This window comes from Peromyscus maniculatus, chromosome 8, assembly GCF_049852395.1.
Source record: "Peromyscus maniculatus bairdii isolate BWxNUB_F1_BW_parent chromosome 8, HU_Pman_BW_mat_3.1, whole genome shotgun sequence".
In the NCBI taxonomy this organism is placed as follows: domain Eukaryota; kingdom Metazoa; phylum Chordata; class Mammalia; order Rodentia; family Cricetidae; genus Peromyscus; species Peromyscus maniculatus.
The window spans coordinates 25,989,974-26,134,152 of NC_134859.1; the positions used below are offsets into that span (position 1 = coordinate 25,989,974).

General features: G+C 36.3%; 1 protein-coding gene and 1 pseudogene across 2 annotated transcripts; one reads left to right on the plus strand and one right to left on the minus strand.

Annotated features, from left to right (window-relative positions):
* Nucleotides 1-2,704: 2,704 nt before the first annotated feature.
* Gabrg2 (gamma-aminobutyric acid type A receptor subunit gamma2) lies at nucleotides 2,705-91,041 on the minus strand. 2 transcript variants are annotated; one of them, XM_006971623.4, is made up of 10 exons: nucleotides 90,587-91,041; nucleotides 65,421-65,572; nucleotides 63,902-63,969; nucleotides 61,051-61,271; nucleotides 58,588-58,670; nucleotides 57,101-57,238; nucleotides 13,315-13,467; nucleotides 8,174-8,379; nucleotides 5,954-5,977; nucleotides 2,705-4,579 (listed from the first exon to the last, which is right to left on the minus strand). In XM_006971623.4, the coding sequence occupies exons 1-10, from the start codon at nucleotides 90,688-90,690 to the stop codon at nucleotides 4,304-4,306; spliced, it is 1,425 nt and encodes a 474-aa protein (XP_006971685.1). In that variant the 5' UTR covers nucleotides 90,691-91,041; the 3' UTR covers nucleotides 2,705-4,303. The 2 variants fall into 2 exon arrangements, with proteins under 2 accessions (XP_006971685.1, XP_006971686.1); XM_006971624.4 differs by lacking the exon at nucleotides 5,954-5,977 and having other exon boundaries at nucleotides 90,587-91,031.
* Nucleotides 19,448-24,542, plus strand: LOC107402509 (TGF-beta receptor type-1 pseudogene; annotated as a pseudogene).
* Nucleotides 91,042-144,179: the final 53,138 nt, after the last annotated feature.

The following is a 144,179-nucleotide window of genomic DNA, read 5'->3' on the forward strand; positions in this document are numbered from 1 at the left end:
CCAGATTCTGCTGACTATAACACACCGCACAGTGGCATTACAGTAATGGCAGAAGACTCTACAGAGAATAGCTGTGAGAACTCTTAGACAGGTATGCCTTGCCTCATGCCTTAGGGACAAAGCCAGCTCTAGATCTGGATTTTTTTTTTTTTAGATGATTTCAAGTTCCTTCCTCTTCAAACGAGAATTCTGAAAGCAGTATAAGAAATATTCAGTGGTGAATAGTATCATATATGGTGGAGAATAGACAAAATGTAAAATCTCAATTACTAAATATTCTAAAAATTTGCTATTTTTGTAATAGAGTCAAGGAAAGGTTTATAAAAGGAGGATTCAACATGACAGATCCTAACAGATTTACAGAAAGATACACCAGAATTTTACTTCCAAATTCAGAAACACTAAGAAACAGTGTTAAGAGCAAGCCATGTGATCTTCAGTAGTTCACTGAAAATACTGAGGTGGCCATGGTATAGGTCATTACCCTACCCTCTACTCCTTTAACAGAAATCCACAGTGACAGAGCATAGAGGCTGTGCCCCTTTCTCTCTCTCTCTCTCTCTCTCTCTCTCTCTCTCTCTCTCTCTCTCTCTCTCTCTCTCTCTCTCCCTCCCTCCCTCCCTCCCTCCCTCCCTCCCTCCCTCCCTTCTTTCTTTCTTTCTTTCTTTCTTTCTTTCTTTCTTTCTTTCTTTCTTTCTTTCTTTCAATCATTTTTTTTCATAATTCCCACAGACCACATGACATGGTTAACTTAATTTGACCTTTATCACAAAGTTTACTGCTGGTAGTCAGGATAACACCGAGACAGAAGAGAAATGCCGCCTTTACAAAGGAATGTGCCCTTCGCTGAAGATAAGGCATTGAGTAAACAGCAGTGAAGATCTCCATAAAAACTGATGTGACTCAAACATGAGAAACAGATGTTTAAATCCGATTCAGGAAGACACAGCGGGGCAGGACAATGATGTGCAGAGGAAGCTGGCAGGGATTTGTCAGTGACTGCTTCCATGACTTCATTCTCAGGAGAATTTCAAAGACCTCTGAGAAAATAGGACACTATCAGTCACTGAATCACAGATCATCAGGGAGCTATCCTTTAAAATTTGGAACTTTTATTCTTTGGGGGTTACCTGAGACTTTTTGGTTTATGATTGATTTTTGTTTTGTTTTTATTTCTGACAAACTTGAATTTTCAAAGCATATTTCATCTCTCTCTCTCTCTCTCTCTCTCTCTCTCTCTCTCTCTCTCTCTCTCGTGTGTGTGTGTGTGTGTGTGTGTGTGTGTGTGTGTGTTCCTATGTGTGTATTCCTGTGTGTAGGGGGAGGGACACATGTACGAAGGTGCACATGCTGAAGCCAGAGATCAGACTTTCATTTCAGTCCCCATGTTCAACTTTCTTTGAGACAGAATCTCTTTTCACTACCACTGCAAATGCCAGACTAACTGGTCCATAACTTTCTCTAACTTCTGTCTCACAACTGGAGCACTGGGATAAGAGACATGCAAGTTATTGCATCTGTCTTTACATGGATTCTAGGGCTTTGAATTCAGGTGCTCAAGGCAGATGCTTTTCCCATTCAGTCTTCTTCCTTGCCCCCAACGTATAGTTTAATAAAAAGAATTATATATCAAGTCCCCCTTAAAAAGAACCACACTACACAGCATCACCTTAAGGCAAATAGGACATCTCTTTCTTGGGAGAGGCCTGATTTGATTGGAACAGGAAGAACTGAACTTCATGGGTACCAGAAGTGAAAGTAAATGTTTGACACCCCCCCCATTAGGTATCATTGATTGGGGTGACATTGTTATGTCTAATTTATACTGTATAAGACAGAGGTTTCTAAAGGCTGCCTTATCAAGCAGTGTGCCGGTGACTCTTTAATCCCAACGTGGAGGACAGTTTTTTACATGAAAAGTCCTGCTGTGGAGGAGACAAGCTTTGTCAACTTCATTAACATCTGTCTACCTGCTCCACTCTACCCAGAAATGTTTATCTCAATTTTTTTTTCAGTGAAGAGAATCACTTGCTGAATCCTGAAAACAGAGTTCACAAGTAAAGCTCATTGAAATTGTATTTATGGAAATGAAATTGGAAAGAGAAGATAACTCTAAAGAGAAACAAGAAAACAGTCCAAACAGACAACTGAGATGCCACCATGGATTAGAATGCAGCATTTTTATTGGAAAAGTCCATATGTTAGGCAATTTTCTTGTGAAAAGGTTTGCAAATACATAGACAGGGAGCAGCTGATGATTAAGAATTGGATGATGTATAATATATATCCATATTGCCAATATTATGCACATATTGGAAAGTTAGCTTTATTTTTTTCTCAGTATCTCTACTGCAGAATACATTTCAAGTTGACAATAATATCGTGATTCCTCACAATTGGAATTTGCCAACAACTCTCCCAAAGAGTCAACATTGACTATTTTGACAATTTAAAACAAGAAAATAACCATCTATTTACATCTGTTTGAGGTTAAATACTAAAGCACTGGTATATTCAAGGTTTGCAAAACCAGCAGCTGCATATTTTCAAGATTCATCCAGATTAATTATAATGACTTCATGTGGTTTTATATTAACAAAGACACCCTCTTTAATTGTCTTCATCATAAATCATAAAGTTACACTTACTATGATTTAACTTTGATTTAAATCAGTGTTTTTCCTTAAAAGAAGAACTGACTGTATGGTTCTATTTTTTTTTAAAAAAAAAATGAGGATTCAGGATGATCACATTAATATCTAACTCATGTATGAAGTCAGGCAATCACTCCATTTAATTGTTATGGAGCAAAATGAGCCTACAGTCAGAGGCTCAATATCCTCCATATAAGTCACTCGGTGTTGTTTCAGTTTTTAATTTAACCTTCAGTCCATTGTTTCCAAGCACAGAACACTACATACTGTTTACCAGTCAGGTATGAATTTTGCTCATACTTTCATAGGTGCACAAGCAGAAATTTTTTTAAAGATTAAATTGATTCTTTTAAAAAAAACTGGATAAATAATCAAGAAATTATTATGCTCAAGTCATCAATTGCATACATAGGTATAGAAAGTAGATATTATTTTAAAACAAATACAGACTTTGCCTAAAACAAATTCTTGAAGATGGGCTTAAGAGCTGCAGTTCTTGAGATTCTCTGGTTATTTCTACAGATAAAGCATCACTTGCTGAAAGCAATGTGAAAAGATGAGTCGCTTGTTCTGGGTCAGAAAATGATATTCACCAGACTACAGGAGGGTGTGTTGCTTTCAGCCATATTTAATGAGCACTGACTATGTGCCAGCCACAATGTAAGATGTTGAGAACCCAAAGAAGAAATGATCAGGACTCTGCCCACAAGGCATTAGTCATCACTAGAAGCAGATATTGAGATGGAGAAAGAGTTCTATTAAGGACTCACATCCTCAAAGAAGGCAAAACAACAGCAAGCACATACATTTACTTTATATGCTAGTGATGAAATTGGGCATATTTAGAGCTGCCAAATGTCAATCAGCCTAAATTTTACTCAAAGTTTTAATGTCGTATAAGACTAATATAATTTTACAACCTGAATTTTCATGCATGAGGGAGAAGACAGTGAACCCCCTCCAATTTCAAGCCCAAATCCTTGTAATTATATTAATATATTCTTTTATAGCCCAAACACACAAAATAAAAGACAATACTATATGATGATCATTTAGCTCATTTATTTTGGCTCTAAAGAGATGCATGCATTAAACTTGAAGCATTCTACATTACTGAAATATTTACATCATTGTACATAGGATATGCAGGAAATTTTCTTCTTACCTTGGAATAAAGGTATTAATAGAATTCTACTCTAGGCTTTTCTATTGTGATTCTTCACAAATGAGGGAGGTATTCTAATTTGTTCCAGTTTACCACAACTTGACCCCAAGTGAACAGAGCACACGGCTTTGCCTCCTTTGTACTAAACCATATGGGAATCCAAGACCGATTCCACCAATTTGAACACTCACCACTTTCATTGTTTTCATTGCTGTTGCTCCAAGAGATCATACTTGGTGCAACAGTCCTTGTTCTAACTTTACTTTGCCTTGCAGGTTTGAAAAACAGTGCACACCAAAGTTCAAATTACAAGAACCAAAGGAGAGTTGGGCACAGATAAGATGACATTATACATATTACTAGGTTGAGACAGAGAAACAAATTCAATGACCACATAGGGGATTATTTCATTAGACTTAGAAAGGACATTGTCTTTCCATGAGATTCAGAGAATAAGACCCCTATCAATGAAACCCATACCTCCTCACAGATAAAGATAGGAGACCCAGTAAACCAGATTGAACAAACAGAAGGCGGTGGGGAAGAAGATCCGAGCATAGGAGTCCATTTTGGCAATGCGAATATGTATCCTCCCATGTCTCCAGGCTCCTGTTCGGCAATCTTCAAAACAGCAGAAGAAACTGGCACAGTCCTTGCCATCCAGACACTCATAGCCATATTCTTCATCCCTCTCTTGAAGATGTGTGGCATTGTTCATTTGGATGGTTGCTGATCTGGGACGGATATCAATGGTTGGGGCCTGAGACAAGGTAGGTAAGGAGAGAGATTCAAGTTAGTTAACACTGGAGGTATACTGTACAGTTTCTCCACAATGTCACCAATGAGATGATGAATCTGAAAATGAGTACTCAGGAAATTGCTATGACATCGTGATCTACGATGGTAAAATTGAACTCAGAAAGATAGCACGGTTGCAGGTTTCAGATTTTGAGCTTAAGCGGTGCAGCTGGAAATGATATCATCAAGCTAATAGCTACAGCAAGAATATTGAATACCAAAAGAACTCAAAGTATAAGTATTTAAATCAAACTACATGGAATCTCATTCTATTAACTATTAGATGTGAAGCTGGTTACATGAAGCTGGTTAATGGTACTGCAAGTGAGTAAAATAGAGAAATAAAAGTGCATTGATTTTCAAATCAAATTGCATGTCATGCTAACTTAGAGGCAGATAGGAACCCATCATATTGAATAAATATACTAAATGATTTTAATACCAAATGCTACTATGCATGGAGAAATACAGAAGTTCATTGATTTTATACCACAAAGATTTAATCTATGTATCAAGACAATGTAGTTTGTCTAACACTCACCAACTTCAAGCTTAAAACTGCCATCAGTGTTTACATACATCAAATGAGATTGAGAATTCAAAAAGAATGTCATTACTTGTCAAGTTTTTTAGCAAGATGAACTGCAATTAAGGAGTAGTAATCTAATGTTTAATGCTTGACCAATAATACAATTAAAGCAAAACTCAAGGCTTATTTTTAGCTTTGGGGTGTATAACTATAAACTACAGTTTCTAAATTAGTTATTGGAGAGAATAAAAATCTCATTTTGTATTTCACAGAGACAATAGGCCTAGTGATCACACTGGCAGGGAAAGAAGGAGATTTTTAACTTCAAGTCTGGTAAAAACACTTGTTATTATAAAATTCTCAAGTAGATAGAGATTAAGTTCATAAAACATGTTTCAACACCTTATTTTAATTAGTGTTTACTGAGTTAAATTTTAGCTTTAGAAGTATATATACATATATATATATACTTTTAAAATATATATATATAAAGTATATATGTAAATTATAGATAGTGAAATGTATATCAATTACATCTGAGGAAACACAGCCCATTTGTGCTTTGGCATTATAGAAGCCTTGTTAACTGTGATTACTATTGGCCTTGTTTTGAGCTGAAACCTGTGTAAATAGTGTCTAGTTGATGAATCAATTCTAGAGGTCTATAGAATTTTCTCCACCTTGTGTGTGTCACCATTTAGTAGACTACTTAAATGTTTACTCATAAAAAAATAAAGCACCATGGAAAGCATTAATAGTTAATTCAGCAGTTGCATGCAGTGAAATTTCCATTCCAAAACATTATACCTTGAAGGAAAACATCCGAAGAAGCTTTGGATTTGTAGACAGAAAAGAGAATTGCATTTTTTTAATAAAAAGAAGGAAAAGGAAAAAGAGAAAGAGAAACAAAATAAGACAAATTAAAAATACATTTTGAAAACACAGTAAGTAAAATGAACTGAAAGCATAAACATAGAAGGTGGGCTCTGAGATTGGCATAATTTGCATATCTAAAGTTAGAAAATGACGTTTTGTGATTGGTGATCAAATCCTTAACAAATCAACCCACAAGTACATGACCGCAAAGGCCAATGCTGATCAGTTGCAAGGATACATCCTAGTGAATACTTTGCCTGTAGAAAAATAACATGAATTATGTAATTGTCATTATAGAGGAGCTCGTACGTGAGGTCTGACAAGGAGGAATGAAGGGCACATTAAATAAAGAAATAAATTTTCAGCTTCTTAGACCTTCACCATCTCGACTGCTAGTAGTTTTGATAAATAGACAAATTGGCTCCAAAGGAGAAAATGCATAAGATTGTCCAGGAATTACGTTTTCTAGCTTTCTCCAGTCTCTTTTCCTGTCTGCCTTCAGTTTTCCTTCTTCTATTCCATAAACCTGGGTTGAGGAATCCAACTATTTCTGTCTCTGTAGCAATTTCCACAATGAAGTGATAAGGAAAGTCAGAGGACTTTTGTAAAGGACTTCCAACTTTGCCTAAAAGCCTGCCTCCCATTCTTATTACAGATGAGTATCAGTACAGTCATCTTCTTTGAGGGAAAATGGATTAGGAAATGAAGGAGAGGGCTTAAGTAGAGAAACAAAATTTAAAGCAAGAAAATTCAAACAAGAATAGGAAAAAGTGGAGAGGTAGAAACATAAGAACCGACAGGGAAATGAAGGACCACACACAGTACAATAAATATTTGAGACAATAAAAGAAATCAAATTTCCTGTTTTCATTAACCAGTAACAATGATGCTATCTTATTTACCTTCCACAAAATCTTACTTTCAAACAAACATGTGTCATTTATAAAATATCTTCAGTATTTCTGGAGGTGCATCAGGATATGAGTCAGATCCAGCTAGAGTTCTCTAGTCACCCCACAGTTCACAGCTAGATAGGTAGCCACTGTGATGTTGCTCATACCTCTCAGAGCAGAAAATCAGGGCAAGGTGTCAATCCAGGAGGGTAGGGCCATTAACTTGGTCATCCTCCCAATAGAAAATGAACTTCCCATTTCAGGCAGGGCTTCTGTAACCCAGACACTATGCTCAAGTGGGTAAGTGGGAATCTACATGCTGTCCTCAATACTCATGAAAAAAGGTAATGGCTTTACTTATTTATATTTATGACTCATTCTCTCCTTTCATGGTTTAGCACAAGCAGAAGTTGTCTTACCTGTTTCCAAATCAAGCAGTCACCAAAAATAAAAATTCATGTTGTCAACTGTACAAACAATCAGTATCAACTTTCATTACCATTCATCCCGATTTAGAACCCTCATGTGACTTTTTTGTAATTTTTTATATTTTGTTGGTTTGTTGATCTTCACTATAGCATTTATTTTCACACCAAACTTATTTGACATTTTTTAATATATCTATCTTATTTTATATCAGAAATCAAAGTCAGGAAGGCTAAGTAACTTGCCCATGGACTATTAAGCCATTAGTTTTTTAAAAAAGATACACATATGTATAAAATGAGTAGAAGTCTTCTAGTTGAAAAATGCATATGTGTGTATAGACATACACATGCACATACATACCCCTACTCATGTGCATATACACCCTAAGTTATTAACAAATTGGTATGACTGGTAAACTAATACAAGAACCTAATGCTTGGAATACCTTTGGTGTGCATTTTAATTAAAAACATAGTAATTTAAAAATGTTATAGTAAGCTGGGCAGAAAGATGAAAGTCAGTGATGTGTAGGATAATAATTCAAACATGAATGTATCCCTGAACATTGCTTTAACCTCCCATATTGAAGACAATGTACAACTGTATTTGCATAAAGAGTCTGACTTAGATATCTTGGACCTGTGACCTAACTAATGACCATAAATAAACCTGTATCTTCTGGACAAAAGCTCACTTACTCTCTTTTCATCATGGAATACAAAGTGCTGAGCCTCACTGTGCAGGTAAGTTAACCAATCCAAACCCACACCAAACCCAATGATCCTTCCTCATAAAGAGTTCATTTGTCCTGACAGGAAATGATACATACAGGGTTTTTCTTCTTTTTGTCTTTGTCCTTGCTTGGTTTCCGATTGCTGACAAAATAGTGCAGGGTGCCATACTCCACCAAAGCAGAGAACACAAAGATGAAGCAAACAGATACGAAGAGATCCATTGCTGTGACATAGGAGACCTTGGGCAGAGATTTCCGGGCTATGGTGCTGAGAGTAGTCATGGTCAGGACAGTAGTGATACCTACAGAGGAGTACAACAAAAGAAATGACATGATGTCATCAGCAAGGTGAGTGTCTGAAGCATCATACTGGTAATATCCCTTCTATTCAACAGCCACTGGAAGGGAGGAATATCTGGAAAATTGGTGTTAATTCACTCTGTCCAAAATACTCTGACTTTCATGTATCAATTATGTTGACTGGCACTGAGTACATAATGGTAAATATAATAGATGTAGTTTTTGGTGCTATGTGTTTTAATGAGAGGAAACAGTATGAATGAAGTTCGGAAAGAAAATCCTGATATCAGTTTCTGGTATATACCATGGAAACGGCAGGGATGGAGAAAACCTCCTTAGATGGAGTTCACATAGGAGAAACTTAGAGGCATCCACACTTAAACTGAGGCTTCAAAGGTAAAGTGAAATCAGCTTTTTGGCTATTAATAAAGTAATGAGCAAGGCTGGAGCAAAAGCATTTATGTCTATTTACAAAATTTTAGAGTACCTGCCATCTGTGAGGAAGCAAGGAAATCAAGGGGATATTGGTGAAATAGAAGCTGTATTAATCACACAGTAAACATGTAGTATAGGACATAGTTTTTCTTAAACAAAGAGAAATCATGCAAAATCACTGAACAGGAGAAATGGTGAATTTAATTAAGGTTTGCACAAAGAAAATAACTACCTCAGAATTTATCAAAACACACAGAGCACAAAGGAATGATATTCTGTCCAGGCTAGTATAGGGTACAGATGAAATAAAAATATGGATAGCCTGACATCAACGGATTTACTCTGTACTACATTTTTAATTTCCATATATATATTTGGAAATACAGGAAAATATATAGAATGAAAGCTCAGAATGCTGGGAGCTATTGAGTCATCCTGATTTGGGAACTGGTGCAGTTCTGGGAGTCTCGACCACTGGTTTTTAGAGGGGGAGTCTTCTTAGAATTCCTATTGGCTTTGATAGTGTTAGGGTTAGAGTTCAGCATGGAAAATTGTGGTGACTCTTAAGTCTTTGTGAACATTAAATAATGTACTAATGTATGTAGATGGCACTCACTGGAAGATTTGGGCTGTCATTCAAGAGTTCATGTGTTAGCAGCCTTGAGCTTGACATTTTTGGGGCATGGTGCAACATTTGACAGGGGAGGAAGCTAGAACATTGGAGGTGCACATATGAAGAGATATTAAGATGCCAGCCCTATTCCCCATCCCCAATTCCTATCTATATGACATAAGAAGCTTCTTCCTTTATGAACTTCAACTGTGATGTTCCATGGTAAGAAGAAGAAGGCCAAGTGACCACATTCTGAAACCTTTGAAACTTTGAACCACAAAAAAATCCCTCTTCCACTCATATTATTTTATTTTATATGCTTGTGACACCAATGGAAAACTGACTAACACAGAGAACTGATATCGAATAAAGTCTCAAGCATGGTTAGATATTTGTGTTGTTTATTTTGGAGATGATCTACTTCCTAAGCTAAAAGAAACTAATTAGGTTGGGTACACATTAATTCAAATTGAACTTCTTGATTGTACCTAATTGCATCTTATATTTTTGTAGAGAATGTAAAATACTGAATTGGAAACTGGGCCCTCATTTTCACAATCAGGCCTGAAGCTATACTTGAACTTTGAAAATGTGAAAACATGACTACTTTTGGTAGATACCACAGATGAGTTCATTCTAGAAGACCTGGCATGTGACAATTGAATCAAAACAAATTCTGACACATTACTTAAATACTGCTCTTGCAAAAGTGAAAGACGTTATTCAGGACACAAGGGAGTTCATCATAGCTATGAAATGTGTATCTTAAGGAACTGCCTATCACATTTCCAGGGTGCTTCCTGGGATCACAGAAAAGAGAAAAAACTATGACGTTAAGAAATAAGGAAGTCTTGGTTTGTGCTGATTCATTACAAGGTAACCTGATGTCCTCTTGACACCCAGTTTTACTAACAGAAGAGATTAAAGTTCTCTTGCCTTGGCAGAAGAAATGAGACACACAGATTTTGCTAATTCCTCCAGTCCTGGCATGAAGTGAACTTCTCAGAGATGCCTTTTCACCTCAGAATACTTGAGTGAAAAATACCAACATGTGTTTTCATCTTGCTGTGCACCCCCTCTCACTATAGCATGATTAAATTTCACCTGCTACCAGCTGTGTACCAAACCACATTCATGTGTTACAAGATCCAGAAATATGTCCTCAGAAAGCAGCCAATATCTCTCAGTATCTCCAAGTGTTGTCAGTGACTCGGCCATCATAAAAGTCGGCTGTATCTGTTCCATGACAAGAAATTCAAAATCTGTAGGTGCTCAAGGTAATCTCATTTACATTTTGACTATAAATGTCTGAAAAGATCATGGAACTCCACAAATGAACAGGCATGTTCTGAAAAGTGACTGAACACTTGATTCACTTGAGATTAAAAAGCAAAGGCCCAAATGCAGACTATACTTGAGGTAAATTAAGTATGCACATCATGGGGTGGTGTTGTGGAATATTCCTTTACACTGCTTGAAGAAGTGTCACTGTGATTGGTTTAATAAAAAAAAAGCTAAATGGTCATTAGCTCAGCAGGAGGTATAGCAGGGACTTCTGGACAGAGAGAACTCTGGGAAGAAGAAAGGCAGGTTGCCAGACAGACACACATAGAGAGAAAGCGAGATATGCAGGAGGAGTCGTGTGGCAACATGTAGATGAATAGAAATGGATTAATTTAAATTATAAGAGTTTGTGGGACAAGCCTAAGCTACATGCCAGGTTTTCATAATGAATAATAAGTCTCCCTGTCATTTTTTTTTTGTGAGCTGGAAGCCCAAAGAAAAATCCATCTACAGGGTGGGAATAAGGTTCCTGTACTTCCAAAATATTTTTAGTGATAGAAAGGTTTGGTTACATTTAAGAAGCACTGATCTAGAGAACTTAGAACAAAGTTAAAATAAATATATGCTCAGCTTGGCTTCTCTCCTTGGATGACAAGTAGAATTCAACAAGTCTTTCCAACTAGGACAAACCCATGTCCAATTTTCCAAGGTGCAGCCTTGTTAACAACTGACTGTGTGGCGTTGTGGATATTACTTAACTTTCAGCACATTTGCATGCTTATCTCAGCTCTTAAAATATGATAATTTGTATTATCACAACTTCTTTCTGTGATGGTTGCAAAACATAGTAACAACACCAGAAACACAGAGCGCCACTGGCTCATAAATGATCAGTGGATAAGCTGCTTCTGGTCTTATCAAGGGCCTTTACTCAAGCCCACTTTGTCTCTTTCTTTTCAAATGGTTTGCTGCTAGAGAACCCTTGTTACTGAGTGGTTGAAATGAATTGATCATGTGGTCATAAAAGTCATATTGGTCAAAAGAATCCAGCCTTCAAAGGGAAAGACTGATTGAAATGTTTTCTTTAAAATAATTTTGGTAAGAGGGCATATTAGAATATATCAGAGCATTTGTTACATCTAATCATAAACATATAAATTAACTGAATAGTTACTGAGGCAGTAGTAGCTTGTTGGAAGCTCTCTGCCAGAGATGAGCAACATATCTACGGTTTCTCCTGAGAGATGATGATGTACTAACAAGTAACACCCTGCAGTGTTAGGCTTAACAGATTTGGAGTTTGCTTCAGTATGTGGCATCAGACAGGATGTTTGAATTGTTGAATAGGATTTGTAACACAAAGTACTGCATATATCAGAAAAAAATCAAAAGAACTTCATTTTGAAACAGATGGAAAACTAAATTGGGTTTGGAAGAGGACAGATATGCAAATGTTGTCTTTTTCTCGGTAATCGCTTCTGCCCTCAGTTTAATAACCTGGTACAGATCATTTTACCAGAAATGAGGAGAGTCACTATCATTTTTAAGGCTTTTCTCTGCTCAATGTGCTTTGCACAGAATATGTTGCTTTAGCCCAATAAAACCCTCCAAGTTAGAAAGCAGGAATGATGCCTGTTTTGCCTGTGATGAAACAAAGGATCAGAGAGAATGAAGTTTACTGCACAGCCCTATTGTATGTGTGGCTGGAAATAAAGATCACCGAACTTCAAAAATTTCTGCTACTGCTTCCCCAGTAGGGGTTAACAAAGGCATGTAGTATCAGGTTGCACATAGCTAATGAATGAGTTTTGCATAGAATGATCATTCATTCTGTGGAGAGAGACTTTAATGTTCCTGTGAGTCAGTAAGCTTTGGTTTGATTTGTGGAAGTCTTCTTTCATCTATAAGCAAAAGATGAAAATCAAAGACAGGCATCACCATATGTAAAATTTTGACTAAATTGCAAATTATCATACAATAACCATGCTCCCTAGATTTGTCAATAAGTGTTTCCCACTTTTTAATCATTTAGATGGCTCTTCTGGAAAGAATCAATTTAGTTAAATATCATCACCATAATTATTCATCTTGGAATTAACCAGGAGTGGCGTGATGGGAAAAGGGTAACAGTTGATTCTGGAAAACAACAGTGCCCTGTTTACTGTGCTTCTCTTTCCCAAGATACTGAAACGTCAACTTCCACCTTAGCACATTTCAAATTCTGCTGTGACATCACTAAGCAAATTATTGAGAAAGGATAAATGTGGTCAGCTCTCATGAATACATGTGGAGAGGCTAAGAGGCAGGGAAGCGGATAAAATTCTCTTGAAATTAAGTTTTTGTTTGTTTTTTATATTTAGTTACATTTATTATTTAATTGTACTAAAGAAATCCTGTGACAATTAAAGAAGACAGAAGTATAAAATTAGTAAACTGTAAATATAATAAATAGATAAATAACCATATTGAGTTTCTTTAAAATAAAAAAAATAGATTTTCATTTAGCTTTTGAATTCTGAGTGAACCCACTGAAAAGGAGAAATAAGGGGTAGATTTTCTCAGGCACTGATCTTGAGAGAACAGAGCACCTAGAAGCACATCTCACCTAAAGATGTTCTAGCAGGAACAGCATCCTTATTGATCCAAAAGGACACCCAGGATAGGACCACGATGAGTGTACAGGGGATGTAGGTCTGGATGGTAAAATACCCCATTCTTCTGCTCAGATCAAAGTACACAGACATGACCACATAGTCACCTGGAACAGAAAGACAGAGCTATGGGAAAGCTCATCAAACACATAGTCAACTCTCTTGCTTACATAATTCATTTCAGAATTGACTTGGGGCTACTTTGAAAGCTCTTTTCTAGCCACTTGGACAAAACACAACAACAAAATTATAAAACAAAACCCAGCCAGAACTGGAATGTAGGCCTCCTAGCAGAAATGATACTATCAGTGAGAAAGTAGGGTTTTTCAGTCGTAACAGTATTTCTTCTTTCAGATGACTCTGGATCTTGCCTTCCATATGTAGCAACAATGTATAAGTTCTTCTTTGATGTGAATGGGGGTGGGGAATATCCTTTATGCACAAAGCCTTCCTTGATTGCCGTGTATTGTGCACTCTGTAACAATTTTCCCTTATTACTTCTGTATATACAGACCACTGGGGAATATCTAGGTGATTGACACGCAAAGCGTTTTATTTTGCTCAAAATGATAGTTCCTTTTCCACAATGAGATATTTCCTCATGCTTTCACTGAATCGTATGGTGGTTTCACAACAATTGCTTTCATCCACGATTTTCCTTTCATTTGGGTGCTGGTGGTAGAGGTGCTGTCGTTAAGTTTTACCTGTGTGAATCCCTGACCCTCGCCTCTTCCCTCCACTTTCTCACCGTCAGTTGTTAGCATACCGCCTGAGTGGAAATGGGCAGTTACTAATATCTGATGGATACATTCATAAACTAAAATCAGCACTTTAGAAGTATATTATGAGACAATTGGGTTTTAAACATTAGTGTGGGTGTAACATGACATTTAGACTAAGAAGGGGTAATATTAGGAGATGAAGAAGAAGAAATATAGGCAGAATGTCACATGAAGCTTGAAAAAGCATACACCACTATTGTTTTTTTCTGGTTTCTACTGTTATAGAACCTTTTTTTCATTTTTTGTGGTAAGTAAGTACATACAAATGCAATTGATAGTGAAAATGTAAAACCGGAAGTAAAGCCCCATTTATTCTGAATGGCCATTCTAATGGAACAGTTCAATGAGACACATAAATTTTGAGAATGCATAAGTATGTATTTGAGTGGTTGGTTACCTTACTCTAAGTGTATGGTACACATATTTGTGAGTTACTTGCAATAAACTGATTTTATCTTTTTAAATGAATTTATTGTTTTTAATGTATTCTGGAACTTGACTATAATCCCAGCATGAGACAGAACAATTGCCTAGTTTAAAGCCTGCCTAGCAGCCTGGGCTACATAATGATTTCCCAGCCAGCTTGTGCTGTATAGTGATACCATATCTCAAAAAAAGATGAAAAAAAAAAATAAAGCAGAAAAACTAACCCCCTCCCAAGAATTTATATGAAAAATGCAAGTAATATATTAAGTCTCTAAGAAATCAAAGAATAGCCTTATAGCTATTCATGGGAATAATGTACATAAGGTTGGTTATCTAAAGTCATTGAATTTGAGAAGTGATTATGCATAAATTGTTTGTAAAACCCCTGTCACCAGCTTGTTCCATGCCTATAAAACAAGCCATTATACTTTTCAAAATTACAAATTGTACCATGGTTCATCTCTCACCTATGACACATTTATACCTCCCACAGTAGAGACTTTTAAAGACTACATCTTTAGTCAAATGTGAGATTAATATATAGGGCCTATTTTCAAATATCTGTTTTCACTTTACTGTATTATATTTTGTTCTAACACGTGTACACAGTTAAATTGTGATCATATGTGGCAGCCGGGTAGTTTGGCTTTGTGTCTGTTTTTCTTTATTCAAGGCTTATTCAAGCTGATGTGAAAATAAGAAACTAATGTAGAAAGCCTCATACAAAGACAAATTCAACAAGGTGTAAGAACTAGTGGGGATGCGGGGTGGCTTGGAAAAGAGGGCTGGGGGGGTGAGAGGAGGGAGGAGGGGGGTCTGTGGATAGCATGAGGAGTGAGTAGAAAATTTCTTAAAAAAAAAAAAAAACTCAGTTTGACTCTTCAGCAGTCTCAGGCCTTAACTCCTATCCTTACAAACTGCTGGAATATATAGTCTTTCCTTGGTTGCTCTTGAAGAGACTAAAGACACACCTACCCTCCATCCTCTGGCAAATCTCATCATCAAAATTTTAGATAACTCTCAGCACTGTGTGTTGGTACCTTCATAAATTCTCCCTTGTCTCCTTTAATCCTGGCTGAAGAACAGCTCAGCTGGCTTTCAGTGGGAACACCAGTACCGTCTCAGTTAGTAGTCAGTACTAATTATCTAGGAATTATGCACAAAGCTCCAGAGGTAGAAAACTTTTCAATTCTGATAACTAGCTTTTACATAATTTCCTGACACTATAGTTCTCTGTGTTGATTTATCTGAATATAAAGCTATTTGAAATAACATCTCATAAATTAATTCATTCTCTGTTTTTGTCCTGACTTTTAGTATAATAGACACAGGTCTTTCTTTTTCTTTCTCATTTTTATAATCATAACAAAACAAATGTAAGCTCCTTTATTTCATATGGAAAGCTGAAAGAGAAATTATATAAAAATAATATTTGAAGATAGCTTTTCTCCCATGAGTTTTCACTAAATTTAAACATATTTTAATTAAAATTTATAAATTGTAAGATTTTAGATAAATCTGCACAAAAGTTTGGTAGCTTTTTTTCATATTGTATAAGCAAAAGAGAGCTCATGCTTTTCCATTAATGGTCTGACTCCTCATAAGTGAACTTGAATTTTGTTCAGCATTGGCAAGATTGGTATCTTGATTTGATTCTCCATTTCCCTTTAGGCCAAGGTCTAACCTCTCATGGTCTGCTTATCTACTAGCCTCTATTATAAGGTGATAGCTTCTGAATGCCTTTATTCCTTGCCTGCAAATGCTAAAGCTTTTCCACCAGTGAATTATGGATTCAACCTCCAGACCAAGGCATTTGAAAGCAAAGCAGCATCACACAGACAGCTCCCTGCCTGTCTTATCACCAAGACCACATCACTTTTTATATGCTTAAAAACTCTTATGCTGAGGAGCCAGAAAAATCTAATCCTCTTAAAGAGCTGCACCAGTGACTCCCCAAGTCCCCAGATGCTAAGCAAGTCAAAGATGGGGATTCAGACACTTTAAATCAAACTGTTCCCTTAATAAGTCCCAACACATGATGTCTGAAGTCATAACATTTGGTAAGTTAGTCCCAACCCTGCTTATACTCATCATGAAAAGACACAGACTATAATTAAAGGAATGAAACATATAATTTGAATTAATAAACAAAGGCATTAATCATTTTTCTTATTTCTTAGAAATAAGGACTGATTTAAGGAGGCAAATCCTCAAGGTCAGTAAAAAATGATGTTCTTTTTACTGTTTACCTGTGATAATAAACAGTTAGATAAAAGCATTAGAATTCCATATTTAGTAGATGTTTTGCCTATCCTTTTATAGATGGAACTATGATATGTCTGCTCTGAAAATCTTAGTGATTTCAGGGGAGACTTTACCTCTTTGGAAGCTCTGACGTGATAAGAGAAGTTACTTTCAAATTGCTGGTAGTGAGGTTTTGTTTCACACAAGCACTGCTTTGAATGATTAGAATGTGTTTAACGAAAATATTCTAAACACTTTGCATGATGGTGAAAAAAATAAAAACAAAACAAAGAATTTCAAATAGACCTTCTCCTTCTCTCATAGTATTTAATATATTTACATATAATGGAACTGATCATATTCTTCTAGGTTCACAGTACAGGCAAGTGATACTTTACTCTGCTATCCTTGCCAACAACTATTTTCCATTGCTCTTCCTCAAAGAACCCTCAGTTAGCTATCCAGAAAATAAAGACATGTGTGATCTCACACCTGGTCCTACGTTAAACAGATTAGATTGAAGGAAAATCATTACCTGTCTAGAAGCCAGTGAAAGGTGTGATGAGACTCATTCAACCTGTGTTACTCCATGGTAAGAGAGCTGACTGATGAATTTGTGTTAGATAAAATTGCTTTTTGAAATTAAATCTGTTGTTGACCCCTAACCACAAACCCCATACACACTACTTGCATAAATGAGTGAACCTAGATGAAACGGAATAAATAGACTACCTTCATAATACACAGACAAAATAGATAGACTACCTTTGTAACCTAATCTAGAAAAGACTGAGAATGCAGCATGAAATATAGAGGACATAAAGAAATAGAAACAACTGTACTCTTTAAAACTTAGAATTTCTGATTACAATGAATTCTATAATTTTTGTGAAATGCAAAATGCTACCCTTGTTTTGTTTTTTTTTTCGTTTTTCTTTTTTTTTTCTTTTTTTTTTTTTTTCGTTTTTCGAGACAGGGTTTCTCTGCGTAGCTTTGCGCCTTTCCTGGGACTCACTTGGTAGCCCAGGCCGGCCTCGAACTCACAGAGATCCACCTGGCTCTGCCTCCCGAGTGCTGGGATTAAAGGCGTGCGGCACCACCGCCCAGCTAAAATGCTACCCTTGAATAGACTATTTTCTAAATAAATAATATATCAAGAGTAACATCTTTAATATATATAGAACCCCCAATAGTCATTGAGGAAAGAAACTTTTCTTAGATCTCTATTTTTCTCAAATATATAACTTGAATGTAAGCTATGTATTTATCTTTAATAATCCCTTTTGTAGTCTCCGAACCCTGCTAAATAAAGTTAAATATTTTTATTTCATTCTTTTGTAACTTCTCTACCTTTTTATCATCTCCCTTCTAGATACCTAAGTAATCCCCTCTTATACCTTTACTCATTTCAACATTCTGATCATGTGCAAACCACCTCTCTTTCTTTCTTTCTTTCTTTCTTTCTTTCTTTCTTTCTTTCTTTCTTTCTTTCTTTCTTTCTTTCTCTCTCTCTCTCTCTCTCTCTCTCTCTCTCTCTCTCTCTCTCTCTCTTTCTATCATACACACACACACACACACACACATACTCCATAGCAGGTTTAGACCTGGGCTTTCTAGAATGGTGGCCATAATAATTATAACTTAAAATTGAGTTAAATGAAAAGATTATCTATCTATTCTATCAGTTATCCAAAGCACAGTTCAAAAGCTCCATCCTACAAATGGCTAGCAATCAGGGAATGCTCTGCACTGTGAAGCTTGTTGAATAATTTCTTTACTGTAGCAAGTTCTAGTTCATCTTGACCCAGTACAACCTGTCTCATATCATTTATACTCTCTCATTTTATGATCAGCTAGCTAAATGTACTTTATACTTCCCCAAGGAGATACTTTTCTACCCATTGTTAATGTTTGTTATATATTGTACTGTGGTGATATATTGTGTACCCTAATAAACTTGCCTGAGGATCAAAGGACAAAACAAGCCACTAAACTAGACATAGAGGTCAGGCAGTGGGGGCACACACTTTTAAGCACAGCACTTGAAATCTCATGTCTTTGCTTGGAAAGCACACACACCTTTAATCTCAGGAAGTGGTGTGGCTGGGTGGAGAATGGTATATAAGGCATGAGGAGACAGGAACTAAGTAGCAGTTCAACTGAGACTCTCATGGGTGAGAACAAAGAGGCTGCCAGTCTGAGGATTTATGGAAACAGGATTGGCTGAGGAGTTGGGGAAGTGAAGTTGTTTGTGTGTTGTTCTATTTCTCTCATCTTTCAGCTTTCACCCCCAAATCTGGCTCCAGGTTTTTGTTTTTTTATTAATAAGACTGTTTAGTAATTCATGTTACATCTGGCACCCAATGTTGCTGCCACAAATTCTGAAAAAGCCACTTGTCTGTGGCCTTGCAGTCCCCAGTTGAGGCCTGAGCTGCACACAGCAGTTGTGGTGGCACACACCAGAAGGATTTGCTGAAGGAGTTGGAGGCAGGAGAATCCCAAGTTGAAGGCCAGCCTGAGAGGCTTGCTGAGGAGAAGTTGCAGTGGGGGCTGGGCCACAAATGGTGGCAGAGGGACCATAGAGGCAGTGGCTGCTGCTCTTGGTTGCCATCTGCTTTCTATACTGTTGATGGTGATGGAAATGCTGCTACCAGGGACAAAAGGTTTACTGCTGATTGTTCAGAGAACAATTGCCAGAGCCATCATGTTATAAGAAAGCATTGGCAAAGGCTGGTTTGGAGAAGTATGGCAAGGCAAGTGGTGGGGAGAAAAAATTGCTGTGAAGATATTCTGTTCTACAGAACTGTAGCCAGAAGCTTTCCTGTGTCCCGCCCAGTCAGCAGCCACTCAAACCCAAATAAACACACAGAGGCTTATATTAATTATAAACTGTATGGCCTAATGGCTCAGGCTTCTTTCTTGCTAGCTCTTATATTTTAAATTAACCCATTTCTATAAATCTATTCTTTGCCGCATGGCTTGTGGCTTACTCATACTTTACATCTTACTTCTCATGGCAGTGACTAGCAGTGTCTCCTTAGCTCTTCTCCCTTTCTTCTTCCTGTCTGTCTGCTTATATTTCCTGTCTGCCTCTAAGCTGCCTTGCCATAGGCCAACACAGCTTTATTTATCAACCAGTCAGAGCAACACATATTCATACAGAGTGATATCACCCATCAGGGAAGAACGTTTATAGTTCTGAGAGGCAGAGATTTATCAGACTGGGATGTTACACCATGAAGACATCCTAGGATTTATAGCAGCAGACAACAAAGGCAATTGCAGATGGATTCAGCTGTGGCTTGTGTTAGATTACCATGAGCCTGGATCCCTTTTTGATTACTTGAATAGATACACTGTTAGAGTTGAAGGGATGATCAAACGGGCTCGGCCCATGGCAAGTGGTCTTGCCCATCTTCTCATGAAGATTGTTGGTACCCAAGGAAAGCCAGCTATTGCTCTCAGAGATTTTAATTCAAAGAATATCTTGATGAAGAAGAATGGAACCTGTTGTATTGCAAACTTGGGACTGCCTGTGAGACAAGATTCTGCCACAGACATAACTGATATTGCTCCAAACCACAGAGTAGGCACTAAAAGTTTTCTTCAGGGAACCATGACCACACCAAACAGCAACTTTGAAGTTTCCAAAGGGATGATGGGACCCCACAATGATGATTCTATCAGGATGATGATAATATCACTAAGATGACAAACACCACCTAAAGATAAGTTTTGCACTACATACTGTTCAGGACAATTTTGAGATAACTATCTGAGATGATCCAGCATCACAGACCACTCCAGCAAGGACTTGAGATAAGCCCAGCATTTTCTCATTATGCAGAGACTTGACAAGAAATGATACAACTACCTCTCCCAAGATTTGACAATTAACCCAAATTTTTTTCTTTTCAGGATTCATTAAAATGCTGTCACCCCCAGACAGCAGGAAGTAATTTTAAGAACACAACACCCATATTCCCAAGAGGTAGGGTGGGTGGTTTTTGGTATTTCAATGGGTTATGGATAATTGCCATTGTTTAGGATGATTGGTTACAAGTTGTTAATTGATAATTGTCAGGAAAAAAGCTAAATAGAGGAGATTAGATTCAGGGTTCTTATTTTAAGAAAAGAGGATATAGATAAGAAGTACATTATTGAATCTACTCTGAAAAGAAAAAAGAGAGGATATAGACATGATAAGACAAAAAAGTAGATTATTCAATTCACTTGTTTTAAATGTATTTTACATTGGATTGGATTTTTGTATATTGTATGCAAATTTTGTATATTAATACAAATTTGAGATTGATTTTGTTAGAAAATACTGTACATATATTTCTAATATTGTTCAAGGTATTTTATCTATACAGCTCATTTAACAATGTGATGCAAATTGCTAGTCTTTGAAAGTTATTATTACCAACTAATTAGGATATAAGAAATGCAAGTTAGTAGTCATTACAATCAAACTTGTGCTCATACTAGGTATGTTTTCAAGGTCAAACAGAGATATATCTTGGATGTACAGGTCTTCAACCAATTCAGAGATCTACAGATTTTCAAGGACAAGTAGAAATATATTTTAGATAGACAGGTCATCTTCAAATACATCAAAGATCTACAGAATATGTCATTTAAGATATTTTAATGACATATTCTTTTTTTTAATGACCAGGAGACATGTCTGCTCTTAGCAGCACCAATCTACTTCAGAGAAGATAATGGGCACTGAAGAAACTCCTAATGGAGTTTACTTTCTTTATGGCAAAAGTTAGCCACTGTGCAAGAAAATGCTCTTGCTTCAACTGCTAACAATATGCTGTCCAAAATATACAAGTAGTACACAAAAGAAAGGACTGATGATCCTTGCCAAGACAAGTTAGGAAGGCCCTTTAGAAAATCCTGCCTCACAGATAAGTCCATCAGATATGCTAGGCCTGTAGGCTGAAGATGGATGCCCCAAAGTTGCAGAGAAATCTTGGGTGACTGTTCAGTCAGCCAGCTGCTTCTGACATTTCTCATGTTTTTTGCAAGTTGTTTGTTTATACTTCCTGCTTACTCATTAATATTATTTCCTTCTCTGGTATCTGAGGGAGTTGAAGATTAGATAATTATTGTTTTCCTTGTAAACAAATTCAGAAAAAAACTCACTAAGAAGTGTAAAGTCTATAAAAGATTGAAAGACATCAAAAGATATTTTTGGTTGGTAATACAAGTTAGGGTAGAAAGTGAATATGTACACACTTTGGACTCACCAAGATAGAATAAATAATGGCGGTTTTTGTCTGAATCTGTCATATGTTAATGGACTGGACATTATTAATATAATTCTTGATTGCATATATTGTATATACTTATTGTATTTAATGTATATAATTTTTCTTATATTAGTTATAACCTTCTTTTATTGTTTTAGACAAAAATGAGGAAATATGGTGATATATTGTGCCTTAATAAACTTATCTTGGGATCAGAAGACAGAGCCAGCCACTAGATTAGACATGGAGGGCAGGTAATGTTGGCACACACCCTTAATCCTATCACTCAAGAGACAGAGATCGATCTGAATCTCTGTGAGTTCAAGGTAACACTGGGAACAGAGCCAGGCTGTGGTGGCACACACCTTTAATCCCAGTACTCAGAAGCATACATGCCTTTAATCCCAGGAAGTGATGTCCAGGCAGAGAAAGGTATGTAAGGCATGAGGAAACAGGAACACTTGTTCTTGAGGCTAAGGATTTCATAGAGGTAAGAACGTGGCTGGCTTGTTCTGTTTCTCTGATCTTTCAGTTTTCACCCCAATATCTGACTTTGAGATATTTTTATTAATAAGACCATTTAACAATTCATGTTACATTGTACTTCTTAAATGGTTGTTTGCCCTCTGATCATGTCACATACATATACATATCTTGGACATGATCGATAGTCACCCACTGATATCAGAACACACTGAAAGTCTTTACTTTAGATCTCTTACTCTAGCCTCATTTGAATAGTGTTTCATCTCTAATTAGAGTGTTTGCAATTTGTTAAATACATCACCCCATTCTGGAGCTTCTTATATTAAGGCCTGGTCTTAAGAATGTTTTAATACATCTCTAATGTCTCCATCCTTATGGAAATAAATCCTCTCACTTATCAATAGATGATTAATTTATCTTGTTAGCTGCAAGAGTCCTTATAGATTTGAATGCCCTCAGAAAGGTCTCAAAATAATACATGAGTAAGATTGAAATGAGGAGAATCTTATTAGTATAAATTCTATGTTACTCTATGTATCTGTAGTTAGGTTTTTTTTTTTTTTCACTCTTTTACTCTTTTATTTTGGGGCTGGCCACCCAGCTCCCAAATAAACACATAGAGATTTATTCTTACTTATGAATGCCCAACCTTAGCTTGGCTTGTTTCTAGCCAGCTTTTCTAACTTAAATTAAATTACCTCACTTCCCTTTAACTATAGTTTGACTCTGAGCTTTTACCCTTCTTTATTTTAAATATCTTTCTTTCCTTCTTCCCCTGTGGCTAGCTGGGTGGCTGGGTGGCTGGCACCTCCCATCCTCTACTTCTCTGGAGCCTAAATTTCTCCTCCTATTTATTCTCACTGCCTGGCATCCCCGTCTTTTTCTCTTTCCTGCCTAGCTATTGGCCATTCGGCTCTTTATTAGACCAATCAAGTGTTTTAGAAGGGCAAAGTAGCACAACTTTACAGAGTTAAACAAATGCAACATAAAAGAATCCAACACATATTTGTATTATTAAACAAATATTCCACAGCATTAAACAAATGTAACACATCTTAAACTAATATTTCATGGTTAAAATTTGTCTATGAAGTCAGTGGGAGATGCAGTTGTACCTATTTTGTCCTGCATTTTATTCTTTTGCAAAATCAACAAGTGTTTTATATAAGCAAGACAATATTATTTGTTAATAAATAAATGGTTTAGTTTAGAAAAATCTTTACAGCCATATAGAGCTTTAAAAATTTTAAATTTTAATTTGCAAAAAAGTACAGTAAATACATTTTCTGTACAGGTTGCTAGATTTAATCACCTATGATGTAGATACAAGGTCACAGTGAGCTTAAGCAATGTTATTTGCTTGCCAAGAATAAAAGAAGGGCAGGGACATAGACTCTATGCAAAGACTGCACTATTCAGCTTGTTGGTTGGATCTATTTAGTGGAGAAGATAGCAACGAAATTTGGTTACTGAAACTACCTGTGTTCCACAGTAAATCTGATAGGTATGTTTTAGGTTTTCTAGTTTGTTTGTTTATTTGTTTTGGGGTGTGTGTGTGTGTGTGTATCTGGTAGACTGATCTTATTTGTCTTCTATTTAGCTTCTATTGTTGAAGCAAACAAACAAAAAGAAATTACAGAAGAAAAATTGAAAATTAAAAATATAATTAATGTAAGTTTTCGGGTTAAGCCTATCCTTTCAAGACTTTATCCGAGTCGCTCATGGAGACAGGAGTGTGGAGCGACAGTGGAAGCAGGCCTGCTTAAAGTCAGGCTTTCCAAAAGAGCTGAGTCCATGGCTCTAATAAGTGATTTGTTGGAGTTTGACTCTCAGAGCATGGGGATGAGGAAAACCAGAAAGAATGGAGGAAAAGGCAAGTATGGATTTGCTTCAGCCCACAGAAAGACCCTGGAGGTTCAGGAACAAAATTTGCTACAGCCTTGTCCTCCACTGGAGACAAAGCTGTTTCTGGTACAATAATGCAGGGTAGTTTTAGTCTCCAGATATGACAGTTGTTTTGTCCAGAGAAAGGGACAATTCTGTGCTATTAATAGTAAATTATTAAGCATCTGGAAGTTGGATCCCTGAAACCAAGGAAATTGAAAAGCTGGCAGTGACATCACTGATGGCTACTACAAGGGACCCATCAGGTCAGCTAGGGTAAAATTAAGTCATATCATTAACTGGTATGCAACTTCAGACAGCTTCTTTAATTCCATGAAACTCAACATTCTTATCAATAAAATGAGAATAATAATTGGGTTAGTGAGAACACAAAAAGAGCTCATACATATATAGTTCTTGACAACTTTCAAACACATAATGGAAGGTTCATTGATGCTAGTTATTTTGAAGTAGGGTAACCTTTTTAACATTATTAAACATGATTCCAAGCCATAATAGGCACCTCAGGAGGTGTCTCCACCACCATGGAAGACTCAACTTGTTAAAGCCTGTGCATGAGGAAAGATAGAAATTACCATTGGCAAACCCAAGACTCTTTTTTCCTAAATCCTCATACTTACTGCAGAAATAAAATGGTCTCTTCATTTTCTACCAGTGGTTAGTAATGTAGAGACACAGAGGAGAAAAAGCTCCATATTAGTTAAACATGCAGTTCATTTATGAAGCTAACTTGGGTCACTGGAGCTCCTGACTGCCAAGAATAGTTGTCTTCATTTACTGTTGAGGCTTCTGTAATGTACATTCTATGTTAAGAAGGTAGTCTGAGTCAATAACTGTGTAGTTTTCCATTTAGAAAAAAATTTAGATGCAAAGAACACAATGTTGAAAAAATCCTCAGCACAACAGTTTTCCAGAGTGTCACACCACGAGAGATTTGCTAATATCAGTTCTCTGTATTCCTTTACTCAAAAATTTTCTCACTAACACAATAGCTTATTTCTCATTTTGTAGAAGCCCTCCACAGTTGCCTAGTCCAATGTAGACATTTGTGGCAAAATTTATTATTTTGAGTCTGCCATCAAATTCCAGAAATGCAGCCAAAGAAAATTCATCCTGGGATCTATTTAAATAAAATAACTCTGGCTCTTATGTCTGAAGTTGTCACTTCAAATGAATATGTTTGTCACTGTTATCTATCAGAATGGGAGACAATTTACCAGCTAATTAAGCCCAACTCCTACAAACATCTGACTAGATATTAAAACATGTTTTACATAAGTATAGAGGAGTTCTCAGTAGCAAATCTAGACCCAGGATCCAAGTACAAGGAACAAAGGTAGCAAGAGATAAGGATAAAAAGGGACCTAGACTTGAATAAATCATGGACATACCCACAGCAAAATAATAAGGAGACATAGGCTGCTATTGAGAGTATTGTGTAGATCATATTTGCAGTTTAAAGGGAAGGATTTTGGAATCTTTCAAATCATTGTCCAAATAAGGTGCAGCTCCCTGAGGATAAATATTTGGTGAAGTAACTTTTATGACATTAGTAGGTACTCTTCTTGATGATAGCAAGATTTTCAGCCATTGTTAAAACACAGAATGTGCCGGGCGTTGGTGGCGCACGCCTTTAATCCCAGCACTCGGGAGGCAGAGCCAGGCGGATCTCTGTGAGTTCGAGGCCAGCCTGGGCTACCAAGTGAGCTCCAGGAAAGGCGCAAAGCTACACAGAGAAACCCTGTCTCGAAAAACCAAAAAAGAAAAACCAAAAAAAAAAAAAAAAAAAAAAAAAAAAAAAAACACAGAATGTAATTCTCAGGAATAATAAAATAGTATTCTCTCCTGTTGTTCTTGTTTATAGCACCATAAAAAGCATCCATGAACACCATTAAATACATTCCCACCTTAATATAACTGGAGAATTTGAACTATTAAAATGTTTATTCGTTCAGCTCGGATTTTAAATGGCAGACTAATGACAGATCGTAAAATAATCTTTAATGTATAGTTATTCATTGTTTTGCATAAGGTGTGACACAAATGAGCCTCCTAATTTACTCTAACTGAAGCTCTATTCAAGAGTAACTTTGAATTGTAAAGTCTTAGTCTGCTATTAACTCTAACAGTATAAGGGAATTGTTTTAAATAGTTAAAAAAATACTATAGTTGACTTCTTAAAGAAAACTAGATGCTATTAAAGAAAGGAGGATCTAAGGAGATATTGGTGAAGATCTTAGAAAGCATTCAGTCATTAACTTCTTGTTAAACAATTACTAACAGAGGGAGGGCTCTATGCACTGTTAAATTAGACATCATGATTCATTTGTCAGTTGTTTACCAAAAAACACAAGGAAGGACTGAGCACATCACATGGAGTCATGCTGACATAGGAATAACAGATGGCACAAGATGGAGAAAAGGAATGGGAAAGAACACACCCCACAGGCCCATGCTGGAGAACACCTGCAGCCATAGGCAGTCACTTGACCCATCCTCTTAGGATACAGGCTGCTTCTTCAAGGAAGCTATCTATTGTCCATTACTTTGTAAAACCAAGAAAATCTACATTAAGAACTGAGTTCTTGTCATAAATTAGGGGCCATTTTATGATGTTAGGGGATTATTTTCAGTAACTGGAATGAGTCTAAATCTCTTCCATTTTCCCCATCTTCTATCTTATTGGTCAAGAGCAATTTAGGTCTTCCCTGCTACATGGATCCAGTTGTTCTGGTGTTTGCCACCATTAGAGAGACTGTGTGTGAACCACAAAATAATGTGAAGAGATTTCTCTCATGGTCAGAATCTATTCTGTCCCACATATCAGATAGTCACTCTTCGCGAGCATATTAATCTTGTCTGCTTCTTTCTTGAGTCAGTTAAGAACAAAGACAAGGCTTTAAGGAGACATATTAAGCAGCACATCTTTGATTTGGTTAATTTTATAAAGCAATGTAATCAGCAGTGAGATGACACCTGAACTCAGTAACAAGAGAGAAATATTCTTAATGAGTATACCCCTGCAACCAAAAACTGTTTCCTAGAGAAATAAGCATGTTAGTAGAAATGCTTTATTGTTCTTTTTTTTTTTTTCCTGTCTCTTTCACTAAGTCTCTTAGAACTTTTCATTTGAAGCTGGACTGATTGGTGTAACCCAGGCACTGCTATTTTCCTAAAAAAAAAAAAGTCTCTGCTGAGCTTGAAGAACTCAATGTTAGCAAAATATCAACCTTTCTAAAATGACTTTCAAAGCAGCTAGAAAAAAAAGTCATGAGTGTTCAAATCCTGCAAAAGGTCAAATAACAACTTGGACCCCAAGATGTCAAATTATTTTTCAGGATGTTCAGCAACATTATAGACTTAAAAACTTGGCCTCACTTGGCCTTTAGTCCTCAGCATTTAATTTTTAAATTCTCCCCAACTCAGTGGAATTCTTTCACTCCAGAAAATTTTTGGCTTGTTATTCGGGATATATTTAAGATAGCTGTTAAAGACATAGTTTTCCCCAGGGAGGAGCACACCAATTTGTTGTCTAATACCAAATGGTTTGCCCTGAAAACATGCATACAACTAACATTATATAGGCCAAGCATGTTGTGTGTGTGTGTGTGTGTGTGTGTGTGCACGCGCACGCACATGAGCATAATAGCAATTATTGAAAAAAGAGGCCATGGATTTAAAAGAGAGCAAGAAGGGGTTTATGGGATGGGTTAGAGGGAGGAAAGGGAAGGGAGAAATTTTGTAATTACGTTAAAATAAATAAGAAAAATTAATTTCACACATATGCTGTGCTGTATAAATTATGCCATATTTTAGGCAGTTGATTCCATAAAGCTTAACTTCTCTCTTTAAGGAAACCATTTTTGGAGAAAATACAGAACTCAATACCAGAAGTAGTAGAATCTAATTCCAACTTACTATGTGTTCCTGGGTAAATTTTTCTCCCCTCTTTTTCTCTGTGAAATATCACAAATTCAGTCAGATGATAGATTTGGTAAAAATACTGCATAAATATTGATTATAAACTTAGTACTTCTGTGTCATTTTGATATTTAAGTCTGTGCCTTTGGGAAAAAAGTCAAATTTCACCAATGAAACCTCTAAAAATGTTTATTTTTTAAATGCAAAAATAAATAAACCACTTGGCAGCAAAGAATATAAACTAGCTTTTAATTTATTTACTTATTTTTGTTTACCTTTTTAAGTTTAATATTGGAGAGTTCTCATATGAAAATAGTAATAGTAGCCATCCTTACCACATAGAGTCGTGGCAAATATTACAGATAGCAATTTCCATGGAATGGCAAAATGTTGCTGAGGTAGAGCAGTGTTAATAAATGAAACTGAATTTTACCATCTAAAGTTTCCCTTTATTTATGTTTACCTACAACCTTAAAAGTATTTTTTATCTTAAAATGAAGTTGTAGATTATGTCTTCCTCTTTAGATGTACACATAGGACAAACATCTTTGCATTTTTACATATTCTGACAGGACATATAACAAAAATAAATCATAGTCAAGTTTATTTGTGATCCAAGCTAAAACCTGTTAAAGACCTGGTTAGGACTTTCTTTGTTATACTGCAATACATACTTGGAGTCACAGACAAGATTCCATTCCAGATGTAAAATTACAAGGCCAGATCCTAGCCTGGCTTGAGGAAGCTTCTTGTGAGGGGAGGGAGGATTTGCAGGTGCAACTTTGCAGGCTGACTTGATGCATGAGATTACATCTGTCATTCCTTCACTCCGTTAGACACAATCATCTCTTTTCACCCACTGAATATCTTTGCTGCACTTGATTTTAAGGAATTTTAATTTTTCTTGAAATTAAATGAAATAATGAAGAGACTGAGAAAAAAATATGTGGCCTCATACATTTTCAGATCACATTTAATTTTCAGAACACCATGTTGTTTGTGTTTTCAATTCACATGTCAAAGATTAAATTATAGTGTCAATCTGTTTGTCTCATGGGTGTTATGTGTCTGTCATTATCAAAAGTGCAGATCTGGAAAAGTGTTATTATCAAGCTCTTTCCTCCAGAGGAGATTTGGATAACAGTTTTGTTTTAAGAAGAATTCACTCTAAGTGCAACTTCTCAAGAGAAGGGTCCTGTGACTCATGCCCATATCTTGTTTCTACCAACACAGGATTCATGTAGAGGATCGTCAGAGGCCATCCATTCATCCATTTCTGTGGAGTTGGTACTTGTTTGTCTGTTTGTTTTGATACAGATGCCATTCTGTTTCACCTTACGATCAAGAACAAAGGGATAATGTTCTGCTCATCTATATGAAACCTTATCTGGCCTCATTATGTTGAAAATCATCCATGCTTTCCTTGATGATATTAGAGTTTAGACTTCATCCTATAGTAATGTCAAGTGCAAAGGAAATGTAGAGATGAAAATATTCCCTTCAGTTGACAGGTTAGACGGAGGAATCCTAAAGGAGAGAGACTTGCTAGCATTCATTGATCACACTACAGACTTTATATCTAAAACCAGGTGTTTCATTTCATCCAAAGAGCTTGCTTTTCCTAATATTATCATTTAAGTAAATAATATCTAGACTATAAGGTTGAACCAATACTTATGCATTAAAATATTAATAGATCTTATCTTGTCTTTCCTCTGCCCAAGTTGTTGAATTAATTTCAGATTCAATGAATCCTCAATGTGGAATAACTGCTTATATGATTTGCAAGTAATAAGGCAAAGGATAGCTTCTAAATTTGGAAGAACTGCATTAGCTTTGAGGTATTGATGTCTCGGTACAGCGACAACAGTTTGCTGATCGGGAGAGATCCCTCTAGAAAAATTTGAGTCCCGTGTTAATGAATTTGCAGCCTACTTGAAATTTGATTTTTCAGTAATGGAAGAATTGAGGTTTCAGTCTTCCTTTCTGCAGTCTTTCAGAAAATGAAAAATCTCCCTCTTTTCCAGCATATGTGCATATTGTAAGGTTTATATGTGCTAATGGAGCTCCTTTTACCAACCTATTTCTTGACAGCATATGGAATTCAGTTGTAAGAGGTTAATCACAGGATATTTATGAAAATCTGTAAGTTTGCTATGAGACACCACAGAAAGGAAAATAGCTGCCTTCAATTATATTTTACTGTAGAATAATTTCCTCTAATATGCGAGATACAGACAGTTCTGTCCAATACTAAGATCCTGACCAAAGCAAAAGCCCTTTCTTCTTATGTTTGCCATGTATCAGCTTCTGTGGACAATTTGTATTTTTAACCTGCCTCACTGTCACACTCAAACTCACCAGCGTTGCAGGATTCATCTTTTATTAAAGGAAAAGAAATTCTCATTAGAGAGGCTGGGGCTGTGGAAGAGTATCTAATTAGCAGCAAGTTCAAGGTCTGAGTTCTATACACACACACACACACACACACACACACACACACACACACACACACACGAGTGAAGAAGGAAACTCTGTTCACATAAAATTTCCTATGCTTCTATAGCTATGTTAGGTAAAACATTGATCAACAAAATACCCCCCCCCAATTCTGAAATAATTTATTTAAACTACCATCACTGTAAATTAAATTAAAAACATATGCAAATTAAAAAAGAAAAAGCATTCAATTTAGAATACTTTCATTAAAAAGAATATCAAGGAAAATATAACGTAGCTATAATTGAAAAAGTGGAGAGTTGAGATAAGCCAAACTTGGGGGTACATTGTGTAATCACAGAATTCAGGAGTATTTTGAGATAAATAACAAAATGGAGCTAAACTAAAGCAGCAGTATTTTGAGCTCCAAGCCAAAAGGCCACCCTTGCATAGTAAGACACTGTCTCCAAACAAGAAATAAACAACAAAAAAGCAGAGTTTAAAGGGTATACGGAGAGTCACTAAAGTAATTAGTCTTAGATTTGTACCACTGAATTTCACTTGCTGCTTCTGAACTTAATATTTTCCAGTTGTGAGATTTCATTAAAGGCACTGTACATATTTTTATAGGGGCAATGTACTTGACCATACAATTCAAGTAACACACAGCACCTATAATTCTAGAAGTTGGGATTGTCCTACAAAGTCATTTAATTATTTCAAAGTGTAAATGAAGAAAACTTGACTTCCCTCTGTCTAGCCTGCATCCTAGAGAACTAGAAATGCAAGTGCTCCTGTTTCTGAGCACACAGTGTATAACTGGAAGAGAGAGAAGACAGAGGAGCCACTGCGGTTTGGCATTGGGAGATGGTGATTATGTACCTGCTGAGAATGGAGCTTGGGGCAAGGATCATTTTGCAATTGCTCCTCTTTCTCTCCCTGATGTGAGGAGAAGGGAAGCCAGGGCAGCTTCTAGCATTGTTCCCTGAAGAGTTGCGGTATGTGATTATGTAAAACGAACCCAGACAAGCAAAGAGATGTCAGCAAACAGTGCCACCACACTTAGTCAACCCTCCTCATGGGAGAGGCTGACAGTGTCTCTCAGTTGCTGCCACTTCAAGTGAAAGAACTGCACTTGCTGAATGTGGCTTGAATGGCCCAGATGAGAATCTGAGATGAAATCAATACACTCTCTCACTGTATTTCCACTAAAGAACAGGCGTGGGATAGCTAATCAGAGGAGATGCTTGGCTTGGCTTATGGCCAGGTTCTGTGCTCTCTGGTCCACCAAGGACATTCAGGCAATTGGACTAATACTTAAAGAAAAGCGGGCCTTCCCATTTCTGGTTAATTCACAACATAGTAAACCATGACAAGAGCCAAATTTATATGTCATTTTCCCATTTCCCCAATTATTTTCTCTCTTTCTCGATGACCTCTGTCCCTTGAAACACAGATTTCCCTTGTATATCCTATCCAGCTTCACAGATAGCCTGCTTACCTGAACAATGCCTGAACTCTTACCACGTCACTTCTTAAAAAAAAATGTGGAAATTAAAATTGAATTTGCATTTTAGTTCCTGCCAAGAAGACAATGTTCACTTAACTGTTTGGAAAGTCAGCTCTGTAGCTAAGTTCAACTATTATTTTATGGCATTACCCACCCCCAGGCTGATCTTATGGGGAATATATGTAATAATTACTTTATTGCTTTTCCTAGGCATTTCTATTTTATGGAGGATTCCTAGAAAGACAATGTTTTGAACTACCTGGACAATTTCTTCACTGTATGTGTTCTGGTATCATGGAATAAAGGAGGATAGATGTGGTGATATTTTATTTGTGCTTTAACAAACAAAGCTTGCCTGATAACCAGAAGGAGGAGCTAGCCATGAGTTAACCATAGAGGTCTGGAGGTCTGTACAGACAGACAGGAAGTGGTAGATCTAGGCAGAGATAGGAAGAGATAAGTTGGGGTGGAGAGAGGAGCCCTCTTTTTTGCAGGAGGATTTCATAAGGGTAAGAACTAGTGGATGGCTGATCTACCTCTCTGATCTTTCAGCTTTGACTCCAATATCTGGCTCTGGGTTTTTTATTAATAAGACCATTTAGCAATTCATGTTACAGATAGAAGCATATTCAGAGCCTCTACAACCATAACCTAACAAGATTCATTCTGATGCACAATTAGTTATCACAATGATTTATGTTGGTAGATCATGTCAGTGATGAATGAACTCCACAATACTAACAATGCCCCAAATTCTATAGTCCTACAAAGCCTTAGGATTAGTCCTGCTCTAGAAGAGGAGGAGTCAGCCCTTAAGGGAGCTGACTGATGGTCCAGAGGACCCAGGTTCAATTCCCAGGCTGTCTGGTGTCCAGTCACACCAAGATAAAAATAAAGATAAATAAATAAGAAAGAAAAAGAAAAAGGATTAGTCCTGCTCTATAGTAATTCCCCTTTTACTCTCTGTAACAAGGTAAATAATCCAATTTTAAACTTTTTCTGTCCAATTATTTTCCTGAGAAAATATCAATTCTAGAAAGGTGAAGGAACTGAAGCTCATGAAATTGAAGTATTTGTTAAAAGACACCCCAGCATGTTACAGAACCAGTACCTGTTCATAGCAGATCTAACTTTAGTCATTATATTCTTTACACAATAATATATCACCTTGCTCAGGAATCTTATTATTTACAACTAAAGAAAAAATGCTTCCACAGCAACATTAACAAAACTTTAAAATCCCATCTCATTGATCCTGAATATAGTCTACTGACCCTTATTGACTTGTCTAATCCTTAGTAGAATAGATAAATACTCCCAGTTTCCTTACTTTCTGGACTCTGGTTGGAAAACACCCTCACACCACACCACCAGCCACCACCAACATTTGGTTGCCAACATCTGTGGTTTTCCACACTTATTAATTTGCATTTATATTATTAGATTTTATTTAAATCATTAAATTTAATAAAGTAAGCATTAGTTAATCATGCTTTGTAAGGATAATACTGTTTCTCACATTGGGCCATTTCTCTGGTTTAAAAAATGCATAGAACTCGTCTTGAGATCAGTGTCTTCCTTATTGCCAACCCCTGGGGTTAATAGTAAATGAAAAATAGAAATTTTAATAATAATGTCTTTGAATTGTCTTAACTTTTCAGTTATTTGCATCCCTGCCCCTTTTGGATTTAATTGCAATCTAGGTTGTTTGTTTGTTTGTTTGTTTGTTTGTTTCTCCACAGTCTATAGCCTTTTATTCTTCCAAATTTTCCTTGGATATAAATGAAAATTCATATAATTTGATTTGAAAAATAAATGCTATTAATTTTACTCATCTCTTAGCATGCAATTTGCTGACTGCTATAGCAGTAAAGGAAAGATTCTTCCCATCAGCTCACACACACTTTACAGCTATCTTTTTAGTATTAAAATGTAGCAAAGATCAAGAAAACAATGGGCACTGTAAGGCATCCTAGGCAATCAATTTGTTTGTTTTTGTTGTTTTGTTTTTCTTTCTTATAGGAGTTGAAAGCAACTGTGTGCTCTTGACTTTGCTCTCTCTGCAAAGCTGGGAAATGGAGTGCAGGGAGAATTTGTAAAGAACTCTGGATAAAGAGAGAAAACCAACATGCTTCCTCTGCAGGTGAGCCTTCTAATTTCTGAACAGAAATTTACAGCACAATGTACTAAATGAAGCAGAAGAGCTCAACATGTACTCACTCCATCAAAAGTCTTCAGCAATTGAATTAAGTTAGCATTCCATGGACACCTACGTAGAGGCATGCTTGTGTAGCACCTTTTTGAAAAGAGAAGGTTAAGTGACCACGTTTGTCTTTCAAACATCTATATTGAGTCATGATTAATGTATAATAGGCTATATAGATTTAAAACATGCTGCCGGGCGGTGGTGGCGCACGCCTTTAATCCCAGCACTCGGGAGGCAGAGCCAGGCGGATCTCCGTGAGTTCGAGGCCAGCCTGGGCTACCAAGTGAGCTCCAGGAAAAGGCGCAAAGCTACACAGAGAAACCCTGTCTCGAAAAACCAAAAAAAAAAAAAAAAAAAAAAAAAAAAAAAAAAAAAAAAAAAAAACATGCAATTCATTTAGTTTGGTATCTACATTTTTTAAATTTTGGTATCTAGCTATTTTAATTTTAGTCATTCTGATGAATACAATGAAGAATCATAGGCTAGCTTTAGATTTCATTTGTCTGCTAATTATGTTGAGTATTTTTTTTTCATGCACTAGTTTACTAGTCATCCCATTTTTATCTGTGGTATGAATCAAACCCAGGGCATGAGCATGCCAGGACAAATACTGTGTCTCTGGCTACATCCCTAGTCCCCAGCTACTTGTATTTTGGGGGAAGCAAGCTTGAATCTTCTACCAGGTTAATTAAGTTGCATTTTATAATGAATGGATTTTGAAAGCTTGTAATACCCGCAAAAGAGCCCTTTGCCTAACAAATTTTGCAAATATTTTGTCAAGTGGGTGCATATTGCCTTTTTGTATTTTAAAATGAAGGAATTTTAATTCAAATAAAATATAATTTGTTATTTTTTATTGATGCAATAAATAAGAGAAAAGAAGTTTATTTCTCTGTTATATATTTTGTGTCATAAAGTTTTTTATTTATATCTACTATCTAGATTTAATATGTTTAAACATTATTAGAAAGTCACACTGATATGTCTTTTCTTTCACTTTTAAAATATTTATTTTATTTTTTGAGATTATAATAGAATTATGTTGTTCTCCCCTCTTCCTTTTCCTGTTTCCAAACCCTTCCATATACCTACACCTGTTCTCTTTCAGATTCATAGCCTCTTTTTTCATTAATTGTTTATATATACATATATGCATACACACACACACTACTCGGCTAAAACACTTGTAAATCACAACAAGGACCAGCATGATACAATCACCCCAAATGTGCAAGAGTTGCATCCATTCCTTGGTGGTAATGAACAGCTCTGTAACTCGACATAAGACCTCTCAACAAGTGGAAAGTCATGTGTGGTACTGGAAAACTAGCCCACTCCACAGAGCTACTGAAGATGGAGATCTTGGGGGAACCTACTAAACCATCCCAATCTCTAACTAAACCATTACAATCCTGAACTACACTCTAAATACTAGTTCTGATATCCACAAAGAAGACTTGTTTAAAGATTCATTTTATTTATTTTATTTCATTTTTATGTATGCTTGATTGTCTAATGTATGTCCATGGAGCACATATGTGCATGTAACCACAGAAACCAGGGAGGGTTTTGGAGCCCCGAGAATTAGGGCAGGTAATTCTGAACCATTATGTCAGTGCTGGGAAACATAACTGGATCCTCTATGAGGGTAGCAATTGCTTTTACATGTGCTATCTCTTCAGACCTTAACTGGTTTTTTAAAGGTAATTTCATCACTAATTTTTTTTTTGTTTGGTTTTTCGAGACAGGGTTTATCTGCGTAGCTTTGCGCCTTTCCTGGGACTCACTTGGTAGTCCAGGCTGGCCTCGAACTCACAGAGATCCGCCTGCCTCTGCCTCCCGAGTGCTGGGATTAAAGGCGTGTGCCACCACTGCCCGGCAACTAATTTTAAAATGATGTAATTTATACAGTTTTTCTCTGATCAGAATTGATGAGATTGAGTTTTTGGGTTAATGTTTTTCTCTTAATTTATGTTGTTAGATTATTTCCTCCCATTTTCCCTATCCCTGCTTGTTTCTTCTGTCTTTGCGGAGGGTTCAAAACAGGCTGGGCTCCATTGGTTGTAACTGGCAGTCAACATTTGTTCAATAGCTCTGTGTGCTTCCTCCATTTCTCTCACGTTCTTTTTTCTGTGTTTTATTTTGAAACATTTCCGTTATTATTGCTTAGATTCACTAATCTTCTCTTCTACAGTGTCTAATCCTCGATTAATTATACCACAATGTTTTCGTATAACTTTATTTGTTCTTTGGGTTTTTTTTGTTGTTGTTTTTTGTTGTTGTTTTATTTTTATTTATTTATTTATTTATTTTGAGATGAGGTTTCTCAGTGTAGTTTTTGTTCCTGTCCTAGGACTCACTCTGTAGCCCAGACTGGCCTTGGACTCATAGAAATCCACCTGCCTCTGCCTCCTGAGTGCTGAGATTAAAAGTATGAGCTACCACTGCCTGGTTTCATATATTTTTAATGTGGAGAAGTTTGATTTGTTCTTTAAAACTGAAGATACAAGCCACATAGGTACAACTGTTTTAGTGACCATCTCTGAAAATTGTAATATGTGTGTCGATTAAGAATTGATTCCTCATGACTTAAATTTTTGCAGAATACAAATGCTATTCTACTAAACGGTCACTTAGAACCTCTGGACAGCTGTCCAGTTCTTTTTCTGTGTGTTTCCTCCGTTCTAAACTTCTGCTCTGTGAACTCTTCCTACATTGCTCTTCTGACTTTCTCAATTCCCTCTCCTCACTTCAGGGAGCTGCTCATGCTAGGGAGTCTGGAACACACTACCAAGTGTCTGTATAAGGAAGTCCACATGTGTCCAGAGATAATGTTGGCTAAGAAGGAGGATTCTCAGCAGAAGCAGAACTTTATATACATAAGATGTTTATAGCATAACTTTGAATACTGAGAGGATTGTTAATTTTAATAATTTTTCTTTTTTATAACTTTTATTTTTTGAGACTATAATAAAATTATATCATAATCACATTTCCTTTCCTCCCTCCACACCCTCCCATGCGTCCCTTCTGTGAAAACATACTTAAAAGTAGCATTGTACAGATGAGCAAGTTTTACGTAGTAATAGATATGTAAATACATATCCATGTAATAACCATCAGTGAAAAAAAGGCCATGGATTAGAAAGAGAGCAAGGAAGTATATATTGGAGAATCTAGAGGGAGGAAAGGGAAGGGAGAAATGATGTAACTATATTAATATAAAAATAAAGAATAATAAAAATAAATCTATAGCATAGATCACATTAAGTTGAATATCTCTCTCTGTCTCTGTCTCTGTCTCTCTCTCTCTCTGTATTCTTTTTCTCTCTGCTCCCTCTTTTTGGGTAGGACATTTTAATCTTTCTTTGCTATAGAAACTTCTTCTTAAACTAACAGTGTCTCTTGGTTGTACTCCTCCCTACAAGAAGATAAGAATCAAAAACAAGTTTTTACTCTATTATACCTTAACTAGTTCTATTTTCCCTGGCTTAAAGAGGGGGGGGGGGGTCGGGGTCGGGAGAGGAATCCAGAAAGACAAAGAACAATAGGAATGCTGGATAAAGCATCAAATGAGTGTCATCTCTACAGCTGTAAACAGATGAAATTTTTCTCTTTTTCTGGGACTCCAATAGGTCAGAAATTGTAAGGCAAAGGCAGGGAAAAGGCAAACAGAAACCCCAGAGCATCTAACTTAGCGTTAAATTAGATGGAAAACCTGCTTTAGTCATTATTCTCTGTGTGAGCGAAGCCCCTTCAAGGGAACAACTATTACTGGAGTTCTGGGGTGGCAAGTGTACCCTCCGATAATGTTCCAGCTGAACCTGGGAGATATTAGTCATTGTAAGCAAGGACGTGAGACTCCCAACTGCTGGGAAGAAAGGTAGGCGGAGGTAGGCAACTTCCTAAAATGAGCCCTGTAGTCATAATTAACTACAATAGCTCTTAAACAAGATAATGACTATTCTGATACCTTCAAATTATATTTCAAATATATACTGAGGTATTATAAGAATTTATGGTATTTTTAGGATAATGATTCTTTCATTCAGAAAAGTGAAAGTGAAGATGGCATACTCTGGAAGCACATTTGAACTGAAATGCTCTCCTGTCAGAAAATTATACAGATATGTATGGTCAGTGCTTTGTAGATACATCACATCATAGACCCATAAGAAAACTATGTAAAATTCAATTAGATCTGCCTCATATTTATTCCATTGAACAATGGTCTACTCTAGGGAAATTTATCTTCATGAGCTTATTAGTGAAATTATGAACATAGAAAGCCCTAGCTAGGCAACCAAGGTGCTAAGATGAGCTGACTTGAGCCTTGGTCCACTGTCAAGGACACCTTGCAGCATCCTCCATGTGTATACAGGCAGGCTTTAAAGGATCTAGAATTCTAATCTTTTCTCGGTCAGCTATGTTACTTGGGCCAGTCACATTTTGTTTCTTTGCCCTATGCTTTCCATCTACAGAAGGGCACTGTATGACAGCTCCATGCATGGCATAATTGCAGACAGTTATAATTGACACTGTGATTCTACTATTTAAATAGCAACAGGGGATATTTCTTTTGTATTATTTAATTTTTCCCCCAAAGAACTTGTACTAATTCAAAATTGTGCTAATTTGCTTCAGATGCCAGGAAGCTAAAGGTGTAGAGAATCAGTCTTTCTTTGTGAGATGATTTGCATGTGCTCACCCACTAATTCCCAGAAATTCTTCACATATATAAAATTGCCGACTATTCCTCCTCTATAGTCAACAAGACTTTAGGGGATAAGAAAGTTAGTGCATGGAAATATCTGTTAGCTGACTTTTAATTTTGTTTTGTTTTGTTTTCCCCTGCTAACACCTGGGGAGAATTATGAGTGTGAAATTGCCTGCTGGGCAGTCTGTAGCAAGTCATCGGAAGCTTGACAAGCAAGCACCTCCCAGAAATGACTGTGTGAACATACAATGTTTCTACAGCAAATAGTTTCTTGGAGAATTCTGTATGCACTCCTTTTTCTCTTCATTCTTTATCCCTCTGGACACAACTTCACAGGAGTCCATAATCCTCACAAAGAAATCCTGTAGAGCAAAACTTCTATGAACTTGGCCTTTGTGAAGGGCTTTCTCTGATTTCATTTTTTTTTTCCTAATTGTTGTGAAAGGGTTGGATCAGTTACCAAATTTTCTTGAGTCACAGTATCCTTATCTATGATAGGTATACAGTACTTTAAGGTTATTGTGCGAATCACGGGAGCTTTCTCCAGGAAATTGCCATGACAGTTTGCTGTATTTTTTATTCATTCTAGAAATTAACTGTAATATTAATTATTACCACAATGGCTAATTATGAAGTTTGAAAATAAATAGCAATTATCCATGGAGAAGTATATAACTAGGTTTTCATTTTTCAAGAAGTAGGCATCGTCTCTCTCAGTTGCAGACAGAATATGGACTAGCACCCATGCCAAGCTTTGTGATTTCCCTTGCACAACACTTAGAGGCTAGATCCTGTCATGCTTGTTTGAGATAAAAGGATAATGCTTTAAATCTGTTTCTACATCTCTCTGAAGAGGCTAATTTCTCATTTCCTTCCACCCTACATTCTTCATTGAAATTTTGATTTTGATTCCCAAAAGAGGTATAAGATTGCCTTTAAAGAGGCATAGATAACTCTTTCTCATACCACTGGAGACTTCAAAACTGGGTAAGGTGGCAGATCCTTTATTGGTTTTAGGTAAAAAGGCAGTAACCTCAGGGCTATCCAAACCCTATCTTCCCATAAGTTTCTTTTAATGCAACTCCTCTCCTTTTTCTATCCACATTTAGTCTTTATCACTTAACAGCAACAATTCCCAATGGGTGAGGCAAGGCCTGAACTATGCCTTTTGAATGACTTTGATAACAAATGGGCGGTTTTTGCTTATCATTGATTGCCCTGAAGTCCTGATGACAAAATCTGGTTGCAGGACTCCATGAGTAAGAAACACCACTTGCCACATCAGTCATTCTCAGATTCCTTCCCCTGGAGTTTCAACAATGATTCATTATTTTTATGTTTGCTTGTTTGTTTTGTTGTTGTCCTTGTTATTTTTATACCACAAGTTCTCACTGGACCAAAGGATATATACTTTTGGAATCTTAACCACAAAGCATGAGTTCTGAACATCAAACTGACAGACCTTACAGATAATGATGAGAACAAAAAAATGGTGGTGTTGCTTTTCATCTGCAGAACACTCTAACTATGCTATATAAAGTTCTTACATCATTATTTCACTGGGATTTCTCTGTGCCTTTCTGAGGAAGAAATGCTATCAATGAAACCATATCTGGAATGTGAAAATCCAATACAAAAAGAGATAAGGAGATTTGCTACAGTTGACCGGAGTTGCAGGCATCCTTGGTCTAGAAGCTAGGGTTAACACCTTTTACAGTAGGTTTTTTTTCTGTCAATACTACATGAATAATTAATAATTACAAACACTGCCCAAAAGTCTAAACTACTTGTAATATCCTCCAGAAAGTAATCAATACCCAGACCTTCCAATCAATGCAATTACTAGGCTGTATTTGTCATTGTTTTACACTCTTAAATTTTGTTTTTCATTGTTATGATGTGTCTCACTTTCTCACAAAACAGGCCTAACAAAGGGAAACTTTCAGTTCAAGAACTGGGCAGGGAGGGTAGAAGGAGATTTATTGGACTAGAATCTGGGAATTGATTTTTAAATGCTATCTTTCCAACAAGCTATTAGAAAGGCCATATGCAAATCAATGTATTTATCTACACTTCATCTCTAAAATTGCAGCAAAGACAACTCATCAGGTAAAGGTGAATCTCCTACAAGTCTGGCGCCCAGAATTTGATCTAGAAGCCCATGTGCCATAGTTAGTTTTTTGTTGAAGACCAAAGTATAGTCAGCTGGAAAGAGGAATTTGAGGAATTGCCTCTATCCGATTGGCCTATGGGTAGGTCTCAGAGTATTTTCTTGATCTCTAGTTGAGGTAGAGGAGGTCCAGTCCACTGTGATATGCTACCCATGGGTATGTGAGCATAGGCTATGTAGGAAATATAGCAGAGCAAGTCAGAGAAAGGAAGCCAGTAAACATTATTCCTCTGTGGTCTCTGTCTCAGTATCTGCCCCCAGGTTCCGTCTTCAGTTCCTTTCCTGGCTTTTCCTCAGTGACGGATTTTAGGTAGAAATGTAAGTCAAATACCTTGCCTCCCTAATTGCTTTTGGTCATGATAGTAACAGAAAAACAAAGATAGAAGGGAAGAACTGGTGTCACAAAGGTATCCTCTAACTTCTGGGAGTGTCCGCTGGCAGTGCCCGCCTTCCTATACACACATGTCACACATACAGTAACCATCATCATAAAAAATAAATCAAAAATAAATTTCTAAAATTTATTATAGTAAATAATAAAAAGGAATTCAGTTAGGAAAGTCAAGACTCCTTCTGATTTGCACATTTTTGTTTGTATTATATGACCAGTTCATAGTTCACCTTAATCATGTGAAACAGAAAACAAAATCAGAAATTAAATTGGGTGTATTCGACACCCAAAGCTAGTCAGAGCTAATAAAATTCAACTTAAGTTGGACATGGTAGTGCACGTCTTTAATCCCAGTACTCAGGAAACAGAGACAGGAGGATCTCTACAAGTTCAAGTCCAGCCTGGTCTACAGGATAGGCAGGGATACATAGTAAGACAGACCCTTTCTAAAAAAGAAAAATAAACAAAATAAAATCAAGCAAACAAACACAAAACCCAAAACTTCCACTCATTCTGACAATTTCTCAACCACCACTCTCAAAGCTTCTTTATCAGACAGCTATTAAAGGAGCATCCCCAACACAACCTTTCTCTCTGCTGTCTCAATGGAGACTCACCAAGCAAGTAGCGTTAAACCACTGCCTTGATCACCAACCCCCATACATTCTCAATAAATTATGAATCACTTTTCTTATCTTGGAGCCATTAAATATGCCAGACAATTTTCAGGAATTTTCACACAAACACAATTTTAAGGGATAAATGGTGAAAAAAATATAATTCTGATCATATGGTTATCTGTCTTCAGGATTTTTGAAATATTCTATGCATTTCAGTTACTACAGTTACATCACTTAGCAACTCTAATTATAATTCTTATCTATCGAGTAAGCAAAGTGAGATTTCGGATGATTTTTGTGACTTGCCCAAATATACACTAATCTTAAAAAGTTTAGCTGGAACACAAGGCCCAGGTTGTCATGTCAGCCCAGTATTCTTACTTTAAACTTCCTTTAATCCCAGCACTCGGGAGGCAGAGCCAGGCGGATCTCTGTGAGTTCGAGGCCAGCCTGGGCTACCAAGTGAGCTCCAGGAAAGGCGCAAAGCTACACAGAGAAACCCTGTCTCGAAAAACCAAAAAAAAAAAAAAAAAAAAAAAACTTCTTACTAAAAGTGATGTATTGCTAATTTTATACTCCTATGATTATATCCAGAGTGTTCCCTTGAGTCATAGTTAAAATATTTCTAATCATGCTGGGTGGTTGTGGCACATACCTTTAATCCCAGCATTCAGGAGCCAATGTCAGATGGATCTCTGTGTTTGAGGTCAGCCTGGTCTACATAGCAGTTTATAGGACAGCAAGGGATGCACAGGGAAACCCTGTCTCAAATGTATATTATATATAAATATAAATATATATATATATATATATATATATATCATTGAAAGTGTTTTAATATCTTTATTTGTGATATGCCACAACAAGGATATACCAGTTTAGATTCAGTTTTAGTACTCCAAATACTGTCATTAACTAGATTATCACATTAATAGTTTGTTACATTATGCAACTGGCGTGGTGTACATTGGAAAAGTATTCATCGTTTTATGCATACACATGCACACATACACACAAATACAAACACAGAGTGAGGTGAGGGTTCAAGCACTTGCTGTCCTTGCAGAGGACAAGGGTTCAGTTCCCAGCATCCACAATAGCTTGTAATCATCTGTAACTCCACATCAAGGAATCCAATGCTTTCTTCTGAATTTTTGGGCACTAGACACACACATGGTACACTTGTACCTGTTACATACACGCAGACAAAACATACATATACATAAAATAAAAATAAAATAATCTAAAATTTTTATAATAAAAATAAAATAATATTCCTTGAAGAAAAAAAATCTTAGCATACATCTCACTGGTAAGTTGTACTACAATGAAGTGTTTTATTTTACAGAAGTCTTACTAGACCTTAAGCATTTTTATACAAAAATTAAGTAAAAACAAACCACCAAAATAACCTGGCCTTTTCATTATTTTTGACTATTAAATAAAAGATTACATTCAATTACTCCCTCCTACTGACAAGAAGATAATTCTAGTTTATTTTTTCCACATGTTACCACTGATTAATAACTGTAAAATTGAATTCATCACAGTATGATACTTACAAACTTGATTTTTGTTGTAATTAATAAAACTGTCTTTACAGTTCAGCATGGATTGCCTACCCATGTTCATAATGTGACCATTCTCACCACTATATGATGATGTTCATGTTAGCTTCATATATTTCTACTTGCTCTGTCTGAAGCTGATTTTATATAAATAAGATATCTTCAACCAAGTGAGATTTCTTGACCCCAAGTTATCTCTTTACAAGGGGATGACTCTGAGTCTAAGAGACATTTTTAGTCATGTCCCCTATTTTCTCTCATAGTAACTTATAATTTCCTTTTCTCAAGGATAATTGATACTGACATGTGACCTTAAGATTTGAAGTCAAACAGAAACTGAAAATAAGAAGTTACCCACAAATGACTTGATTCCTCCAACATATTTTGTGGATTCCTCTAGTCCATTCTGAGTAGAAGGAATCTTCAGAAAAGCTGCAGTGTCTACTGAACGGACAAATTCTTCTAATGAGGACTTCAGGAGAAGGGATGAATGAAATTTCTCATGCCCTGGACCTATATACATGGCCTGTGCAGGGGCCATTTATAGTTCTAAGTTTTATCACTGTAATGTTTGCTTATATTTCTGTAATTCGAAATATCCTATGCCCATTTCCCCAAAGTCCATCCCAGAATAGTCTGCCTAGTGGTCCTTTATGTACACAGCGTACACATCTCATCTCATGTGCATTAGTCTTGCCATGGGGCTCCTCTTTAGCCAACAGACTATCAGTCAAACTGTCTTATAACTTTCAAAGTAGAACCCTTCACACTTACTTTATTTCACAATATTCTTCTCTGGCAATAAAAATGTCATGTCATAGAATGATAAAGAAATTAACATCATATGATTTGTCTTTAAGCTACAAAAATTTTGAGTATTATTTGCTATTTATGATCTAGTCTGGTTCAGGCTTAGCACTGCAGACTGATTTTACCATATTATCATTCAGAGAGAGAGAGAGAGAGAGAGAGAGAGAGAGAGAGAGAGAGAGAGAGAGAGAGAGAGAGAGAGAGAGAGAGAGAATAAGACCTGGAGACTTACAGAGACAGATTTATAAATAGATACAGAAATATGCCAGAATAATAACAAGAAAACAAATTATAAGACAGGTAAAGAAATAGACACATCTTTCTGCAAACAGAAGTTCAACAATTTCTTCGCCTTAAACAGAAAATGACTTGTTCAAGGTCGTTCAACCATATGGTGGTATGATTAAAATGACAAGCCTTAAATAGAAATTATATTGTTTTGCCCTATACCAGCTGTCACACTGCATTGTAGAAAATAAATAATAGGATTTTGTTGCAGATGCTGTAGATCTTCTGAACACTACAAGAAGACCTTGTTAATTGGGTACGCAAGACTGCTGATCAGTAATATGCAGAAAAACAGCAACAAAGCTTTGAGCTGCTTACATGGGATCTGGGAAGACAACACAATGCCTGTGGGCACAGATGGCTGTGTATAGAACTGCCTGGCCCTATTTTTATCTAACCTCCATCTCCCATGAATGTGGATAGCAAAAGTAAGTCTACTGAAATTAAAATCAATTTAGTTGTTGATGTTAGATGTTTATGAAAAGTAATTCCAAGCATGAAGGTGAAAATGACATGATACATAAAATGAATATGCTCTAGCATTTCCTTGCAATCCCTTTCAATGCCTATTCTCAGGCAAATCATGTTTGTGTGGGATTCACATTTATTTCCTAAAGTGTAGTTCTGTAAAATAATTCTCTTTGTCTTTTAACAAACAATCATATCTCTTTCAAAATGTATGTGCTGTCACTTGGGGATTTATTATGTTAAATTTCCCCTGCTTTAAATAATAGTATGGGTTGATATTGTTTTCCAAAATCAGGGACATTAGATCAGAAAGAAAGTCAATACCCTTGAGAGACAAGGGTAAGACATGCTGTGGAGTTGGGTAAAATGGATTTTTTATGCTCTTCATGTTGAGGCAGTTGATGACTCCTCTCTATCCAACAGTGTGCCCATGGGGCTCAGATATTTAAGATGTAGGAATGTTTAACTTTCCTACACACTTTCTCCTTTTCTAATGTTCACTGAAATAAACAACATGTTACTCCATTCAGACCCACACAGTTCTAGATAGGAGCTAATTGGTTGCCACTTCTTTACCTCTTTGTATTAATTTCTTTGTGAGTGAAACTACAATTGCTACTGATTCTTAAAGTGTTATGTTTTATAGTGATCTAATTTAACTCTTAGTCACAAATATGCTAGCCAGAAAAACTATCCATGGAACTGTGATTGTTTGGCATTACAATTGTTTCACCTTGTCTGCTATCTCTTTAACAAGGCTCTATTACACAGCTCATGAGTTACATATCATCTTTCATTTTTCAGAGCTCCTCACCATTCAGCAGTGAGCAAGAGATGTAATTGAAGAAAATGAAAGCATTTGACTCTGCTAGTCACATGAGCGTGGGCAGATTAGAAATTGTGTTTGGAAGCTACAAACTCAGGTGTATAATTTGAAATTGTCGTATCGTATTGGAAATGTCACTTTTTCTTATATTCTATCATTCATAAATGCAAGTGTCACTTCTTAAATCTTGTGGTAAAATACTAATGGGCAAAAGTTTGTATGTTGAGCATGTGCTAAAAAGTGAAATTTAAGGAGATGGTACATCCTACTGTATCCTTGTATCATTCTGGGAATGTACTTCAATCAGAATGTAAATTTGGAGTACATAGAGGGTGAATTGGAAGATGAAAAATAATGCACATCTATGTTGAATGTCTATGCTTATTGGAATTGCTGTCAATTTAGTGTATTTGCATCATAATTTCTCCCCAAAGCCCAGTCTTGTGGTACTATTGGTAAGTGATGGTTCCTTAAAGAGATGATACCTACTGTAAGGAAACTGGGTCAAGTGGGTGTGCCCTTGAAGGGATGTTTGAATCTGGCCGCTTCTCCTCTTCCCAGATGCCATGAAGAGAAGAGAGTACTGTATTCCAGCCTGTGCTCCCACTATGACATTCTCCCTAAATACACACTCAAGACAACAGAAGTAAGTGGTCATGGATTGAAGAGTCTGAAAGTGAGTGAAATTGAAAGTTTTCTTCTTTTAAGTTGCAGAACCACATCTCATGAGCACATGCACATGTACACGCACACGTACTCACACACACACACACACACACACACACACACACACACACACACGACAAAGAAAATTTTTTCCAAGCTCTTATGAAAGGCAAAATGTTCTGACCTTCATGGTAATCTCCTTTTAATGAAAAAGGAGAAATACTGTTTTCATCAAGTATTTGTTCTTTTTGGTGTGTTATATGCTTAAAATTTTATATTCACAGTATTGAACAGCAAATTCTATAAATACAGACATAAGACAAAGGAATCATCTCTTCCCAGAAAATAGAATAAAAAGAAATAGAGTCATTTGTGGGTAAAGTACTGACTGTGTACACCCAGACTCCTTTTTTTTAATTTATATTTTGAATTTTAAAAAATCATTTGATGTTTATATTTATTTCACAGCAACAGATGTCCAGAAAACATCTATTAGTTTTATATACTTATAATAATATGTCCTTAAGATTTCAACAGACTTAGAAAAAAATGTAAATAAATTTTAATACCCCAACCTGGTTGGTTTCCACCTACTGTCAAAACAAGAGATTAATTCTTATATTTACTCTAAATAGTAATCATGAAAAATGTTTTATTGTATTTACTGAAACTATATTTTTCTTCAAGGAACAAATTTGTATAAATATATTAGATTCCAGGATTTTTTATGGTGGATCAGATTTCCTTAGCTAGTAAATAATGCATGGATTTCTTTAGCTAGTAAATAATATATAACATTAGCTGTAAATACATTTTCAGAACTGATAGAAAATCATTAAATTAAATGTATGACAATACTTCCTTTTTCTAAACACAGTTACTACCCTGAAATAGAAGGTGACTGCTTAACATGTTACTAATGACCATAAGTGGTCATAGGAAGTATTTCTGTCACTCATGCACATACCTGTAATGTTAGCTATTCTTAGCCATGTGATGTTAGCCATTGTAAACTAAGCAATGAAATTTTTTTAAAAATCAATCTATCTTTTTATGGAATATACTAATGAGTGGCATGATGAAAAGCTATGGGTTAGATAAATAACTACATTGAATATCCTTGAGCACAATACATAAGCCTGTAAGTTTCTGTCTACATTGGTTAAAAACAAAAAAGTGATTGTCATCCTCAGAGATTCATGGAAATAAAACTGTAATGTGCATAATTTCTAGTGGTTAGACCATCATAAGACTTGTTGTCCCTTCCTAGCCCACATACAAATGATAGTTTCTGGTCATGTTTTGTCTTCCTGGGAGCAAACAACTCCATTTGCCAAGGGAGTACAGGCAGAAATCACACATGCCACCTTGTAACCAAACAATTGTTTTGGATTTCATAAGACTTCTAGAAGCACTTTCCCTTCACTCCTGGAAATCCATTTCCAGAAAGGTTCCAAATAATATCAGAACAACATTGGAATTTAAAACTCAAACACATAGTGTTTAAATGTAACATGAGTGGTCCTAGAATTGTATCTAATACAAAATTAATTATCATTTTGATACCAACTTTGGAAAAGGGGGCACTGCTATTTACCTTAAACTCAACACCTGCATATCTATAAGTTTGTTTGCATTCAATTTGTTTTCAAAGTCATATAGAAAACTCTGAAAAGGAGAAACATTCTTTTAAAAATTCCACCCATGAAGAAAATAACTGCTACATTTACACATCTGGGGAGTATCCTTGGTTACAGCAATTTATTTTAAGATAGCATGTTACTACTTCAAGTACTTTGGAAATTTTCGTATTGATTAAAATAGATCCATGACTCACAAAAATCTCAAAAGTACAAAGACTCCAGTACCAGTGTTACTGAAGCTGATTTTCCATTCAGTTTTCTCTCCTCTTTTAACTTAATTAATGAAAGAAAAGCTTACTGACTTTTGTCTTTGCATTTTATTTCTTGCTTCTCCACTCGATATTTAGTTCACTTCAGTGATCCTTTGAACTCTTTAGTTTCCTTAGCAATCTAAATTAGCCTTAAGTTGGGAACTTTGATTTGTATTCAGATTGTTTCACCTGTTTATTTAAATAAATATATGTATAAAAGGTTGCATTTGAACTTCATATCAAGTAATGAAGATAAAATTAGCAGAGATAGCAGAGTAGTTCAACACACATGCCAGCTCACAGAGAACAGTAATGTATGGTGGAGGGCGATGTACAAAGTCTGAGGATTAAGAATAAATAGCAGATAATTCTAGATAACAAGCAATGAACATGAACTTTATCCAAAACTCTGACTTCTAAATTGGGGTCTATGTATTATTATAACTGGCAAAAATGAAAACACATTTAATGGTACCGATATTTTAATTTTTGTTTGTATGTATTTATTGCAATAGAAATTAAGAAATAATTATATCTATATGCTACTCGTTTTTCTAGTTACTGTGATAAAATGCCAGAGAAAACCAAATTAACTAGGAAAGGATTTATTTGGGCCCAGAAAATGGTGGGGAAGTGTTGGTTGCAGGAACTTTAGGCATCTGATCATGTTCATCCACTGTCAGGAAGCAGAGTGTGATGAATGCTGGTGCTCAGCTGAGTTGCATCATCATCAACATCATCACGTTGTTGTTTTTATTATTATTCAGTTCAGGCCCCTAGGCCACAAGATGATGCCACTCACATCTTGGCCTTCTCACTGTAGATAACTCTAAGTCTGAGCTCAAAATGTAGGTGAAGGACAGCAAAGGAAGGAAATAATCACTAATTTGTAATTTTTGACAAAAATTCATGAAGGTGCATCATGAATACAGGTGTTTTAAATGCATTAAGAACAGCAGTGTGGAAGGGTAAGTGAATAGAAGGGATAAGATGATTTTGTTTTTGGTTCACTATGAAGACATTTAGGTCCCAAGAATAATGTCCTCTATAAAACCCTTTGCTCATGTTTCCATCTCAGAGTATGAATATGGGAGAAAAAAAGTTCTGCTCACTACACACACACACACACACACACACACACACACAAAAATATGGAGAGAATTTGATGACCAAATTCTATTAGTAAAACTAATATGATCACAAAGAAACAATTGCTGGTTTAAACATTGAATGGGGGGTATACATCATTGAATTCTGCATTATTTATTTTAACTGATGAAGCAGGTATAGTTTTATCAATGTAGTTGTCACATTTGGTGACCTGAGGGGTCAAAGGTTGAGTATAAAAGGCCCTACGTAAAAGAAGGCAGAAGTTAGGTTCTCAGAGGATAATAGAGTTCCTGATGGGATTTTGATAATTAGTTATGGTGATCATACTAACAGTGATGGAATTTCTTTCAATTTTACAAGGGCTTCCCATAATCTGGAACACTTTAAGCATTTTTCACTTGGCTTTCTTTTACATGTGAGTTCTGGGAATTCAAATTCATGTCCCTGTACTCACACAAAAAGCATTCTTACCCACTGAATCATCTCCCCAGTGCTCCAGTTTTTCATTTTGTTTTATTTTTGTTTCTTGTTTTTTAATGTTAAGTAGAAATCCAACTTCATGCCTACAGTAATCCCATGACAGTGTTCAGTTATGTTGAATGATTTCTAAGAAAACCACATGAATACTAAGAGGTGAAGCTGCTTTAGGTTATGAGTGGCCAGGACCTAGGTGTGCACACTGTCAATGAAGGTTCCAGGTTGTTCTGGTGTAGACACCAGTAAAAGCATTAAGGAGAATCAGACATTTGTTTAAATTTTAGAGTAATGGAAATAAGATGTTGTGGGTGAGGCCTGTGAGATGATGCTCAATACTGTGAGAATTTAACCCTCAGGACCTACAGGGTGAAAAAGAGAGAACCAACTCCTATGGGCTTGAATTGATTGCAACATGCGCACTGTAGCCCATGCACATCATACTAAGTGGATAAATGAAATGTATTTTCTGAAATATTGTTTATGAATTTAAAAGTCCTGTTAGAGAGAAAGAAAGCTGAGATTGAATGTAAATGAGAATAGGCAAGATCATTTCAGGCATGTATTAACAGGTGAGTTTTGTGACAAACTGAGAAACCACAGGAAACAATGCTGAAAGTTGCATGGCACTGGTGTCTTAAATATTAGAGACAATAGTGTGAGTTTGAATGAATTTTCTTCATTTTTGATGTATGCTGGGTTTTGTACAGTGGGTCTCACAGCACCATTGGGGGCACAAAATAGTGTAATAAGTAATAAAAAGCATGTGTCAGGGAGAAGGCTCATTAAATTTATGCCCTATACATGCACTCGATCCTCACAAACCATTAAAACCCTCAAATCACCGACTGTGATATCAGCATTGTTGGTAATTGTAGTTAGAGTACTGTGATTTGGTAGATTGCTATAAGCTGTTTGCACAGAGAGGGAATTCTGGTGCGTGTTGGTCGTGTTCAAGATGTTCTGCTGCTTTTGTTTAATTTACAAGGCACACACCTTAGAGGAGAGAGGCTGACAGCAGGGACATGCCTTAATAAGCTGCCGACATAGTCCAGATAAGAACAGACAAATTTGTGAACTAGGACGGTGGCAGCAGCATCAGAAAAGAGGGCAGTTACACAAGACATTTCAGAGGCACAGGAGCCTTCATGATTCATTAGGTGTGGGAGGCAGAGACATGACTCTGAGTGTTCATGCCTGGCTCACAGGGGCCATGGTGGAGCTGCTGTCAGATAATGAACCATCAAGAAGAGATGGGGTTTGGAAGGAGGATTGTTCCATCAGGATTCGTGATGATAAAGTAACGTGGCTGAAGATACTCACTAAGTGCTTCACTAATTTACCACCTGGAAAATATGTTCTTCAAGGGATGGCATGGAGGTCCTGAGAGTAAATAAGATGACTAGGGAAAGTAAATGTGAGAACTGTGAAGAAGCAGTGACTTCACTAGTGAGAAATTCCTTCCTGTACAAAGTTCTTCATCTTGTTTATAAAAAGGAGGGGTACAAGCGTTGGTGCTGGTTGTTGTGCAATCTGCCTTTTCTTCCTCTCTTTCAATATACGCAGTTTTGAGGGCACAAATATACATACCTACATGCATATAATATTATTTTAGTTTATTATATTTTATAGTAACTTCTATGCATATTAACTGATTCTGATTTGCTACTTTGGCTAATTAAAAATATTGTTCATTCAGCTAAAAATACAGAAAGGTAATATAAGGAAAAATAACACTGAGAACAGGGCTCTAGCTTCAGCCATGTTGAGTCAGGAACCACTCTGCTCTGTCTTTCCAGTTTCCCAACATTCTATAAATGAACAGCATCATTAGAGTCACACACAAAGCTCATCTCCAAAAGGTTGGTGTTATCAGCTCTAGGAATGCTCTGGACATTTTTGATGTTAGCTTGATATCAACCAGGACTATTCTAGCTTTGATATGCCAATTTTCTCCTAATTGCTCAATAAACCTCCTCCTCTAATCAAAATGATAGAGAACCCACTGGTCTTACAGCTGCTTTTGGCCATACTATGAAATCATCAAGTGAATAATGCATTCCATTCTACATTGTTCTTCTACATCTGCCTATAACTCTCCTCAGTCTCGCAGCACCTTCTATCAGTTCTTCCATGGATTTTCTAGAATTTTTTTATTTTTTATTTTTTTCCTTTTATTTTATTTTACAATACCATTCAGTTCTACATAACAGCCACAGATTCCCTTGTTCTCCCCCTTCCTTCCCCCCTCCCCTTCTCCAGCACACCCCCCATTTTCACCTACTCCAGGACAAAGCCTCCCCCCGAGGACTGAGATCAACCTGGTAGACTCAGTCCAGGCAGGTCCAGTCCCCTCCTCCCAGACTGAGCCAACCATCCCTGAATAAGCCCCAGGTTTCAAACAGCCAGCTCATGCAATGAGCACAGGACCCCCAACTGGATCAGGCCCTCTGAATAAGATTTTCTAGAATTTAAAGGAATCAAATTGTCACAAGTATCAAGCTGCCGTATTGGTGTTAATGTTAGTTTTCAATTCAGGCTTTGTTTTCAATGAGGCCATTGAAATAGAAATGCTCAGGAAACACATTTAAAAGAGAGAGAGAGAGAGAGAGAGAGAGAGAGAGAGAGAGAGAGAGAGAGACAGAGACAGAGAGACAGAGAGAGAGAGACAGAGAATAAGAAATAGAAAGAAATGGTAAATGTTAAATCTAGCCACCACACTAAAATTATAATGAAGTTGAGTTTCATTAACAGAAGTTATTGTATTAAATCTAGCATTCTCGTTCCCTATAGCTTCACTGTAATTTCCTTAGAGAGAGATTAATATTATCATGGGACTTTGGTAATTCTTATCATGTTTATAGTGATTGGATCGTTCTCTTCTGTACATTTGTCTTAACGAATGCCCATAGGCAGTCTCCACGTGACATGGCGAGGGAGGGACACTTATACTAGGGACTTACAATGCAGCAGCATCCTTCCTCTGCTACCATTTGTGCTGAACATCTTACTGGAGCAAAATGAATAAACAAAAAGTGTGCTAGTCATGAGTTTGTGGATGCTGTTTTAGGGTGCTGGTACAAATATAGAAAAATGAATGTACAGCAGAACTTGATTCCAGTTTCTCTTTCTGGAAGAGATAGCTACTGGAGATTATTTTTATATTACTTTTATATATGGGAGGCTTTAGTGCCAAGGTAATCTTGAGATTTTTTTTACCCCGCTTGAACCAAATGGAAAAAATGTTCTGGTACATGACGATCAGGAGCCCTGTGAATGAAGGAACAAAAGGACACCTTTCTCTATGCATTCAGGCACTGCTTCAACCTCATCCTTTGTTTTCTCAAAACAAAGAAATCTTTTGAAGAAACTGTGAGTGATAAAAGAGGTGCAAGGATAGGATGCTTCTGTAGTTTGGAAAATGGTGTGCTGAAGGCTGATTTCGAGATTTCAGTTTCACTTAGTCCCTGGTTCTTCTCATCTCTGAGCAACAGATACGGTACCTTCCAAATAACTCAATACAAAAATTATCCTTTGCTTTACATCTAGTATCCACTAATGAGTGAGTACATACCATGTTTGTCTTTCTGAGTCTGGGTTACCTCACTCAGGATGATATTTTCCATCCATTTGCCTGAAAATTTCATGATGTCATTGTTTTGTAATAGCTGAGTAATACTTCATTATATGAATGCACCACATTTTCTTTATCCATTCTTTGGTTGAGGGGCATTTAGGTTGTTTCCAGGTTCTGGCTATTATGATAATACTGCTATGGACATAGTTGAGCAAGTATCCTTGTGATATGATTGAACATCCTTTGGGTATATGCCCAAGAGTGGTGTCACTGGGACTTGAGGTAGACTGATTGCCAATTTTCTAAGAAACTGCCATATTGATTTCCAAAGTAGCTGTACAAGTTTGCACTCCTGCTAACAGTGGAGGAGTGTTCCCCTTGATCCACACCACCCCCCAACATCCCTCTGCATATGGGAGACAGTTGTGTATGTAGCTTGGTCTGTCTGAGGCGCCTCTGGCACTGGGATCAGAACCTATCCTGGTGCATGAGCTGGCTTTCTGGAGTTCATTACCTATGGTTTGACACTTTGCTCACCCTTGTTGCAGCAGGGAGGGACTTAGTCCTGCCTCAATTGAATGCACCATGCTTTACTGAGTCCCCAGGGGAGGCCTTACCCTTTTGAAGGAGAGGATGGGGGCATGGGCCATGGGAAAGGAAACCTGGAGAGGAGCAAGAGGAGGGATGAAAGGAGGATCTGTGGATGGTATGAAAAATGAATAAAAACAATTTTAAATAAAAAAAGAAAATTAAAAAAATTGTGTACTATAAATTTTATAAAAAAGAACCATTGGAAATCTGATTGACACTTAGGTATATATTTCAATGATTTGCCTTAATATTAATAGATAATAAAGTAAGAGCCTAATGTTTACTACTAAAATTGGGACTTATTTACATTGGTATATTAACATTGAGTTGTTAGAATACTCTGCACAGAACACACATTCAGCTTTTCAGAGTTCAAACTGGCTACACATATGAAATATTTCTCATCTCAAAATATGTCTAATTTTCTCCCACAGAGAGTTTTGAAACAATAAATCATACCATTTATATTAGTTACTTTTATATTAGTGTGCTAAGACACTGTGGCCAACACATCTTATCGAAGAGTTTATTGAGGACTTATAGATTTAGAGAGTGAGTCTGTGACTATCATGGTAAGTGTGGGAGCAAGCACACAGGCAGGATACTGGAATAGTAACTGAGAGTTTGAATATTGAAACACAACCATGAGGTAGAGCTAACTGGGAGTGCTGTAGGCTTTTGAAAGCTGAAAGCCTACCCACAATGACACAGCTTGCATTAGTTAGGGTGACTACTGATGTGACAAAACACCATGACCAAAACCAAGTTGAGGAGGAAAGGGTTTATTTAGCTCACATATCCTGAATCGTAGTCCCCTGAGGAAAGCAGAGAGAAGAAATCAAACCAGGCTGGAAGCTGGAGGCAGAAGTGGACAGGAGAAGTACTGCCTGGCCTACTCCCCATGACTTGCTTAGCAAGCTTTTGTATAGCACACAGGGCAACCAGCCTAAGAATGGTACCAGCCATATTGGGCTGGGCCCTCCCAAATCTATCACTTATTTAGAAAATTTCCTACAGTCGTACTTACAGCCCAATCGTATTAAAGCATTTTCTCAGTTAAGATTCCCTCCCCACAGATGGCTTTAGCTTGTGTCACATTGACATAAAACCAGCACATACTTCCTCCAACAAGCCTACCTTCTTAAATCTCAATCCTTCTTAAATACTTCAACCAACTGGGGACCAAATATTCCAACATGAGTCTATGTTAGCCATTCTCATTCAGACCACACTACTTACCATTAAAAGTCATGATACTTCATATAAAAATAATGATCTTCAGCTTCTCTTACTAATTAATGTCCTGGATATGTGTACTTAACAAATGTAGTTTTAGCAGCATTTAATGATTGGCAGTTCTCTAAATGCCAGTATCATTTTATGTATAATATGTATAAATATATGTGTATAGAATATACACAGACTCTCAGTGAGTAGTTCTTTTAATATATATGAAACAATTTGGAAAGTTGGACGTATCAATTTCAGATAATGTTACACTATCTATAACCCATGACAGATGCAGTCATGACTTGAGACAGGTCACGTTATGCAGTGCAATGCACATTATCTTATCCCATTTTAGAGCCAATATAGAATTATTAAATTGAACAGTGATTTCCAGACACAGCAATCCAGAATCACATATAAACTCACAGCAATTCTGATAGTGACAGCATGCATAAGGACTATGCAAACTCCAGCCAGAAGAAGGTAAATACATAATCCTTTAGATGAAGAGCTATTAGCATTTGATAGCCTCTGGTAGAGGAAGATTCGGGTTTTGTTTTTTGTTTGTTTGCTTTACAATGGGACCTCTGATAGACATCATCTTTATACATCAGAACAGACATAATTCCAACACTAGTTGTGTGACAGAAACTGGATACAAAAGGAAAAAAAATAGTAATCACCAAGTTGGGTGGGAAGAGATGAAAATGATGTAAGGGTGAGATTTGAACATTACATGAAGGTCTCAAAGACTTAATAAAAGGATTTTTAAAATATTGAATTACTAGAAAGTGAATGTGTCCTCGTCTACTTATTTATTTTTGTGGTTATTGAAAATGTTTCAATTTCAATATACTAAGGAACATAAGACCTAAAAGGAATAAATTAATTTATATCTAATAAACATTTTCTTTTTATGAAAAAAATGTAATTCATTATAAGAAATTAGTAAATAAACTACTAAACTGCTTTAAATCCAATTTGCTTTAAATTGATAGGATACATGTGTATTCATCCATGCTACTAGAATACCAAGTATCATTTTGTCTAAGAAATTAATGTGCTTCGTGGTCTTTCTGAATGGCACGTATAGATGTGCATCAAAAAGCTTTGCAAGCTACATGAATCACTTAAAAGTCTTTTCAAGAGCATCTCACCAGAAGTTGTCTTCACTACTTCAGTGGTATTCCTCAATCCAACAAATGAAAACTGATACAGCCTCCATGATCTTGTGTCACCCACTTCAACAGAACTGCGCTTCCATTGATAAACAATCTCTTCACGTGGATAACCATCTATGATGAGATGAGAACACTCTCATTAAATGCAACAGTGGATGGCCACAGACAGCAACTACTTTGTTTGAACAAGTTGTAGATGCTAAGAGAGTCTGCACTGTAAGTCATATAAGCACCGGGACTGGAAGGTACTGCTGTGGGGAAAATTAACAGAATCCTTATCACACCTTCCTGGAAAAGACTGAAAGTAACAAAGTCAAAACTGACTTTTAAAAAATCACTTTTAATTGTGTGGAATGTAAACAATAAATCATGTTCTAATTGTTGTGTCTGTACTTTATATCACCTGAGATAATACAAAAGTGTCCAGTACAAAATGAAGATTAGAAACATAAGGTTGTGTTTCATAGTGAAGGGTTCCCAATAGTTCAAGATTATGAGAGTCATGTAGACATAGGAAACTATGAGAAAGATGCAATAAAGATATTTCTCCAGTTCCTAATATCATGACCACTTACACTAACAGATATCATACTGTTCAGTATCCTCCCTTCCTGCCTCTTTTGATCTGGCTTTTGGAAATAAGGATTGCTAAATAAGTATCTCATGTTGGCCTTGAGTCTGTCATCTGCACCTATCTGGTTACTAGAATTGCAGGGCTAGTGTGTGGCAGAGAACAAGGAGAAGAGGTAATACAGGATGGTATCAGGATGCAGTTTCAACTCAGTTTTAAGATACATAGAAATTTAAAATGAAAATTAGTACGTAGAAATGCCAATGAGAACACACAAAAGAGTGTAGAGAAGTAGAAGATCTTCACCAAAAACAGTATTATGTTGACAATCAGGGCAAAGTAGTGACTTTGAGTATGATTTCCAGAGCGATCATAGGAATTTTCTTAACTATTTTGTAAAATAATTCTTAATAGTGGTTACTACAATTCCTATATCATAGAACTGTTTGGCAGTGACTATTTCCTTAGTGGACAATATTTTATGAATTAACTGTGGACTGTCCTTTTCTCAGCTCTAATAGAGCAAGGTTAATGTGGGGTAGACTTTGCCTAAGATTGTGTTATCACACTCTTCTGAGTCCACTGAATCAGGGAATTGGAGGTATAGAATCAACCATTGTGCCATTTCTATTGAGTCCAGACCTGATCTTAAAGTCCTTTCAGCAGAGACTCTGGGCATCCATTGCCTATTTTCTCAAAGTTTCCCACTCATTGAATTCTTCTGCAGAGTTTGTCTTAATTGCCACAATTTGTAATTACAATGAAGAAGATTTCAAAATCAATAACATAGCCTGATGCCACTATGCAGCGTCTATGGTTCATTCTATTAATTGATGAGACAATCAGAATGACCACAGGTGACAAGGCACAATACAGAGAGACTATTACTTACAACTGGAGAACTCCAGGGGGCAGGAGTGTTCATCCATCGGGAAGTTGTGTAACTGCAACTGGCACTCGGCATCAATTGTCAGCCTAATTAGAATGACAATAAACAGACAGAGAAAAGCACTAACATCATTTCTAAAATCCATACCGGCGTTCTTTCTAGAACAATCTGACATTCTGATTGGTAATGCAGCATGATCCTCAATGAAAAAAAAATTTTCTATGTTCCAGGTAAAAATTATTTCCAAGCAAATATTTTCACACAGCAAGTAGAACGATTTAATTCACCTCAATTCTATTTATTCAAAATATGTGATTCCTTGTTTTGTATTTTATCTTATTTATTTTTACAAATTAATTGCACACACTGGAGATTTCTCAGTGAATATATTTAACTTATTTAAGAGAACAAACTGTTTTAGGAACTTAAGCACATTTAACGTTTGCATCGAAATGAATGCTGACAGTTCTCTGATCTTATCAGCTAATTAACACGAAGCCTTCTGTTGGCAAGAACTTGCTGTTTTTAAATTGCCATAGGTGGGTTTTAAAATACCTCTGTCATGCAATGGAATTGTGTGCACTTTTACAACAGAACACTATGAAGCCATCAAATAGGATATTATAGAGTAGTGGGCTACCTAAAGACACAAAAAAGAGATGATAAATGCACATACACTGAGAGACTGGGAAAGCCTTAACCAGTGAGTCTCAGTTTGTACACAATTAAAGCCTCAAGATGCAGAGTTTCAAGTCCTGGACTGAGACTCCAGGAGTCTAAATCTAAAGAAATCCAAATGCTCTGATCACTTTTGGAGATGCATGGAAAAAGGTCACACTGAAATGGTGATGATTAGTATTTTTCAGAATGTTCACGTCTGTGAGCTGTATTTCTTACAACCTACAATATAACTGCTTAAGTGATAAAGTTGTTATTTTATAAAAATTTAATTTAAAAGACTTTCCAATTAGCATAACTTTTAATTGGGGACATTTAAACTTTTTGTAGTATAATAAAGCAATTAATGATTTTTTTCTGTGCACCTTTAATTGCCTATAAAACTCAGATCAAGTGAACTATTTCTTACTAAGAAAGTGCTGGTAGGGCTCTGCTGTATTTGAACTTACTCAAGGTCACATGACCAGGGACAAGTCTCAGGATTTGTACTTAGGCTTATCACTCCTCACAGCAGGAGGATTTAATCATTGTCTCTTTATGATTTTTCTTCAAAGAAAAGCTTGGCTTTATTCACAAATGAGATTTTAATTAAATTTTATTTTTATTAGAATTGTCTCTCAAAATTAAAGTGATATTATTAAAAAAGACAATACAGATAGATTGCAGATATAAATATAGACTCAGAAATATATAGCTCTATAGACATGTGCACGTACATATATAGACACTTATAGCTCAGATAAGCAACTAAGCTAAAATCATCTTTCTCTATATTCATACATTATCTCAAGCCTTAAGCAGATAATAATTGGTACTTTTAGGATGTTTCCATAATTAAACACTGTAGTGCTTCCTCAAATTAATAAAACTCAAAAATGACTACATTAAAAATGATAACAAGACCTGAGGTAGGCTGAATGATTGCATATTTCAAAATCCAGAATGAGCTCTGATTTAAAATACAGACTTTGATTTTCACATTTCTCATTCTAGTCATTACCTTTTCAGTAATTTAATAAATTCCCAATGACTTTAAAATCAACACAATGGGTTACTTTTACAGTTGGAGCCATTTTTCACAGCATCTGACCTAACTCTGGTAAAGGTTTGGGCCCTTGTAAAATATTATGGTATATATATATATATATATATATATATATATATATATATATATAGTATTAAGAATTATAAAGCATAAATATATTTTACTGGTACCTATTACATGCTAAAATCTAGAGGCATATTATTTAAATTTTTGCTAATATACAAGTAAATTTTACGTCTGGCATACTTCCATATCATGCCCTCTGGTTAGCATTTTACCTATCACTCTTTTCACTTCTAACAAACATGTGGGGTAAGATTCTTACCTGACAGCTAAGAATTACTAGCTATAGTTCAAAAACATTAAAGAATGGGAGTTAAGTTAGTGGGAGGTAGGGAGAAGTGTACACAGCCCAGGAAGTAGTGGTTCCATCTTTCCTAATAATTTATATCTGTGCTCACTTAATTCATCCGAATAGAAAATACAACAAGGGAAACATCATGCTTGTTACATGGAAAAGAACATTGAGATAAATTCTAGGACCAAGTCCTTTCTCATACACCATCCAATAAGTTCTGTACATAGAAATTTTACAGTTGCCCTAGTTCATGTGACAGCAAGCTAGAAAACAAAGAGCCACACACTTCACTTTCCACCCATACTTCCTTCCTTCCTTCCTAAAAGCATAGGGTTCATGGCATTCTTTTATTTCCACCAAGTACTCCTTTTCCCCCAAATAATACCTTAAGGTGTAGAGAACTCGACCATCATTCCAAATTCTCAGCATCCTGTTGGGAGTGGTGATCCAGTGAGCATCAGCCTTTTTGGAGTTCCTGAAGAAAGTGTCTGGAATCCAGATTTTCCCCACCATATTGCTATTCAACCGGAGAACTTTAATGGTACTGTTAAATTTCAAACGTCTGTCATACCAGGTTTGGGCAAAAAAAATATCAATTGTATATTCCTGTTTTAAAAAGAACAGAGGATTTAGTGTTTGTGCTGCTCAGCCCCATGCTTATTGCCAGGATGAGATGACAATGTTGTTTAAGTTTTGAATAGACCAAAAGGAAGAAGGAGCTTTGCTGATGAGGTCACTACCATATCTGTCTTAGACACCAGTTGCATATGGTTTTGATTTCTGACCAGATAGCCAATCCCTGATAAATGCCTTCCTTCACACCCATGTAAAGCAGGGAGGCAGCTCACTATTGTTGGTGAGGGATGTAAGTAGGTGGTACCCTGGCCATCATTATCTCTGCTTCTTTGTCCTGGATACCGGTAGCAAACTTTCTGTCCCACTCAAACCCTTAGCAAGTATCTCTAAATGTCTCCTAAGAGACTAAGTGTTCCAGGTTTGCTATTGCAGAGTAAACCAAAGTCCTGAGCATTCAAGTGGCACTTAAATGGAGATTTGTAGGTTCAGCTGCTTCATAATAAAAAAAGGGTTCTAAAGATCTCAAATGGTTACTTTTGTAAGAATACAAGATATGCAAAATGCTTTGCCCCTGACAAATAGCAAACATGAAAGACAGCTTCCTAGAATTTATGGTTACTTATTTCATTTTCTCTAAAGCATATAAAAATAAATATCATACTTAATTAGCTACACAATGCTTTTATTTGTGAGTTAATTAGAATTAAGTAATTTTATTAAAATATTAGTGATGATTCATATACTGAATTAATCTCTCCCATGTTATTAAATGTAATAACAACAAGTGAATGCATTGATTCACCTCAAGAGCCTATCAGCTATAGTGGAGGTTGGTGACTTCAGCCAAATGTAAGCAACTACTGTGGGAATTCAGACCTGCATGCCTGGAATCAGAATACTGATCTAGTATGGCTACCACACTCACAGGTAGTCTTGAGAAAAAAAAAATACTTCTTTATTATTTGAGCTTTGTTATCCTCATTTTAAAAATGAAAAACTACTCCTAATATATGGTTATTTAATGCCTTCATGCCTAAAATACTGGGATGTTTTGCATTTTGACTTTGCCATCAGTATGACAGTGGATGATAAAAAAAATCCTGCAGCCATTGTGTGTATGAGTGTGTGTGTGTGTGTGTCTTTTGTGTGTTTCTGTCTGTGTGTGTGTCCGTGTGTGTCTGTGTTTGTGTGTGTCTGTGTATACCTGTATGTTTCTCTGTGTGTCTGTCTGTGTCGTGTGTGTGTGTGTGTGTGTGTGTGTGTGTGTGTGTGACTCTTCAGCAGTTTTTTACTCTGGGTCAGTCCTCTGGCTAAATGCTTTATGTCAATATACCAAAGAATCAAGTCTTATAACAAGAAATAATATCTTAAATTATATAGTATCCTCATGTTTCTGAATAATCATCCCTGATCCACGTATTACTTTATACCTTGATTGGTTCAAAATAGGAAAAACAGAACAAATAGAATCAACTTAGAGTTCTTAGACTATGGAAAATTCACTCAGAAGGGCCCCTCACTTCTCCAGCACCCTAAAAGCAAGAGACAGCAGAGGAGGCATTGTTTGTTCAGGACTACACACACCATCAGGATTCACTTCTCTGGCTGCTTCCACAGTGTTCTGGACTCTCCTTGTCTGTCCACTGTTTATGCCCTGCCACCTTATACACAATTTAGTTCTCTGCTTGAAGCTTTTTTAAAAAAAATTTAAGAGAACAAATAATTTTATGAACTATATTTTAGCTAATTAATGCTGAGCTGAGAAATAAAATGACACAATAAATGTGGACATATTTTAGTACCGAACAAAATAAAAATGAAAATGCAAAGGTGTAGAAACAGCATGTTACAAAATGAAGAGACAGTTCCCAGAAACCATCATTCTGATACAAAGTTAAGCCCTAACTCTGAATACACTGCCAGCAAAGACAACACAAATTGTACTCACACAGTCATTAAATACTAAGAGTTTTTGTCAGAATACTAAGAATGTAACAACTGAGAATTATTTTTATGATTATGTAAGTTTTACATCATTGAAGTTTTATATCACTGTGTATATATATCTGCAAAGAATAAATTTATTCTAGCACAGCAAATACCAATTATCAATCATAATATCACCATAATTTATTATATTGTTATACTATATTTTGCTTGTACTGAAATAGTATTTTTCTGCTATGTATTTTAAAGGCATTTATGTTTATTTTATTTTACCATATTATTTATATTAAAATATACTATAAGTTTATTCCCTTATATTGTTGTGCTATAAACTAAATGAAGTTTTTCAAATCAGATTTACACTGAAAATATTATAAATATGAATATTTCTCTGAGAAATATTTCTAGTTTGAATCAAAGTATTGTTCCTATAGCATTAATCTTCAAAAAAGTTTCATATTTTGTTGTAGGTGGTACTTAAGAGGTATACAGTAATTGTTGGATTAATATGATATTACAATTATACTCATTAATTTCATTTCTAACCATGTTTGATTTTTATGACAAAAATCCTTAAATTTTTAACAGCTTCAAGTTACATGAAAAAATAGGTCTTTAAGGTTGCCTTTTATTTGCAAATTCTTGGTTCCCTTTAAAAAATATATTCCTTATTATTTCAAAGCTAAAACTAGAAATTAGACTATGAAACTTACCATATTGATAGCATTCACTGGGCCAATGCTGTTCACATACATATCTGTGTGAATTAATGTTGGTTTCACTGCAAAGAAAATTATAGGAATACGTGTTTGTTTGGTTTTTTGTTTGTTTGTTTTAACCAGGAACAAAAAGACATTTTTTTAGTCTGTTTCTTAGCCTATGCTCCTTTAGCTGCATTAGAAATGGTTTACTCAGGACTAATTTACTACTAGTTGATATTTTAGATTTTCATCATTTCTTTCAAAGACATATCTCTTTTTTAAGCATGTTGTTTCAAAAAAGCAAGTGTGATAGTTTTTGGCTTTTCTTTGTGAGAGTATACAAAAGTAAAGAAATCAAAAAACATTCTTTCGGTTTGCGTTTCTATAGCGTTCTCAAAAAATATCCTTAATTTTATCAATTTTCCCCTCCAAGATCTTGAATCTGTTTGTACCTGCTGACCCCATTTGATTTATGTGTATTGAAACATGATTAATGAGCTTTTGAGGAACTATGTATTAGAAGTTCACAGTAGACATAAATAACAATAATGCAATGTTGTTCTTGCTGATTCTTTTATCACCACTTTGCCCTCACGCATCTCCAACCAACATCAAATCAAAATCTTTACTAATGACCTACTGGATGCTGTAACTGTGTGGATAGTAAAAGGGAAACCATCAAGAAGTCCATTATACAACAATCTGTCAATCAGAACTAATATTAAAAATAGGTGGTGTAACAGTCAAGATCAAATTAATGTGATCTATTTTAATGTAGCATTTAATGAGCAGAAGATACATGAGATCGTTCTGGGCTTTAATTCAAGCATACTTGTCTCATCTTTATTCATTTTCCTTGAAAGTACCATGCCCAAATGCTCTGTGGCAGATGGAATTCTTCATCAGCACTGACATCCACACCCTTTCCTTCCTGTGAGGGAGGTTACTTTGTTGTCTCTTGACTTTGGAGTTGGTGAATCTTACTTGGACACATACTATCTAGACAAAAGTGAATGTGACAATCCTAAGCCCAAACATTGAGCCTCATGATGTTTCACCTCTCTTGTTCTTTTTTATTTCCATGGAAAGGATTCTCACAGCTCACAGAACATGCTGGTTCTATAGTAGAATGAGAGACCATTAGACCTAGTTTGGCTTAGCCTAGGTTAGCCCATCCCCCACTATGGTGCCAAATACTACTTATTGCAAATATCACTGAAATTTTAGCCGGTTGTTACATAGTTTTGTGTACCCATCTTCTCTGCTAGTCTTCATCAGAAGTTTTTATAAAACAACAATTAAAAAAAATAAAGTCTTTGAAATATCCAGGAAAATATCTAGCAGGTCTGTAGCTTCACCATTGCTACCCTCAGGCTTGAATGCTATTTATATACCCTTTCTTTATATTTAAAATTATAGGATTATAATTTTAATCTTCCTGGCTCTTGAAATATAATGATGTGTTATTCTCATTAAGTAACTAGGGCTGGTGTAGCCCCTCTTCAGCACAGAATCCAAAGCTTCCTCATACCTCCTATATCAGGACGAAGTTTGTTGTCATACCCTTCCAGTAGGTTGTTTAAGATGACAGTGACGTCACCCTCGGGAACTTTTGGAGTCAACACCCATGTTTTATTAGAAGCATAGTCTTCATAGTCATCATCTGATTTTTGGCTAGTGAAGCTAAGAAAAGAAAAATATTGGTCACTAAACACATAGATTACACCTGAGTTGACTTCTACCACAAACCAACAAGAGCAAAGGAGGGATAAAGCAGGATTGTGGGAGTCTAGGAAAAAGTTTACTTAATGGTTAATCGAACCAATTAAACTGTACAGATGGAGATTTAAATGTATTACAATGTTTCCTCCAGTTTTCCAGAGTGCTTTGCCCTCCCGTCCATAAATAAGCCATGTGTTATCTTTTATTTTTGCCTTTCCATATTTGATGTTCTTCTCACCCACCTGCCCAGCCTCATAGAGGACATTTAAAAAAAATTGTGAACGTGATATTTTAACTATTGTAAGACACCCTTATAATTCAGCCATAATGTCTCCTTGCTCCTTAGAGAAGTTAACTTACTCCAACCTATTAATGAAGGTAAGAGAGTAATAATTAAAGTCACTCCCAAAACCCTCAGACAGGCCCCTCCTTCCCCAACTGAGCCACTAAGGAGAGTTCAGGCTTGCTGCCTTCTCTCCCCCCAGGCTACATGGTGTGTATTTTTTTTCACTTTCTTGCACTGAAGGTTAGAGTTGTTCATTTATCTTTGGTTGTTAAGAAACTGGTACTATGAAGAAAATGTAGTTACTGACTTTAATTCACCCTTTGTCACAGCAATATTAACTAAGCTGGGTGTACTGTAGTCATTGGATTAAAATTAATTGCTTAGACTCATCAAATAGATTCAGGATATCCTGACAGTCAGTTTTATATAGTGAAACCAGTTGGGAAATCCCTAGGAATTGGTGTAGAAGTGAGGAATGGATTTGGAAAATGAATTGAACTCCATGATTTATATCTTCCCTTGCTCCAAGTTCCAGCCCCTCCCCATCACATGCAAAATTACTACATTTTTCGCCGTCAATAAAATGTACGTTCTTACCAAACCTCCCCCTTTCACTTTCATCAGGACTCCAGAAATCTGTAGTCAGGATGAAATTTGAGGATTGTGAAAAATTACCATATAAAAGTTCACACCCCATCCTCAGCTTCAGTTTTATTTTCCTAATTATGTTGCAGAATGGATATTATTGGATAGCAGATTGCCACTTTGCCCTGAATGTATATATAGTTTTTAGGAATTTTTTATTACATTTATTTATTTGGAGTTATTTACTTCGGAGACAGAAAGAGTGCCATGACCCACCAGTGGAGGCCAGTGGTTATGAGAAGGTCAGAAAGCAATGCATGGTACTCTGTTCTCTTCTTCTATCATGTGGTTCCCAGGGGTCAAGCTATGGTCATGAGGCTGGGTGTCAGAACTCTGTACCTGCTGAGACATGTTTTTTTCCTTATGCCAAATTTTACCTTTCCTCAATCATATCAATTACTGAAATATATATACATACAATGTAGAAACCGTAAATATATATGTAGTTTAAATATATATGTATATATATATTTGTACATAGTACGTACAATTGCAGAAGTGTATAGGCACATAAACAAATAGAAAGAAATAGATGATCAATATGTAAATGTCCAAAATTGTACGAGAATGGTGACTGAGTTGTTAATGTTAGAAGCAAAAAAGATTGAAGGTGATATTTTAAGAGTGAATACTAACTAGTTAAATTAGCTTAGAAAGCAAGAACAGTAATTTTGCTATTTTTATAGCTTTGGAAAATAATATCTAAAATTAAGTATTATGAAAAGTCTTATAAGAGTGCATTAGTTAGTAAACTAATGTGTGTGTGTGTGTGTGTGTGTGTGTGTGTGTGTGTATTTCACATGAAGTACTTGATTGAGTAGACAATGACTCTCACAGAAGACACAAGTTATTAAATGAAAATCATAATATAAGCCATAGGATATTTCCTTACACATTACTGGTCAGGGATACTTCTGAGGTCTCCAAAAACAACAAAGGCTATCTTGGTTACCCACCATAGGCACATGATAAAGACTCTTATGGCTAAAGATACTACACATTTTACCTGTAAGACATAGAGAAATCGATGTCAAACCAACTGGGAAAATTCCTTCCTGCTGGCTAACTTTTATAGTGTCAGAAAGGGCTATGTAGTCTGTTAAAGGAGAAAAGACACCGAGGGCCTTACCTATCACTGAGTATTGTATACTGCAATACTGATCTGCCATGCAAGGTATGACTACTGGAGCAATATAAAATGTGCCTATGTTGATTAGTTACTCTCACTGTGTAACTACATGCCTTCTGATGGATTTGTGGCCTCTTCCTCCAGGGGGGGAGTTCATGCTTGGCACCATAATCCTGGTCCAAGGCCCATTGCTGGGGAAGTTACAGGCTCTAGAGTGGAACCTGTTATTGTTATTTTCATAAATTGTCCAACTATTTCTTAAAGATTGTATTTACACCCTCAGGACTGGGCTGCTCTCAATTTTGGTCAGAGAAGTTTAGCAGTGGTTAGTGCCGAGACTCACAACAGGTCAAAAAATGGAGGAAGTGGTTATGAGTGTGTGGCTCTGAGCACATGTTTTTCAACAATCTTCCCAACAGATACCATTCTCCTGCCAAGGTATAATGTCACTGGAGAAGAGATAAAAAGAGGAGGTGAAACAAATGTGAAAGCTGGAAGATGGGAAGCTGTAAAATATCTTCTGGAAATGACGTGGCTACGGCTACCCTGAGCTCGCAGCAGCTGTAGTTGTCTACAGAAGATCGAGCCAGCCAAAATGCTAGCATACACAGGGGAAGTCTCATGAAGCCTCACTTCTAACTGTGGTGTTATTGACAATTGACAACTGCTGAGGAAGAATCATTATTGTTTGGGGATGTGGCCACTGGTAGCTTGTCTATACTCCAATAGTTGCCCTCTTATCCATGGGCATAAGAGTAAAACTAATTAGACTTAATAGGCAGTTATTTTTTTAAAAAAAGAACAGAACATGAAGTTGGTAGGGGAATATATGTGTGTGTGTGTTGGGGGAGGCTCCAGGGTGAGAAAAAGGAGGGGATGGTGGGTGGATATTATCACATATTATAGCATACATATGTAAAAGTCTCAAGCAATAAATTTTTGAAAGTATGGAAATGATATAACTAGAATATATTCATGCACAAAATTCTTAAACAAAAATTTATAAAAGATAAAATAAAGTACATGGACAAAGCATCTACCAAAGACACCATTTTACATCTTGTATTTTAAGGAGCATAGAAGCTCCATACATGCATCCCTTCCAGAGTGCCTATACTGGATAGGGTGGGCTGGCAATGTTCCAACCACCTCTCCAAAGAAAGGCCTCACTGCAGCCTAGACTAGCTTTCTGCTAGGAAACTGCCTCTGGGGCTCAATTCCTCATTTCACCAAAGCACTGCTGAGTACTGCCTAATGGAGTTCTAATCCTATGACCCAGATCTTACTAGTGTGAGGGGGTGGGGTTCTAGTGGAAAAAATGTTCTAGTTATTTAGTTCATGAAGAAAGAATATGGTTAGTCCATCAAATGTAATCATGATAGTATTTTATTACCTTAATCATTCATGCAAAAGGGTCTTTTAAATCTCTCTCTCTCTCTCTCTCTCTCTCTCTCTCTCTCTCTCTCTCTCTCTCTCTCTCTCTCTCTCTCTCTCCTCTCTCTCCTCTCCTCTCCTCTCCTCTCCCCTCCTCCCTTCTCTGTCAGACATATGGATTCTATTTTCTTAAATATAAGAAGATGCTGATTAGGTGACCTAATTTACTTATGGAAACTTCTCATGCAGATAAATATATATTCCAAGCACAGTGGTACCACACTGCTATAATTTTTACTGTCTGGCAACTAGAATCAAAAATTCAGTTAATGTAGAAATAAAATAGACTAGCTTAGAAAGAAAGAAACTTTCCTGAATTTAACTAAAGATTTTCTTAATGTCATCACTTTCCTACCAATTTATGAAACAAAATCTAATTGATCATTAAAAATAAATACACCAGTGGTAGTTTTCTCTCCACACTTCAGAATACTCAAATAGACACTAAGGAAAGTTAAAATACAAAAAAAAATGAAGATCATATATTCAGGAGACAGGTAAATCTGGTTTACCTTCTATATTCATTCTTGCTTTATCACCTGGGAAAATTTACTCAAATTTAGAAAACTACAAGTTGTCATCTTTAAGCATGCTCATATTATACTGTATAAGATTAAGATGCTTATTTGGTGTCTAAGTCCATCATAATTATTATGATGAGGTGACCATTGCTAGGTTTAACATAATGGCTCCAAACATGTAACTAAAAGCCTGTATTGGTAGATGCATTTACCTAACATTACTTAAGAAGAACCAAAAACAGATGTTTTCCAGGAAGAAAAATAATGAGCCCCTATATTATAAATAAATGAGGTTTAGCTCCTCCACAGTTCTCCCAGCTGAGATCTAAATTAAAGGGGATGATGCATAATCTGGGATGATTTCCAGATTTGTCTAAAAAAAAAAAAAAAAGCAAAAAAAACTCCCCTCATTCATGGTAGACTGTTTCTTCTGGTCTTTAGAGGTGGGGCTTCTGTATTTACAGAGGACTATGTAAGGATGATAATGTCTGACCAATAAATGAGGCATCCTGTGGAACTGTGAGCATGCCTGGGTAAAAACAGACTGATAATGATTTAAGAAAATCCATTTAACTGCTATGTGGCTTGAAAGTAAACAAACCTGAAAATCTGAGTTCAAGAACCAGTTAGAGTCCCCTGGGGAATATTTAGAGTTATTATTTTTGTAGTACTTTTTAGTTCAAAAAGACTTCCTCATAGAGGAAATAGAATGCAATCAAGATTATTTTTAAGTTAATTGATCATAATTTAAAAAGCTCCACTTGAATGAAAATATCCAAGGAACAGTGTCCACAACCTTCAGTCTTCTCATTTCTAAAAGCTTAAAGAGGTTGCCACAGGCCATCTGGCCAAGAGTTTGGACTAGTAGTCTAAAATTTTTCAGGGGATTTTCTAGAAACACTGAACTCTATGATCCATTTATCGTCATAAGTCAGGCTCTTTAACAAACTCCATAAGCATTGGAATTTTTTTAATAAATTCATGTTCCCGGTTTGCCTTAGTCATTTGAATCTATATCTTTGTGTTGTAAATCACCATATGCATTTTATTTCTGTCTTTACACATTTATACGTGCTTTGAACTAAGCCATATCTATAAGCATTAACTCTTCTTAAGACTAGTAAATGAGTTATTTAGGAAAAGGCAGAGATTGTAAGAAAAAAAAGTATAATTACATAAAAGATTCTAAATACTTGATATTGGTATATATTTTGGGTGTTTGCTGTGAAAAACTAATTAGTTATTTTATAGAGTTTTATATTTTCATCTAGGTCATATTCTAATCAATCTACTAAGCTCCAGATTAAATAGGGGAGTTCTTTATTATACATTCTCAACATAAAAGAGCAAACAGTTGGACAAGAATTAAAAGCTCTTTGTTGTTTCATTGAGTTGTCTGTAAATCCATTGATACTCACTTCCTCATAAATACACTTTATATTTTTCTTTCTCTAAAATAGGTAAGGTAGTTGAATAAAAAATAAAGAGAATACCACTTATTTTTATGTTTGAAATAAGTTTAAACTGCTAGCGTGGTTTAAAAATCAGTTGTACTACTGCTATGTCAGTACTGGTTGAAAGGTTATTATTTTACAGACAAAATGATTCACATGAACAATATCTTATATGTCATTATATCTCCCTCAGGTCATATCTATCAGAGAAGTGATACCCTTGAATCATTTCTATTAAAAAATTCTTGTACATGGGAAATTTTGCTCTCTGAATTTTATCTTCGGAGATGGAGAACTACCTCAGCCATGCGCTACCACATCTGGCTTTGTACAGGCTCTTGAGATCTGAATTGAGGTAATTAATTGATCCTCTGAGCCATCTCGTTAGCCCAGGAATAAATGGTTTGTGTTCAGGCGGGGGGGGGGGTACACACTTGGTTTTCCTCTAGAAGTAACAATATTAAATATAGATACTATTACATATTCATTGTGTTACAGGAAAAAAAACTTAAAGAACTTCAATGTGTCACTCATTTGTTGTGTCAATATGGATGACCCTATAATTACCATATTTAAGAAATCAATATACACATTTACAATTATCAGTAGGCACTTTGGAGTGGCAAAATCACATCATGCAAGCTTTATGCTGCAAGGCAAAAGAATTGGGACCAAACAATCCTCTGTGTCAGTGGTCCTCAATCTTCTTAGTGCTGCAACCCTTAAATACATTTCCTGATATTGTGGTGACCCCCAACCATAAAATTATTTTCATAATTACTTCATTTTTATAATTTTACTACTGTTATGAATTGTAATGTAAATATCTATGCTTTCTGATGGTCTTAGGTAACCCCTGTGTAAGGGTCTTTCAGCCCCCAAAGAAGTCATGAAGCACAGAATGAGAACTGCTGTTCTATGTGTAGTCATCAAAGAGACAACAAAAAGAGTACATACAATAAATGATGGTTCCAGCTCATTTTCCCTAAAGAGGATAAATGAATTTATAACTGAGCCCAGTGAATAATATGGCACCTTTACCACAAAATTAATAATATTCAAATCTCATAAGCTTGACATTGTAGACAACAATGATTTGATCTGCCCATACTGAGAAATAACAGCAAAGCTTGCAATTTAAGGTAATGGATGTGTTCAGCTGCCAAATTTTAAGTTGCAGTTGAGTTTGGAAAGCGACACACTCAGAGAAACAAGACAGATCTATGAGCCAGTTCTTTCCAGAGGATGTTTCTGCAAAGGGAGGATTTATAGAAGGTTTATGAGCAGGTAGAGTAGATGCATGTAGACCCTTTGAGGGTGCAGGGGAAACATTCTGTTTTCTAGATTAAGAGCTCTTGAAGGATGTCTTAGCTTTTGTGAACAGTGAACTTGAGACAATGGGTAGTTCTAGTTGTAGAATCTTCAGTAGCTTGTGCATGATTCTCTCTCCTGGAAGGATGTGTAACTGACTTACAGAGTAACTACTGAGGAATTCAGTGAATGGGTATGTATCATGCATGCGTGCAGATCATTCTGAGAGCAGATTGCCCAGCTGGAATGACTTTCTTAGCTCACTCATAGCTCAGTTCTTTGCATTAGGTTTGTATCTGTTAATAAGTGTTTCACTTTGACTGAATCAAATATCAGACATGTATTCCAGTGCATAAAATGCAAAATATTTATTAATAATCCATCACAAATAATCTTTCATTAGCTGAAATAAATCTTGACTACAACTGTCAGAATCTCCAAACTAGTTTGAAAAATAGGAGTACAAGTAATAATGACAGAGGCAGGGTAGACTTCAATATGAGCTGATGCAATTTTTAAATTGTGAATTAAAAATCAAGCAACAACCACATTCATGCCTGTATTCCCAGCACTCAGAATCCATGCAGGGAAGATTGTTGTGAGTATGAAGCAAATTCCTACTTTGTAAGAATTCTAGACTATGTGGATTACATAATGAAAACTTGTCTCAAAAATTAAAAACAAAACAATAACAACACAAAACCAGACCCTTTCTGTTTGTCTCTTCCCATTGCCCTGCATACTGTCAAACAAACACTTGCTTTGATTATAGGGTCACAAGTTGCTGACATCTCTTCCTTTTCCTCGTTCCTTGTTTAAATTCAACAGAGAGATAAACATTTATAAAAAGTTTGCCTTAAAAAGGGAGGTTACTTCTTTTCCAAAGCTCACAGAAAGTCTCATGGTGTGTGTGTGTGTGTAAAGGAGGATGATGTACAGGAAGCCAGTATCTCCAGCTAGAGGGTGAATTATGCCTAAGATTTTAATTTAGTTATTTATCCCTCGCTAAAATCAAAATCAGAATTAGCTTCCCACAAGGTATGTGTTTCACCTGTCGCAAAGGCAGATTGGAATGCATGAGGTTATGAAGTAAAGCATGAAGGCAACCACAATACTTGCAGAGAACAAAATAGTTTCTGCAAGCAAAGAACAATCAGCGTGTGTTCTAGGATTACTACAATGTCCATTTACTCTAGGACAAATTTCTTGTCATGATTTGTTGTTATTTTGCTTTAAAGCTTCTCCAAATTTGTGAGATGACATGAAATGACATTTTCACATAGCTTTAGAAAGAAAATATTTTTTCTATTATCTATCTGTGATGGTTATCTGTATATTCTATAATGCATCCATTCCATTTGTAATTTTATTCCAGAAAAATATGCATGCACATGTCTTCTAAAAAATATACATAAGGAGATTCATAGACCCATTACTGTGTTGATAAATAGAAAGGAGTATAACTCAAACTGACAATAGAATTGGTAGATAAAATATGGCATCTCCGTGCGATTAAGTGCTAGATTATCAGTGAAGTTAACAAATTGTAGTTACATGCAACAAAATAAATTTGAAAAATAAAAATCTAAACAAAATATGCAGCACATACAAACATTGACATGCAAATGTGATATGAAATGTAATGTCAGGATAAAGTCACTATGGTGTTAAAGTGAGAATGGCAGTTAATTGGAGGCAAAGGAGAGAACACAGAGATGGGTAAATAAATGAAACTATTTCCTGGGTTTTGGGCAATATTTTATTTCCTGAGATGCTTGGTAAAGGCATATTTTTATTTCATTGTGTTATGCTCCATCTATCTCTACTGGTGCCTTGTGTTATTATTTACATTTTATTTCACTAAACAAAGCTTAAAATAACAAAATTTCACCACAAAAGTTAGAGATAGGAAAATTAGACTCCCATGAGCTATTGCTGACTTTAGTAGCATTTTCCAAAATTATCCAAGTACCTGGCATTTGTTAAGATGTCCAATTAACATTGTCTTAAAACATTGAATGGATCAATAAGAGCATGTATTATTTGTAAAATTAGCAAAAGAAAATCATAAGTTAATTTCCTCTTAGTGTTTTTATGAACAATTAAGGCTAATTTGTACATGAATGGTCTCTGTCAGCCACTGATTTCTTCATTAAATGTCAACCATTCTATTGTGTGAATATGCAAATGATGTACATGACATACACTAGAAATAGGTTTTAGGTAACAACAACACAAGTTTAAGACTACAACAAGCAAATTCTAAAGTCATCTCAACCATTGTAGTTATCTCATAAAATGGAAAGAAAAGTGTTAGTATTAAATATAGTTAGGAAGAAATATAAGTGGATAGTTACTAATGAGGCATGGTTTTATTTAACCATTTATTTATAAGAAAGCTTCAATGTCATTGTTTAGAAAACTGATAAAAATGCTATTTTTTGATAATTGTGCTGGTGATCAAACCTAGGGTGTTCTGCAAGCTAAGCAAGCACTCTGTCAGTTCAGCTTTATTCTGTCCTTAGACTCTGCATTACTTTCTCTCTTCTGGCTATGGAAATCAAAGGTCAATTTTAACAGCAGAAGATATATAAGACATAAAAGTTAATGTCAGAGAGGGATGTGATTATATACACCACCAAGAATTACTCCAAGGAAGAAATAATTTGTATTTTTTATATATACTATCTATGGTATTTAAGACTGCATAATGCCACTTGCTCCACATTAAATGTTCAAACAGGATCTAGACAATTCATTTTTAATCCTGCATACTAAAATTATTTGGAGTTCTTTATAAAATGCAAATGCTGAAGGACAATATTTTTAGATACTGGCTTAACTGATCAAAGATGAAGTCAAAACACGGGTATTCAAGTGATTTTGAAGTGTGGGAAAACTAAAAGCTATAGAAAGAAGTAAGACATGACTACATGGTTACTCTTTTATAATCATTTTAAACATCTTTTATTTACTTTCATTTTTGGAGTAAATAATCATTTGAGAATTTTGTTATGCCAACTCCAAGTACATTGACAATTTAAAAAATTGCCTTAAATATTTGTGTCCTATTAAGACAGCCCCTATTTGACCTAAATCCTTGAAGTCATTCTGAGAGAACAACTTGAAATATCACATAGACATAATAGTAAATGTCATTAAAACACATATTTGGAAAGTTTACTGTTTTTAATTTACTTTCAGCATATCTAATCATATTTGGTAAAACTCTGTCTTTAATTGGTATTTTATCATTGCTTTTAGTTTGCTAATCTACTTTGTAAAATAGCAGTAACAAAATCAACTTGTCTGATAGACAAAAACCATGTAATAAAAGCTTAGCAACATTGTTCTAGTTTTATTGCAATTACTTTGTAGCTGTCTTCCATTATGAAAAGTGATACTAATTTTCTAGTCTTAATATTTTTAAATGAATTTACTGAGATTATAAAAGTATATTGAATTACTAGTGCTTGGCTTTCTTTTTGAAAATATTCAGTAAATAATGGGATGAAGATAGAGTTTAGTGGTTATGAGGACATCGTACTCTTCCAGAAGACCTGAGTTGGATTACAACATCTACATCAACCGCTCACAACTGCCTATAACTCCAGGGAACTCTAAAACTCTAAAACATCCAAGCCACCTGTACTCACATGTAAGCATACACACACACACACACACACACACACACACACACACACACACACACACTATAATTGAAATAAAATAAACCTAAAATATCAAAATACATTTTCAAATATATAAATTACTAGGTATTACTTAGTCATAATACCTAGGAGAGTGGCTGAGGTTTGAAAATGACGCTTTATAGGTTTAGACCTTCTAACTCTGCAGTTAATCAGATTGTATTTAAAACTCATGCACAAGACACAGCTGTAGTTAGGCAGAAGGAAGTGTTAAGTGCAATGTTGGTATCAAACACCTCTCTTCTATTTGTGGAGACAAATCTTGAACAAGTAGAGAAAGGCAACACTTAATATGAAAGACAACCCTAAAGTGTTCTCTGAGCTAGAACATGACTAATCTGTCTCCCAGGGCATCCAACTTGACATGAAGGTTAAATCTTCTGAAGTGCTTCTCTCTTCACTTTTAAAATTGCAGTATTTTGTGGGAAAATGAGCAGTTTCTGCCAGAACACACACATTTTAAGAATCTGATAAAACTTTTGTTTCTTTTTCTACCAAAAATAAAATGAAAATAAAATTGTTCATATACACAGGTACAGATTTCATGTGTTTACAACAGATCCACAGATAGACAGGATGACCTCTGTGTTCTCTCAGGCAGTCTGTGAGTGAAAGCCAAACCTGTCCTAGCTTTAGCAAAACTCTGATGGTCATTGAAAGTAGGTGTATGAAAATGATGCTCAGCATGTTATTTCATATACTATCTGATTACTTTGATGTCCCCCATCTAAAAACTTTGTAGTGTTAGTCTGCTGTGGTTGAAATGTGCATTTATCCAATGACTACTAGCTCAGAGTGTTAAATTTTTTATGTGATTGATATTTCACAAATTTAGATGACTTTCCAAGAATCTCAGTTTCTGAGTTTACAATGATGAATATTTTATTACTGAAACAGTACTTGGTTTCTTGTGAATTTATTGAACAGTTTAAGTATTTATTTTTGGAGTTTAGATAGGACATTACGTTCTCTAGTACTTCTGTGTGCAGGATAATTTCTGCAATGTTAACACAGAACCCAAGAACTCTACAATAACAAGAAAGAACTAGTATGACCTAAATATGAGTGACATCCCGAGCACACAGTTTCCCCAAATTGCCTATTCTAATGTGGATGTGGTTTTATGGAGTTTAAGCTTCAACATATTTTAAGTCACCATGCTGGTTTCAGTGGAAAATACAAGTTTATATCATAAGAAAAGACAGTTTCCACAGCTCATAGATTAATATATTAATAACTTAACTATGTCATAAGATTAGAAACACTGAGTCCTTGTGAATTACTGGTGTTGTATAGTTACAAAACAAAAGAAAGCCATAAATCATGGCATCTGAAAATACTTGGGTTAAGATCATCACATGAGCTGGTGGTAACAAAGCAGGAGAATTTCTGCTGGAGGCTTTAGGTTCCATTTGCTGACAGCTTTAGCTTCAGGGTGTGTGGAAGCTGGTGGCCTGTTGAATCAAAACACACTAGAAGTTTTACCTTCACAGTCAGGAGGCAGCAGGCAATGAATGACTAGTAAAGGCCTAAAATAACCTAAGAAAATTTTGAATTAGCAAAAACTGCGACTTGTCCTAATCACAAAGTCTTAATCAGTCAGTCTTCAGCATAGCTGGATCTTACTTCTGTTAACTTCAATTCACACCAGTAAACTTTAAGGCAAAGAAATTAAAACATACTTGCTAATCTTCTCTGTGACAGTTCTCTAGAGCATTTAAATCAATCAACTAATAACAAATTTTAATTTCTGTAAGCAAAAGGAAATATTTGCCATTTTTCAATGCGATAATTTTAGCATCACAAAACTAAATGTGTATAAACAGATCAGTTAAATATGTAGAGATAATTTTATAACCACAATATACAATTGTGTTTTAAATAACTGGACTACCATGAGAATTAACAAGTGATTCTTGGCCTTATTTGGAAATAAGAAAAGATGAGATTTCTGAGCAAGAAAGACGCCAACTGTAGCTGGAAGTCCAACAGTTGAAGTTAATTTCCATTATTGAATATTGGTGTGTAAATTACAAAATTCATCATTCTCTAGAGGATATGCATGTGTCTTCTTTAAGAATGAGACTGATGCTCTGAAGCCTTTACCAGAGCTACAGTTTGAATTCATATTGTGGCTGTAAGGCTGTGCACTGAGAAACAGCTTCTAGTTTCTCAAATCCTTTCTTCTAGCTTTTTTTTTTTTTAACCTTTGGCTACAGTGTCGAACATCTGGATTTAGTTTAGTGCTCAAATTATGTCAAAATCCTATTCCCATAAGGTTTTAATATTTCCTATTATTCTAAATCATTCTTATCATAAGTATGGTGTTTTCTCAATCCCTTAATAGTTTCAACTTTTCTTAATTTAAAAAAAATCACTGTAACTTGCTATTTATTGCCCAGAATGGTATCTCCTCACGATCTTATGAAATGTAAATTTCCATTATTTTATTTTCAATCATATCACAAACTTTAGTCCATTTATTTTTAATACCCATTATAATGTTAAAGTTTTGTTGTTTTTCCCTGTTGTTTTGCTGTTTATCTGTTTCCTGTCTGCCTTCTATTGTGAGGAGTATTTGTCCAGTTTGTGTGTGTGTGTGTGTGTGTGTGTGTGTGTGTGTGTGTGTGTGTGTGTGTTATGCCAAGGATAAGATAGCAGCAAACAAGTACTAGAAGTGCAGCAAATATTTATTAAAGGCAGAGAAGTCAGGACATGGAATGGTGGAATGGATTGATCCATATTCAACAGAGCACTTCAGAACTCATGAAGTTTATACTCAGTTCATCAACTCATAACACAAATTTGGCCATGTCAGCCCAGAGGAACATGAGTGGAATCTTGGGGATGTAGTTGTTCAAAAAAATTATTGATGAGTTAATAAAATAATAAATAAATAAAAATTATATACAACTTCCTTGGGTCAGGAGAAGTAAGTGAAACAGGATGGTACATAGGTATATCTTTGGTTATGAGTAAAATTATAAAGGTAGGCCTATAATGTCATATGCAATACACCACTATATTTAAGGTATGTTTTTATTCTGTATTATAAATACCATAAAAACAAGTTCTTAACTTGGTCAGCTCTGTCTTTAGCACCTGTCATGGTACTGGGAACAGGGCAGACAAGTCATCTTGAAAGTAAATAGAAAACCAGGAGGTCATATTTTGGTTCACTGGAATAAGTATGGACCTTTTATTTCCAACATTCTGCCTTAAATGCACTTGAAGTTTTTTGATGTACTTTTTTGAGACTTAAGCATCTGCTAAGAGTTTGCTCGGTAAATTAGTTAAAATCAGAAGTCAGAGAGAATTAATTGAATGAAGTGTTCTTACTCCGTGTGCATCTGCAAGGGTGTCTCAGATGTTTGTCTATCAGAGAAATTGTGCTGTGAGGCGGGACAACAATGAGCTTTAGGAAGGAATTCTCACTTGGATGTGCAAAACCGTAAATGACCCACTTGCCATAGAAGCACCTGAAAAACTTTCAAAAACTATAAAATGGATATTCTGAAGAATATTTGAATGCTTGCATATCTGTGGTTTTAGGACATTGATAATTTTATTTACTATTTAAGTTCAGGAATGGTGTGTGTATGTGTGTATGTGTGTGTGTCTGTATGTGTGTGACTTGCAGTATGACTGAGGAGCTGTACTCCTTTCTACAATAGTGGCACTTCATTCATGCTTGTTTTCAAAATTATGATTAGTTTTGTAAATAGTATTCTACTTAAGACCTCCCCTTTAAACTATGAAATATGAAAGAAGTATGTGAACAACTCCAAAATTCAGAAGTAACTCTTTCATGAAAATTTCATGTGGAAGATAGCTAGGCTCAAAGAAAATGAGAAATAGATAATAAACTCTGATACAGCAAATGTGGAGAAAATAGAAAATGAACCTGGTGTTTAAAGACATCTAATTAAATTCAGTGTGGCATACAAAAAATTCTGCCATGCAGAGGAATGCTCTATGAGAAGCTCACCCTCCTAATCTCAGAATTTTAGTTCTACAGGCCTATGAGAAATACGTTTTCATTGATATTATTTTAGTCATGGTCTATAACACTTTTTTATAGCATTCCTAACAAACTAAGACAACCTTTTTCCTTTGAACACTGCAACAATGTCTGAGTTGGTCTGGGTTACTGACAGTATAAGGTTTGAATAATTTTAAGAGTTTGAAAACAGATAGGTTGGTTCATTTGGATATTGGTAGAACCCTGTGGCACAACTTGACTGTAACCTCATGAGAAACTCTGAACTACAGCTTCTCAGCTAAGCTGTCCATAGTTTTGGTTCTTAGGAAATCTGGGAAAGACATATCTATTTTATACTGCTAACTTTTGGAATAATTGGTTATATAGACACGTAGCTATTGCAAACTGATAAAATCTAAAGCTGTGAAATTTGAGGAAATTTTCATAGTTGTACACTAGAAGACTCTTCTGCTAATTTATTATAGTATCATACCACAGCTATTTTGCATCTAAAAATGTTCATGAAGAGAAATTAAAGCATGTTCTCAAAAACACTTATATAATAACTCAGATGACAACATCAATCCAGACACACAATGAAAATAGCTAGATATATTAAAGATCAGCAATAAAAAGCAACATCATTGTATCCCATAGCATCATTTTGAACAATAAAAAAAGCATCTAAGAATATACATAGACATTTAATTTCACTAATACCAATTTCACAAGTAGGAAAAGAATCTATGGCCACATAAATCAGAAGAAATGCTATCAATAAAAACTCATCTAGCTATACATTAAATCCTAAAAAAATTACTGATTATACTAGATTGTTATTGAGAAGAACTAGCTTGAGGGTTCTTTCTTTTGTGTCATGAATGAGTTGGTGGAGAATAGACGAGTAGACATGGTGTCAGAAAGGTATTTTGGGTGCTAATGCTGTAACCCAGGTGATATGATTTCCCACCTGTGATCACATCTATGAGGTGCAAAGAAATGGAAAAGTTAGTCATGACCACAAATAACAATAAATCAGCTTACATTCTTATCTTTACCAATACCCTCCAACCATTAAATGCATCTGTTCTGACACGAAGAGACTTGACTGTCAGGATAAGCAAACCAAGTTTGTTCTCAATAACAAATCCAGTGGTATTGTTTAGCAAAGGAAAGTCAGTAGTTTGATACCATCTACTGGAAAGTAAATATCTATTTAGTTTTATTTGGGGATGTTACATTTAAGGAGTCCCATGAAGTGACATAACATTCTTACTAGATTTTTATCCATATCCTTTTAGTCTCTGGTTCACCGAAACAATATACTTAAAGTCAATAGTGCAGGCATTCTAGAAATTACAATCTTTCCCCCAGTTTTCTTACTTCATTCCAGGTTAAAAAAAAGGGGGGGGCGAGTGAGGGATGAGAAATTTGAAAACAAAATAATTAGAAAATTAAGAAATGTATCTTTTGCATGCTCACAAAATTTAGAGTTTAATGGGGGAAGAAAGGATATTACATTGGTATAGGAACTGACATTTATGGAAGAGCATAGGCCAGGCAATACACAATGACCTTGCACTAGTAAGAGAAGTAATAAGTACAAGTATATTTACCATTCACTGCTCAAAGTAAGCATATGAGGAATGATAACCTTCCTTTTTACATAAAAGTGAATGTGGCAAAGAAAATTATATAAGGTGACTGAGGCTCATTATGTAAGTAAATGACTAGGTATAAATGAGTCTCTGGTCTAATATAGAGTAGCTGGTCCTCTTAAAGATAACATCACACCCTAGGATGTATTGCTTAAGTGTTGTTTTCTCTTGGTTTGTAGCCACACTTGATGAATTTCAAAGTTTAGGGGGAGAGACTATGGGAAAGCTCAAAATATTTTTCCTTCCATTATGTAATTAAATAAATTGTTATTGGGTATATACTTTGGGAGGAAATGTTTGATTAAAAATATCTTTCCTGAGATAGATAGAAAGTCAAAAGATATAATTTTTAAAGCTTTTCCACATTGTTTGTAAATAAAGAGACAAAATCTTAAGTTTGTATTTCTGTGGATATGTCTGCCCACTATAGATGAGTCCACCCTTGCAGTACAGCAATTATTTTCTTAATTGTTGGAGAGGGAAAGTTCAAGAAAATGAGTTATAAGGCAACTACTTTATTAACATAACTACTAGCATCACTTTTACAAACTTTTATTTTTTTAAAAAAATGCTAAAATAAAATAAAAACCTCGAAAAAAACTAAAAGCTACTTATGTGTACTGTTATATGACACACTTTCTTTTACATTTAAAGTCTGAATGCCTCCATCCATGTAGTTTTGGTTCTGATGTATCCAAATGATCTTGCTTCAATATTTCTAGAGTTATTTGTAGAATACAGATGTCCATGGCATCTTTTATGACTGTATTTGACCATTTATATTGAATTAACAAAGGCTCAAAGAAGATATACCAATAGGAGATAATAGTTAAAAATATATCCACTACCAAGTATATAACCATAAGACCTTGTTTTATATTAAACTGGGGATGGGGGGGATGGGCAATAGAGGGGAAGAGATGGGGGTGAGAACATGAGGGAGTGGGATAGTTGAGCTAGGGGAATGCAATGAAAGAGATAACTTGATAGAGGGAGACATTGTGGGATAAGGGAGAAACTTGGTGCTAGGGAAATTCCCAAGAATCCACAATGGCAAACCCACAAGACTACTAACAATATAGGTTAGTATAATGAGGGTGCCTGAACTGGCACTGATAAGCAGATTGGTGAATACCTTAACTGTCATCATAGAGCCTTCATCCAGTATCTGATGGAAGCAGATCCACAACCAAGCACTAGGCAGAGCTCTGAGAGTTCAGTGGAAGAGAGGAAAGAGGGATTATATGAGCAAGGGTGGGGGAGGTCAAAATCTTGATGGGGAAAAACACAGAAACAACTGAACCAAGCTCATAGGAACTCAGGAACATTAGACCAGCGGCTATGGAACCTGCATGGGACCGGACTAGATCCCCTGCGTACAGGAGAGAGATATGTAGTTGGATCTGTTTGAGGGACCCCTGGCAGTGTGATCAGGATCTAAAACTGGTGCATGAGCTGGCTTTCTGGATCCCATTATGTGTGGTCAGACACTTTGTTCACCCTTGATGCAGCAGGGAGGGGCTTGGTCATGCCTCAACTGAATGTACCAGGCTTAGTTGTTCCCCCATGGGAAAACTTAACCTTTTGGAGGAGGGGATGAGGGGTAGGTTGGGGAGGTGGGGAAGACAGAGTGGGGATTGGGATGAGGTATAAGGGGATATCTGTCGTTGGTATGTAAAATTAATTTAAAAATTAAGAAAGAAATAATTACATATCCACTGCCAAGTATGAACCACAAGGCCTTGTTTTATATTAAAATGTATTATAATATGTTATACATATATAATTATATACATATATAATTAATATAATATATTGATAGTACTATACCTGACTCATTTATACCAAATTTTGTATGGAGAGTCCTCACCAAATATATATATATATATATATATATATATATATATATATATATGCAATATATGTATGTATATACACATGTGTATATATATGCGCAAAGTCAGTGCCATAGAGCACAGTCTGGCACTTATCACTGCCCTTTGTATTTTTTGCATGTGTGTCTTTTAAATAGTTATTTTCTAAATACTGAGAGAAAAATAGGCTTAGGACGGTCCCAAAAATGTATACTTCTTCAAAATAAATATCATTAACTTATAGTTTTGTTATACATATGAAAGATCCCTACAGAATTATACTTAAAACTGGGAAGAACAAGAAAAGAAAATAACATCAAATACTAAAACTGTGCAACGAGATATGCGTAGATGAACTTCAGATGTTTGTGAATCTCGGGCTCTCTCTCCTGTGCTTTGACACCACAAGAACTCCACCCTGCTCTCTTGTAGCATCACGTGGCTCTCGTGTACAACATTTATCTGGTTAAAGTTGAGTAATCATTTGTATACCTTTCTGTTCATCACCTGTGTACAAATGCGTGAGACTGAAAGCTCTCCGAGAACAGACCTCGTGGCTTGTGCTGCTTTGTGATTGCGTACTCCGACACTACAGCAAAACTAACCCAAATACTGTCCCTTCTTAAATTAAGAAAATGTTTCATTTATTTATAATATTTTTGCTTTTCTTTTTGAGATAGTGTCCCTCTGTTTAGCCTGGGCTGTCCTGAAATTCACTATGCAGACCAGGCTGGCCTTGAACTCTAGGAGTTCCTCCTGCTTTTGCCCCCTGAGTGCTGGGATTAAAGGCGTGCACCACTATGCCTGACTCATTTATACCAAATTTTGTGTGAAGAGTGTTCACTATCCATTTAAGTACATTTCCCAAATCAACTTATGAAAAAGACTGGTAACTACCAATACAGAAGACCATCTATAATTAATTTTTCCTACAACAAATATATACATTGAAATTTGACATAGTATATTTAGTTTATTTGAGACATTTTACCATAAATTTCCTGAATAAATTACAGAATTTACTTTCTATATGCCCTAGTGCATGGACTTGTTTCTGTAGCTGAACTTGTATTCATAGCAGGGTTTCAATTACTATAAAGGATCTTTGCTTTTAAAAAACATCCCTTGTTTTGCCAACTGCTATGTTATTTTCTGTTCTTATGGTTTTCTTTATGAATGGGTGGAGAGTGTAATGTCAGTGCTACGTATTTACCATTTACGTGGGACTTTATCTGTGCACAGCTGTACAGTGATCTTATAATAATATAGAATTATTACCATATTTATGCTCTCGTAATATAATGCTGCAAGGATTAATATGATTTGGAGTTAAGTTTTATTTTTACCCTATGCCACTAATATGTAACTTAAAAGAGGCTTTTTCATTTTCTTTTAAAGGACATTCAATCTCCAGTATATGGTAAAAATGAACAAGGAACAACTCCCCCAGGAATGCAATGTGAAGAGGCCTCTTGCATTTCAAAACAACCTGTGTGTTTTCCAGCACTAAGAATTGTTTTTAGGTGGCTATACTTATACAGTGTGTTGTGTATACTAGGAATGAAACAGCAGGAATATGGGTCTTCCCTGAAGCTGATATTTAAGAATTCTGGATGTATCCCTTAATGTCCTTGTTTCTGAGTTATGACAGTTCTTTGAAAGAAAAAGTGATATCTTTGTCGTATAACTAACAAACCTATCGAGGGTCATCATACCAAGCTTTAGTACGATGGGAGTGATTTAAAAAAAAGTTTCCTTTAATACCTTCATATTTGAATATTTAAGTTTCCAGACATAGATAAAATGATGTTATTTCTGCTTTAATATTCAGTGTTATTAATTCAATATCATCTTTTCATGATCCACTTTTCTAAGAATTTTGTTAGAAAACTGAAGAACAGTATTAAGCAAATTTTCCTGAGTTTGCTCGATGGAGGACAAAGACTTTTTAAACACGGTTGATGTGCTGTAGTAGTAGTTCCTACATAGTCAAAGAATTGCAAAGTAAGCTATCCCTTCCTTCAACATACATGACCATAAGGAAAATGTATTTTCCCAAATACAACTCTAACTTGGGGTTTAGACCATTGCACTTAGTATGTCCTTAAATGTATAAAGCCAGTGAATAACAAGCTGTGTCTAAGCATGTCTGACCAGAGAGTACAATGTGATAGCTTTTAATGGTGATATAATTGGTAAATATTAAGGTCTCAAGGAATCCTCAGAAAAAATTTAGATTAAATATTGTAATTTATCCAAGAGGCATTTGGAGCTAAGCTTTTCTAGAATATGTCATATCTGATATAGTACAATTGGGCTTTATTGAAATGGCATGTGCTTGTGATTTTTCAAAAAAACAATTTTACCAAATTGATCACAGAAAACAGATTAAAAGTTCTTAATTAAACAGTCTAAAAATTCAACCAGTATAGGTGTCAAAACAGTCAGTTTTGGATAAATTTGGATAAATATTCCATGATTTTGTTGTTGTTGTTGTCACTGTTGTTGTTGTTATTTGTTTGTGTCAGGTTGATGTCAAGAAAAGGAACCATCTGACTGGGATGTGAGTGCTTAGCATGTCCATGTTCTAGAAACAACCCCCAGCATGATGCATGTTGTGCAGAATTAGAGGAAAATAAGGCATCTTCAAAAACAGAAATAAATAGACATACTTTCAAATCTACTTCTGTCATATATGTGGATAGAGTGAACTACATATATGTGTGCCAACTATATCTAATCTTCACTATGGATTGATGAAACAGTCATTATCACCCAGGGTTGACAGACTAGAAATAGAATTACAGACAAAGTGCTTTGCCTAAGGCCAACAGATAAGAAGTAACAATATGAGAATCTTTGTGGATTCATTTAGCAAAACATGTGCGCTTAATAAGTAAACATGTAGCATGTACATAGTAAGTGTATAAGCATGTGTGCACACTTAACATAGCTGATTTTATTTTAAATCAATCACTAATTACCTGTGGCATTATTGGTTCCAACTTATCTACCCTCTGTTCTTCTAAGTATGTTATCTTGACAAGATTACTTGTGAGATATTTACATTGTACTTAAAACTTTAAACATCCATGCTTGACTAACTAAGTAAGATGCTATAATCCACAAGGAACCATGGGATGGGTAGCACAATATGAACCACAGGAATGATGTCCCTACAATCAGTCTTGACTCCCTACCAATTTGAGTAGAAATTACAAAATATCTAAATACGTTTTACCAGTGAATCAAATTTTTGTGAATTAATTATTTTAGATTAAATTCAAAATGAATCTGGGATATCAAAAAAGCATTTATGTGGTTAATTATTTAGACAAAAACTTAATTTTTGAACTGGCGTGGAGCACAGCCTACAGCTTAACCTGTAGCCCAGCCTGAGCAACACAAAGTGAAACATTAACAACAAAACAGAAAATGGCTTTGAAATCCTAGCCTGCTATCCAGGTATTTGGTTTACAGTGTGGTGGGAAAAGGATTCTTGGAAATTCTGAATCATATTTACAGCCTCTTATTTTACCCTTTCAGGTAGGTGTTTAAGGCAGAATAACTGGAATCCTATGTTGACAATCAAAGCAATTGTGTGTGTGCTTATGAAAAACAAAGTAGTCTTCTAGAGAAAACACGGTAAAACATTTGTAAAGATCTAGAGTAACAAGCTTGTCCATGGAAATTAACTCTGTCAACAAGTCGGTTATATTGAAATATCTTCTTTTATGGTTATGGTTGTGGTCCGCAAAAGTAAAAGTCAGCATAAAATGTAATTATGGAATTAAACATTTTTCAAAGCTCTCAATATTTTATCTGAAACATTTTTTATCCATCAATAGCTAAGGAGAGAAAATAAATATAGGCATTAAAATGGTACTCAATAAATAGGTGTATACATATATATTTGACAATAATTAAAAAGAGGACATAAATTTGACATAGAGCAAGGAGGAATATATGGGAGGATTTAGAAGGAGTGGTGAGAAGTGAGAAATATTTAATTAAATTATCTATAAAATATATAAAGTAAAGATATTAAAACTATTATTTTAATGAAGAATTGAAATTTATTATCAAAAATTTAATCTAATATGTTTTTGCTCAATCTAATACTTTGAAAATAATTATCTGTCAGTCTAAATATAGTATAATTTGTTCTAATCAAAATAAAATGTCTCTTTTTGTACAGCAATTTCCTGCTATACCCAATTATTTCTGATGCATATTAAAATTTTACTACTTTTCAAACTCTGTAACAGAATGTTTTAAAAATTGTTTTAAAACATACTTGCCAATAGGCACCGTTGTGGTAGATAGAATGTGTAAATAGATATTTATTCAGGTACATATATTAAAATATTTCAAGAACTCTTACACATGCTATAAATATAGTAACATCTTTTACAGTTTTCAATTTTGATTTATGGGTATACTTGATGGATATACAATTAGAAAGTTTGTGAATGAGGAATTGATTTTCTGTGCCAAGGTGAATAAAATTGTAAGAAACAAAATATTTATGACTATTAACTGGGGCAATAAATAAACTTTTTTAAATAGACAGACAACAGGCCTGTTTTTCTTAAAGGAACTCTGAAAACTTGTTAAAATCAACATTCTTAGACTTCACTCAGGCCTCATGACTCAGAGTCATCCAGCGTGTGGTTTAGGAATTTCCATTTTAGTAAGTCCCCAAGTGATTCTCACAAGTTGTAAACAAGATACATAGGAGTAGAGCAAATTCCAAGTTTGTGAAATTCTCAGTCAAAGGAGAGCTATAAGCTTTCAATAGGCTTACTCTAGTGTCTTGTTCTATGATATATTTTGCTTTTATGTGGAGATAATTGGGTGAGTTTAGTCATTTAATAGGAAGAAAAGCTTATTTGGAGTTTAATAGATAAAAATAAAGTCCATTAAAGATCCTACATTGTTCAGTACTTTTCTCTTACTATTATTGCTTACAAGACAGAATCTTAGAATTCCATTTTTTTAAGAGACTTATTGTACCCCCCACCTTCGCACCAGCTTTAGAAATCAAATTTTCTCTTTTCCTCCACCCATACTTAGCCATTTAGATAGATCATCTACTGAACTGCAGCAAATAAAACTCTGATCACATCCACTGCACCAAACTGCAATAGCTACTCGCTATATCATTACTGTGAGGACACACACACACACAAAAAATATTTCCATTAGAGAATTTTCACAACACATAAATCTTAAATACTAAGATATCATATCATAAACTAAAATAAAATAATATTTTGGAGTAACCATACAATTATTTGGAGGTGAGATACATAAGAATATACTCAAGCATTTATTTGCAAATTCTTTACTAAAATGAATGGGAATAAGAAGGAAAGATACATTTTCCTCGTGTCTGGTCTAGATTTTATTCCACAGGTTTCATGGTTTGTAGAAATACAAGGAAGAAGTGCCCTATTTATGAGTACTCTGATTCCCAAAAACAAACTTTACAAACTTACTTAGAATGTGTAATAGGAAAGCATGTGATGATTTTGAATAGAAAAAATATTTTAATGGTTCTACTCTGTGATTTGTGACATATGATACTCTTTCCAGCAAGTGTTCCTCTCCTCTTCTGGGACACTTCTTCAGCTTGTGGTTTTTAATGACACTATCTGTATTCAATGTTTATTGTAGTTAAACTGTCAAACAGTTCAGTTTATCTCTATTACAACTACTACATCAACTTCCAAGAAAACTTTGGAGTAGTGTCTTGATATCTTCCATAGATTTATGTCTTTATTGGAGGTGGGGGACGGCACAACCACAGATGTAGTTCTTAACAATGTTTTGTTTCAAAATGGAAACACAGGCAGAGCTGTTATGGCAAGAGTGGACTTCTTGCCTGTCGTTTGTTCTGGTTGGAAACCATAATGTGGTGAGAGCTACTTCTATGGATAGAAGCATGGGACACTGTACTTGGTGGAGGGATTCTACTCTCACAGGCTTAGTTCAAAGAAGTTCTAAATAATCTAGATGAAATACATTTCAGGGAGCAGTCATGCTCAGGAATTTTACAGGTCCTCCCTCCCCTTTATTTGTGCAGGAAGACTGTAAAGCGCTCGTGCATGCTTCACGATTTTGGCATTGCATTCACTTGGTTGAGCATGTTTTCAAGACTGCAGCCAGGCCAACTCTTTCCAGATATACTCCCGAAACATTCATTGAACTACATTCCCTACCTTATGTGCAGTATCCCCTCTCCCATCTGATGGTGGGAGTAGTAATAATCAGTGTGAGGTCCCTGTGCTGTGCCTTGGCCCACTGGCCTTCTGACTACATGGATGTCCTTTGTAGATTTAAAGATAACTGTATGAGGTTTGACAAGCCTCTTTCCACAGGGCCCTCAGCTGGACCGCTGTCCTTGGTGCTGAATCGCGTTTGCCCATCTGGGATTCAGCTGCCGGGTCAATGGGGCTGGATAGAAAACCTGGCTGACTGAATGCTCAGGTGCAGGACCAAAGAAGCCTGTAGTGTATAATAGAAACAGCGCGGCCCCCGCCCCCAATACTCCTTCACACAGACCACGCTGGTATTTGCCAGGACCCCATTTGTAATTTTCTCCTCCAGACCCCCACCCAAATGCCTTCAATATGGCCTCAAATGCCGGCGTGTGCGAGCACAGCCCACTTGATATCAGATTGCAGCAAATTCAAATGCTATTCCCAGAACACAGAGTCTATGAGGTGAGCTTTAGCGCTCTGAAACAAAACATAAACAAATAAAACCCAGTTCATTAACAAATAAGTCAATATGTCCTTCCCCTCTCATCCATCTCTCTCCCACCCCATATATTCACTCTTCCCTAAAGGATAAAGCCTAAATCCCAAAAGAGTGTCTCAAATCTGGGTGGTCTCCCTTCTTCCACAACCCTATCTCTCCCCCACATCTTTCTAGAGACAAACGACGCTGAAAACGGCCCATCTTACCTCGGGTAGAGCGATAGCAGGAGCAGAATCCACAGCGTCATTTTCTGTGAAAATACCGGAGAGTAGACTGTGCTTCCAATGCTCCATGTATTTGGCGAACTCATCGCTTTTTTTTTTTTCCTCTCGCCTCTGGGTTGCAGAAGAATCCCTCCCCTTTGTATTATTATTATGCTGATGATTTGTTGCTGGCTCCCCCCACCTGCCTCTAGTAGGTCCCGTCACTCAGGAGATGTATTGCTACCAGCTTCGAAAATTAATATTCAGGGGGCCGAAATAAAGATCAGTACAAACGCTTGCAGATATCATCAAAGCGTTAGCTCAGGCAGCAGCTTCCAAGTCTGGGAGGATAATATAATTGAGGCAGGGGGGGATGGTACACCCAGAGATGCATACGGAGGCAAATGAGAGAAATAGAAAGGCGCTCACATTCATGCCCTGTGCGCTCACATGAACTCCCAGGGGTCTGTCCTTTTAGTTTTGTTTATGTATTTGCTCTCTTTTCATTTCTTTCTTTCTTTTTAAATGGGGCTGTGCTCTGTTTGTGTGGTTCTGTTGTGTGGTTATTTAAAAGAAATAGAAAAAAAAAATCACTAGAGGCTCTTCGTGATTAACTCCTGCAGATTAACTCTGAGGTCAAAGTGGAAGAGATGTGAGGCTGCAGCAAGAATTAGCACATGCGTGATTTCTTGCCAGCAGTTTTTTAACCCTTTCGTGTACCAACATGCTAGGATTTCCATTCATGGGGGGGAGGGGGTTAAAAAAAAAGAAATGCATCAGTATGTCCAGAAACAGAATTACTAGAGAGAGGGTTTGTTTTGCCAGATTTGAGAACAATCCTTATCTTAAAATCTTGTAATCTTAAACCCTGATTGCATCATTGGGGGAGGGGCAACAGGCAGTAAGAAAGGAGTAGCTGTGCCCAGTGAACTATCCTGGGAGAAAGGTTTGGTGAATTTAAATTGAATGAAAGCAGAAAACACTGATAGGCTAAGGCATGGGGGAAAGTCCCGAGCTTCTCAGGACGTTAGTCCTCCCTTGTCTGCTGTCCATCTGTTGGAATGCTGACCAACACAGCTGCATGGAGACATCTGCTTGAGTAAGGTTCACAAAATACCGCCCTGTTTTGCTTATGCCTGTATGTAGCAGTGAGCAAAAACAGCAGGTGATGGAATAGTTCCAAGACACTCCCATTTCTTCTGTGTTCTCTGGCCTTTGTTTCCTTCATTTTATTTTTAGGTGTTTTGGAATAATCTTGTATTAACTAGTGTTTCTTTCTTGACCAAATGATCTGTGAGGACACTGGAACTCTCTTATTCCAACTTAGTTAATCAGCCACACAGGAAGTCCCTACCCTCATATCCTGGGAAAGAAAGTGTCAAGTGCTTCACATTTCCTGTAGAGTTAGCATCTCATATGGAAGGTGTTCACTAAAAAGTACAGGTAAGATAATTGCCATAATTCTTCATGGAAAGTGCCAGTGCATCATCTCTCAACCAAAACCTATTCTGATAAAGATCATCCTATACAAATGACATCTGAGCAAGAAGTTCAGGGGATGGGAATTGAACATAAAATAACAGGATCCCAGTTCCATCATTACCCTCAAAATTACACCTTAAGAAAGCAGAAAAATTTAATGTTGGCTTCTGCCAATGACATGGGTCCAGGAGATGCCATCTGGCAGATACATCAATGAAACCTGCATGATACTACCCTTAAGCATAATTATTTCATGGCATGTGAACAAAATCCAGTTAAAACAATAACAGCATTCACATAAGACCAATAGATATTTTCCACTGTGACTTCTATGAAGATAGGGCAAATTTAAGTACCTTTTTTTGAAAAATGGTCCCCACTCCTAACTATAGCAGGAAGACAAGGGTTCCTCCTCACAGCCACAATTTTAATTTAAAAGAGCCTAGGCAATCTATAATTACATGCTGCTAGTGACTATATCTAATCTGACCATAGTTTTGTAGAATACGGCCTACAGACATATTTTTAAATGACTACCAAAAAAATTAAGCAAATGACATAAATGAAATGGACAGGCTGGTTATGGATCTCTAAGACATTAGAAACCATGCCCGCCGGAGTGACTGTAGAAATACACCTGTCACTTAATTCAAGTCAGAATTGCTAGAGGAAATTGACGTAAGACAAATTTGTGGAATATTCTAAGTGGCCAAACCAAATACTTAGGTAGCCCACTAACCAGCAATTTTTTTTTCTAGATGATGTAAAGATCTGTGTGGAAAGAATCTGTCATCTCTCCTATGCACCCTTCAGGAATTCCAAAGTACTCTCTCAGGTAAATTCAGTTAGTCATTCACATAATGAAACCCACGGGAGTGGTTGTTATCATTCACAAATTTTCAGACACAATTCCTTCAGCACAATCATAATAACCTCCACAAATGATAACTTACTTCAGTAACAATTCTTTTTTTCCATGTAAAGAGACTCCATATAGAAAATTTAGCTATATTTAGTGTCTGGGTACAATTTGTATTGTGCTACTTATGATTAGTAGACCTCAATGGATTTTCTTATCTGATGAATAGTCCTTGAATTAAGCTATTTTGATATGTTTTCTAATATTTTCATATTTGTAGCAGGCTTTCCTGAATCACCTTTCCCACTAGCTCTTATAACTTAATTTAACCTGTTTCTCTTCATCTATATTTTGCCTCGGGGCTTTTTACCTTTCTTTCATTGTGTATGTTCTAACTTTTCCTGTTTCTTCAATGTCTGTCTGTCTGGCAGATGCCTGGTTGTCTGTCCCCAGGTGTCTCCCTCTCTTTTTCCCTCATTATCTTCTCTCTCAAGACTAGATTTCTCCTTCTACTTACCCTCTCTGCCTGCCAGTCCTGCTTATCCCTCTACTGCCCAGGTATTGGCCATTCAGTTCTTTATTATACCAATCAGGTGCCTCAGACAGACAAGGTGAAACAAATGTAACACATCTGTACATAGTTAAAGTAATATTCCACAATACATATTTTATTCTCTAGTACTTATAAAATACATGATTTAAAAATTCATTTTGTAATCATATTACCTATTTATATTAATAAAATGAAGCTCATTTCATTGCAAATTATAAGTATATGTATATACATACATGCAGATAAAATTATATTAAACTTTGAAAAATATAGACAGCAGAATGAAGAAAACTGCCACTCATATCCTCTCACCCATAAGGAATTGCAATTAAATGAGAGTATTTATTGATTATGGCTGTCATTAGTGTTTATATTAAATTTTCCAATTTTATTAATTTTGTTTGTTTGGTTGGTTGTTTTTTGAGATGGGGTTTCTCTGTGTAGCCCCGGCTGTCCTGGAACTGACTTTGTAGACCAGATTGGCCTCAAACTCACAGAGATACTCCTGCCTCTGCCTCCCAAGTGCTGGGATAAAAGGTGTGTAGCACCATGGCCCCAGATCAATTTTATTCTTAATTTAAAGCAGTGGTAATAGTTTTGCTATTGTGGTCACTACTATCTCCAGAAGCAAGTTATGAGATTCAATATTGTGAGCCAGTGCAATCTATCTGTAGGAAAAAGGTGCTCTTGGTACAAGCCTGATGATCTGAGGCTGCTCCCTGGAATCCCACTTCAAAAGCCAAATCAATGGTGTTCTTCTGTATTCCAGGCATTTGTAACAGGAAATAAGACAGAGACAAAAGGATTTCTGAGAAGCTTGTGGGGACAGATAACCTGGAGCAAGTTGTGCAATGGCAGGAACATCCAGAAAGACGAACTCGATGAGGTAGACGAGAACTGAGTATTGAAAGTTATCCTTTCCCAAAAACTGTCTTCTGACTACCACAAGTGTACTATGGCACAGAGAGAGAGAGAGAGAGAGAGAGAGAGAGAGAGAATAAATGAGTATATAAATTTCAAAATTATAAGTTGGATTGTATAGTATCTCATGAGAAATGACAATACAGATTTTATTTCTGGCAATTACTCAGTAGATGATCCTTCTTTGGAAAATATTTGTAACTATTTGGGAAATATTAAATAAACAACTATACTAAGTATTAAAAAATGTCTAAAGTGGTGTGAAAGTATAAAGAAATTAAGGCAGAATGCAAGCAAAGTTGAATTAGGCCTACGATTGTGGCTTTTCTCTGGCAACTTAAAAAGTTACCACCTGTTCTCTATTTTTCCTAGGATTTCCTTGTTTGTAGTCCTATATTGAAGAAAATTCCTCAACCCCAGAAATTCAGGATGGCTAGATACAGTAGAATCTCATTGATAGGTCTCAGAGGACTCACACAAAAGCACACATTGACAAGGAAATCAGAATGTGAAAACAGAAAGATATTTCACATGTCAAGGGAACCTCCTCCTCAATGTTTGTTTCTGTGTGAGAAGTTAAGGGTGTTAAAGAGCCCAGAGAATGCAAACTGCAAGATTGAAGAAGTAGCATCCATATCAGCTATCATTTTCTGCCATGCAGTCTGGCAACTGAACCCCGACAAATGAAGGTTCTTCATCAGTACCTCAAAGTTCACTCGAATTCCGGGACCATGGTCTATCTGGGTTCTAATGAAGTACTGATTTGTCATGAGGCTAACAACAAAACTGACACCGACCCACTTGAAAATGGTGCAGAGTATATTCTCCACTAGCTTATGGTGACTGGTAAATAATTTAACACTTATTACATCAAAAACCATCATTCTTCAGAGAAACACTACATACCAGAATCTTTTTCACGCATTATGTATGACATCTGATACATGGTAAAATCATAAGCTGTACACAGTACAGAGCATTAAGACATAGCAATTGCAATTACAGTTTATAGAAGCAGATAAATGTGAGATGTCCTAAATTTTGCAATTAGCAGATAATAACCTCCACTCAACCATAAAAAGTAATTCAAAGACTTAATGAAAACTATGGTCATATGTTTGTTGTGGATATCACTCTATATAAATAAAATGCTGATTTGCCAGTAGCCAGGAAAGAAGTATAGGCAGGACAAGCAGAGAATTCTGGGAACAGGAAGGCTGAGCCAGGAGATGCTGCCAGCCACCAAGATGAGAAGCAGGATGTAAAGTACTGGTAAGCTACAAGCCATATGGCAAGGTATAGATTAATAGAAATGGGTTGATTTAAGATAGAAGAACTAGATAACAAGAAGCCTGCCACGGCCATACAGTTTGTAGGCAATAAAAGTCTCTGTGTGTTTACTTGGTTGGGTCTGAGTGGCTGTGGCACTGGCGGGTGAGAGAGATTTGTCCTGACTGTGGGCCAGGCAGGACCAGGAAAACTCTAGCTACAAATGTTTATATGGACAAATGAACGAATGGCATAGAATCCCAGCAGAAAGGAGAAATTGTATGAAGAGGATAAAAGAGAATATCTGTAACTAAACTTTTCAGTGAGTGGAAAGAGAAATATACATAGTAGCAGACAGACAATGGGGGCAGGGATAACAGAGGAAGTGATTGAGAAACACTAAAGAGAATGAAACAAGATCAATGAAAAATATACTTTATAGAAACACTAGAAAAAAATACTGCAAATAAGAGTATAAGTGCCCCAGGAATGGTGAGTGAATAACAAGCTTCCTACGAAGTGCTGGAGATGGAGCAGAGGAAATTAGGCAGACACATAGTGAGGCAATAGTGGCTGCAAATTCCTCAAACTAGCCAGAAATATTAACATATGGATTCACAAAACACAGCAATTCCAAGCAGTGTACATAATGAAAAAAATCTTCGTAGTCACACATATAAAATATAGAATGTTAACCACGACATTACAGCTCTGCAATATGATGATGGGTGACATATCCAAAATGACTGCAGCTCCCCACTGGAGTCTTGGAAACCTAGCAGTAACTACAGACTCAAAGAGGAATAATCTTCCTCCCCCAGCAACTATACAATGTCCATAGCACTTCAGGAAGGGATGTTGAGCACAAAGCATGGAACTAATGAGACTACATGCATCACCCTAAAATAAAAAGATGTAAATTAGGGGAGGCTTTGAGAGGGACATGAGGGGATTTGGAATGTGGGAACAGAAGTAGATATGATTATATTCCATTGTATGCAGGTATGACATTCTCAAAAAATGAAGGATTTTTTTAAATTGTGGCTGAGACACAGCAATGACATGCTTAAATAATTAAAATGGGACACACACATAAAATTTGGTAAACTGTTCATAAATTAAAGAAAAATAAAAACTTTTTTTTTAGATAAGTGAAGGCTGGGAGACCTTGTCACCAGTGTAGCTGAACTAAAACTAATGCTAAGGACCTCATGCTGAGAGAACTGCCAGATAAAAACACAGATCCATAAAGAGTAACTCTAGAAACACTTAACATAACAGAAAATGTAATATAGTTCAACAGAATTTCCCTAAAACTCAGTTTGCTATGTTTTTACAATAAAAACTCCAACCCTACAATGCAAACAAAAACATTGCTGTGTATTTTGTAGTTTATAACAGACATGCACATAAAATATATGCAAGCAACAGCATCACAAAGAAGCCCAGACATTGAGTTAAATAAAATTATAGTGTGACACATTTCCTGCATATCCTTTGAAGAGATAACAGCATGTCTGTAAATAGACTTTGACAAGACAGAGATGAAAATTCTCATCTTTAAACACCACAACAAAAGATATATCTAAATGTCATTAAATTAAAAATCTAATCTAAAAATAATTGAATAAAGGCAAAACAACCAGAAAATGCTGAATACAGTGTTTAACAGGCAGCTCAGTGGCAAATAGCACCATTGTTCCTCCTGAGATTTCCAGTGCCCACATGGTAGCTCACAACTCTCTGTAACTCCAGTTCCAGTGGAATTCACACACTTCTCTGGTCTCTATGGGCACCAGGCTATCATGTGATCCACAGACATACATGCAAGCAGATGATTCATACATGAAAAAAAGATATTTAAAAAGAAAATACTGAATATAAGAGGACTATAATGCAACAAACATACATAATAGCTAAATGCTGCATGAAAGTATCTACGAATATTAGGAGCATCACAAGTGCAGATGGCGTGAGTGAGAAAGGCTCCCATAGGCTCATGTATTTGATGCTTAGTCACCAAGGAGAGAGACTGGGTTAAAAGAACTAGGAAGCATGACCTTTCTGAAATAAGTGTGACTTTGTGCGAGGAAATGTGTCAGAGAGAGTGGATTCCAAGGTTTCAAAAGCCCCATGCCAGCATGTCTGGTTTTCTCTCTCCCTCTCCCTCTCCCTCTCCCTCTCCCTCTCCCTCTCCCTCTCCCTCTCCCTCTCCCTCTCCCTCTTCCTCTCCCTCTCCCTCTCCCTCTCCCTCCCCCTCCTCCCCTCTCTCTCTCCCTCTCTCCCTCTCTCTCCCTGTTGTCTGTGAGTCAGGATGTAAAACTTCCAGCTACTGCTCCAGTGCCATCTCTATTGTTTGTTGCCACATGATGATCATGGACTAACCCTCTATAACTGTAGCAAATGTAAAACCTATGTTTGTATAGTTAAAATGATTTCTTTTGTGAGTGTTGCCATGCTTGTGGTGTTTCTGCACAGCAAGAGAACAGTAGCTAAGACAGTGAGAGACAATTCATCTTTATAACGTTAAAACAATTGATTAACCAGGAAGGCATAAAAATCATAAACTTATAAAACTGAAAACAAGGCTTCAAAGTGAGTGTCACAAAGCCTGATGGAGAAGGGGGCATAGAAATATGGAGACGACAGACAGACAGACAGACAGACAGACAGACACACACACACACACACACACACACACACACACACACACACACAGTGACCATTCTAGACCACACTCTGTAACTGAAGAATAGAGTACAAACCATGCATTCCTTTAAGCCATTCATAAAATAAGAATCAGTAAATTTCAAATAAGATTACTATATCAGAATTCACTGAGTAATCTATCCTCAATAAAAAAAAATTCCAAAATATTTGAGTACCGAGCAAAGTCCTTCTGATATCATGGTTCAGAGTTGAAAGTCAGACGCATTTATTTCATGTAAAATGAAATGAAAACAAAGCATATCAATATTCATGTTGTAAAGTTAAAACAGATTTTAGAGGAAAATTTATAGCAATAAGTAGTTAGAAGATGAAAAGCTTCAAAGTAATGATCGAAGCATACAAATTCAGAAACAAGGAAACGAGGAAATTAATTCAAAACACGGAAGCTCCAGGCTGTGCATTTGTAGGTTTGAAGCAGAGAAAGATTTGTTCAAGTGCATGTGATAATACTGTGATGTCTGGGAACATAAGCAAACAGGGTGTGGTCTAACCTAAGCAAGCAGGGCATGGTCTAACCTCATGCGCCTGATTTAGCTTCATCTCCGGCTACTTTCAGAAGTGCTGTCTGTACTCAAAGCATAGCAGTGCTTCACAGTATGCAGAGTACATTTTTATTTCCCAGCCCTTGAGTTTTCACGCATGTTGTTGTCTCTGCATAATAATCTTCTCCTCGCTATTTATTTCCTACTCACTTTGCAAATTCCATCTTAAACACATTTGCTTCCCTGACTAATGAATTTAGTTAAGTCTCCACATTAAGAAATATGGTTTCTTAGGCTCATGAGTGAGCTCAGAGCTAGACTTTGTTTAGACAAAGTGTTCTACTTATGAGTGAGAATTGTTGAGACCATGACTGGAAAAAGCACAGGGACAAATAGCCAAACTAGTGGAAACACATGAACTATGAACCAATAGCAGAGGAGCCCCCAACTGGATCAGGCCCTCTGGATAAGTGAGACAGTTGATTAACTTGAACTGTTTGGGAGGCCCCCAAGCAGTGGGACCTGGACCTGTCCACAGTGCATGAGCTGGCTGTTTGGAACCTGGGGCCTATGCAGGGACACTTTGCTCAGCCTGGGAGGGGGGAACTGGACCTGCCTGGACTGAATCTACCAGGCTGAGCTGAATCCCCAGGGGAGTCCTTGCCCTGGAGAAGATGGGAATGGGGGGTGGGGTGGGGATGGGGGGGCACGGGAGGAGGGAGAACAGGGGAATCCATGTCTAATATGTAAAATTAAAGTAAATTATAAAATAAAAAATACAATAAAAAATAAAGTGTTCTACCACTGAAGCTACTTGTCCAGTTAATCTTAAAATTTCTATTATTTGAAACAAAAATGATTTTCTCTACATAGTTGTGCAATTGCTTGTGTTTTGTTTTGGTTTGTTTTTTTAATTTTTCCCCGGTTTAGTCATACATTTCAAGATGGTAGAAATTTTGATAAGTGTTATTTGGACTGTGGAATAAAAGTTACGTGGCTGATTATTTTACATACAAATCCTACTATTTATGTTATGCCTCATTCCTTAGGTTTCATATAGCACTTGCACATTAAAGAATCTTCCCGTGGGTTAGGTTGAAAAGCTAATGCAAAAATATTATGTAATTTATGTGTTGTTACATAAGATGACTGTGCTCTTTACTTCTTTCTCTAATGAAATACTGACAAAAATAGATTGAAGGGGAAAGGATTAGGTTTTGGTTTTGGTTTGTTTGGTTTTCATTTCATGTGTATGTCTGTGTGTCTACATGGATTTATATGCACCTTATGTGTGCACATGTTGGTGAGGACTAGAAGGAGTCTATTCCCCTGGGACTGTAGTTACAGATGATTGTTAGGCACCTTGTGGGTGCTGGGAAACAAACTCAGGTCCTCTGCAATCACAGCATGTGTTCTTAACTACTGAATGATCTCTGGCCCCAGGAAGCATTTATTTTATCTCAAAGTTCAGAGGAGCACAATCCATCATGTTAGGGAATGCAGGGTGATGGCAACATGAGATGGCTAGTCACAATGAATCCACAATTAAGATGAAAACTGATGTCCTGTTCAGTGCCTTCTTTCTCTTTCCCTTTTTACCTACTCTGAGGCTCCTGTCCACATTGTGCCACCCATATTCAGTGTGAGGCTTCAATTCTTAGTAAAAATCTCCCTGCAAAATCCCTTATATATGAAAATATGTCCCCTAGGAGATCAGATCCCAATCACAGTCAAACTGATGATGAAGATTAGTCATCACAGGAACACATGAAATCCAAGTGACCTTGTGTATCATATTTGAGTCCAAAGTCTCATTAAAGAAACCAAGGGCAATTACAATCATAAATATTCATTTGAGGTTAGTGCTTAGATTTATAGTATTATCAGACTTCACCAAATGATAAAGTTGACCCTTTGTGCTCAAGTAAACTCAAAAAAATTATTTTAGAACTTAATTCTCCAGATGGTTACATGTAACAATATACTATTAACTCATTTTACCAAATCATTCATTTACTGATACATCCAGTAAACAACACAGTGTCACACCACCAACTAGATACTGGGAAGCACAGTTATGTATAAACTATATTTTTCCTCTCATAGCCTGACCATATTTATTAGTATGCTACTTAATTATCAAATTTATTTATATACATTTTAAGCAAAAAGATTTAAGGTGAAATATTTGTCGACCTTAACAAATTTTTATGAATGATTATGAGATTTTAATGTTGATTATAATACCAAGTAACACTTTTTGAAATTTCTAGAGTTTGCCCATGGAATTAGGTGCTTTAAGAATTTTTATACCTTTACAAATTTCAATGAATCAATGTAGAGTTGAGAATTCATCAAAAAATGTTGAATATAATTTTACATCCAAAATTTATTTAGCAACTACCTGATCAAGTCTTCACTTTAGAAGGGAAGAAGGGGTAGGAAAAGAATATTTTAATCATGTGGACCACATAACTAGCCCTTTGATAGCAGTAAGGGCTCCTTGTTGTATTGTTCTAATAACATATTTATATAGATCTTGTGTAATTAGTTTATTGTGTATACATGTTTATATTTCACATTTGAATCTTGTTGTAAACATATAACCTTTAAAACTTTTAATTTGATTTTTGTAATTTCAAAATATATAAACTACATGCAGATCTCTGAAGAGAAAATACATATATATGTATAATATATATCTTACATATCTATATCTATATCTATATCTATCTATATATATATATCTTGAAGAACTGTTATAATATATAATGGATTCTTAGCTCCTGTTTTGGTGGCAATTCGGAATTGTAAAGTAGAACCAATAGGTAGTAATGACCCCCCCCATATCTACTGTCTTTACCAATGGCCAGTATTTCCATTTAAGCCTAAATACCTTTAACATTATTAGGGTTATATTAATTTTACTCTCACAGAATCCAAATGTATATGAAAAGCTGACACGAATTTTGACATCGTCAAAGACAGTTCAATCACTCTTATAATTTACCTGACACTCCAATTTCAGAACCATTTTACTACTATTTAATAATACAAATTATTAAATATATCACCATACTTAAATGAATTATAACATACTTTACTTGCTAAGTAACCATTCCGGTAACAGACAGTTCTCCTCCGTAACTTCAACGTATTAAGAAACCATTTTGAGCCAGGAGGTGGTGGCACACGCCTTTAATCCTAGCACTCCTGAGGCAGGGGCAGGCAGATCTCTGTGAGTTCGAGGCCAGCCTGGGCTACAGCGTGAGTTCCAGGAAAGGCGCAAAGCTACACAGAGAAACCCTGTCTCGAAAAACCAAAAAAAAAAAAAAAAAAAAAAAAAAAACAAGAAAGAAAGAATTTTCAAATCTGGAAATAGTGAATTACTTGCAGGAAACCCCACATTAAACATGTTAGGAGCCAACAGCCATCCTCAATCTTCCATCATCTTATGCTCCACGCATAGAATGAGGCCAAGTTCCCCTTATAAGTTAAAACTTTCCTCTAGTAGGACTCCTTCAATCCTTGGCAGATAAAATTGAATTTCCTGTATGTATCTATCTGCGCCCCCCCCCCACGCCATGCCCCACTCATATCCAACTGTACATAGGAAAAAAGTAAACATTTAGAGAACCCTGGAGCAAATGACTTTTCATCTGGACTAAAAACATTCAGTCTATGCCACCTTTAAGTAGTACCAACCTAGTCCCACCACAGCCGTGGTCTCTGTTGCCAACAAAGGTTACACTGAAGGCTGGAGTCAGGGCCGAAACTAAGCCATACCACCACCTGAGCCATTCTGATCTGAGTGGCTTGTGCTTCCACCCAGAGCCAGGATATTGTCTGGGATCAAGCCTCTGCCAAAGAGGCATGTCTAGCTTCATGGTCTTGCTGCAACTGGGGTCTGTGTTGATGTATTTGGCCGGTGTTGCCTCATAGGGCCATGAAAACCATTCATGATAGAATCGAAAGGTCACGCTGAGCCAGCCCTGCCCTTCACTGACCCGGGGATAGCTGGTCCTGCCTCTTGTTGGACGCTGTACCAAGAGAGCTGGCCCTGACACTCATGGGAAAGCCGTGTCCCTCCCCTCACCACAAGTTGGGGAGAGCTGACCATGTTGGTTTGGGCATAGGGGAGTTGGCTCCACCCCTCGCCTGAGGGTGGGGGCAGGTGGCCCTAGTGGCCTGGACTGCCCAGCTCAACTACCAGGCAGACCCAAAGCCAGGCCTGGGGTTGGCCCACTCTAACTTCTATCCCATCTAGAACTGCTGGAGTTTGTAAAGGGTCTGGTCCACTGGATTTTCATGATTTGGGGCAGCTGTAGGATATCCAAGAGGAGTTTTGGTGAGGATCCAGTCATGATAGTGAACCAGAGACCAGAGACCTTGAAACAGACCAGTGATTCATTGCAATGAACATTTGCAAGTAAAGCTGGTTGGATTGGACAAAAGGGCGTACTGTGTGACACATCATGGCTCCCAGTGCCACCAGGACTGAAGTAGAGGTATTGGAGAGGTATGAAAGATGGAGGAGTAAAGAGCATTTTGTTGTTGTTTTGTTTTGTTTTTGTTATTTCAGTTTTTTATTTGTTTGTTTTTCTCTTTGTGTTTGCTTGGTTTGGTTTGGTTTAGTTTGATTTTTCTTTTTAATTTCCATTTTCGGATGCCACTGCAGGGAGAAGGGGAGGATATGGAGAGGGTGGGAGGTGAGCAGAACTGGGGTTCATGATATGAAATTCCCAAAGATTCAATAAAGAAATTGTTTGTTTAAAAAGAAAATAATATCAAAAAACTTTAAAACTTTGTAACTACTAAAAAAAATCCTATATCTGATAAAAGAAATGCATATTTGTATGCTTGTACATATGTGTCCATATAAATATAGATATGAGAAGCTTAAATATGCTTAAATGTTTGTAAGATATAGTTAATATATCAATGAAAGTTGTCATCTTCCCATCTTACATGTAAAATCCTCAAGTACAAAGATTGTATCTACTTTTTTTTTTGAAGTCTTATGTTTTGTTTTTTTAAGGCTTGACTTATCGGGGACTAAGGGGGTCCAGCCCCTCAATAGTCCCCTCCCAGGGTCCGGGAAGAATCTACAACCAGCTGATAATTAATCTTTGATGAGAAGAAATGAATCTATGTACACGAAACTCCTTAGTACATATACTTTATTATTCTGTGTCAGTTACAAGCTTATATTCTGCTCTCATATTTAGGTCATCTTTAGCCTGATTTCTCTCTACACTTGTCTGCAATCCCCTCTACGTTCTATCTTAATTCCTTCATCTAGTTCTGCCCCTTCTAGGTTCTCATCCATCTTGTTCCTTCCCATATCATCTCCTCTACCATCTCCTCTCTCCTCTTCTCATTCTACCTCATCTTGTTCTTCCCTATCTGGCTCTTCCTCCTCTTCCATCTCGTTCCTCTAGTACTCTCTTGTAGCCCTTCAATCTACTTCTTTCCCATCTCAGTTTGTTCCTCTCAAGTTCTTACCCATCTAGTTCTTCCATTCTCTTTTCTCTTCTCTTTTTTATGTCCTGGAAGTCCCGGTATATAAAGGGAGGGTCCGAGCTAAATTGTGTAAAGCTATTACTTAACGTCCATCTCTCCTAGGCGGTGTCTCCTTGTGGAATTTACCATAAGTCAGGAGACTTGCATGTGGGCTGTTATCATTGTTAGTCCTTGGAAGTTGGGCACCCATCTGGGTGGTGTTTCCTGTAGTCCTTGAAAGTGGCTAAGGGAGATAATCTGATTCCAGAGAAAGCCTTTCCTGAGGCTGTTCTCCAAATACCTGGAATGTGTATGTCCAGAGAGTGCTCAGTCTACACTGTTAGTCCTTCTTAGGGGAAAGTCAATTGAGAAAACTATGAAGGCACACATGATTTTCATAACAGAAGACAGCTGATATATAACAAGCCAAGTAACACCAAAAACTCCTTGGGATTTGGCTTCCTCTGGAGGAATTCCATGATCCCTCCAGGTAGTGACTTTGCCATAACCAGCTGAGTTCTTATGATATATTCCTGCGGCCCACAGCATTGACTATTTCAGGAACTGAATAGATCTCCTTCATTCTCTCAGTTCATTTGATTACATATTACTGGAGGAAAATACATTGTTAATTGTGAAAAATTCTTCAGTATCACTCTCCCTGACCTCAGCTACATAATCTGTAGAAGCATGATTACCACGTAACTGGGAACATTGGACCAAAAGAACCTGAAAATCATAATTTAATATTAGTAAGTACAGACAGTTATACTTAACTTGTCACTTGTTATAGGGAAGTAGTAAAGTGACTCACTAGGACCCCGAAAATATGGGAAAAAGTAAAAATGGTAAGGTAGTAGGCTCTGTGTTCCTACCATCATCATTAAAGTGGTGACGGGGATGAGCTCAGGGGGTTGAATTCCCAGATTCTGGGCTAGATAAATAACATGAGCATTTCTCTGTGTGTTCTGAAAGAGAAAAATCTTCTCCTACATCCTCAGGTTTGAGTTTTTAGAAATCATATGCACAGTCCCATGTTAAGACAAGAATAATTATAGCCCTTAAAGGTACATCAACACCCCCTCCCCCCAGCCTCATGTCATAACTTAGTTCATCTCCTCTCTCTCCAGGTTACTACGGTGTCCATTATATGGAAAAGGTTACACTTACTGGATCTAGTTACCAGAGAGTTACAACTAGTCTACAAATTTGTAAGGTGGCAGCATGCCAGAAAGTGAAGGTAAATAAGCCAGAAGTTTACCGTTCTCTGTGGAAGTCTGCTGGAGTCAAGCTCCAACCTGTCCAAGGGTACTTCAGGGAAAGAAGAGAAAAATGAGGAAATGATAGAAAGATAGAAAGAGACAATAAGAAAGACAGAGACACAGAATGGCTTCCAGAGTGCCCTGGATCAATACCCAGTCACCCTGAGGTTTATTCCAAAGGGCTTTTTATACAATGCCAAAGGGAGAGGCAAGATCAAAGCACAATGTACAGCCAAGTGTAGACCCTTCAAAATACCTGGTAACCATGCCTGTGGCCAAATCATCCCATTATGCAACCTTGCTGGGGAAAGCAAGCTCAGATTCTCTGACCTTGAGTAATTTGAGCCCACACAGTTCTTTTAACACCAGTTTGGTGAAATGATGAATTGAAGATCCTCTGGAAGATGGAGGATAAATTGCTGCTTCTGGCCCCTCTTTCAGTCAGGAGGTCTTTTGATTTAAGAGCTAATGTATTTGTTTTTGGCGTGTTAATCTGCTCTGCTTACTGAGAGATCCAAGACTGTACTCTTCTTGAGCTGGGGCTCAGAATAAGGAAAGGTTCTGCAATCGCTCCAGCCTATGCTCAATACATTCTTTAATTTCTTATGGTAATAGCAAATTCAGGGATGCTGTTTTCTCTGTTCAAAGTGTTGGTTTTAGAGATAAGTCATAGTGTATGCCCCTAGGATTTTGGAAGCTCATAAGTTACTTGCTTTCAAAAGTTTCTATCTGGAGGGGACCTTTGTATCAGTGTGAATCATACCTGTGTCAGACGGTGTCTGATTTAAGTCATCCCCTAGCAAGAGATTTTAAAATTGATGCTAGATGAGGTAAGCCTTCTGAGATTATTGGGATGCAGTGCATATATTTTTCAAATGAGATAGACATGGCTCTTCAGCAGGCAAGGGATGGAATGTTACAGCCCAAATACTTGTGTCCCCTGAAATAAATCTCCTGAAGCCTGAACTCACAGTGTGATGGTATTAGGATTTGGGGACTTTCTCTCTCTCTCTCTCTCTCTCTCTCTCTCTCTCTCTCTCTCTCTCTCTCTCTCTCTCTGCCTCTCCCCTCATTCAATAGTAACATTGCAATATGTATAGTGTGCAATATATTAAGCAATCTAATCTATATTTTTTCAATTTTATTTATTCATATATTATTTTATTATTTTAATTTTCATACATGTAAGCAATGAGATTGATTCCTGAGCATTCCTGTTTTCCCCACATGAATTTTGTAAATATCTTCCCAACACTCCTCTCTTAAGGTCATGTTTTCTTCTTTTTAATTTTTAAAATATTTTGATATAAAAATAGGATTACATCATTTCTCCTTTACTTTTGAAGAGTATGATCTCTTTCAAATTCATAGACTCTTTTTCATTATTTCATTAATTCTCTCTCTCTCTCTCTCTCTCTCTCTCTCTCTCTCTCTCTCACACACACACACACACACACACACACACATACACACACCTAAATATATAAATATAATGTTCTTATTTCATACAATGTTACTTGTACGTTTCATATAATTTTAGGACTGACTTCTAGGTACTGGATAAATAATAAAGGAGGGAGGCACCAGTGCTATTTGTATGTTTATGTGGAGCCATTTGCTGGAGCATGGGAAACCTACCATTGGTTATATTTTCAATAAAGAATGGCATTCCCTTCTCCAGAAGTTATCAACTGCCAGTAACTCCTTGTTAATGAGTTTAGGGCTCAGAGATTGTATCTCTCAACTATGGAGGAATTTTGGCTGGCTCCATCTTGTGTAGGTGTTATTCAGGTAACCACAGTTGGCATGAATCTATGAGCTTAACAGCCATATTATGTCCAGAAGACAGAATTTCACAGCATTACTTCCCATTCTTCAGCTCTTCCATTCTTCCCCTCTCTTCTTCTGAGATTTTCCTTGGTATTGGTAGGGAATTGATAAAAGAATTCCACTACAGCCCAAGAACTCATTCTCTTCTCAGCACTCAGATTCACACATACAAATACACAAACAAACACACACACACACACACACACACACACACACACACACGCATGTGTGTATATGTGTGTGTGTATGTATGTATGTATATGGAGAGAGAGAGAGAGAGAGAGAGAGAGAGAGAGAGAGAGAGAGAGAGAGAGAGAGAGAGAGAGACTGTGGCTTTAATGACATATTTATGAAAATGTTCTTTCATCTGTAACTTGTAAAAAAGGAATGGGTTGTTGAACTTTCATACAACAACTGGATACATACAACAGTCTTCTACTGTGGAGATTTTTTTTTCCCATTACAAGCTGCAGGAGCTTACTCAAGCCAACTTTCCTAGAACAAAACACTAGTCATTCTTCACACAACTTCTGGACATACACACTTGAACAACTAAGTGGAAAAGAAATTAATCATGCCCACATCCTAAAACCACATAATCAGGTCTATACCCTGACTTTGATGTGATTCTTTCAGATTTCTTTCATTTTATTTCTCTGTATCTTAAAAAATTGACTTCTGAGAGGGAGGTTAATTGGCCCAGCATGTGTAAAAGTTAGTTTTCTGTTTGAGAACAGGTTTATAGGTACAGGAAGAGGGACTGGGGTGGACCCTACAGATCACTAAAGGATGCTTTATGCTAAGCCCTAGGTCAGCTACTTCACACACATTATCTCATTGTTCAGAAAAATGTCTTGGAATATGGAGTAATATCAAGTCATTTGCATTGTCAAGATAATATAACTAATAAGTAGTAGGACTTCATCTGGAAAATAGATCATCTTGATGTCAAGGACTGTGCCCTAAAGCATGACTCCATGCTATTAAAAGGAATTACTTCAGAATCTTTGTCATCTAAGGCATGTTTCCCTTCCTCTAACTCTCCTTTACCCTTCATGCATGTTTGAGTTATACCTTGAAGAACTAGATGTTAAAAAAATAACTTTTTTTCTAATTTGATCAAAGCACAGCTTCCATGTACTAAATAGGGGAGCTTTTAAGATTATCAGAATCACAAACAAGTTTTTTATGTGCTAATTACATTTGGCAATCTATAGACTTTGCCTGAAATTACACAGATATACTTTGGAAGGGCACCTACTTGTGAAATATTTCAGTTAGGTATTTGCTGCCATATTTAATGGGGTGTTATATACTAACTCTCTAGCAAATATAAAAAAAGTTTAATGGAGACATGCAATTACTCAAGTTTTGAATTATACTTCATTTCTTAATTTTACACATTTCATTGTAATTTTTAATGTGCTTGTTCAATAACAAGCATATGCTTTATATATTACATACCTACTTGCACAGTATTTTAGTGCATTTATCTTCATTGGTTCCCACAACTGACACCCACAGCCTGTAACTCCAGCTTCATCAAATCCAGCACCCTTTTTTTTTGCTTTCACAAGTATCTGAACACCTACAGAACACACACATATACAAACAAACAAACAAATTAATTAATTAAATTAAAAATCCATAGAGTTGGTAAGTACAGAAATTTTAATATAGGAAAGTAATCTAAGAAAAATTCATATTCTTAACTCAAAAGTGCAATGTTTAATGCATTTGATACAACTCTTTAAATTATTCTGCCAATAGTTGCTCTTACAGGATAAGAAAAGGAACACAAACAGATTTCTAACAGACAATGAATTGCAAATGGCCAATAAATATACAAAATAAAGAATCACCCACAATAGTAATCAAGAAATTGCATATTAAAACAATAATGTGATGCCATTATGCTCTTCAGATTGATATCAAAATACCTCTGATAGAAAGGGCTGGTTGCTTAGCTATGATCAATTTCCTAATTATTCCTAAGAATCACTGATTCTGTGATCCTCTGAATTATTCTAAACATATGCCTTTAATACAGAATATGTTGGCAGAAAAACCCACCCCATGGCTGAATCCTGGTGAGGTATAGGATCATGTTCCTGTATATGACTTAAGCATGGATTGATATCACAATGCAGGCCAATGAACAAGGAGGAATCTGCATTTAAATTTTTAAATAAAATTTAGCCTGCCTTGAACATCAGGTCCAGAGTCCATTTTTATTCTTAGATAGAGTTTGGTCTGAAATGGACATCTGAAAGAGTGATAGTGGCCAGCAATGATATCCTTGAGAAGCTTGAGAAAAAAAGTGGATAAAACATCCCTCTCTCCCCTGTAAACTCCCAGTTACATTATATGACATACAGTAGTTTCTTTTTGTTCCAATCATCTAAAAGTGACTGACACTTTCTGTAGCTTAAGAATAAGTAGCCTGACACCATCTCCCAAATACTGCCCATAGTAATAACAATCTTTGTAACATTTGTGGATAATTATTGGTAAATAATTTTATTTTAAAATTTTCATATATTTTAATTCAGATACCAACACTAGTAATCTTTGGAATATATTCAGTTTAAATATAGAATAATTACATATATATGTATATGTATATATGCATATATATGTAGAGCTCTATTATCTATCATATCATACATATGAATTATATGTACTTGTTTACATATATACATATATCTTGTAAAAACAAAAGGAAAACAAAAACAACATTGAAAATAATATAAATTCTTTAGAACAGATGTATGACTAAATGAGAGTAATGCAATACTGAATGGTGTAGGGATCATGAACACTACTCATTGTTTCATTTGATGATGTGGAGCTTTCCCAGACTTTACTCGTCCATATGTGTGCAGCTGACACAGCTCTCTACTCAAATCTAAGCAAGTGGAACAGAAACATCATACTCCAAGTCAACCACCATTTGCTACCATATTGTACATAAATGTGAATGGCTGATTCAAAAATTCACTTGAGAGAAGACCTATGTTTGCATAGTATAGTCTTCTTGATATTACCAGAAGAAAGCTGTGACTAGAGAAATATGATCATAGAAAAACCCAATAGTGTTATATTAGCAATCTGCTTACAACATCCATCTACTTCAGCTCTCTCACTTTATAAGTTGTTCCCTTGCATGTTGAACATTCCCCATTCCACATCATTATATAAAAATGAAATAACAATGGTCTACAGCTGCATCTATACTCAGAGCCTTGCTGAAATCATGGAGGAAGTTTGCTGTGAGAATCAACTTTGAGAATTCTAAAATCCCATAAGGCAATAATAACACTATCGGCTATTTTTCTACCATTTTCGCACTTCAACTTAGTTTCATATGGGGTGTGAAATTAATTTTAATTCAATTCCATTCAGGACATTCACCTGACTTTTCTCACATCTTAGTCGTGTCCTTTTATGGAGACTAGGAATCTAAATCAGCAAAATAGGATGTGGATCTCACAACATTTGTAGATAATCTTGAGAGAGACACATTTCTATATTTAAAGGAAACATTCTTTGTCTTGAATACAAAGAAAATGTAATCGAGCCAATGAATCCAAAGAATACAAGACTAATTTTTATGGCTCATTGATACATTTAATATCATCTGAAGAGCTCAAAGAAGAAAAAGTCATTTTTATATTTGTCATTTGAAAGTCATTTTTATATTTGTCAATGAAAATACACTTCAACTATGACTTCACGTTGCTTCTAACATTGCCTTTTTGTGTTGCTATGATAGCATCCCAGAAAATGGGATCTACACAATAAACAGCATCCATTTGCTCTCAGTTTCGTTTCCTAGGAAACCATGATCATGATCCTGGGAGGTGGCTATAACCTTGCTGTGACATTGTGGGACATAAGGCAGAATGGCAAGAGTACAAGGCAGAATTGAACCTGACTGATGACTGCTGCAGTCCCTTGACGAAAGCAGAGACATCACAAGGGAATAGGCTACATCTTCATCTTGGATTAAGTTTGCAGTACATGAAATCCTAGGATGTGCATTCAAATCATGACAGCTTATCTGCTCCTTCTGCCACTACACAATACTTTGAAATACTGCATCACAAAGGTTTGCAAGTTGGCTAATAACTGTACCTTCTTAGGAAATGGTACAGAATAGACTAGAATGAAATGTAAATTTTTCTCCATGTCAATTCAAAACACACTGATCCTAAGATATAAGCTCTGTAAAGACAAAATATCATAACCAAATGCTTGTGAAACAGTGTGTATATGACCCTTACTTAGTGGAGACTTAAAATTCAGCAAATACTTTTGCATCCTTTAAATTATTCTGAAGTTAGGAAGCCAATAACTTTGTTTGCACTTTCAAGTCCACAGATTTCTTTGATCATGAAAATCTTTGCAGAATTTTAAGCAGGTAGAATCAGCTTCGTAGCAGTTAATGATCTGTGCTTAGTCAATTTTTATCCTTAGCTTAACACAGGCTGTGCAAGAAGTCATGATGTCGACCTTGGACATTGGACATACAGTACCAGAAGTTGGAAATGCCCTTGATTGCACATACATGCTTTCTATTTTCACACCTCTATTATGGACATTTGTACATTAGTATTCCCTTGTGGTGGAAAATTCATAGTGTGCCATCAAGCAATTTCATTATAATTAGTTTTGCACATCATACCTGAAAAAAATTAGTCATTTCTCCATGGATGGAAGTGTTCATTCAGTTTCAGTGTCTTTTCATTGGTCATGAACACACCAGGTAAAAATCCACCATGAGGAAATACAAAATTAAATGTGCCTAGAAATCTTGACAAGGCTAATGCTATGTGAGCAAAAAAAATAATAATTATATAAAATTGTTTTCTGAAATTATTTTATCACCTTACACTACCACCAGTAGTTTAATGGTGGTTTTGTATTCCCATTTAGGATATTTACAAAAGTATGTAATTTATATTTGATGATTAAGTGCATAATCTTTATAATTTCTAATCAGTGATTAGAAATCATAGCCTCATCTTCTGTCTTTTAGAAAATATTTACATCTGTGAACTCACATCTGAAAGTGTTAAAACAAACTGGGCAGTAGTGATGCACGCCTTTAATCCTAGCACTTGGGAGGCAGAGGCAGAAAGTTCTCTGGGTTCCAGACCAGCCTTGTTCTCATAATGAGTTCCACAACAGCCAGAGCTACACAGAGAAATCATGTTTCAAAAAAAATATTAAAACCCAATTATTGTGAGGGTAAGGTAACTAATTTACTTATGATTTATGTACAACCTCAGTTAATTTATTGATTTATTTATTCATATAAAAATCAGGGTCATTTCAGTTATTTATTATTGAATGAAGGTCACCCAGCATTTATACTCAATGCAGAAAGATTACAATTTGTTGATATTTCTTTATATTTGCTGTTGAAACATCCACATTTAAATGCATTTAAAATGAATATTCAAACCACATACTAATCAAATTCACTTATATCTTTTAGCCAAAGTGTGTGTGTGTGTGTGTGTGTGTGTGTGTGTGTGTGTGTGTGTGTATTCACTCTTACTTACTCTTACTGAGCTATCAGTCTAGCCTTAATCACTATCTCTTAAAAGGACATGAGGGGATGAATTTGCCACCTCTGTCCTGTAAGTACATGGAATTGTCCCATCTGGAACATGCAGTAAGATGTGGTCCTGGAAGCAAATCATCCCTTACCAGCTACTCAGTGGGACAGAACACTGATCTTGGAATTCAACCTCCAAACCTGCAGTACATATATTTATATTGTTTATAAATTACTTAGTCATAACTTTGTTATAGCAGCACAAATAAATTAAGATATTAATTAAAAGGAAGCTTGTAGCTTTCATGTAATAACAAACTCTTATATCTAAATTTAGCTGTAAATGTCTAGATATTCATATATGTATATGTGTGTACATATATAATTTAATATTTTATTATAGAAGGATGATTCTAGTATCGATCATGTTTTAAACACTACGGTTATTTACATATAATTATCACAGACAGTAGAGTAGAAATTTCAGTAGCTATTAATCATGTTTGAAACATATTTCAATCTTCAACTTACTAGACTATATTGATATCAATAGATTTAAATATTAAGAATATTGGCAACTTTTCATTATTAAAAAAAACATAGTTGTTTTTTTTTTTTACAAAAAAAGAGCAAAAGTACTTCACTTTAACTGCAACAACAACACATCTACAGAATTGGAATGGATTGTGTCTGATTCAGTATTGCTTTTGACCATGTGTTTGCAAATTTTTTTTCTTACAAGGCCAAGAGATATAAAATTGGGGGTATAACTTGAATATGAAGTTAATGTTTTAGATTCATGGTTATCAAAATAGCTAATTGCTTTTTCCTTATTCCCACCTGTGAGTGTGTTGTGGAGGGAGATACTTAGGAGATAGCAGGGAAGATCTCTCATAAATGATCAGACCAAAAAAGAAGTGGTAAGTTAACTGAAGTTACATGTCTGGCCACTGAAGTGATTGTTTGATTCTTTGAACACTCTCTGGGGAAAGGCATCATTACTTAACACCATTTTAAAGAGACAACAAAAGGGGAAAGCAAGAAATATCTACTTCCCAGACAGTCTCCACAACAGTCCTCATGAGAAAGATGATAGGAAAAGTGCTGGATATCTGGAGACAGAAACTTCAGTGTGGCATAATGATTGTTCAGACAAAATAACAAAAGAGGAATTCTGGTTCCCAAATCTTGCCTTCAGCGAAGAGGCCAACACTTCATAAGGCACTGTCAGTTCTTTTCTCTTTTACAGATGTTAAGCTTCGCTTGAGAAATTCTATCACTTTCAAAACGATGTACACAAGCCACAGGGCTTGGCCATGTTCAGACACTCAGGCTTAAATTCTCAAAAGGTGAAATACTTTGTAATAAATCTTCAATAACACCTTGTCAAACCCGACACGAAATAATTAAAGGAAGAAAAGAGAGCAGATGGCTCTATTCCAGCCCGTAGAGATTATATCACTTCAATTAGGAAGCAAAAGAAAAGTTGTTCTATGCTTTCTGCTTGATAAGAATATAAATATTATTGTAATCATGGTTTGCCCACATTCAAACAATGTATAATTACAATTCACAATGATTTCTCTGAGTTGTAATAGGCTTTGGATATCTTGTCCTCAAAATGAAGACTATTATACAATCTTTCTGTTTAGTGAATCATTTTTCCAGTATTGGACACGTTTCTAAACGACTCTATACCTAGCGTATTTACTAGATGCTTTTGTGTGCTCTCAGGAAGCATTACAAAAATGTAACTCAGTTTTACTTTAGTAAAGTGAGCAGACCATAAATAATCTTTTTAAAAATATGCTGAATTCTTTTTACTTTATTTCCATGCAAACATCACTAGGAAAAATTGGTTTACACAAGTACTGACAGTTATTCAACTGAGGAAAAGCATGACAGTATCTAAATAATTATCAAATATCCTAGCTACACTTTTATTGTTTGTCTTGTTAGAGGTGTTCTTTCGCTGGACATATTAAGGAAGAAAGAAACCAGCCACTATCTTAGAATTACTATGCCATTTCAGCTAAATAAGGTCATTTTGCCTGCGCTGTTGAGACACTCATTTATCAGGACTAAGTATGGCAAAGGTGGGCTCTACAGTCGGGGAGGAACAAGCAAGGAAAAATGATTCTAGTTGAAGTTACCATATTACAGCAGCTAATTATGTCTTCAAAAATAGTATTCTTACCAAAAAGCAATGTTTGTTATTGAAAAGAAAAATACTAGCAACATATTGACACATTTGCAGCTGAGGAACATTGTGGGAAATGGAAAGAAATTTATGAATTTAAATTAACCCAACTAAAGCTCAACAAGAGTGAACTCCAGACTTTTTGTTTTGTTATGTTTTTAGAGACAGGGTTTCTCTGCATAGTTTTGGTGACTGTCCTGGATCTCCCTCTGTAGAACAGGCTGGCCTTGAACTTAGAGAGATCTGCCTGGCTCTGCCTCCCGAGTGCTGGGATTAAAGGCATGTGCCACCACCACCCAGCGAACTTTAGACTTCTTGTTGGTAAATTGTTCAATTATCAAACTCCAGTGTTACTTCCACAGAAAAAGTGTGGCCTTTCTTGACCACTCTGTAAATTTTATCCTATGTCTATACATTTTACTACACATACCCACTACCCACCTTTTTTTTTTTTTTTTTTTTTTTTTTTTTTTTTTTTGGTTTTTCGAGACAGGGTTTCTCTGTGTAGCTTTGCGCCTTTTCCTGGAACTCACTTGGTAGCCCAGGCTGGCCTCGAACTCACAGAGATCCGCCTGGCTCTGCCTCCCGAGTGCTGGGATTAAAGGCGTGTGCCACCACCGCCCGGCTTCCCACTACCCACCTTTATGTGTGTGTGTCTGTGTGTGCATATATATGATAATTTTAGAGAACTTATTAATAATGTCCATTATATTTTTAGTTTTGTCAGAATACTAACAGTTTTCCTAACTAGAATCTACTTTTATTAAGACAAGGGTATTTTGGGTCTTCCTTGAAGTTTCCAATGCCCAAAGGAACTGTAGTAATCAAAAGTTTTTTAATGAATTAATGAATAACAAATGCATAAACAAAAAAAATGAAATTGATTAAAAGTGTTCTCACACTTCCTGAGCTTGTAATTAACCAGTTTCACATTAACATTATAATAACTTGTATACAAAATGGCAAAAGTGATGAGATCATTAATTTCAGATCCAGAGACACCTAGCACAAAGTACTGCCTTGACAGTGGCTAACTTTGAAAATTGTAATAAGCCACCTGACCATATCTGGCCCCTTTTCATTTCATTCAAATTCAAATAACATTTTTATGATTCTTTGGAAAAAATAAAACAAATCACCTCTGTGAAATATTTGACATTTTTAAAAAATTGTTGCATGGATGGGTTACTCTTCTCGGTGCTGTGATAAAATATCTGACACAAACATATTTTGTGGGAAGATGGGATTATCTGGCCCCGTTGGAAGGTAGTCTGTCACAGTATGGAGACACAGTTGTGGAAGAGAGAGGCAGCTCATCACAGTGCATCTTGCAGCCAGAAATCAGAAAGCTGAGTGTTAACGCTCAGATCCCTTTCCTGTTTCATTCGTTTCATTCAGTCGAAGACCCCAGCCTTGCAGATAGGACTAGGCAGAGATCTTCCCACCTCAAGCAACACAGTGTAGATTCTCCTTCACAGACAGAAGTCTGTTTCTATGGTGATTCTCAGGACTCTCAAGATTAATTATCACATTTGTGCTAGGCACCAATCTGGCCATAGGAGATGGACAGTTCAGGTTATGTATCCATTATTTTAAGAATCTTGGCTATAGAAGAGGGGAAGAGAGGATTGAAGGAGCCAGAGGGTCAAGGACACCACAAGAAAACTCACAGGGTCAAATCAGCTGGGCTCATAGGGGCTCACAGAGACTGAACCAACAATCAGGGAGCCTGCATGGGACTGACCTAGGCTGTCTGCATATATGTTACAGTAATGTAGTCTGCTCCCCTTGAGGGACTCCTAACAGTGAAAAGGGGCTGTCTCTGATGGGACCCTTGCCCAGCCTTAATACATCAGGAAGTACTTAGTCTTACTGCAACTTGATATGCCATGTTTTGTTGATACTCATGGGACTCTTGCCCTTTCCAAAGCAGAAACAGAGCTGAAGTGGATTTGGGGTGGGAACACAGGGGATTGTGGACAGGAGGGACTGGGAGGAGAGGAAACTGTCGCCAGGATATAAATTATATAAATAAGCTTACTTTTTTTTAAAGTTTTACCCTGGAATAAGGTGGCAATAAGTACATTTTAGAAAGTATAAATTCTGACCAGGTATACAACTCCATTTTCATTACTTGGCCCTCTGTTTGATATTTTCCCACAGCATTTCAATGTTTTAAAAGATGGACTGAGAAGATAATAAATATGTAAAGATCATGTGTATTAAAAAAAGACTACCACATTCAATAAGTGGAACATTTTAATATTTTGATCAGGAATTCATGTGACTTCTCCTTCCTAAAGTGAATATATCTGTCCATGGTCTTCTGCTACAAATGTGAAATGGAAATTTTCAGCCCGTTCTTTACAATTTAATTTCACATGTCAAAGTTCAGATTTTAAACTTGGCAAAGGCAAGGAGTTACCAACATGCCTTGGGAGGCCTTAACTGTTTTCTTTTTAGAGACAATTTATTCATCAAATTTTAGGACTATTTCAAATCCTCTTTCACATGAGTATACACAAGACAATTCTATCAATGAATATAATTTTATCTCAAGTTAGTACAATTTATTGCATATCAGAATAAGCTCACTGAAGGTGAATGACAGGTCAAGGACATTTCTATGCAACAGGCTTCATGAATGCGTTGCTGGTAAACACAAATGACTTAACTGTTTTTAACACTTGACAAATCAATGTGGAATACAGATAGGTATAGGAGCTGGATCAAGTTCAGAATTCTACTGCTCTATGAAATTCAACTATAAGGTTCCCCTCTACATACATTTTGTGTATGCTTTTCTTTTTGCCCAGTTCTCTTTTAGGTGCTTGAGCTGGATAACATATTTTCATTTCTTTACAGTTAAAACTGAATCCATAAAAAATACAATTACAGTCTAAGAAATTTGAACTTTTAATTTAAAATGTTAAGTAATTTTTCTTCTGAAACAATACTATTTTTAATTTTTTTAGATTTATTTATTTTATATGTATATCTGTCTTGCCTACATATATGGATGTGGACCATATTTGTGCCTGGTTCCTGTGAGGATATCAGAGTTATTGGTTGTTACAAACTATCTTGAATGCTGGGAAACAACCTCAGATCTTCTGAAAGAGAAAAGAGTCCTCTTTAAACACTGAGCTAAACTTAAGTCCCTCAAATGGCACTATTATTTAACTCTACAACCAAATAGTGCAGAAAACATTAAAAATTAGGATAGATGGTAGCATCTACCAACTGTGTCCTTCTTGGTTTTATATATATTTTATATATATTAATAGAAATGTGGAATGGCTCAAAGAATCTCTAAATTCAAACATGTTTCAAATTATTTATGCGTTGCTCTATGGTATTTATAAAGCATTCCAATCACAGTACTTCGAAAACTGCTGCAAATCAACTATGAAAGGGCACAGACCAAACAATCTGTCTCAAGCAAGAACCCCGGCAAGGTCAGATGTTCACTTTTTGAGGCAGAGAGACAGCCCACCATCTCTGCCTATTGCCAACCAATGTACAGTTGAAGATCCCACTATCGGTTTTATTTATCATTTGCTCTTGTTTCTACCTTCTCCTTCACTATGTTTGAGTCCTTCTACTGAACTAATTAGAGGAAATGTAGGAAATGTAGAAGTACACAAATAGACTTGGCATTTAGATTTTCTCTTATAAGTACACAATGGAAACACTGAGTACACCACACACACACACACACACACACACACACACACACACACACACACACACACCAATAAAATTAATGGCGTGTTACTCTCCTCAGGAAACACTTGGTATGATAAGTTTTTATATAATGATTTCAGAAAAGAGGGAATGACAGAAAAAAAATGTAAAGATCCAAGCTCATTTGTAATACAGAGAATTTGCATTTAATTAGGACAAAATAAAAGACTGGAATGTGTTTTAAACATATTGTTGACCCTCTTGAGGACAGCCTCAAATCCACTGAACCTTGAGGAGTCAGTGACAGAATGCAGTCACCCAAATTTAATTTAGACCCCTATTAACAGATGACTGCCAAAATTAGACTCTTTCACTGGGAAATGACATGATGACAGCTGAAATGATGTTTGATGCCTCTTGAGAAAATCCCAGGCCCAAGGTGGAATCTGGCAGGTGTGTGTGCACATGTCACTGCATAAGAATTCATTATATCCTTAAAGTGCCCTTAAAATCAAAAGTTCACATTTTGAACACTTTATTTAATCCACGTACTGTGTTTATATCAAAAAACGTTCCTCTTAGTACATTCTGGAAGAAAGGGCCACAAGAGACATTTCACATCATTCAAATCAGTCTCAATGGTGGAACTGATTGAAACTGACACATATTGCAGTAAATAGTATGTGCAGTCTCTGACAGTGGGTGGCAGTTAACCTTCCCAGATGGGTTGGGTAATGTGATGAAGAGCCTGAATTTTGAATGTGTTCTATAAAAAAAATAATAAAACAACGTATAGCGATAATGTACATACCACTGGGGTCCCTCCCTTGCTTGCGCTTGTTTTCTGAATAACTCCTAGAAATGATTAGCTAAGGCTATACTTTTGCCTGCATCCAGGATCAAACACTGAACTTTTTCTATGCAATATTTATAAAAGAAAAATAGAACCACAACCTATGTGACAACATCAGATGACAAAACTAACATGAACTGATAGAGAAATGCAAGTAAAATCGTTAGACAGGACTTCTATTTCGTCATTTTGAACCATCCTGGTTTGCATTTTTTTTTTTAGTTATTTTTACTGGAAAAGACAAATTAAGAGAACTTTTGTAAGTGAATTATAAATGAGCAAACACATATAGGGTGATTATTTAGAAGTTCAGGCATTGTTATCAACAGAATAATTCATAGTCTATGAGAAGTCTAAAATTACTTAGCAATGCTAAGTGATTATGTTGTCATAACCAACATGCCACTGTCAGGAACTCTAAGCAGTATACAATCATTTCCTCACAGTTCTGAAGAGTGAAGGTACACATTGAAGTTCTCTCTGATTTCCAGATAGCTGATTGGTTCCCTTAAGGCATCCTAGTTTAATATCTGTTACAGTGATCAAACATACTGACCAAAACAACTTAGGGGAGGAAGGAGTTTATTTGGCTTGCAATTCCAAATCACATTCCACCATTATTGGAAGTCAAAGCAGAGCCTTAAGACAGGAACTTCCCTGGTGATGTGAGTAGCAGTCCAGTCATCCTTGTTACACATCTAGTACCCTCCTATGAGTGAGTACATACCATATTTGTCTTTCTGAGTCTGGGTTACCTCACTCAGAATGATTTTTTCTTGATCCATCCATTTGCCTGCAAACCTCATGATGTCATTGTTTTTCTCTGCTGAGTAGTATTCCATTGTGTATATGTACCACAATTTATTTATCCATTCTTCAGTTGAAGGGCATCTAGGTTGTTTCCAGGTTCTGGCTATTACAAACAATGCTGATATGATCATAGCTGAGCACGTGCTCGAGTGGTATGATTGAGTTTCCTTGGGTATATGCCCAAGAGTGGTATAGCTGGATCTTGGGGGAGATTGATTCCCAATTTTCTAAGAAAGCGCCATATTGATTTCCAAAGTGGTTGTACAAGCTTGTATTCTCACCAGCAGTGGAGGAGAGTTCCTCTAGTTCTACATCCTCTCCAGCATAAAATGTCTTCAGTGTTTTTGATCTTAGCCATTCTGATAGGCATAAGGTGGTATTTCACAGTTGTTTTTATTTGCATTTCCCTGATGATTAGGGATGTTGAGCAATTCCTTAAATGTCTTTCAGCCATTTGAGTTTCCTCTGTTGAGAATTCTCTGTTTAGTTCTATAGCCCATTTCTTAATTGGACTGTTGGTCATTTTGTTGTCTAATTTCTTGAGTTCCTTATATATTCTGGATATCAGTCCTCTGTCAGATGTGGGGTTGGTGAAGACCTTTTCCCATTCTGTAGGCTGTCGCTTTGCCTTGTTGACCATATTCTTTGCTCTACAAAAGCTTCTCAGTTTCAAGAGGTCCCACTGATTGATTGTTTCTCTCAGTGTCTATGCTACTGGTGTTATATTTAGGAAGTGATCTCCTATGCCAATGTGTTCAAGACTATTTTCTACTTTCCCTTCTAGCAGGTTTCTGAACTGTAGCTGGATTTATATTGAGGTCTTTGATCCACTTGGACTTAAATCTTATGCATGGTGACAGATATGGATCTATTTGCAGCATTCTACATGTTGATATCCAGTTATGCCAGCACCATTTGTTGAAGATGCTTTCTTTTTTCCATTGTACACTTTTGACTTCTTTGTCAAAAATTATATGTTCATAGGTGTGCAGATTAATGTCAGGGACTTCAATTTGATTCCATTGGTCCACATGTCAGTTTTTATGCCAGTACCAAGCAGTTTTTATTACTGTAGCTCTATAGTAGAGCTTGAAGTCAGGGATCATGATGTCTCCAGAGGTTGTTTTACTGTACAGGATTCTTTTGGCTATCCTGGACTGCTACTCACATCACCAGGGAGGCTACCTGGAAAACAGGACTCCAAGAAAGACACGGGGATCGTCCAGCGACAGAGAAATGGCTGAGATCTACATGAACAACCTGGACATGAGTGGGAGTAATAAAGGGCGAGGGTCGAGGGAAAGAGAGCCTGTGGGAGCGGGAGATCCCACCTGGATCAAGAACAGAGAGGGAGAACAAGGAATAGGAGACCATGGTAAATGAAGACCACATGAGAAAAAGGAAGAAACAAAGTGCTAGACAGGCCCATAGAAATCCACAAAGATACCCCCACAATAGACTGCTGGCAACGGTCGAGAGACAGCCGGAACTGACCTACTCTCGTGATGGGATGGCCAAACACCCTAATAGTTGTGCCAGAAACCCCGTCCAAGGACTGAGGGATCTGGATGCAGAGATCCACAGCTATGTCCTGGGTGGAGCTCCAGGAGTCTAATTAGCGAGAAAGAGGAGGGTTTATATGAGCGAGAATTGTTGAAACCAAGGTTGGATAAAGCACAGGGACAAATAGCCAAACGAATGGAAACACATGAACTATGAACCAATGGCTGAAGGGCCCCCAACTGGATCAGGCCCTCTAAATAGGTGAGACAGTTGATTGGCTTGATCTGTTTGGGAGGCATCCAGGCAGTGGGACTGGGTCCTGTGCTCATTGCATGAGTTGGCTGTTTGAAACCTGGGGCTTACTCAGGGATGCTTGGCTCAGCCTGGGAGGAGGGGACTGGACCTGCCTGGACTGAGTCTACCAGGTTGATCTCAGTCCTCGGGGGAGGCTTTTCCCCTGGAGGAGGTGGGAATGGGGGGTGGGCTGGGGGGAAAGGGGAGGGGGGCGGAAGGGGGGAGAACAAGGGAATCCGTGGCTGATATGTAGAACTGAATGGTATTGTAAAATAAAATAAAAGGAAAAAAAAAAAGACAGGAACTTGAAGGCAGGCCTGCTTACTGTTTCACACTGTCTGCTATTTCACTTTGAGCAAGGAACTCATTTTTCATATTAATAAAATGTGGATAAAGTCATTAGATATTGCAAACATCACTCTAGATTTCATAAACATCTCTGTATGTTTTTTTCTGTGGGAAGTGGTGATAAACATTGTTGGTTGGAATTCACTTGTAAATTCTTTCTACTCTGTTCTTTTCCTAAATATATCAGCCTGGATATATTAGAAAGGATATCCTTTTATTTTAAATATTATAAAAGCATATTTGTAATTGGGTCTCAGGACCCAAGCACTCAATGATGGAAGTGTAGTGTATTGGATCCTGTATGTGAGAGTCTTTAACCATTCATTGTCCTCTTCCTTCACGAGAATGTAATGTTAACTCTTAATTCTTGATCTCCCAAGAGCTAAAAGTAGAGATTTAAGAATTATAAGATAAGTAATAATCTATACCTTGACCTTAGTTTTTTATTTGTTTGTTGTTGTCTAGAAAAGGCGATATATTTCCATTATAGAGTAACTGCACAAAAAATATTTTGTGTGCAGGTGTATGAATATAATTTAGGTAACTTCTACAGTTACAGCTTCTACATGGCTTTTTCAATCTTACTATTGTTAATATCCCTCCCCACACTCCCTCTTTTACCCTGGCTTCTCATACTTGACTCCATTTAACTCTTCCTGTTCTATTATTTTTTTTTTACTCCTTCAGACCACTGCATTCTTTCTCCGCTTGAAATCCCTTCCTATTGTCCTCTTACTAATTTCCCAACTCCAATATGTATTACAATTTAAACACACACACTTCTAAATTTTCAAAGCTTACATCCATCCACGAAATATAGCATATGGTGTTTGTCTTTTAAGGTCTGGGTAACTCATTGACAATCATTATTTCTAGCCCCATCCATTTACCTGCAAATTTCATAATTTTTTTCTTCACAGCTGAATAGTATTCCATTGTGTAAATGTACCACATATTCATTATCCATTCAAAACTTAGAAATATGTAGGCAGTTTTCATCCCTCATCCTATTGTAAATAGAATAGCAATAAACATGGGTTAGCAAGTATCTTTGCAATAGGATGTCAAGACCTTTGGCAATGTGCTCATGATGGGTATATGTGATTATATAATAGATCTATTTCTATATTTTTGAGGAAACACACTGTTTTCCATAGTGACTTTAAGAGTTTACATTCCTACCAACTGTAAATAAGTGTTCCCTTTCCCAAAATCCACATCAATGTTTTAAAATTTAGTACTGTTATTCCACTGTTAGTAATTAGCACATCTCTTAACCTACAGTAGATCATGATTGATACAGAAACCCAAAACTGGTCAATGCACAGAAAACAAAGATTAAGGAGAGATCAACTCTGAATGGAACATCTATATTGCACTAGCTCCCCCACCAATAAGGTTCAGAGATCATTGGGCATAGGGGTAGGAAAGAGTGTAGGAACCAGAGATTGTAGAAATGTGGCCAAGCAGAAATTTTTGGGCATGGTGAACTCACAGTGGCTATAACTGCTTGTACAGTCCTGATCAAGCCAGCCAAAATCCAAGCATGGGGGGGAGAGGGACTCATGAGACGTCCCACCATAAGCTGAGGAACCATTAGTAATTGATGGCTGATGAGGGGATCAATTTATTCAAGGATGCATCCCCTAGATGACTATCCATGTTCCAGTAGATGGCCCTGCATCTATGCGCATAACGATGGCACTAAGTGGATTCAGTGAGTTTAAGAAACAGAACATAGCACATTAAACTGGTAGGGAAAAGGGTTGAGGCACATAGTGTAAGAATTGGAGCGGAGGGATCCTGGTGAATTTGATCAAAACACATTATATGAGTGTATGAAATCTAGCAAAAGTGAACTATTACAAAATTTAAAACAGGAACTGTAAAGGTGTAGAAATAAAGTGGTCATTGCAATTGATTAGGCATGAAGTGAGGGCATGACACACTTTTTGTTCACTTCCTGTTATGAAGAATTCTGAAGTTTCTGTTCCTTGTCATTAGAATGAACCAACATTTAATCTAAATCTATAACAGGGAGACCGCCCCCCCACACACACACATTGTTTAAAAATCCAAAGATAAGTAGATGTAGAGTGAGACTTTTCTAGAACTTAAGGTAAATTTTTACTTTTTGTTGTTTACTATATAAATAACATTTTTATTAATTATTTGGTATTTTTATGTATTTTTTCAGTATATTTTGGTCATGTTCATCCACTCTTTCCCTACAATTCGCCTAAGACTCCATCCCATACAATATTACCCAGCTTCTTTTCCTCTCCCACTTTTTATAATTTACTAATTCTGATTATTGGACATATGTTTTATTTCATGTGCTGTGGTCTTACTTAAAAAGAAAGGAAAAGTAGTGAATGAGACTGACTCAATCATTGGGTGAAAAGTCAGCTCACTCACAATGTCTTTTTTTTTTCTTCCCAAAGTTTAAAGTATTTTGGAATTTTCACTTCAAGTATTAAACTATGGAAAGTGCTTTAGGTAATTTGGATTGAGTATACCAAAGCACTGACATTTCAAGATGATGCTTAAAAGACTCTATATCCCAAAAATTTAAAAATAAAATATCAGTTTTAGCCTTGCTGCTGTTTCAGAATTGCAATGAAACATGCCATATGTTGGCTAATCTGCAAATAATACATCTGTGATCTTTTGTGGAATTTCCCTCCTCCAGATTTCTATTCCAAGCTCCATGTAGTTTAGGAGCATCTCCTGAACTATAGCTACCACTGTTTCCATGAACAAGATGTTTTGAAGACATCTATGCATCTTGTGGGGTATATATTTTGCATGCAAACATTAGTTTCCAAAAAAAGAGACCAGAGGAATTCTTATCATTTTACCAAAAGTCAAACGTTAGCCATTTTTGCATACCTACACCCACTAAATTGTTCTCACAAAAATAACCATAATATACTTTTACACTCAATATGTGTGTTGTATAGTTGGGTAGAACACACACACACACACACACACACACACACACACACACACACACACACACACACAATGATTATATAAAACCACAAACTGTATGAAGGAATAAAATAGATACATAGGAGAAAATTGAGAGTTAGATAAGTTAAGAGACACTCAGGAAAATATCCTTGTTCTTTTCTTCTCATTTTAAACAAACTTCCCAGCTTCCGGAACACTTCCTAATGCCATCACCTGCATAAACACTTGCTTGGCCCATCTTTGACCTTCTTGCACCCATGGAAAAATGAAGAGTTTTCATTCCCTAATTCCAAGGCATTTAGTAACAAGGACAGTACTTGAATGTGCTTACTGTTCTTCCAAGCTGGACCCAAAGAGGACTATAATTTTGCAGATGCCTCCTTTTCCTTTTTTTCCACCTGTCTTCCTCAGTATGTATGAAAGTATAGCTGTTATTATCAGAGTACATGGTTGGATGCTGGAAAATTTAAATAGAATAAAGATGGGAAATGAGTAAGAGCAACTGGACAGTCAAGGGAAGCATGAATGTCTCTATGTCTAGAAATTAAAGCAATTTATTAGCAAGTTCAGCAGACAGCTTCTGCAATGGTCTCCAGATTGTAAGAACGAATAGAATTCCACTTTCATTACTCTTCGGTTGTAAATCACACTGCAAAGAGCAACAGTTCTAAGACACTGAACCACAAGGCCCATAGCTTCTTAGGAATGGGGTCATATTTCACGGGTATGCAACATTACACATGGTACTTTCACAATGCTAAATTGAAATACCATATTTCAGTTTAGAGCATAGCAATAGTTCTGTGTAAGAACACTTAGGGATATCTTTTTCAATCAACTACTCCTCTATTTGTAGAGCTTATACAGTATTTACTCTAAAGTAGGTTGGAACGATGACTAACTTTGATGGAACAGAGATTAAAGCCAGAAGTAAGACCTTAAATAACTTAAAGCATTTTAGAACATGAAGTATAATGAAAAACCTCTGAGTTTGCATTAGCTTGCTGATTCAGAATTTAGTAGGTTGATCCTTGAAAGCAAAAGTTTATACCATAAAAATGTTTGAAAGAAAACAAGCCAAAACCAGTTTATTTCACTCTGTGTGAGGCACAGTGGACAATAAACCCTCTGGAATGAAAAGTCCCAGCTAGGAATTTTGCTGAGACCCTGAGAAAAGAAACAGGGCTTGAAATTAATCAGCAATTATTGGGGACTATGGGGGTCCAACCCCTCCATGGTCCCCTCCTAGGGTCTGGGAAGAATCTACAACCAGCTGATAATTAATCTTTGAAGAAAAGAAATGAATCTATGTACACAAAATTCCTTAGTCCATACACTTTATTATTCTGTCAGTTCTCTCTACAAGTTTATATACTGCTCTCATTTTTAGCCCCTTTCTTGCCAATTTCTCTTTACATTTATCTGCTGCCCCCTCTAGGTTCTATCTTAATTCCTTCATCTAGTTCTGCCCTTCTAGGTTCTCATCCATCTTGTTTTTTCCCATATGAGCTCCTCTCCCATCTCCATCTCTCTCACCTTGTTCTTCCTCATCTTGTTCTTCCCCATCTGGCTCTTCCTCATCTTCCATCTCGCTCCTCTAGTCCTCTCTTCTAACCCTTCAACTTAGTTCTTCCCTATCTCAGTTCGTTCCTCTCAAGTTCTTACCCATCTAGTTCTTCCATTCTCTTTTCTCTTCTCCATCCTCCACATTCCACCTAAGTCTCCCTGAAATTCAGTTATAAACCCAAACAATAGCAAGGCCCTGGTGGAGCAAGGTCACCAGGCTTGAATTCTACAGGGTCATAAAAAACAGGTAAGAATTTTCCTCAGGCAGTGACCACCAGGCTTTCTTTTACAATCCAAAATGGGAGTGGTAAAAGAGGAGGTCAACTGAGTGCTAATGACCAGTTAGTATATCAAAACAGGGATCTATGTGCTCAGTCTACATTCCTAGAAGTGGTTAGGTAAGAAGTTAGAGGTCTATGAAGTTAGTAAGGCTGTAAGAAAGGAGGGTCCAAGCTAATCTGTGTAAAGCTATTATTTAATGTCCACCTGACCTCGGCAGTGTCTCCTTGTGGAATTTATCTTAAATCAGGTGACTTGCATGTGGGCTATTATCACTGTTAGTCCTTGAAAGTGGCTAAGGGAGATATTTGATTCCAGAGAAAGCCTTTCCTGAAGCTGTTCTCCAAATACCTGGAATGTGTATGTCCAGAGAGTGATCAGTCCACACTGTTAGCCCTTCTTTGGGAAAAATCAATTGGGAAAAAATATGAAGGTACACATGATTTTCATAATAGAATACAGCTAATATATAATAAGCCAAATAACACCAAAAGCTCCTTGGAATTTGGCTTCTTCTGGAGTTCTTATGATATATTACTGTGGCCTGCAGCAAGCAATAACTGATCAAGTTAAGGAAACAATATGAATGGGAGCAAACCATTCATACACTTTAGTGAATGTCACTTATAAGGATGTTATTACAATCGATCTAAATAAGGTAATCCAACATTAACAAGGTTGTCTAAGTTGGAGTTTCTATTGCTGTGAAAAGACACCTCATGACCAGAGCAACTCTTGTAGAGGAAAACATTTAATTGTGTTGGCTTGTTTACAATTCAGAGGTTTAGTCCATTATTGTTATGATGGCAAAAATGTAGTCAGATATGGTGCTGAAGCTGAGAGTCCTTACATCTTGATCCAAAGACAATTGTCTCAGTGGGAGTGGTTTGAGCATAAATGAAATCTCAAAGTTGACCTTCAAAGTGACACAATTCCTCCAACAAGGCCACACCTACCCCAACAAAGCCACACTTCCTAACAGTACCACTCCCTCACAGGGCTATTTTCTTTCAAACCACCACAAAGGCCATTAGGAAGGAGTTACTGTCTGTCAAGAACATATACAAGATGCCTCTGTTTGGTAGTGGTCCAGAGCACTAATACTGAAAAAAAAAAAAGCAAAACAAACAACAAGAAAAAACAAATAAATATCCAAACAACAACATCCTCTCTATTTATTAAAAGCAAAGAGAACTGTGGATACACAACATTACAGGTAGAGGTCTTCAACAGCAGAAACCTCCAGATACACTGAGAGAGAGACAGAGAGAGAGAGACAGAGAGAGAGACAGAGAGAGACAGAGAGAGACAGAGAGAAAGACAGAGAAAGACAGAGAGAGAAAGAGAGAGGATGAGAAGATAAGGGGCTACTTGAAAACACTTCTTAGATTACTAGTTCTTTGCTAGGACAATATTAGTCTATTCTTTCTGAAAATATTTGTTCATTTGGGAGACTCTTCTGGTTGTCACATACTGCAGACAGGGAAGCTACAGGTAGCTAGTAGATAACACCAGTGATAATTCTATACAATCTGCATTTCACAGGAGACCCTTACTATAACAAAGACTTATCAGATACAGGATACAATCCCAATGTGGTGGAGACTGAAGATTCTCCATCTAACATGGTCCCAGAGTGAAGCAGGTTTTGGTAGATTTACTTTGTATGTAATTAAGAAACAACTAAGAATGAACAAGATATTTTATTCATTTTTGTTTCAAAAATTAAGCTTAAATGAAAAAGAAGAATATGTTAAAAAGTATATATTTCTCTAGTAATTTTCTTCACACTCTTTATTATTAAAATAACTGTTGGGGCACAGAGATGGGTCCATAGGTAAAGTGCATGGTGTGCAATTATAAAGTTCAATTCTCCAATACCCATACAAACAATTGGTTGTTTTGGCACACATATAATAGCCCAGAGCTGGAGTATCAAGACAGGTGAATATGGGGTCTCATTAGTTAGCAAATTGTTGGAAACAGTGAAATTCAGGTTTAGTGAAGGATCCTACCTTAAAATTAAATAAATAAATAAATAAATAAATAAATAAATAAATAAATAAGGAGAAAAATACAGGAAAACATCTGTCCTCTGGCCTTCATAGGTATATGCACAGGCACACACACACACACACACACACAGACACACACACACACACACACACACACACACACACACATACTGTTTTATCAAAATGAAACTAGAACACTCATGAAGAAATAGTATTATTTTTATGTATTATCATAAAATGTTTATTGCTGAGTTAGATATTATCTGCCGAACTTAGAGATTGGAAACAAAGGTTTATTTCCTCACAATTTCAGTTGCTGAGAGGGCTCAGTCTGGGCCTCTAGGTCTTTGGTGATTTTGCAGAGACTTTGTCAGGCGGAACAACAGACATATTGAGAATTAACTGCGTGTAAAGGATCCACTTCCAACCTGAGTCGTGCAATTTTTAAAGCTTATTGTTTTACAGCTGTGAACCAATCATCCAGGATTCAAGTTATCCAGGAAATTTATCCTACGAAAGAAGAAGATAGAAGAAAAAGAAACCTTTTAAAAGTTGAATGTAGTTCAAAACGAGCCAACTTTCTGGACTATTTCCTCTTATAGTACATTGGCGATAACTGCATCAGATGGTCACCACAAGTGCAAAGCAGATGGGGACACCGTCCTTTATTCTGTCAGTAACATGTTCAGGCTTTGCAAAACCCTCATACCAAAATAGAAAAGAAAAAGTGAACAGACAACTAGGAATACAGTAATTTTGCTTCACTGAATTATAAAAGCGAGGCAGTCTTATTAAAGGCAGTATAGGCTGTTAAAAAATAAACAGTTGAAAAATGGTATAAAGTGGCAGCTACAATCTCATTTTCCCCGAGAGAAACATATGTAACATCACCATGTGTTGTATCCCCCTTACTTTCCCCAGGATAGATTTTGAAGGTGTTAAATTTAATTGGAGGATGTTCAATGGACTTGCAAAAGAAAACAAAGACAGTTAAGTCTGACCTGCCTTTATGAATGTTTCAGGAATGAAGACAAGAAAGCTAGACTAGTTTTGACACTAGATATTGAAAACAAACTGGTTAATGAGGCCCTAAAGGGCCTTACAAGTAAAGAGGACTGTTTAGTTCAGGAAGCAGGGCATTTTAGGCAATTTCCACAGTGTTCTTTTGAACATCTATTTCTGGGCTTTCAATTGGAAGTTTGGGATGTTCTATGAAAAGAAAAGAAAAGGCTGAAACAAGAAGTTTGCTTTATTTATCAAGGTGGTGACAATCCAGTCATGAGCTACTGTGCTCTTTGGGAACAGTGCAAAGTGAGATGGGAGCGAGAGAGGAAAGAGAAAGCAGTTTTTTGTTTCTGTTTTTTTTTTAAGTAAGAACTAAGGGATAGAATTTAATATAAATAAATCATCATTTTTAACTCTTACCATTAATATTTGTGTCTATTATAAAATTACAGGAGATAATATAATTGAAAGAGGGTGAAAGGTGATCCATAAGAAGATTTTAAAATAATATGAGGATGACAAAATTGTAAAAGACCTGAACTAAGATCGTCACTAGAAGTGTGTAATTTAGAGGCAGAAGTCTGAAGAACTAACTTGTTAGAGACTATGGAACGTACCAACTAGACATCGAAAGTACCAGAAAGTGAGGGAAAAGCAATGACTAGAAACAAAGATTTATTTCTCACATTTTCAGTAAGCTTCCAGAGGATGAGGTTTCAAAGAGTTTTGAGTAACTGTAATTTGGAAAATGTGAAGAACCCAGTTAGTGGTCATGCATGTTAGTAGAGCCACATTCACACTATGGAAATCTATGCTTATTTGCTTTTATTGTTTTGCTTTATGATGCTTTAATACATTATGTCTGGCAAAGATGCAGGGTGACGATGAAGGCCACTCTTGCCAAGCTACTGAAAATTTGGGCAATGAGACACTTGGTATCACATGCTGGTGAGAAAAGGAAGTTAATTAGTACAAACATTCTTTGATTTTTATCAGAACATTTAGCTCAATTGTAGAGTGCTTGCCTAGCAAGCACAAGGCCCTGGGTTTGGTCCTCAGCTCCGGAAAAAAAAAAAAAGTGTAACCTTCATGGGAATGGGAGGGGGGGGAGGCTGCGTGGAGCGGGGGAGGAGGGAGGACAGGGAAATCCATGGCTGATATGTAAAATTAAATCAAATTATAAAATTTTTTAAAAAAGAACATTAGCTACAAAGATACTGTTGAGATATCATCATTTCCCAAAATTTACAAGAATAAAATCAGGTGGCTGAGGGCTTTTTGGTAGCTTTGAAAGTAATTGTGCAAACTATAAGGTAATTGTTTTCCTACTCAGGAATGTGTTGAAATTATCTTCTCAACAATAGATACAGTTTTGAAAAGTGAAACTCTGCATGTCTTGACTAATACTCGAGACCATAACTCATTCTGAGACCAGAATTTGAACTAAGTTTCTGAAGCAGCTCTGAAGCACTGACAGTCTGGCCTTCTTCGGTGTTTGGAGGAGACCATGGACAGCAACATGATTCTATGCTGCTTAGACATAATCAGGATGCATCTTCCTCTAAACTGCCTTCATTAGAGTTTTAAAAAGCTGAGTTTGAATCCTAATTCTGCAAAAGTAAAGTAATTTAGTACCTCCCTCACAAATTTGGGGAGGGGAAATTAAATGAAAAAAATATATATATATATACCAAAAACTTCTAGCCTAGATAGATGATCATTGGCTTGTATTTGGCAACAGCTAACCCAAGTAATAAATAAGTAGCTATTGTGATCCAAGCTAGGTATTTTACAGTTATTATATCAAGTACACAACAGTCTTGGGAAATACGATATAGAAATTTCTCTCTATAAACTATAAAAGAATGAATAGTACAGTAAAGTAAAAATCCTATCGTGACTAGTTCTAACTGGTTCTATCATAACTGTAGAGGCTCAAGTAAGTGCTCATTCAGCATGAAATTTATGTTAATTTCAGCTCATTAATTTCCCTATGATTACCATAACTGCTAATTTAGGTATAACTTCTAATGAAGTAATTGCTTAAGATCTCAAGAAGAAATGTTGATTTTATGAAACTATACTTTTATACCTCTTAATAGAAACCATATAGTTCCAAGTTAATAAGTATTTATTTGGCATTTATTATATGCTACATTGGTTCAGAAATAGAGTAATGAAACAGAAACACCAATCTCACCAGGCCTCAAGATATAATGTGTTCAAATATTGGTAGTGTTATGACACAATGGGTAACTTAATTCATGGATAGTTATCTGTCACCTGCTGCCCTTATGAAAAGTGTTAAACACCTGATGTCAGTTGAGGTTCATGTCCTAGGGATTCATCTCTGAACAAGAAGGGTACACGTGAAGGACATTTCCTTCAGCACTCATTGCAACAGAAAAAAAAAAAAACAGAATCACTAAACAGTCAGTGAAAAGGTACACGGTGATTATGGTAGTTGTGGAACAACTCACTGTGGAGTAATTTGGAGCAGGTTGAAGACTAAATACATTTATGTGTTCAGTTCCAGGAAGATTATTGTTGAAAGAAGAAAATTCCAGAAAAAGAATAGTAGCACTGGCATTACAAAACAAACAAACAACAAAAAACACATGAATTTTTATTTCTATCTCTTCCAGTTTTCAAAAAAAGAAACTCTACACAATGACATTTAATGACATCCAAGGGTGAAAGGTATCTCAAACACAAATCTGGCTCACAGTTTGCACTGTATCCTACTATTCTATATGGAAAGAAAATCTGAGGTTATTGAAATCAGTAGTTTGTTTCATGTAAACATAAGGGCCTTTGGGGAAATTAATGAATCTACTGGCCTTCACTCTTTCTCACCATATTTTAAAAAAATATTTTTAAAAAGGGTTTTCTGGTTAGGTGTTTTGGCTCATGTCTGTAATCCTAGTATTTATAAGATAGAGGCAGGTGGATTGCTATGATGTTAGGGACAGCTTCAGCTACAGCTTCAGGTCCTGTCTTAAGATAGATAGATAGACAGATAGACAGACAGATAGACGGACAGACAGACAGATGACATTTGTTTGCTCCTAAAAACCAAGTTAAATAAAGATGCCAGGGCAGAGGAAGTGGCTCATTCATGTGTGTTTACATAGCTTGCATGAATCCCTGGGTCTGTTCCCCAGTACCACATCAACCAGGCAGGGGAATTTATTACTGTTGTGCCATTGCTGAAAGGTAGATGAAGGAGGATCATCCTCAACTACATGAGTCTGGGGCAGGTCTAGGGTGAGACCTATATGAATAAATATATAAGCACAGAATCAAAGCAAAGAATAATAAATCAGAAAAAAAAATCAAGTTCCAAATCCAAGGTCATTTTCTGTATGATTCTGTGTCTGTACAGATGCAAAACTTGGCCTCAACAACTTTCTGAATGTTAAGAAAAGTTCCTGCTAGAAAAGATGACCCCACCAGGAATCATTTTATGGAGACACCAAATACTAAACACAGGAAGGTGGACCTAGCCAGGGAAGACTGAAACCTCCTTAGGCAGAAATGGGTGAAAGGACTGTACAAATGCAGTTGCTGTTCTCATGTGCTCTCCGAGTTTCTGGTTACTCTTGAAGCAGGGACACACTTCAAAGGCAGCTAATTGCATCCCTGTGGTTGTAGGGGGCAGGGAATTGCTTCTCAGCTTAACTGAGTGAGTAGATTAGCTTCCACCACTAGTTTGTCTTCCTGTAGTGCCAGAGACCTCCCCACAATGGAGTAAGTGAAGGAAAGCAGCTCCCAGAGCAGAGCTGACTGCAGTGCCCGCCCGAGTCTGCTTTCACCTGGCTTTCCACATGCACCCAGTGTCACCAGTGGCTGTGGCCTTCACACTTGACCAACACGCACCAAATGCAAGCTTGGTTTAGAATGAAAGCACTGGACTAGAAAATATTGTATTGGCTTTAAGTAAACCTCGGAAACTCCTTCTTACCTCACTCTCTCATTTTTATCATTTATAGTCAAGGAGACAGAAAATGAATTCAAAGAAAAGTAATTGATTAGTTATTTAGGAGGTATTTCTTCTTTCCTTACTTTAAGCATCCCTTCCACTTAAAAGGAGATTAACTAATCTACTATTTGGCTTATCTCTGTCTCTTATCAAATCTGGAGGCAGCACTCCCTTATCTCATCAGAGTAATTGAGAGCAGCTTTTCTTTATTCATTTCACCACCACCACCACCACCACCCCTGGGACTATATTTAATGCAACAGTCCTGGTCCCATTCAGTTATCACCTGAGAAGGGAAGAAGGAATCAGTTTAATTCTTGAGTGATAAAATGGATTGTTCTGCTTGGTTCTAATACAGTCCTGTAGTGATTCATGAGGGCAAACATTTTGAACTTCATCTGACATTGTCTTATTTTTGTTTTTGTGTGTATTTGTTTTCTTTTCTCTTTTGCTGGTGAACATGTGAGCATGTGAAGCTCCAGCCCTCAAAGATGTTGATGTGCCCCTCCGATATGTCATTCACAGCTCGGGATGTGGGGATGAAGTGGGGACAGTCATACCTAATTATCTTCAAAGGAAGATTGTCTCTTAGTGGAAAGACAGACATCAATGCACTAGTAACTTGAAAATGTCTTAGGTTAATATACAATAGAGTGATTGATGTAAAGGCTTTGCTGGAGACTCTAACACAGTGGAGTTTTCAGATAGGGTCTGAAAGGAGAAAATAGACCTGTGAAAATTTGAGATTAGAAAATTTGAGCCACAGGAAGCATAACAAAACCCTGTCTTTAATTGTTTAAGGAACCAACAAACAGAAAAGCTACTTTGACCTCAAATAAAATGATCACTGAGAGAAAATATATGAAGCTTTTAAAAAATTGACAGAAAAAAAAATCTGTTCAAACAGTGGTATGTAACTTAATGACACTTTGGAAGAGGTAGAAGACCACCAGGACATAGAGGCATAGGTAGACATTCAATGTTCAAGTCACGTCTTTTTTTTACATTTTAAAAGTTGGGAAAAGCAGAGTTTGGTAACTTAAAGTCTCCAGAAAGAACTGACCATTCTTGCCTCAGTTTTGCATTATAGTCTCTCATCTAACATAATTCTCTAGCTGAGCATCTTCAGACAGGCTCACGTAAAAAGATTTAAGTGGCATGAATCATGTAAAAAATCAAAAGAATTTCAACTCTTCTTTTATCTTTGCCCAAGGAATTTAAATTCTTCCATTCATTTTTTTCTCTGAAATATTCTCAAATTATCCATCACACCTTCTTATTAACTAGATAGAAACTTTCTGGGTTCTTTATTTTTTGTCTATATTATCTGTGTTTTCCTTCACTTTATTTCACAAATGCCAGAGAATTAATAATTCAGTAAAGAAAGTAGTGAGCAAAAAAGAAGATGAAAGTATGCAGCTTTTATCTAAGGAAAAGGAACAGTGTTCTTGTGAATTTATTCATTGCAGGAACAGTGGGTTGAGGAGGTAGAATAAACATGCTTAATTCTGCAGTGCTGATATGTGTTGGAGTTAAGGTGTTGTGCTACTTAAAATAGCAAGCCAAAGATGAATGGCATTAAAAGATTTTGTTTTGGCCACAGAGACATGGATTTTTTTTCTACTAACTACATTAGGTTCCTCAGAACATTGGCTTTGAGTTTATGAGAAAAAAACAAATAAGCTTGCCAGTTTGTAGTATGATCATCAGGCCTGGAGATATGACTCAATGGTTAAGAGTACTTCAAACAGTAATATAATTATTTATTTTATGTTTCTCATAGTCAAGAAATGTTAGCATGCATTCATTCTAAGAGAAAAAATTAAACATACCAGGCTAATTCTGATTATAGCTAGCTAACATTACATGAACACATCCCACAATTCAGGAACTCTGCAGGCTATTTCACAGATGTCTTCTCACTTACCCAAGGAATGGACCCATAAATGTACATAGAGCTCATCATTTTCCTGATTTTGCAGACAAAGAACCTTATTTGAGACTTTTTCCTGTGTTTTATGGGTTATTATACTGAAAACAAAACCCAAATCAAACCCTGGAATCCAGAGACTGCTTTTAGGAAAAGGTCCACAAAGATTTTTAATTATAAAACATGTATTTGATCATATTAGCACCTTCTATATTAACCTTTCTTACTCATATCCCTTTTCCCCCTTTATATAACTAGCAATCCTTCTTTCAATCTTATGCACTTTTTGCACCTTAGATTCCAAACATTATTAGAGAACACATGTGAGAATTGGCTTGTTGGGTTTTGTTCATGTCACTTTTCACAATGCTCTCCAGCTTTATACATTTTCCTGCAAAAGATATAATTTTATCTTATGATTGGATAAAATTCTGTCACACACACACACACACACACACACACACACACACACACACAAACACACACACACAATTGTCTTGGGTCTTTGTCCTTGCAATCCTTGATGTGTGGCTAAGCTGCTAATATAATGATAGTATAATATGATATAGTATGATATATAATATGATATAGAACAATGCTGTGATAAATATACATATAAAGAATCATATTAATAAGCTGACTTTGACCTTCTGCTGCATAGAGGAAAAAGTGAAGTAGCTAGAAAATGTGACAGAATAAAAGACCAAATATTTACAAGATCCCAGAACAACAAAACACCTCAGCTCCTGACTTCAGACAGTATCAACTCAAGAACAGACATGTAGACCTGTTGGGGGCACAGCATGGAGGTCCATGCACAAACTGATCTCCAGGAAAACCAGCAATCTTAAACACACAGTATTGTTCTTTGAAAGTAATGGACAGAAAATGTGCTTTCCATCCAGAAAGCTGGGAATTGGAAGTAATTAAGAGCCTGGTGATCTGCATTATCTGTGGGGCCAGGCCATGTCAAGCTCCTACAACCAGGACCAGTGGTGGCTAGTAATCTAAAGGACTTTTACATTACCTGTATAGCTGAGGGCTTCACAAGCTCCCTCAACCAGGACCAAAAATCCCAAATGACCTCTATGATAGCTGTCTGACAGAGACTAACAAAGATCCTATCCTAGGCCCTTAAGCTAATACAGGTAGCCTATCTCCAGAATACATCCTCTTGGAAGAAATGACATGTACCCTAAATTGAGTTTCAATGTAATTATACTTTCTTGTGCACGAGGCATTGTATTACACGAACAAATTTTTTCCATGTTTTGCTGTGTTTAATTATACTGGCAATAAACTTCCTGGTATCAAATTCCCTGAAGTTTGACACTGGTTGACGAAGTCAATCTGAACCAAGTTTTAGTTCCCACCTCTTCTAGTTTGCTTCTGCCTGCTGTGCTCACCTGCAGGGTCCCCCTCAAAGACCATTTTCCATCATAGATAAGTGATCCCAAAATAATACCATGCATATAATTATTTGCAAAGGTGCCATAAACCTACATGAGATAAAAAGACAGTTTCTTTAATGCTAGTGCTGGGAAAATTGAAGATCCATACACACAAAATTAGGACTATATTCCTCTCTTTTATCCTGTGTGGAACTCAACTCCAAATGGATCAAAGTTCTTAACATAAAACTAGGACTTTGAAATTAATAGAGCAAAGCACAGAGAAAACACTCTTGGATCTGATAATCAGCAATGACTTTATAACCATGAGTAAGATAGCTCAGGGTATGTTAACAAGGATAGACAAATGGGATCACATTGTATTAAAAAGCTTCTGCTTGAGAAACCATCAACACAGAAAAGAAACAGGCTTAAGGATGTGAGAAAGCTTTGTCAACTGTTTATTAGGCAGGGTATTGATAACCAAAATATATAAAAAGTTAAAGCTTTAAATAAAAGAGCAAATAAATATCAATAAATTGGTATCTGAATTGCATATTCAAATGAATAAGTACAATTGTCTAATCAATACAGAAGACATTGTTCAAAATCTTTAGCTACCAGTTATATGCAAATTAGAACTAACAACAAATGTTGGTGAGAATGTAGGAAAAAAATAACCTCTTCACTGCTTGTGTGACTCTGACTTAGTTCAACTACTGCAGAGGAAAATCCATACAGATGTTCTCAGAACACAAATTCAGAACTTTCATTTGCTTTATATATTTTAAGTAATCTCCAGTTACTTATACATAATGCAATATAAATGTTATGTAGATATTTGTATTCTATTGTTTAAGAAATAATGACAAGAAAATAATCTGTGTATCTCCACTGTGTGTTTTGTTTTCAAACACCCTTCTCATACAGTTGATTAAATCTCTGCACCAGAAACTCTTGAATACATTGGGCATACATCATTTCTCTAACTAATGAAAGACATATATTCAGTAAATGTATTGAATGCTGTTTTAATATGAGTTTTTACTAGAAACACTGTGATTCTATTTTTTTAGAAATAAACACCAAAGTTCCTTTAATTATACCTAACTGCTCTTCTATTCTAGAGAAATCTACTTGACATTGAAATATGCCAGCTACCTGAAACTGAGGAATGAACCCATGTTATATGGATTATATGCATACACACACACACACACACACACACACACACACACACACACACACACATATATATACATATATATATACAAATATATTGAAATAACTCAGAGAAAATTTAAAATTAAACATAGAGTTTTAAACTTAAATATATTTGTTAAATCTTGTTTTCTTTCAATTAATTTAAAAAACAGTTTGTTTCTAAAACAGAGAAATGAAAAGATACCCTAAGACCCCCTTATCTTTTAAAAGGGAAAACTAGATTGTAAGGAATTATTTTTAGCCATGCTTTGAAATCGTGTTAGCTTCAAGAAGATGGGCTATTTATATATCTTCTTTTATATCAGGAGACACTAATGCCAGAGCCTGGCATTACATATAAAATATATTTATAAAGTATGTTGTCTAACAAATATTCACAATAAAAATTATTTCTAGGACCCAAATAGAATAATCAAAATTGAAAATATTAGATCAAAAGCATCTATAAACTGCTTAACCCCTTATCATAATTGACCTTCCTAGTGTAATAACTAAGCAAATAAAATCCTTAACAAGGTTCAGACAGAATATAGATTCTAAAACTATGCAATTAAACATATTTCACAGCCTAAGGTTTCAATGACAAAGCTGGTCACTGGTACAATTTAAGGCCATCAACATTTCAGGAAGGATAAAGGGCATGAAAAATCTGATTAAAGGAGGCTTTTAAAACATCAATTTAAAAACTTTATAGGGCATAAAGCAAATGCCAAAAGAAAATTAGTCCTGTGAGTATAAGCCTTGGCTAAAAGGATTATGACTTATGTATCATTAGTATTCTGAGTGGGGTAGGTGTTATGAATAGGAAAGAATATTGCTTCTTTACAAAAAAATAAGAATTACAAAGAGATCTGCATTTTTTCAGAAGGCACTGGGAATGTCTTCATGTGACACCCAGTTTCCAGATTCAGTATCTATATTGTATGTATAAACACGTAATTCAGAACAGATCCAAGGGAGCCAAGACCAGATATTCAGGCTGAGGATATAAGTTTGTAGGAAGGCCTAGAAATTGTCCACAGTAAAGAGAATTCATCAGTCAATCCAATCAGGGAAACTTTTGAGTTCTGCAGGATGTAAATTATTGATTTTTTCCATATTCACATCATCTTTTAGTCAAAACAAATAGTTTAAACATAATAGATTTGAAACCCTAATAATAAAATAATAGATGGGAAACCAAAATAATCAAATATGCCCAAAAAATCCACTAGTTTTATGGAATTGTTGCATTTTATCTTAATCACTGCATGTCTTAGTAGTTTAATATAGACTCACTAGGATTTATACTGGAAAAAATATGTAGAGTTTTTCATAATGAAATCTGTTATCTGATTGATTACTGTTGTTAGTGAGCAATACAGCTCTGAACGTTTGTGTTAGGAGGACATGGGCTTTAAGACACATGATGTGTACCCTCCGAAATGAGTCTTATGAGCTCCAGGAGTCCAATCGGGGAGAGAGAGGAGGGTTTATATGAGCAAGAGATATTGAGACCATGATTGGAAAAAGCACAGGAACAAATAGCCAAACTAGTCGAAACACATAAACTGTGAACAAATAGATGAGGAGCCCCCATGGAAGTGGACCAGGCCCTCTGGATAAGTGAGACAGTTGATTAGCTTGAACTGTTTAGGAGGCCCCCAGGCAGTGAGACTGGGACCTGTCCTTGGTGCATGAGCTGGCTTTTTGGAATCTAGTGCCTATGCTGAGACACTTTGCACAGCCTTGGTGTAGGGAGGAGGGGACTGGATCTGCCTCAACTGAATCCACCAGGCTGGGCTGATTCCCCAGGGGATACCTTGCCTTGGAGGAGTTGGGAATGGGTGGTGGAATGGGGGGAAGGCTAGGGGGTGGGAGGAGGGAATCAGTGGCCAATGTGTAAAATTAAATTAATTATAAAATTTTAAAAAAGAACGTATGTTCTTACCATGGCGCACACAGTTTCACTATTCAAAAATTCCAAAGTGAGTTCTTTCTAATGCCTGGATATTTTCTGAGAAAAAAAAAAAACTCTTCAAGATTCTAAAGATATTTATTATCTTCTCGTGATAACAGTGAAGGGATGGGCATGAGAAGGTTCATTAATGAAATAAAAATTGAGGTTGGAAACAGAAGAGAAAATGTACACACACACACAAAACACACGCACACACACACATACACACACCACTTCTGACAAACTATGCATAGTTTAAATGTTTTCTTTTATGAAAATCTTTGTTTCAAAGCAAAATGATCTGACTTACCTATAGCAGAATCCTAAGTATAACAACCCACAGTGACTACTGGGCATATAATGACGGCCAATGGAGTAATGTTTGCAATGTGATGTACGTTATGGGAAGATGGGCTTTAAGTAAATTGTTTGCCAGATAATGCTTTCTCTTGATTTGTAAAATGAAATGCTTTTGAGAATTACTTTTTTAAGAACTACAAGCTGATGACATAGAAATGTGTGGAATATATGGACAATAGGATGCTACTCAGAATTGAAAAGAAACGGACTACCAGTGTCTCTAATAATATCCATGTATTTCGGAAGCCTCCTACCCAATAAGAGAAGCTATTCACAAAAGACTCACAGAATGTGGCTGATTTTATGAAATAATAGAAAAGACAAAGCCAGAGTGATGAATACAAAGCTATGATTGCTTATATGTCTATATGAATATTTATGTATTTAAATATATAAACACATGTATTGACATGTGTACATACACTTACTAAGAAATATTAGAGTTTTTGGTGAATTTCCCACAGATAAATTACTTTGATATCATAAAATTTACTTTTAAATATCTAAACTTAAATGTAACTAATACTATGTTCTGGGGATTAACTGGATTTTAAAGACACAAATTAGGAATTATATCCCATTATTTCATTTTAATATGAACACTTAAATGTGAACAGATCTGAAAAGTCAATGTAGCTTATTTGAAAAGTATTTCAGATAATATTTTACTTGGAAAACAAATGTAAATGCAGAACATTTCAAATACAAAATGAAAATGTTCAATTCTTTAGATGTTCAGTAACACAGCCCCATTATATTCAAAATTAACACCATAAGATACACTATAAGCAGTTGAAAACTGTGTTCTGGTTAGTAATTAGCATTAAATTTTGGTGAAAAATAGTAGATGACAGAAGGGGACAAATTAGGCAATTATCAGATGAGAAAACATCCAATTAAAATCTATTGTACCAGAAAGTATTTTAATTAGGATTAAACTATCTACTTTTTTAAAGTTCAAGTAATTTTTCAGTGATGTGTACTAATCTTTTAATACACGATTTTTCTTGTTCAGTGCCTTTTATATTTGTACTTTAGTTTCTCGTGTACATTTTATCAAATATCCTTTAGGAATTCTTAGTATGGATTTCCTATTACTTAATATTCATCAATCAGTTTATTAATCTCTATTAACCTATGGCATCATTAATTCTCCCAAGCAATATCTATTCTTCCTGGGTATTACAACAGTAATTTTTCTACTTTCCTCTCTATTCAGTCCTTGTGTACAATCATTAGCTCTTTGTTTATTTTGTGGCTGGTGCCTGGTAGAAATACTAGGTGGAGAAATGCCAGTTACCCTAGGAGAATGTTAAAGGTAACCTAATAAACGTTTTCAGTGGGGGGTGAAATGGATGCTACGTGGATTGTTATCAAAAGTCTTTATTTCTAGAGACAATGGGAGAATGGCTTTTAATTTGATACAAGACCATGAATGGGACATGTATGTTGGTGGAGGGACAATGGTCTGAGCACTAAGGGTGTATTCTAAAGAGAGCAAAGAGACCACTGGGCTTAGTTTAGAATGGAGCCTGTGCATGGAAGCCTTCAAGTAGAAGGCAAGTTAAATATTATGGAGTCCAGTCAGAGGACTTGAAAGTCAGTGAAGCTAGAGAGGATGGAGCTGGTAGGAAGGGCAATAAACAAGTGACTTTGGAAAACGCTTAGGTAAGAAAGAGTTGAGACTTTATGAATGATTTAACAGGAAAGAATTTGCATATAGTTTTTCAACAATGAAGTCCAGATTTCATTATTGAATCTGCTGCAATGCTCAAAGATCCCAGGAAGGAAGGTGTCATATAGATCACATTTGTAAACAATAAATGATCATTTGTGTGTACGCCTGTACAAATATGAGTTTTGTAATCAACCTGACTTGTATTCACCTGGGTTCTGTACACAACGAAGTTGAATACAGTAGTAGTAAAAAGCTGCTTTCTTTGGCTTAGCTTACATGTTCTTATTTGATGATTAGAACTGGGAAAAAAAACATACAGATGTGAATCAAAAATCAGAAGTTCTCAGTCAGTTTTGTTACTCAGCAGTACCTTGATCTGCCCTGCATGGTATATTTAGGGTGTCATTTTGCTTGGTAGGGGATATGAGTTCTGTCCTTTGAGTATGTGATTCTATTTTACTGGAATTTCAATTCTCGTTGCCTGTTCTGTTCCTTCATTGACTTCCATCCTTGAAGGAACTTAACATTGTGCACGGGGAAAACTGAAATATTAGCGAAAGGGACAAGAACACTGAATGAAAACAATCAGGTACCTCTTGACACTAAGAAGGAACACAGAAGTACAAAGACTGATTTGCCTAGTTTCTCCATTCCCCTGTTTGCTTATTAGACTGCTGAGTCGATTCCATTGTGAGAGAGGTTAGGGGAAAAAAATTGTGTACCTTTTACATAATAAACATTTGCCCTTTTTGGAGGAGCCAGACTTCTCCTTGAGAAGCTGTGTGATCCCGGTAAGTTATTCAGCTAATTTTTAGTTACATTACCAATCATTTGAAGATGAGAAAGTGGTAAACTAGAGCTGTTTCAGTTCAGTGTGTAAATTTCTATAGCTTTAGATGAAAAATAGAAATACATTATACTGGAGAAAGAATTCGAGGAAGTAGTTAATCTCTGCTTGGCACAGCTCCATCATCACTACCACGCTCTTACTGGGCTCCTCAGCATGCTCTGCAACAGCAGTCCAATCAAGGCTAAGAGACTTAATTCCTGGTCGGGTGAAGTGAATTCTCAAGGAAGAGGCCCTCAGCATGCTTCTACAG

What these genes read in the sequence shown, in the direction of transcription:
- Gabrg2 (XM_006971623.4), bottom strand. Translation starts at nt 90,690, where the DNA reads ATGAGTTCGCCAAATACATGGAGCATTGGAAGCACAGTCTACTCTCCG. An exon ending in CAGTGAATGCTATCAATATG is followed by an intron (nt 61,272 to 63,901) that starts GTAAGTTTCATA and finishes TTTTTAAAACAG; the next exon opens with GAATATACAATTGATATTTT. An exon ending in TTCGGATGTTTTCCTTCAAG is followed by an intron (nt 4,580 to 5,953) that starts GTATAATGTTTT and finishes ACCTTGTCTCAG; the next exon opens with GCCCCAACCATTGATATCCG.